The sequence below is a fragment of the Salmo salar genome, chromosome 01, assembly GCF_965601325.2.
Source record: "Salmo salar chromosome 01, fSalSal1, whole genome shotgun sequence".
Classification (NCBI taxonomy): domain Eukaryota; kingdom Metazoa; phylum Chordata; class Actinopteri; order Salmoniformes; family Salmonidae; genus Salmo; species Salmo salar.
In genome coordinates, this window is record NC_138291.1 from 48,329,460 (window position 1) to 48,473,638 (window position 144,179).

General features: G+C 41.6%; 4 protein-coding genes across 4 annotated transcripts; 1 reads left to right on the plus strand and 3 right to left on the minus strand.

Annotated features, from left to right (window-relative positions):
* Nucleotides 1-2,721: 2,721 nt before the first annotated feature.
* Nucleotides 2,722-30,764, minus strand: LOC106602973 (GTP cyclohydrolase 1). Its single transcript, XM_014196063.3, has 6 exons — nucleotides 30,165-30,764; nucleotides 23,618-23,727; nucleotides 21,566-21,621; nucleotides 8,814-8,845; nucleotides 8,330-8,414; nucleotides 2,722-6,894 (listed from the first exon to the last, which is right to left on the minus strand). Exons 1-6 carry the CDS (start codon nucleotides 30,526-30,528, stop codon nucleotides 6,768-6,770), a joined length of 774 nt encoding a protein of 257 aa, XP_014051538.1. The 5' UTR covers nucleotides 30,529-30,764; the 3' UTR covers nucleotides 2,722-6,767.
* A 1,654-nt stretch (nucleotides 30,765-32,418) lies between these two features.
* wdhd1 (WD repeat and HMG-box DNA binding protein 1) lies at nucleotides 32,419-92,545 on the minus strand. Its single transcript, XM_014195991.3, is given in 27 exon segments — nucleotides 32,419-33,158; nucleotides 37,468-37,603; nucleotides 38,009-38,151; nucleotides 38,367-38,546; nucleotides 38,706-38,737; nucleotides 39,082-39,141; nucleotides 45,665-45,804; nucleotides 48,267-48,490; nucleotides 48,955-49,086; nucleotides 50,162-50,276; nucleotides 50,945-51,101; nucleotides 58,549-58,686; nucleotides 58,879-59,120; nucleotides 59,534-59,718; nucleotides 60,003-60,107; nucleotides 60,109-60,191; nucleotides 63,997-64,186; nucleotides 64,567-64,723; nucleotides 68,625-68,731; nucleotides 76,837-76,929; nucleotides 79,116-79,211; nucleotides 81,197-81,247; nucleotides 81,397-81,508; nucleotides 82,578-82,729; nucleotides 90,979-91,090; nucleotides 91,726-91,806; nucleotides 92,438-92,545. Coding segments are annotated over 27 exon segments (3,504 nt in total). The 5' UTR covers nucleotides 92,533-92,545; the 3' UTR covers nucleotides 32,419-32,972.
* Nucleotides 92,546-95,960: 3,415 nt separating this feature from the next.
* Nucleotides 95,961-101,386, minus strand: socs4 (suppressor of cytokine signaling 4). The gene has a single exon (XM_082974893.1). The coding sequence runs from the start codon at nucleotides 101,176-101,178 to the stop codon at nucleotides 99,985-99,987; it is 1,194 nt and encodes a 397-aa protein (XP_082831019.1). The 5' UTR covers nucleotides 101,179-101,386; the 3' UTR covers nucleotides 95,961-99,984.
* Nucleotides 101,387-141,152: 39,766 nt separating this feature from the next.
* On the plus strand, nucleotides 141,153-142,598 carry LOC123727105 (glucosamine 6-phosphate N-acetyltransferase-like). Its single transcript, XM_045695233.1, has 4 exons — nucleotides 141,153-141,399; nucleotides 141,824-141,930; nucleotides 142,240-142,313; nucleotides 142,484-142,598. Exons 1-4 carry the CDS (start codon nucleotides 141,153-141,155, stop codon nucleotides 142,596-142,598), a joined length of 543 nt encoding a protein of 180 aa, XP_045551189.1.
* Nucleotides 142,599-144,179: the final 1,581 nt, after the last annotated feature.

Here is a 144,179-nt window from a genome sequence, read left to right on the forward strand (position 1 = left end):
GTCTGTACAACAAACAGATGTTTAGGTTTTGTGTGTGTTTGCACGTGTCTTGCTGTAACTGTAAAACACTTATTCTCAAATGTACCAGAAATGCTGCGACTTGGCATGGCCCAATCAAAAGAAGGCCGTTGTTTTTCTTCCTTTGTTTAGTCATCGGAGGATGACTGCCTCTCAGCTGTATGTGTGTGTTATACAGTATCAAGGGATTGTATGGTCACTATGCCCACAGTTCAGTAACACGTGAGGGCTGACGTTCAGTTCAGAGAAACCTGAGGTCGACTGTACACTACATAGAGCAGTATTACAACCAGTCTCTCTGTAGAGTCAGCCATTTAGAACTGGGCCAGTATTTACAAAGAGTCTGAGTAGTAGTGCTTTTTACATGCCTTCTAGATCATAATGATTACAATTATATGGATAGGGGGGACCTGATCCCAGAGTTACTTTTTTAATTCGGGCCCTGACGCCATGCCAAAAGCCTGTCTCAGGTTCTGTGTTCCTGTAGATACTTGCCTCGGGCAGGGTTTGGGTTTGGCTTGTGAGAGGAAGTGTGGATTCTCATCTGTTCTAAATGGATCTATGGAGACTCCTCTGTGTAAATGTATGTATTTTCATTTTTGTCTATGAGAGATTGTGGTTGCTATCTATTCAGAATGGAAGAGCTGCGAGTGAGTGAAAGATACTGAATGCTTTGTTTTGTGGAGTCTGTGTTCAAATGCTTGACATCTTTGTTATAACCACAGACAAAAAATGTATTAAAGAATAACTTTTAAAATTGTCTGTGGATAAAAAAAAAAATTGTAAAAAATTTGAAAGAAAGGGTCATGTCTTGTATTCTGGGAGGCCACACCATAGCAGGAGATGATTCTACTGGCTACTCCTCCAAAAAGCACACCAATCAGAGGAGCTGAAGCACTTTCATAAAACCTGTTGCCAAGAGGTGGGCTACAGTCAAGGAGGGTACTGCTAAAAAAGCTGTCACACCCCCCCCCAATTTTGTAACTCCAAAGCAAGTGCACACAATGTGAGGTCCGGCCACCCGACAACCTGCTCGCTCGACCCTCTCCTCCCTTCCTCAGACCATCTCTGGAGACCATCTCACATCCCTCAACTCATCCCTGAGCACTGGCTGCGTTCCCTCTGACTTCAAAGTTGCCAGAGTCGCTCCCCTCCTCAAGAAACCAACACTCGACGACTCTGACATCAGAAATTACAAACCGGTATCCCTTCTTTTCTTTCCAAAACACTTGAGCGTGCTGTTTCTGACCAACTCTCTCGCTATCTCTCAGAACCATCTTCTTGACCCTAACCAGTCAGGCTTCAAGACGGGTCACTGCTCTTCTCTGTGTCACGGAGGCTCTCCACACTGCCAAAGCTGACTCTCTCTCCTCTGTTCTCATATTCCTAGATCAATCTGCTGCCTTCAACACTGTGAACCATCACATCCTCCTCTCCACCCTCTCAGGGCTGGGCGTCTCAGCCTCTGCACTCTTGGATTGCATCCAATCTGGCAGGCCGCTCCTGCCAGGCATTGTGGAGAGGATCTGTGTCTGCACCACGTACTGTACTCACAACTGGTGTCCCCCAGGGCTCGGTTCTAGGCCCTTCTCTTTATACACGAAGCGACTCTGCTCAGTCATATCCCCACCAGGTCTCTCTCATGATTGCTATGCGGATGAGACTCAACTACTTCTCTCCTTCCCCCATTCTGACACCCACGTGGCGACACTCATTTCTGCTTGCCTGGCAGATATCTCAGCTTGGATGTCGGCCCACCACCTCAAGCTCAGCCTCGACAAGACGGAGCTGCTCTTCTGCCTGGGCAAGGCCTGCCCGCTCAAAGACCTCTCCATCATTGTTGACAACTCCAGTGTCCCCCTCCCAGAGTACGAAGAACCTTGGCTTGACCCTGGACAACAGCCCTGTCCAAGCTCTTCTGTCCTGTCACCAGCTTCCCCCTGAAGCTAGGACAGCAGAGTCCCTGCCCATGATCTGAAAGCATCTGAAATAATCCCACAGCACCCCCTTCTCAATCTGATCCCTCACTAAATAAATAATGCCTAACACTCTGCTTTTCTTTTCTTTACCCCTTACTAGCTCAGACTTTGATAGCTATTTTGAGGAAAATGTACTTACTGTGATATGTGGTTGTTCCACCTAACTATGTTAAGATGAATACACTAAGTCACTCTGGATAAGGGTGTCTGCTAAATGACAAATGTAGATCTGGGTGTCCTCAATACTTCGTTTATAACCAAGTGGGAAGGTGGTAATTACCAGTTGTGAAGTCGTTTTGAACTTGGAAATACCATCAAACATGGAGGTCAAAGGAAGGCAAGTGATTGTTTTGCTCTTTTGCCCATATCCAGAGCTGCTTTCACTTACATCAAAAGGAAGATAAACAGAATCAATTTTGTATTTTGTTCTTATCATAAACAACTGCTGAAGCTGCTGCCATCTGCTTTCTTTTTGTTGACAATTGAGAGGTGCAAGTGAGCATGGGGATGATAGACAAGTTTATCACTAGTAATTACAAGTTGGAGGGGCGTTCAAGTGGATTTTTCCCAGTCTTATGCTGGTATATGGTGCCAACATTCTGTGATCAATCAGGTATTTTAAATAATCTACACTTTTAAGTGTGGGCACAATCATTAAGGAGAACAGGACATATGTTAGTGCCAGGTATAAACAGGCTTTACAAAGAAGAGCACAATAGCCAGGTTCATAGTTCTTACATATTTAATTTTCTTTGTTTAAAACACGTTCAAATGACCACAGTAAGAGGTGTAACTTGAAGGAGCCTGAAGAACAGGCCCTCCTAAAGAAGGCCACAGAGACAATGTAGGAGCTGTCTGACTTTTGCACGCACCTTCTCCCACCCCTGACAGATACAACCCCAATGGCCAAATCAGACTGGTTAAAACCTACCCATTTCAGAGTATTATATATTTCCAATAAATGTACAACTACACCACTTGCTACTATTCCTATTTATCATAACGTTTCCATCCACAGTTTGAGAGTAAAGTCATACTGTATGAAAATAAATCACAACAGGTGTGATGGAAAGTATCGGTAGAAATGTCGAAAATCTGTTCCGACATGGTGGGATCATTTTTGTCGAAAATAAATATACGACAAATGCGGTGGGAAGCCTTTATGTGCAAATAGATTTTAATAAACCTTATCGAAGTAAACTTGGGAGTCATGTGATGACATGGAAAAACATTTGAGTTTATAGGCAGATTAAATCGTTTTGATGAACTTTCATGATGGTTAAGTGATGGACGGTGATGAGCTTCATGCACAAGTTTTATTTGAATGCTGGCTACATGAACAAAACTTGGCTGCCAATTAACAAATAAAAATGCTATTGCTCTCATCCATATTTCATATAACCTACCCTGTCCAAGTTGTCAGCGAACTGTTCTAGACTAGAGCATGCCAGTGTTGCCAACACATTTTCAGGGTAAATTGCTAGAGGCGGGTTGATTTGTTGCTAAAAGTTGCTAAATGACGTTGTGATGTCATTGCGTCATTACGTAGAATACACAATAACGTTACGCAAAAAATATGATTTGACGTTTGTTCAGCTACAGACTCCCGCTATTTTCTGTACTTCTGGGTGTTCAATTTTGATTGAGACATGTTGATTGATGTTGTAAGTTCTTTTCAAGATCAAACATTCGTGACCAACTATATTCATTGGGTTTGGCTCGTTGAACCCGTACTACTACTGCTGCTGCAGTCAGCCAACAATGATTTGCAATTTGCTGAAATTGCTGCTGGCCTGCTGCTGCCTGTGCACGAGCTGAGCGCCTGCTGCTGACGTCACTCACAATGCACATTTGCAGCCCGGCACGTGTGTTGTGACTAAGTGTGTGACAGAGAAAATCGTTTTTGTGTCATTTAGAGGGAAAATGCGTGCATTTTAGTGTTTGAGTCACTTTTCAAAAGTTACTAAAAGTTACAAATACATTTTTAAAAGTAGCTAAATTTGTTGCTAGGTGCTGTTTGAAGAAAAAGTTGCCAGTGTAGTCTGAAAAGTTGCTAAATCTAGCAACAAAATTGCTCAATTGGCATCACTGGGGCATGCGCCAAAACCAGATAATAACAAATGTGCGCTAACGCAACAGTTTGTGACAAAACCATCCGTAGAGTTACAAATGCAATGGTAAATGGGAATTTAAACGGCAAAGTTATTTTCATGTGCACGGTCATCACACACCGCTTTTTATCGACAACAAGTCAATTTCTTGTATCTCTGCTGTGATTTTTGAATATTCACATAAAAATCTGTCGCAAATTGGATGGAAACCTAGCTACTGAATATTTTTCAAATGTTACTATATTTTAATATCCCTGCTGAAGAGAGACGAGCCTACACAAAATGTTAAATATTAGAGAATGCACTCACAGATATGCAAATGCAAACATACAGTATACATGACATTGCAGAGGATTGTACTGTTCTCAAGTGCAGCATATTTTGACATTTAAAAAGTCTAATAGAAATCTGAAACATTTATACACTGACATACATAGATATATTCAGAGTTGACATTAGAAGGTTAACAGAGTTGATGCGTTCCTTTACCAAGAGGTGAGACTCCTACCTCTAGTCTCTTCGAATTCATCGGTTGGAAGTGAATTCTCCATTCTCCTCCAAAAAAAAAAGTAAGGCTGCTCAAGATAGAGGTCAGCGGAATATATACTGGGCTGGCCCGCAATTTTGGAAAATACACTTGTAGATTACACACAAAATTAAAAATGCACACAGACCTACACGACTTACAGATACGAAGCTAGTGGTGCCCAATAGAGACCCTAACTGAATTCTGAAATGCACACTTGGGGGATACAGAGAAAGCCTCATTTGTCAATCTGTACCTTTTGCACTATTGTGATACCTACAATAGTGTGACTATTGACGAATAATGTACAGTGTATGTACGGTGTCCATATTAGGCCAGCCTCTGACAACTCCTCCTGACCGGCTTGTCCTATTATGGACACCGTTTAGTGCCATCTAAATCATCCTTCATTGCACTATCCAGTTACCATCTAGTCATTGTAACTGCACCGTTGGAAACTTTGGTCAAAGACAAATACAACAATCAAAACTAACAGCAACATTACATCACATCATTTGAACTCCAGTTAACATGTTCAGTAACCCATCATTGTTGGTTTCCTGAAGTTGAAGGGCGCAGTATACAGTACCTTGAGCAGTAGCTACCAAATTTGTATGAGTGTATGTTGCTCCCCCTTTGTGTATTAGTTAATGACAAGTACAGTAGACCGGGACTGATCCTTCTGATAGGTCTGTCAGCCTAAGTGCTAATTGTTTGACGAATGGGTTTGAAGCATTTGGCTTGAGCAGGAATATGACGCCATGTGAAAAGGACACTTACCACACTTGAATAGGTTTGGCTCAAGGCAAGGTTAAATACATACGATTATAGTAATCCGTAAATTGACATTTAAAGGCAATGTTCCTGGTTTAGCGGAGACGGCATTCACGGTAAATGCTGCATACAATGAGTGTAAAAAAACATTAAGAACACCTTCCTATTGAGTTTGAGTTTATTTTTACAGGGACAGTGCACATTAATCAACGTTTCTGTAAACGTGCCGGTTTTAGCCAACCGGCTAATTTTCAACCGCAGTCCCTGGGCAGGTTTTTAAAAACAATTACAATACAGACAATCAATGAGCACACGCAGAGCAAGTTGAGTTGAGTGCACCCCCCCAGAACAGCCTTAATTCGTCAGGGCATGGACTTTACAAGGTGTTGAAAGCGCTCCACAGGGATGCTGGCCCATGTTGACTCCAATGCTTCCCACAGTTGTATCAAGTTGTCTGGATGTCCTTTGGGCGGTGGACCATTCTTGGAACTGTCGAGCGTGAAAAGCCGAGCAGCGTTGCCGTTCTTGACAAGAAAACTGGTGTGCCTGGCACCTACTGCCATACCCTGTTCAAAGGCACTTAAATCTCATCTTTCCCATTCACTGTCTGAATGGCACACATTCTCAATTGTATCAAGGCTTAAAAATAATTATTGAACCGGTCTTCTCCCCTTCATCCACACTGATTGAAGTAGATTTAAGTGACATCGATAAGGGATCATATCTTAACTGGATTCACCGGGTCAGTCTGTCATGGAAAAAGCAGCTCAAAAAAAATTATTATTATTTTTTTTTTTTTTTTTTTTTTTTACACTCAGTGTATGTCGGCTCAAACGCAAAATTACCTTTAAATTTATATCGCGGAATCTATAATGCTTCAGCTTTACAGATAGGGTTTTATTCAAAAACTGACATATGGTCCTAGCTTATATGGATAAAAATATATCAGGATCAAAGTAAAAAAAGATTGATAAATTGTTTTCAATATTACGATGTTTCTATGTAGGTGTAAGTATCTTTACTGTAATTGGTAGTTCAATTTGATTAAAAGTAAATCAAAAAATAAAGGACAAAATTAAGCAACCATAAAACACTAATCATTGAGCCAGTGTTTTTTTAGGTTAAGCCTTCCACCTGGCAGACAGCATTAAGTAAGATTGTCATGTACACACACGGCTATGTCATGTGACCATGTGATGATTTGGAAGGGGGTGGAGGGATGGAATAAAACGCACACACACCCACCAAGCCCGGACTGTAGGCTTCGTACAGAAATTGCTGTGTGCTGCTCCAACCAGGCGACAGGGAGCGTGGATCTGAGTTGGGCTGTGCAGCAGGTTTGTGGGCCGGTCGTCCCTCTCAGCTCCTGATGAGGGTGAGGAACTCGTCCCGTGTCTTGGGGTCCTCCCGGAACACCCCCAGCATGGTGCTGGTCACAGTCTTGCTGTTCATCTTCTGCACCCCCCTCATCACCATGCACATGTGACTAAGCAGGAAGAATGGAGGAGAGACAAAATGCATCATTATACATTGGTGTTATACAGTGGCAAGAAAAAGTGTGAACCCTTTGGAAATACCTGGATTTTCTCCACAGTGTTGTGTGTTCCTTCCAAACAATGCAACTTTAGTTTAATCTGTCCACAGAAAATTTTGGAACATCCAGGTGCACTTTTGCAAACTTCAGATTTTTTTGACAGCTGTGGCTTCTTCCGTGGTGTCCTCCCATGAACACCATTGTTTAGTGTTTTACGTATCGTAGACTCGTCAACAGAGATGTTAGCATGTTCCAGAGATTTCTGTAAGTCTTTAGCTGGTACTCTAGGATTCTTCTTAACCACATTGAGCATTCTGCACTGTGCTCTTGCTGAAAGATGACTGCAAGAGCACAGCGCAGAATGCTCAATGTGGTTAAGAAGAATCCTAGAGTACCAGCTAAAGACTTACAGAAATCTCTGGAACATGCTAACATCTCTGTTGACGAGTCTACGATACGTAAAACACTAAACAATGGTGTTCATGGGAGGACTTTCTACATTTTTAGACAATTTGTCTTACCGTGGACTGATGAACATAAAGGCTTTTAGAGATACTTTTGTAACGCTTTCTAGCTTTATGCAAGTCAACAATTCTTAATCTTAGGTCTTCTGTGATCTCTTTTGTTCAAGGCATGGTTCACATCAGGCAATGCTTCCTGTGAATAGCAAACTCAAATTTTGTGAGTTTTTTATAGGGCAAAGCAGCTCTAACCAACATCTCCTGGTCTCGTCTCATTGATTGGACTCCAGGTTAGCTGACTCCAACTAGCTTTTGGAGAAGTTATTAGCTTAGGGGTTCACATACTTTTTCCAACCTACACTGTGAATGTTTAAATTATGTATTCAATATAGACAAGAAAAATACAATAATGTGTGTGTTATTAGCTTAAGCACACTGTTGGTCTATTGTTGTGATTTAGATCAGATCAAATTTGATAACCAATTTATGCAGAAATCCACGTAATTTCAAAGGGTTAACATACTTTTTCTTGCAGCTGTAGTTATTAGATGTGGGTGTATGAGAAATGTCCTGTTAGTGACGCATTGAAGATTGTCCAGATATGACCTTGCACAATATAGTTGGTTTCATTTATGTGTGTTTGTGTTTTGACTGACATTATTGCATTGGCAATAAGGGACTTTTGCCTCTGTGGATAGACTTGACCCAAATAGGGTCGCCTTAAATGGACAGATATTGTCCAGAAACTACCTCATTGGGAAGAGAAAGAGCACATTGTTTTCCTAAAACTAAGGATTTGTTAATATGAATGTGTATACACCATAGAGCTAACATTCAAGCCACATTTTTCCATAGTGCATCTTTAATGTCTGTTTGTATGGGGCTCTTAATATCAGTGGTGAGGGAAAAGGGAGAAAGAGACATACGTTGCCTCAATGACGACGCCCACCCCGGCAGGCTGCAGAGCTTCAGTGATCGCCACAGCGATTTGTTTGGTCAACCGCTCTTGAACTGAAAGAGAACAGACAGATAAACACGGTCCAAGTCAGAGTGCAAAGTCAAACATGATATCTGACATGATCGACCATGACATGGCAGGTTCATGGCAGGTTACCGTTTGTTCTAAGTAACAACACTTACCAGGCTGTCAACCAACTGACCATCTCGAAAAAGGACAATGTGGGAATAAAAATAATGCACTATTTGAATTTTAATGCAATTAATAAGTTGTTACTGTAGTAATTACAGTGTAAGTATACACGAATGACAAAGTGCAACTTTGATAAAGTCCTAAAAAAAAATAATAATACCCAAATATTGTCTTTGAGACAATAAAAACTCTAGGTGCAGTTCACTTTATTGTCCATCAACTCTCAAAGTATAAATTGATTGTTATATGTCTGGAAATACCTTGCAGTCGACGGCTGTAGATTTCAACAATCCTGGGGAGAGATTAGGGGGAAAAAACTTTCATTACATGAGAACACCCAAGTGGTAAGATTTACAGTGAGGCAAAGAGGCTTACATTGTCAAAGAGAGATTACACATTCTTCAGGGACAGAGTGGAAACTAGAAAGAGACATGAGAGCTCTTCACAACAGAGGTCACATTTTACAGTGTCGGTCAAATAATTTGATTTGTATTGGGTCGGACAGGTTGCAGTTTCTAAGAGCTGTTGTAATTTGTGTGTCTAAAGAACAGACTCAATCAAATCCATCACAGCATTGATTATAAAGAATTTGCCTTCACAATAACTTTGGGAAATCTTTGGATGCATCTATCAGTAATAGTAATTTATCTGCTACAGTGTTTCTTCAGGACCCATAAATGTTGTGATTTAATATGAATATTGGGTAAAAAAGTGCTATTTTTGTGTACATTCTGCAATGTCTTTGGTTTAAATAAGCCCCAAGTCAACATAGTGCCTTCAGAAAGTATTCGTACCCATTGACTTATTCCACATGTGTTACAGCCTGAATTCAAAATGGATAAATACATTTTTTCCCCCCTCAACACACACACACACACACACACACACACACACACAATACCCCATAATGTAAAAGTGAAAACATGTTTTTAGATTTTTTTTCGCAAATGTATTACAAATGAAATACAGAAATATCTCATAAGTATTCACACCCCTGAGTCAATACTTTGTAGAAGCACCTTTGGCAGTGATTACAGCTGTGTCTTTATGTCTAAGAACTTCCCACACCTGGATTGTGCAACAGTTGCCCATTATCCTTTTCAAAATTATTCAAGCTCTGTCACATTGGTTGTTGATCATTGATGGACAACCATTTTTCAGATTTTGTCATAGATTTAATTCAACTAATTTGGCCACTACGTAAAGTTCACCGTCCTCTTGGTAAGCAACTCTAGTGTAGGTTTGGCCTTGTGTTTTAGGTTATTGTCCTGCTGAAAGATTAATTAATCTCCCAGTGTTTGGTGGAAAGCAGACAAAACCAGGTTTTAGCCTGTGCTTAGCTCCATTCCGTTTCTTTTTTTATCCTGAAAAACTCCTTAGTCCTTAAATTATACGCATAACATGATGCAACCACCACTATGCTTGAAAATATGGAGAGTGGTACTCAGTAATGTGTTATATTGGATTTGCCCCAAACATAACACTTTGTATTCAGGACAAAAAGTGAATTGCTTTGCCAATTTTTTTGCAGTATTTCTTTAGTGCCTTGTTGCAAACAGGACACGCTTTGGAATATTTGTATTATGTCCAGACTTCTTTCTTGTCATTGTCAATTATGTTAGCATTGTGGAGTAACTACAATGTTGTTGATGCATCCTCAGTTCTCCCATCACAGCCATTAACCGCTGTAACTGTTTTAAAGTCGCCATTGGCCTCATGGTGAAATCCCTGAGCGGTTGTAAACCAGTGTGAAATGGCTAGCTAGTTAGAGGGTGCGCGCTAGTAGTGTTTCAAATCGGTGACGTCACTTGCTGAGACCTTGAAGTAGTTGTTTCCCTTGCTCTGCAAGGGCCGTGGCTTTTGTGGCGCGATGGGTAATGGTGCTTCGAGTGTGACTGTTGTCTATGTGTGCAGAGGTTCCCTGGTTCGGGGCAGAAGCAAAACTGTTACATTGATGCGGTTGACCCGGATCACTGGTTGCTGCGGAAAAGGAGGAGGTCAAAAGGGGGGTGAGTAACTGGTGTGAAATGGCTGGCTAGTTAGCGGGGTGCATGCTAGTAGCGTTTCAATCGGTGACGTCACTCGCTCTGAGACCTTGAAGTAGTTGATTCCCTTGCCCTGCAAGGGTTGCGGCTTTTGTGGAGCGATAGGTAACGATGCTTCATGGGTGTCAGTTGTTGATGTGTGCAGTGGGTCCCTGGTTCGAGCCCAGGTAGGCGCGAGGAGAGGAACAGAAGAAATACTGTTACACAGCTATCTTCCTCTATGGCAACGGAGTTAGGAAAGTCGCCTGTGTCTTTGTAGTGACTGGGTGAATTGATACCCCATCCAAAGTGTAATTGATAACAACATCACCATGCACAAAGGGATATTCAATGTCTGCTATTAATTATTTATTTTTGTAACTACCAATAGGTGCCCTTATTTGTGAGGCATTGGAAAACCTCCGTGGTCTTTTAAGTTGAATGTGTGTTTGAAATTCACTGATCAACTGAGGGACCTTACAGATAATTGTATGTGTGGGGAACAGAGATGAGGTAGTTATTCAAAAATCATGGTGAGGTTAAACACTTATTTCACACAGCGTCAATCCAAGTAATTTATTATGCATCGGCTGTATCACATCCGGCCGTGATTGGGAGTCCAATAGGGCGGCGGACAATTGGCCTAGCGTCGTCTGGGTTTGGCCGGGGTACGCTGTCATTGTAAATAATAATTTGTTCTTAACTGGCTTGCCTAGTTTAATAAAAGGTATAAAAAAAGTGTGACTTGTTAAGCATATTTTTTCTCCTGAACTTATTTAGGCTTGCCATAACAAAGGGGTTAAATAGTTGACAAGACATTTCAGCTTTTCATTTTTAATTAATGTAATTTTATTTTTTACTAAATGTAATAAATGTTAAATTCAGGCTGTAACAACAAAATGTGGAATAAGTCAAGGGGTGTGAATACTTTCTGAAGCCACTGTGCATACAGATGTAGGAACTTAATTTTAGCCAGTTTACTACAGCAGGAAATGTGAATGATAATTTAAATTTTTTGTAGCGGTTGATACATTTTTCATATGAGGAAATCAAGTCTGACATTTTAAAGTAGAAATTAAACTTTAGAAGCCTTTTTAAACCTTGAATAGACTACAAGTTTTAATTTCCTGCTGTGCAGGAAAATTCTCAGCAAGAAAAGAGAGATCAAATTCTGGTGCTTTTCTAGGAGTGTGTGTGGTATTCTGTGGCAGTTACACTGACAACCAGTTGCAAGTTCCAACCTCCAGTGAGTCAATCTGAGTAGCAGAGCAGTGGATCACGCTAGCCTCATCATAGCCCGACATCCCTTCCCCTTTGACCCAATGCTCTTTTACAAACATGACCTCTCCTATCCCTGCAGTTCCATCACTTGGCTCAGCAAAATGCCACAGAACAAGAGGATTACGAAGACTTTCAAAATGGCCGGATGCGTCGATATGAAGGAATAAAACTGTTGCATCCATCTCAATGAAGCACATTTTGGAGGTTTTGGGTGCAACGCCTTTCAGAGCTCAATTCTTATAAAATTGTATACGTCACATGCTTCATAGACAACAGGTGTAGACTAACAGTGACATGCTTTCTTGCAGGTCCATATCCAACAATGCAGAGTTAGATATTTTTTATAAAAATATAGCCACACGAGGAATAAATACAGTGAATAACGAATAAAAATAACATGGCTATAGACAGTGTACAAAATATTAGGAACACAATCTTTCCATTCCAGACTGACCAGGTGAAAGCTATGATCCCTTATTGATGTCACTTGTTAAATCGACTTCAAACAGTGCAGATGAAGGGGAGGAGACAGGTTAAAGAAGGATTTTTAAGCCTTGAGACATGGATTGTGTATGTATGCATGCATGCCATTCAGAGGGTGAATGTGCAAAAGGCCAGCATCCTGGAGTCGCCTCTTTACTGTTGAGACTGGTGTTTTGCGGGTACTATTTAATGAAGCTGCCAGTTGAGGACTTGTGAGGCGTCTTTCTCAAACTAGACACACTAATGTACTTGTCCTCTTGCTCAGTTGTGAACCGGGGCTTCCCACTCCTCATTCTATTCTGGTTAGAGCCAGTTTGCGCTGTTCTGTGAAGGGAGTAGTACACAGCGTTGTACGAGATCTTCAGTTTCTTGGCAATTTCTCGTAGCCTTAATTTCTCAGAACAAGAATAGACTGACGAGTTTCAGAAGAAAGTTATTTGTTTCTGGCCATTTTGAGCCTGTAATTGAACCCCCAAATGCTGATGCTCGAGATACTCAACTAGTCTAAAAGAAGCCCAGTTTTATTGCTTCTTTAAATCAGAACTACATTTTTCAGTTTTACAAATTATGTTAGCACAAGGGTTTTTTAATGATCAATTAGCCTTTTAAAATTCTAAACTTGAATTAGCTAACAACATGCCATTGGAACACAGGTGTGATGGTTGCTCATAATGGGCCTCTGTACGCCAATGTAGATATCCCATTAAAAACCAGCCGTTTCCAGCTACAATAGTCATTTACAACATTAACAATGTCTACACTGTATTTCTGATCAGTTTGATGTTATTTTAAAATGGGCAAACATTTTTTGATTTTCTTTAAAAAACAAAGACATTTCTAAGTGACCCCAAACTTCTGAATGGTAGTGTATGTGTTTGGGTGTCAGTGTAAGTATGTGTGAGTCAGTAGAGGCTGGTGGGGGGGGGGGGGGGGGGGGGGAGAATTATAGGGGGATGGGCTCATTGGAATGTCTGGAATGGAATAAAGTGCAAAAGAGTTCATGCAAAAAAGGGTCAATGTAGGCAGTCCAGGGAGCCATTTGTTTAGCTATTTAGCAGTCTTGTTCAGAAGTCTTATGGCTTGGGGGTAGAAACGGTTCAGGGTCCTGTTGGTTCCAGACTTAGTGCATTGGTAAAAACAGTTTGTGGCTTGGGTGGCTGGAGTCTGACCATTTTTTGGGCCTTTCCAACACCTAAGCTAAGGCCCTAACAATTAAAAAAAAAAGTTTTTTACCTGGCCTTATTTCTATTACAGCATATTGGATGACTGATTCATATTCCATTCACACAGCTCAATGTAACAGCGATAGGTTTAGGCTACATGATACTTGAATTTTCCCTATACCCATCATGAGGTTGCTACAACCTAGCTTACAAATAAAAGTTTACAACGTAGGTGCACTGGTCGAGAGAAAATCTTTTAGTGATCAAGGTGACATATTCAAAAATGCCTTGCACAAACTCACCTGCATTTAGCTGATCTAGGGTGTATTCATTAGTCCAAACAGATGAAAATTCAGTTGTGTTTATCGCCGTTTCGTTCCGTTTGCTTCCATTTAAGAAACGTTTTTCAAAAGAATATACCCCTAATAGTCTACTTTAATAGCTGCCACATACAAACAGTATGATCACTTTGCTCGTCGTATAATTCCTTCTCACATCTATTCGCTAGTCTGTGACCCCCCCCCCCCCCCAAAAAAAACACTAAGCCAAACCTTCATGCCATAACCGCTAAATCGTTCTCACCATATTAGCTAACATCATAGTCAACATACAGTTGAAGTCAGAAGTTTGCATACACTTAGGTTGGAGTCATTAACACTAATTTTTTCAACCACTCTACAAATTTCTTGTTAACAAAACTATAGTTTTGGCAAGTCGGTTAGGACATCTACTTTGTGCATGACACAAGTCATTTTTCCAACAATTGTTTACAGACAGATAATTTCACTTAATTCACTGTATCACAATTCCAGTGGGTCAGAAATGTACATACACTAAGTTGACTGCCTTTAAACAGCTTGGAAAATTCCAGAAAATTATGTCATGGCTTTAGAAGCGTCTGATTGACATCATTTGAGTCAATTGGAGGTGTACCTGTGGATATATTTCAAGGTCCACCTTCAAAGTCAGTGCCTCTTTGCTTGACATCATGGGAAAATCAAAAGAAATCAGCCAAGACCTCAGAAAAAAAATGGTAGACCTCCACAAGTCTGGTTCATCCTTGGGAGCAATTTCCAAACGCCTGAAGGTACCACATTCATCTGCACAAACAATAGTATGCAAGTATAAACACCATGGGACCACACAGCTGTCATACCACTCAGGAAGGAGACGTGTTCTGTCTCCTAGAGATGAACGTACTTTGGTGCGAAAAGTGCAAATCAATCCCAGAACAACAGCAAAGGACCTTGTGAAGGTGCTTGAGGAAACAGGTATAAAATTATCTATATACACAGTAAAATGAGTCTTATATCGAAATAACCTGAACGGCCTCTCAGCAAGGAAGAAGCCACCGCTCCAAAACCGCCACAAAAAAGCCAGACTACGGTTTGCAACTGCACATGGGGACAAAGATCGTACTTTTTGGAGAAATGTCATCTGGTGTGATGAAACAAAAATAGAACTGTTTGGCCATAATGACCATCGTTATGTTTGGAGGAAAACTGGGGAGGGTTGCAAGCCGAAGAACACCATCCAAACCGTGAAGCACGGGGGTGGCAGTATCATGTTGTGGGGGTGCTTTGCTGCAGGAGGGGCTGGTGCACTTCACAAAATAGATGGTATCATGAGGCAGGAAAATTATGTGGATATACTGAAGCAACATCAAGACATCAGTCAGGAAGTTAAAGCTTGGTCGCAAATGGGTCTTCCAAATGAACAATGACCCCAAGCATACTTCCAAAGTTGTGGCAAAATGGCTTAAGGACAACAAAATCAAGATATTGGACTGGCCATCATAAAGCCCTGACCTCAATCCCATAGAAAATTTGTGGGCAGAACTGAAAAAGCATGTGCGAGCAAGGAGGCCTAGAAACCTGACTCAGTTACACCAGCTCTGTCAGTAGGAATGGGCCAAAATTCACCCAACTCATTGTGGGAAGCTTGTGGAAGGCTACCCTAAACATTTGACCCAAGTTAAACAATTTAAAGGCAATGCTACCAAATACTAATTGAGTGTATGTAAACTTCTGACCCACTGGGAATGTGATGAAAGAAATAAAACATTCTCTACTATTGTTCTGACATTTCACATTGTTAAAATAAAGTGGTGATCCTAACTGACCTAAGACAGGGAATTTATACTAGGATTAAATGTCAGGAATTGTGAAATTGAGTTTAAATGTATTTAGCTAAGGTGTATGTAAACTTCCGACTTCAACTGTATCTACTAGAACTAACGTGTTAGTAAACCCGCTACAATCATGCAGTACAGTGTACAGCAAGCAGTTACACTGGCGAGCCCGGGTTGCTATAAATTAATAGAACAAAAAGCTTACCTCGACTTGGAAGAGTTCCAGTGTTGGATAGTCATAGGCAGCTAGCTAACAAGGCATCACTATCTGTTTGAGCAAGCGAAATTTGATAGCTTTAACGTTACTTAGCTAGCGAATGCAGCTGCAATATATAACTTTTTGGGCGACCCAACCAAATTCACATAGAAGTGTGTGTTATTCACTGAACAAAAATATTAACGCTGAATTACTTAGTTCATATAAAAGGAAAATCAGTCAATTTACATTTTTATTAGGCCCTAATCTATGGATTTCACATTACTGGAAATACAGATATGCATCAGTTGGTCACAGATACTTAAAAAATAAAGTAGGGCGTGGATGAGAAAACCAGTCAGTTTCTGGTGTGACCACCATTTGCCTCATGCAGCGCGACATCTCCTTCACATAGAGTTGATCAGGCTGTTGATTGTGTCCCTTGAAATGTTGTCCCACTTCTCTTCAATGGCTACGTTAAGTTGCTGGATATTGGCGGGAACTGGAACACGCTGTCGTACACGTCAATCCAGAGCATCCCAAAATATGCTCATGTCTGGTGAGTATGCAGGCCATGGAAGAACTGGGACATTTTTAGCTTCCAGGAATTGGTGTACAGATGGCGGCGGATGAATGGCACGACAATGGGACTCAGGATCTCGTCACGGTTTCTCTGCGCATTCAAATTGCCATCGATAAAATGCAATTGTGTTCATTGTCCGTAGCTTATGCCTGCCCATACCATAACCCCACCATGGGGCACTCGGTTCACAGGATTGACATTAGCAAACCACTCGCCCGCATGACGACACATCTGCCCGGTACAGTTGAAACTGGGATTCATCCATGAAGAGCACACTTCTCCAGCGTGCGAGTGCCCATCGAAGTCGGTTACGAAGCTAAACTGCAGTCAGGTCAAGACGCTGGTGAGGACAAGCACGCACATTACCTTCCCTGAGATGGTTTCTGAAAGTTTGTGTAAACCCACAGTTTCATCAGCTGACCAGGTGGCTGGTCTCAGCCGATCCCTTAGGTGAAGCCGGATCTGGCGTGGTTACATGTGGTCTACGGCTGTGAGGCCCATTGGATGTACTGCCAAATTCTCTAAAACTATGTTGGAGGCGACTCATGGTAGACAAATTAACATGTAATTCTCTGGTAACAGCTCTGATGTGCATTCCTGCAGTCAGCATGACAATTGCACACTCCCTCAAAACTTGAGACATCTGTGGCATTGTGTTGTGTGACAAAACAGTACATTTTAGAGTGGCCTTTTATTGTCCCCAGCATTATCACACTGTTTAATCAGCTTCTTGATATGCCACACCTGTCAGGTGGATGGATTATCTTGGCCAAGTAGAAATAACAGGGATGTAAACATATTTGCGCGCAAAATGAGAGAAATAAGCTTTGTGCGTATGGAACATTTCTGGGATCGTTTATTTCAGCTCATGAAACATGGAACCAACATTACATGTTGCATTTATATTTTTGCCCAGTATAGATCTGTCATTATCATTGAAAGCAAGTCTAAGAAAGGGTAGATCTGTTCTATGAGCGCTATTTCTATTGCTTCCCGTTCTGAAGTTTTGTTTGTGTCTTTTACTTTCGTACACCGAAAGTAATTGCAATTGCGCACACATTGATGTCAGACATGCACCAACTGTACCCTAATGCTCTGTTGCTGATGACTGGGATAAATGCAGGAGCAGATTTCAGCAGCAAGACAAGGCGCCCTTATATCAGTCAAAAAGAGGTTATCTGGCTTATATGATGATGGTTATAATGCAGTGTCATAGTGTATTTTCTTAGTCCAAGTAAAGTGACACAGGATGGTCATAATGCTTCATGACAGTGTCATAAAGTGTATTTTCTACAAGTTATTAAAAAAAAATTCAGAAAATAAAGGATTTAAGAAACGAAAGGAAAGTTCTTGGCAGGGATTATTTTTTTTTTAAATAAATGTGGGTTTTGACACTTATGTTGGCGTCATAACCAGCCATACAATAACGCAAAATGTTATAACAGGGATAAATATGGGTCATGAGTGTTATGACCATATTATGACAGGTTATGACAAGTTGTCAGCTATTATGACATGGTTATGACTCCCGAGTGGCGCAGTGGTTTAAGGTGTCACTATAGACCCTGGTTCGATCCCGGGTTGTATCACAACCGGCTGTGATCGGGAGTCCCATAGGGTGGCTCACAATTGGCCCAGCATCGCCCGTGATAGGGGAGGGTTTGACCGGGGCAGGCCGTCATTGTAAATAAGAATTTGTTCTTAACTGACTTGCCTAGTTAAATAAAAAATGTTAAATAAAATAAGAATGACTCTGGGTGTCAAGTAAAGTGTTAATTAGAATTTTAGCAACCAGGAAAAAGGCAGAGACATTACTTCATATTGCATCTAAGTGAAAATTGCTATGAAATATAGCTAGCTCTCTTGCTCTCGCTTCTCCTTAAATTTGTTTAAAACTGTTCAACTATTATCTTTCTCTCTCTTTGTGTCAACTACTCAACACATGTTATGCACTGCAGTGCTAGCTAGCTGTTGCTTATGCTTTCAGTACTAGATTCATTCTCTGATCCTTTGATAGGGTGGACAACATGTCATGTTCATGCTGCAAGAGCTCTGATAGGTTGGAGAACATCCTCCAGAAATTGTCATAATTACTGTGTAAGGCTATGGAATGGAGTGAGAACCATGAGCCTCCTAGGTTTTGTATTGAAGTCAATCTACCCAGAGCAGGACAGAAACGAGCTGTCCTCCAGCTACACCCAGAGAGTACTGTTGAGGCTACTGTAGACCTTCATTGCAAAACAGTGTGTTTTAATAAAATTATACTAAACATATTCACGTCCCCAAATAATTTATCTAAAAAATAACTTTAATGTTTCACTATTTAACATTTTCAGAAATTGGTCTTGGATGATGTTGCTGATGTGAGCCATGACCAGCCTTTCAAAGTATTTAATGGTATGGAGGACTGGGATTGAAGGAGTCGGATGTATTTGACTTTTTGTTTGTCAGAATCATAGACTGGGGATTAATTTTTATTTAGTTTGTCAGATTTTCATGGAATGCTTTTTACTGAGCGGCTGATGTTTGTATTTAGTCTATTTTTGGTTTTACTGTGTTATTATTTTTTATTTAGTTATTTAGACAGGTTACCTTGGCATTCTTGGGCACAGGCACTATGGTGGTCTGCTTGAAACATGTGGGTATTACAGACTGGGTTAGGGAGAGGTTGAAAATGTCAGTTTAGCCACTTGTCAGCTGATCAGTACATGCTCCGTGTACGCGTCCTGGTAATCCGTCTGCAGCCTTGAGAATGTTAAACAGATTAAAAGTCTTACTCACGTCGGCTGCGGTGAGCGTGATCACACAGTCGTCCGTAACAGGTGATGCTCTCACACATGGTTCAGTGTTGCTTGCCTCAAAGTGAGCATAGAAGGCATTTAGCTCATCTGGTAGGCTTGTGTCATTGTGCAGCGCATGGCTGGGTTTCCCTTAGTAATCCGTGATAGTTTGCAAGCCCTGCCACATCAGACGAGCGTCAGAGCCAGTATTGAAGGATTTAATCTTAGTCGTGTATTGACGCTTTGCCTGTTTGATGGTTGGTCGGTGGGCGTAGTGGGATTTCTTATAAGCGTCCGTGTTAGTGTCCCACTCATTGAAAGCGGCAGCTCTAGCCTTTAGCTCAGTGCGGATGTTGCCTGAAATGCATGGCTTCTGGTTGGGGTATGTACGTATTGTCATTGTGGGGACGACATCGTCGATGCCCTTATTAATGTAGCCAGTGACTGATGTGGCGCACTCCTCAATGCCGTCGGATGAATCCCAGAACATATTCCAGTCTGTGCAAGCAAAACAGTCCTGAAGCTTAGCACCCACCTCATCGGACCACTTCCAAATTGAGCGTGTCACTGGTACTGCCTTTGAGTTTTTGCTTGTAAGCCGGAATCAGGATGATAGAGTTATGGTCAAATGGAGGGCGAGTTTTGTATGAGTCTCTGTGGAGTAAAGGTGATCTGGAGTTTTTTTCCCCCCTCTAGTTGCACAGGTGACATGATGGTAGAAATTAAGTAAAATGGAGTTAAGTTTTCCTGCATTAAAATAACCGGCCACTAGGAGCGCTGCCTCTGGATGAGCATTTTCTTGTTGACTTATGGCCCTATATAGCTCGTTGAGTGCGGTCTTCGTGCTAGCATCGGTTTGTGGTGGGAAATAGACAGCTACGAAAAATATAAATAAACTCTGGGTAAATAGTATGGTCTACAGCTTATCATGAATTATTCTAACTCCTTAATATTAGAGATCACGAACCAGCTTTTGTTAACGGCCCGTTGGGGAGTTGCAGTGATGAGACAAGATTGTAATTGGATATTACGAAAAAAATAGAACTAAAAAGACACACCCCACCCTTGAGTTTACGAGACACTGCCGTTCTGTCTTGCCGATGCATAGAAAAACTAGCTAGCTTTATAATAACCATGTCCTCGTTCAGCCACAGTTCTTCAGGTCCCGTTGATAGGATAGTTTCAAACAGAGCTCGTCTAGTTTGTTCTACAGTGATTCGCAGATAGAACAGATAGTAGGGGTGGTTTATTCACTCTCTGCTGTGGTTTCATCAGAGTGCCCCCACGTCGGCCTCTATAGGGAACGTCTTTTCCTCTTTTGAGTGTCTGGGATTAGGGCCTGGTCCTGGTTGAGCAGTAGGTCATTGAAGTAAAATTCTTCATCCAAATTGGAGGTTAGTGATCACATTTCTGAAGTCCAGAAGCTCTTTTCGGTCATAGGAAACAATGGCAGAAACATTATGTACAAAAAAAAAAGTTAAGATTAGCACAATATTTTTGTTCAGGAGCCCATGAAACAGTTTTTACCGCTACACATGCCAGCGCAATTACCTGAAGTGTACTCTCCAAAACAAAAGTAACTCTTTCAAAAATAAAAGTATTGCTGGTATTGTGTTTTGTATGGTGAGCACTGGTGTATGAGCGTATGTATGTGTGTGTGCCTGCGTAGCTGCGTGTGGCATAGACACCATGGCCACATGGGTGGGGAAGGGAAGTAAGAGTATGTATTAGTGAAAGGGGCTAAGCCTCAGGTATTGGGGTCAGATGGGATCAGAATCCTCTCGTCACATACACACTCCTAATCAGCTTTAGGTTCCACCCTGAGTGGCCTCTCCACCTAAACAGCCTCACAGCAAACTCTACCGCTATGCTACACGAACGCTACACTGTAGAAGCTAATGTATAGCTAACCTACTAAACCCAGGTCCAGCTCTCTGGGCTACAACATGAGTCAGCCTCTTAGTTCATCGCCGTGTTGTAGTTCCTATTATTTAATAGGTGACCATATTGTACTGTATTGCCTGAAGGACTGTCTAGGAACAGATTACATATTTGTATATAATACTGCACACATGGATTGAGTCTAGGTAATCCCAATCCCTCCAATTTCCCAATATCCAACCCTACTGTTAGAATTTTTTGTTATAGGAATTCCATACCTTGGTGCGGTTCCCTGGTATACCGGCAAGAACTTCAATAGCTAACAATATCCACACTGAAGAAGGCTGTTAAGTCAAAAGTCTTTTGTACACTATCCCCTTTGTTCAAAATAATTTTTACTGCAATCGAAAAATTAAGCTTTTTGCGACATCCATTACATTTCTCTCATATCACAATAGCAAACACACTATTACACTTTCCATACCCTTACCTGGCCAGCTTGCTGAGGCCCAGCACCCTCTTATTGGGGAGGTAGCCTATATGGACCTGGGGGAGAGAAGAGAGACCAATTTTGCCATTAATGATGGCAAAGTTCCGCATTATAGCATATTCACAACAGACAGTAAATCATGTCCCAAATTCTGCACTGCCAAACAGACCCAACTGGCATGATAATGTACAGTATATATATCTCAGTGTTTGAAGTGGGCTGGATATGACTCAATGGATTCCACCCCATGTCTTTTGTGTATAATAAGACTGTTAGCCCGCTGAGCTAAAGCCTAGGCATTAGCTCAGTGAGCGAACACATTTCTCCTCAACAAGTTCTCATCACGTTATGAAGGCAAGCTGAACATTTGCTTTCCATTCCGAATACCTTGATGGGCTGCTGCGTGGGAAAGATATGAATCATAAGAAGCAAAGACAAAAGCAACATTTATCTAAAGGCCATCGGAGAAGTGAAGGGGAGGTAAGGATAAATAAGCAGCAGATGAAAGCCCTGAGGAGGATTGAGCTCTAGACTCTCCTCCCCATCCAGCTGGTGAGCCCGCTACTGCATATGACTGGAAGGCTAAATGACCCCTCTCCACCCATTCCCCACCCACCCTCCACTCAAATGTCAGCAGCAATGTGCTGAAACGGGCAGAGAGAAAGGGCATGAATGCAAGGATTTCCCCTCCTACTCTTTTCTCCCTCTCTTTTTGCTAGGTTGTGATAAAATGCATTTCTGAACAGGGTGTATATAAAAAAAAAAATGAAGAAAAATAAGAAACTCAATTCACTTTGAAAAAAAAAAAGGGATTCACGTTTGATTAAAAGTGGGGTTCAGATAATGGGCATCAAGGTTTTTCAAAGGTATGTGGTGTAAAAGTAGGCCTAACAGCATAGCTCAACGAAAACAAATACCACCTTGTTGTGAGGTGATAAGAGACATTAAAAGCGTTACAAGACGACTGACTGGACGCACAAAAAAAATAAAAAAATATAATAATAATAATAATAATAAAAAATAAATTAAAAAAACAGAGCCCTGACCTTACGGGCAGAAATTGGTGAGTCATTGTAGCGCTCAGCGATTGGCTCAGATAGATACGAGAAATATATAAGTGTGTGGATAAGAGGTGACTGGCACTTGTGATGACAACAGGGAGCTATCAGCGGGGGAATAAGGTGGACGGAGTAATGTGGCCTGACAGCCAGCCGCTGACAAACACACACCACAAAGACAAAAACAACCAGTGTGTGTATGTGTCCAGAGAGAGTGCATAACACTTGCTACCACTATCATGAAAAGGATATGAAAGGATCAATGGCCTCCCTCTTTGGTCTTAAATGGCAAACACCTGCAGGGTAAGATGAGGGGAGAATAGAGGGGAGGATGCTAGGTCTACAGTACTAAAATGTCAAAACAGGAGAATTTACAAAGGCAACCGTGTCTCACTTGAATCCCCACTGACAGGATTTCAGTTGATTTGGGTTGCATTCCAAATGGCATCCTATTGCCAATATAGTACAAGCAGTGTACTATACAGGGAATAAGGTGCCATTTGGAATGCTGCCTTGGTCAGTGCCAGTGGCCATTTTTCCTTACCAGTAGTTTAATCACAGCTGGGCTCAATTACAGGCTCAGTGGACAAAGGCCTTATCAGTACCCCTGAGGATGTTTCTACATGGGGCACTTATTTGGGGTGTTTAGCAGTGGGTTATTAGGCGTGAGAGTACAGTAGCCTACTAATTTTATTTCAAATTGTGGCATCACCTCAGCAACAGAATTAGGCCTACAACTTCAACCTCGCACACAATTGTATAAAAACATATAAATGTATAAAAATCAACCATGCAAGCCAAGGTAATATAGAAAGTAGGTCTACTCCTTGTTGTGAACAAGATTGCCTGAGAAGCACTTTCGCTGAGTTAAACGTGTATAAACCTTTATTTTTTATTGTGTTGATTTATTGCAGGATCCAACCTAGAAGAAATTCCCCATAATTGAACATTGTGAATCGTGGACTGGTGTGGGTCTGGGGTGCAAATAGGTTACCCTTCCAAAGATGGGCACCAGGTGGTGCTCGCACATGGAGAACATGTCAATGTCCTTTACGATCACCATCTCGTCGTGGTCCTCGTCAAAGATTGCGTCGTTCAGCACGTCTGCGGAAGCAAAGAGAAAAAGAGAGAGTGAGACGGATGAGTGCGAGGCCCATCGAGTCGACGCCATACAGCTCCGAGACACTTAACAAGACACGCAACAGACGAGACCAGACAGCCCTCGGCAACCTAATCATTCACTCTACCTCCATTCCATAAGCCTGCTGTTTTTATCTGGCAAACATTGTAATTATATCTCGACTCCCATATAGCCCTACCGCTCTTCCTGTTTGTCATTTTATTTCATTTTCTCTCCTAGCGGAGCTCATATAATTGTTCAAATAAATCCATGGGTTTTTATCTGTTTGTTGCGATGCTTCTCCCTGACGGAGGTTTTTAATTTCCTGGCCGCCTATCTACAGAGGTTGGGTTGGAATGGGAGGTAAAGTTTCCATGGTAACATGGTGAGTGAGTGGACTGTCTGACTTGTTGCTTTAGGGTCCTGCCTTGTTGTTGTGGTGGTTTTGCCACTTGTCTGTACAAGCAGCAGCCGGTTTGGGCGCTATGGCGATGAGATCACAGGCTAAACTAACAACAGTAATAGTTTCATCATAGGCCATAGTGTTTGTTAAAAGTCAGAAAATGCATGTTTAGGCCTATATGCTGATTGTCACTCTGGATAAGAGCATCTGCTAAATTAGCAAAATGTTAATGTATAGCAGGGGTACTCAATTACTATGAGAAAGTCCACATCACTAAGGACTTAAAAATGGTCCACACACCCCCACACAGTCTTCTCCCTCAGGAGGCTGAAAGAAAAGTTCTACAGCTGCACCATCGAGAGCATCTTGACTGGCTGCATCACTGCTTGGTATGGCAAATGCACCACCCTCGACCGCAAAGCGCTACAGAGGGTGTTGTGGACAACCCAGTACATCACGGGGGCCAAGCTCCCTGCCACCAAGGACCTCTATATCTGGTGGTGTCAGAGGAAGGCCCGAAGAATTGCCGAAGACTCCAGCCACCCAAACCACAGACTGCTCACTCTGCTCTGGTACCGTTTCCTGGACAGTAGCATCAGCTCTTGGACCAACATGCTCCGAGACAGCTTTTACCCCCAAGCCATAAGACTGCTAAATAGCCATAGGACTGCTAAATAGTTAATTAAATGGTTAGCCGGACTATCTGCATTGACCCCATCTTGCACAGACTATGCCCACTCACAAGACTATATACAGTGTATACACACACGCCACGCTGACACTCACCCAAAATACCACACACACACACAGCTACTCAGTTTATTTATTATTATTTTATCATCATCATCATCTATCCTAATGCCTAGTCACTTTACCCTGCCTTCATGTACATATCTACCTCATACATTGATCTGGTACTGATACTCCCTGTATATAGCTTCATTCTTGTGTACTTTATTCCTCGTGTTACTATTTTTCTTTTTATAATAATTATCACAGACAAGTTGCAAAACCACAACAAGGCAGGACCCTAAAGCAACAAGTCAGACCGTCTGCTCACTCCATGTTACCATGGAAACTTTACCTCCCCCTCCAACCCAACCTCAGTAGATAGGCTGCCAGGAAATTAAAAACATTGCTTTGCATCCATGGGAAGGGCTCATAAGCAAGCATTTCATAGTGAAGTCTACACCCTTTGTATTCAGCGCATGTGACAAATTAAATGAGATTTGACTGAATTCCTAATAAAAAACAAATATATATTATTTTTTAAACATTTTATTTTTTAATGATTATTTTGGGACCTGCAGTCTGTATTGACCCTGCTCTGGGTCAGGATCTAGACCACGGTCCGTCAGTTTAGTATGGCTGATGTACAGGATAAGAATTATTAGAATATCAAGTGCAGTTTCACTAGACTGGTTAAAACAAAATGAACAAATGCTGATTTCAAATCACTGTTAGAATATTATGATTTCTTTATTGACAATTGAAGTTGAAGAGTAGGAGGTAATGGTCTTCAATAGATTCACTGCTCTCTGACACATTCAGTAGGTTAAAATAAAGTCATTCAAAACATTGTTATCTGTCCATTGATGATAATATTTGACAGTGCTTAAAGGAACAGTGCTACTGTTTGGGTTTTCCACTTAAGCAGTACTCCAAATGTCTCTCTCCCAGCCCAGTATGTTTTTCCAGTAAAGCTCTACTGATGAATTGAGCACCATCCCCAGTTCATCTCACCAACCTGAGGGCAGCAGATGTTCAGAGAGCAGTTGCCCCTCACCAGTCTGGTTCTCTACAAACACCCCCACCACACACGCACAGCAAAAGAACAGGAAATCAAATCAGCATCAACTCATCTCAGACAAAAACCACACACAGTCACTATGGCTACATTACAAATTGTTAGGGGTTGAGAGCACTGGTGGCCAACCTGCTTTCTCTATCCCCCTCTCCCCTTTTCTCTCTCTCCTCTCTCCCTCACTACCTTTCTCTCAATCCCCTGTAGCAGTGCTGTCCTCCCCCTGCCCCTTTCGCATCAACACCTAAATGAGAAAGAAATACCTTAATGATTGGTTGACAAATAATGCATCCCACAATGCAGGTGATGGCTGCATGGTGCACTTGGTGAGAAGCAACTGCACCAACTCGAAGGAGACTTCATCAAAAACTGCAAGTCTGACAATTTTATACCTATAAAGCAACACTTTGAAAGGCGGTGACCAACGATGGTCAACGACTTGACAAAAGTGATTCGCTGGAACGTGACGTATACATATTGCTTACTGCCTTCAAATGCAGTTATGAAGGATATGCCATTCAGGTTTTTCTTGGAAATCTCATGTGTTGATAGCATCATACATAAACATGAATGGAATCTCTTCCTATGAATACCTTCTTCCTAATTCATAATAAGCACATAGCATAATGCATAAATGAGAAGTAACATGAACCCTCTTCATATCATCATACCGAAAAATGAAAAGTAACACTTCCTATGAATACCCTCTTCATAATGCATTATATGCACAATATATAATAATGCATGACATAGGTGCTAATAACTGCTCATAAGGATCTAGATAAGCAATTAATAAGCAACTAGATAAGGAATTATACAGCCTAGTTATAATTCCCTATGAACAAAATGTTATAATGCACTATATTAAAATAATAAGGACAGTGAGCCTCAAAGGGCTAGATTTCCATTCCACTACGAACCCTTTTTTTATTTATTTTTTTAAACACACGCCGTCTTGCGTAACAAACGAGTCATTATTTTTATTAGCACACAGAAATGACAAAGTCTGGGTCAGCATCGAGGGATTTTAATGGAAATTCTGTGACTAAGTGAGAATGTGTAGAAACTAAGTGCGTGTGTGGATGAGAGATTGTCCACTGTTGGAGTTCGAAGACCCTATAAATTAAGACCGACCAGTTCAGCCCTGCATTATTCACACTAACATCCTGTACGCCCTGGGCACTCATAAAACTAGTCACTTATTTGCTCACACAAACAGACACACACACATGGCAAGTGCAAGCAACCACACAGGCTCACACTCACAAATACACAAAAGTATGTGGACACCTGCTCGTCGAACATGTCATTCCAAAATCATGGCCATTAATATGGAGTTGGTCCCCCTTTGCTGCTATAACAGCCTCCACTCTTCTGGGAAGGCTTTCCACTAGATGTTGGAACATTGCTGCGAGGACTTACTTTCATTCAGCCACAAGAACATTAGTGAGGTCGGGCATTGATGTTGGGTGATTGGGCCTGGGCTCGCCGTCGACAATTCAACCCAAAGGTGTTCGATGGGGTTGAGGTCAGGGCTCTGTGCAGGCCAGTCAAGTTCTTCCACACCGATCTCAACAAACCATTTCTGTATGGACCTCACCTTGTGCATGGGGGCATTGTAATGCTGAAACAGGAAAGGGCCTTACCCAAACTGTTGCCACAAAGTTGGAAGCACAGAATCGTCTAGAATGTCATTGTATGCTGTGGCATTAATATTTCCCGTCACAGAAACTAAGGGGCCTAGCCCAAACCTTGAAAAACAGCCCCAGACCATTATTCCTCCACCAAATTTTACAGTTGGCACTATGCATTGGGGCAGGTAGCCTTCTCCTGGCATCCGCCAAACCCAGATTTGTCTATCGGACTGCCAGATGGTGAAGTGTGATTCGTCACTCCAGAGAACACATCTCCACTGCTCAACCCATTTCATGAAGCTCCCGACGAACAGTTATTGTGCTGACGTTGCTTCCAGAGGCAGTTTGGAACTCGGTAGTGAGTGTTGCAACCGTGGACTGACGATTTTTACACGCTACAGCACTCTGAGGTTCCGTTCTGTGAGCTTGTGTGGGCCTACGACTTCGCGACTGAGCCGTTGTTGCTCCTAGAAGTTTCCACTTCACAATAGCAGCACTTTCAGTTGACCATGGCAGCTTTAGCAGGGAAGAAATTTGATAACCTGACTTGTTGGAAAGGTGGCACTCAGCTCTTCAGTACGGCCATTCTACTGCCAATGTTTGTCTATGGACATTGCATGGCTGTGTGCTCGATGTCATACACCTGTCAGCAACGGGTCTGGGTGAAACAGCCAAATCCACTCATTTGAAGGGGGTGTCCACATACTTTTGTAGTGTATATCCATATATTCACGGTCTCCCTGTGACAACGCGAATATGACACCTATTGCGGTTTTTCCGCAATCTGATTAAACCTATTACTGGACTAAAAAGCACTTTGAATGAAGATTCTCCTTTGTTTTTCATCCAGGCTTAATCTGGGTTTGTGAAACTGGCCATAGAAGTTATTCAGCTCTTCGAAAACTTCAACTCAATGACATTACACATTTAAACAAAGTGGTGGTGCAGAATAAGAGCCAATCCAAAACGGGAGAGAATACCACTTGCTTCAGTGCTCCTGAACACACACACATTCGTGATTCATCGTGACTTCCCTTTTTGCTGGATTTACTGTTTGGTTTGGCCCCTCACATTTCCATACCACTCCCACAACACCTCAAACAGGGGGGAAAGAGCATTGAGACCATATAGACCAGACAGGGTCCAAGCATTCTCAAGTTATCCAAGATGCATGTTTTTCAGCTAGGGAGGATGAGTGTCACTAACACATTCTCCATGTGTCTTTTCAAACATATTACACAGAACCTCAAAGTGCTCCCCGCGAAGCCAACTCCAGATGGGTTTTTGGTGGGTGGGTAATAATACTGCGAGGGGCAGCTCCCCAGCTCCACCACTAAAACAGTCCCAACCGTGGAGAACAGAACCAATAAAGTCTGGTAAGGATGACCAGGGGACTTGTTGAGCCTGGATATGCACGTGAACCGTTTCGTAAGGATGGACAGAGATAGAGGTATTGTGTAGAAAGAGGGATTTCAGACAGATGAGGGAAAAGTCCATCAACTGAGAATATTAGAAACATATTTATTGTAGGGTTACCTGTCTATGAATGTACACTGAACAGAGATTGTGCAGCCTTCTTTCTTGATGTACTATTTTGTACTCAACTGCTCTAAATCACATACTATGGTCATTTGAGTGAAGCCTGTCTCCAGTGCCAATAATGATTTCAAATGTTGTACTGCACAGCTCTAAATAAGAATCTGTAGCTCTTATACTGAACATTGTTTTACAAAAAACAATCAAGTTAATTGAATGTGCAACTAAGCATCTTCTGAAATATCTGACCATAGGCTAAGGATGTAAGAAGTGTGTATATATACACAGTATCAGTCAAAAGTTTGGACATCTACTCAGTCAAGGGTTTTTGTCCATCTGGTTTGCGCTTAGTGGGACTATCATTTGTTTTTCAACAGGACAATGACCCAACATACTTCCAGCCTGTGTAAGGGCTACTTGATCAAGAAGATGAGTAATTGAGTGCCGCATCAGATTACCTGGCCTCCACAATCACCCGACCACAACCCAATTGAGATGGTTTGGGATGAATTGGACCGCGGAGTGAAGGAAAAGCAGCCAACAAGTGCTCAGCATATGTGGAAACTCCTTCAAGAGTGTTGGAAAATCATTCCAGGTGAAGCTGGTTGAGAGAATGCCAAGAGTGTGCAAGGCAAAGGGTGGCCACTTTGAAGAATCTCAAATATAAAATATTGTTGATATGTTTAACACTTTTTTGGTTACTACATGATTCCATGTGTTATTTCATAGTTTTGATGTCTTCACTTATTCCTCAATGTAGAAAATAGTAAAAAAAATAAATTAAAAAAAAAACACCCTTGAATGAGTAGGTATGTCCAAACTTGACTGGTACAGTATGTATTATATCAGCAAGATAAATTGCATATTTCTCCTCCCAAAACAGATTTCTTGATTAGAGTTCAGTAGCCTAAGTAAATGACATCTAAATGTCTATATTTCAGGTAAATTAAAAGCCTTAGTTTTAAGGTTATCCATGTCACTTTCTTTTTTACAACATAGGAAAGTGTTGACAACTTGGGAAAAAGGGCATTCCGACTGACTCACCTATGATTTTCTCCTGGTAGCCCTTGGTGAAGAACTGCATGGCTGTCGCGGCTCTCCACGGAGTTTTTAGAAGTCCCTGTCTTTGCGGGTCCTCCCCGAGCCCCCGGAGAATAGTGGTGTAGGCAGCCGCAAGACTAGGCAAGTTCATCTCGTTGTCTTCCATACTTCGGGTGCGCTCATGCTTCCAGACCTCTACCACTGAGGACCCTGTGTGCGAACTCGCCTCACCCGCCGTCCCTGTCCCTTGAGATAACCGGATCTTGGTAGGCCTGTCTTTTTTTACTAAGTGTCCGTTTATAGAACTTTCGTTCGTTGTCGGTTTACTGTCAGCTTCATTGTCGTGACACTGTTTTGAGCGCTCCATAGTTCAGAATTGACGTAAGGTCTTTTCACTAATGGAGGATGCGCTTTCCAGTGTGTTCGCTTAATGGACGCAGCTTTGTTTTTGAACGCACCACCTGCAGAGTACACTACCGTCACCTGAATGTATCAAAGTACATGAAGCACTCTCAGACGTTGGTACCCCATGGCTTTATAAGCGATATAATCCTCGTGCATTTCTATTGGGCGAGCATTTTGTGTACGTCACGTTCTGTCAGTTGTATGTAAGCCAATGTTCTCCTCGCCCACGGATGTTTTCTGGAATGAGTCTGGCTCTGAGTACCTCCCTGATGGTTTTGAGAATGAAAATCTCTTCTAGACCGTCTGATTGGTTCCAGAAACCGAGGGGTTGGGCGTTTTGAAAATTCGTCATTGGCATTGGTACTCTGATTGGTTAGGGATGATCCAATCACTGATGACTGTTTTGGCCAATGCCTCTCATTTTGAGGTCACTTCAATTACGGCAGTCTCTAACAAGGTTTCCATCCAACCTTTTTATGCTAGTAAAGTACATGTCAGATAAAAAAAAATGTAATAAAAGGCCTGATGTTAATAGAATATTTGTCAGTAAACTTTCCAAATGTTGACAAGGTGATCTTTTTGATGCAAAAACATCTCTGGTGGGAAAACGCATGTTTTTATGCAGAATTTAGAATATTCACATGAACATCTGTCACCAATCAGACTGAAGTATGTAGCAAATGAAAAAGCAGGCTATCCAGAACACTCAAATTCTGTATGGATCCGAATATGCCACAGGTAGTTCACTTGGAGGATATACACTATTCAGTGAATCTACTACGTAATATGCCATCATGTATTCATTTAATAAACAATGTCAAAAGTAGATTTAAGATTACTTGAGTTGATTCATATGTCAATATTTGGAAAAGGTGTATATTTCCAGTGGTGGAAAAAGTAAGCAATTGTCATACTTGAGTAAAAGTAAAGAGGCCTTAATAGAAAATTACTCAAGTAAAAGTCTGAAAGTATTTGGTTTTAAATATACTTAAGTATAAAAAGTAAAAGTATAAATTATTTCAAATTCCTTATTAAGCCAACCAGATGGCACCATGTTCTTGCTTTTTTATTCATGGTTGGCCAGGGGCACACTCCAACATCCTTTAAAAACAAAGCATTTGTGTTTAGTGAGTACACCATATCAGAGGCAGTTGAGATGACCAGGGATGTTCTCTTGATAAGTGTGTGAATTGGACACTTTTCCTGTCCTTCTAAGCATTCAAAATGTAACGAGTACTTTGGGGTGTAAAAAGTACATTATTTTCTTTAGTAATGTAGTGAAGTAAAAGTAGTCAAAAATATAAATGGTAAAGTACAGATACCCCAAAAACAACTTCAGTACTTTAAAGTATTTTTACTTAAGTACTTTACACCACTTCTATATTTCAGTGTTTTTCCTCAATAGTTTTTCATAAAAATAGTTAGGAAATCCCAGTGAATCACAGGCTACCACAATTTAGTTATTGCACTCTAACAAAACACAGGGTAACACATCTGTTGTAACCTACAATGGATAAATAACTTCAACTCATTATCAATGATGTTGAATGTGTTATGGTTATTAATGACACTGCAACACTCCAAGGTCTGTTTTGACTTGTTTTATAAATGCCTTATGTATACCCCCTTCAAGTAAATTGTTACTGTTATATTCACAATCACAACTAGTGATTGTTATAGGTCTATTCAGTCTCAACATGTTAAAGAAAATGTGTTACGGTATTTTTAAACAGGTGTCAGTTTCCTTAATGAAACAGATACAGTAGCAGACCAAACTGTGCTACAGTTGTGCTTATTTGTATGTTCTTCTATTTAAAAAAAATTGTACTTTTTTTTAAAATTAAAGACTGGATGGATGGAAAATATTTATTTTTATTCAAAAGTCGGATACAGTACAATAAAAAAAACAAATATACTATATTGTTTCAAAAACAATACAAGCTAAGAGGAAATTGGTGAAAAGGACAAACCTAAATCGTGATGCTGAACAGAATAACATTTGTGTGCACCCTTATCAGTTGCTCTCTTCATGTTCTATAGACGTCACAGCTATTTCAAGTGCTCAGGATATTTCGCTTTGATGCCATCTATGAAATTCCTCTAACCCCTAGTTACATATCGGAAAAGAAATTATTTATCGACAAGGTCTGCATCACAAGCATACCAAACAGTGCTAATGAAACTGTCTGGAAACCTGAGACAGACTCCATATTCTGATGAAATGTTATACAAAAATAAATCTAAAAGGTCTCACAATCAGCACCAATCCACAAATGAGCATTATATAATATTTAGTTGTGATCTATAACCCTAACTAAACAGACATATGGAGCCAAATTTATATATATAAAAAAAAAAGAATTATATAAAAAAAAAAAAAATTTGGTCCAGGATGTGATCTTATGTTTAATTTTTGTTGAAGGCAAATGCTGAGAGCTTGGCTGAGGTGTCTAAGGGCTTTTTCTTTTTGGCACTGGTCTCGTCTGCATCACTCTGTCCGTTCTCGTCTCCCCTGCTCTCTTCTTCTCCTCTCTTTCGTTTTTTCATATCCGCCACGTCTCCAGACTGTCCCTTTGCCCGCTCTGTCCAGGACTGAACAAAAAAAGAGAAAACAGTCTGAAAATCATAATAGATGTAATAGAAATTGTCAATATTTCTCTTCACAAGAGTCTTCAATTGGAATTCAATTGCAAACCAAATTCAAATGTGACATTTTGTATCATACACAGCTTGACAACAAAGCACACGAACACACACATGGTCCGCGACTCAGCCATGCAGTTTTAAATTGCATCCTGTTATGTGTAAACACTACTGGCAGACAGGGACACTTCTTGTTCAGCAGCCCGGCAGCCTTTTCTCCTTGTGTTTCTCTCTGGGAAGAGACAAAAGGTCTGGGCAGCATCCCAAATGGCACCCTATTCCCTATATAGTGTAATACTTTTGAACAGAGCGCAGTGTGCACTATATAGGGAATAGGGTGCCATTTGGAACGCAAGCCTAGACGTAAATGGAGCCGTGATGAGTCATGAAGCGGAGCGCGTGGCGGCGGGCAGGGCCCACTCTCCGCGTTCTCACAACCTCCCACTCCTATTCTTCACTCCCGACTCACTGAATAGTAAATACAAGCCTTAAATGTGCCCCTGGTCTCCTGCTGTATATTTACTGGCTAATTTACAACCATACACACCAACACACACCCTTTAGGAATCATTACCATAAGATCAATACACTGTGCCCACTACCCACAGACACACTGGGTTTCCAAGCAACAGGCATATAAAGCCTCCATCCCTCTCCGATCCCCTTTTCCCCTCCTTTAGGCTATGTGGAGTGTCATCCACCCCTCCTCTGAGTGGCTTGGTGTGTGCAGGGTCACGAACAGGTCCTCAACACAGGGGAACACAGATACAAATGCAGTGTGTGTTTTTGCAGGTTACTCTATCACAAAGGTAAAAGGCAAGTAATAGCACTATAGAATAGACTGGGGTTTAAAAGAGGGCTAGATATGTGCACGGGGGCGAGGGGAGGTCGGGATGGCTACAGGTGCCCAAGCACCTGCCTAAATATGTCCACCCATGACAGTGACCCTTCAAATCTGATTATATTGAAAACCTGAGAGGAGAGAGCAGGTGTGCAGGTCAGAGTCCAAATTGAGCACAAAACTGAGCAAAAGCCAGTCAGATCTACCACAAAATATATCCTAGTGAATTACATTCGAACCAAGACCTCGCACAGTGAGGTAGCAAATCAAATAAAACTTTATTTGTCACATGCGCCGAATACAACAGGTGTAGACCTTACCGTGAAATGCTTACTTACAAGCCCTTAACCAACAGTGCAGTTCAAGAAGAGTTAAGAAAATATTTACCAAACAAACTAAAGTTAAAATATTATAAAAAGTAACACAATGAAATAACAATAACGAGGCTATATACAGGGGGTACCGAGTCAATGTGCAGGGGTACAGGTTAGTCAAGGTCATTTGTACATGTAGGTAGGGGTGAAGTGACTATGCATAGATAATAAACAGCGAGTAGCAGCAGCAGTGCCATTTGATTAATTGTTCAGCAGTCTTGTGGCTTGGGGGTAGAAGCTGTTAAGGAGCCTTTTGGTCCTAGACTTGGCGCTCCGGTACCGTTTGCCGTGCGGTAGCAGAGAGAACAGTCTATGACTTGGGTGACCGGAGTCTGACAATGTTTTGGGCTTTCCTCTGACACCGCTTATTATATAGGTCCTGGATGGCAGGAAGCATGGCCCCAGTGATGTACTGGGCCGTACGCACTACCCTCTGTAGCGCCTTACGTCAGATGCCGAGCAGTTGCCATACCAGGCAGTGATGCAACCGGTCAGGATGCTCTCGATGGTGCAGCTGTATAATTTTTGAGGATTTGGGGACCCATGCCATATCTTTTCAGTCGCCTCTTCACGATTGTCTTGGTGTGTTTCGACCATGATAGTTCGTTAGTGATGTTTATTTTTTATTTTACCTTTATTTAACTAGGCAGGTCAGTTAAGAACAAATTATTTTCAATGACGGCCTAGGAACAGTGGGTTAACTGCCTTTGGGGGCAGAACGACAGATTTGTACCTTGTCAGCTCGGTGATTTGAACTTGCAACCTTTCGATTACTAGTCCAACACTCTAACCACTAGGCTACCCTGCCGCCCCAATGTGGACGCCAAGGAGCTTGAAACTCTCGACCCGCTCCACTACAGCCCCGTCGATGTTTATGGGGGGCCTGTTCGGCCCTCCTTTTCCTGTGGTCCACGATCAGCTCCTTTGTCTTGCTCACATTGAGGGGGAGGTTATTGTCCTGGCACCACACTGCCAGGTCTCGGACCTCCTCCCTATAGGCTGTCACATCGTTGTCGGCGATCAGGCCTATGATGGTGTTGGAGTCGTGTTTGGCCACGCAGTCGTGGGTGAACAGGGAGTACAGGAGGGGGCTAAGTACACACCCCTGAGGGGCCCCAGTGTTGAGGATCCGTGTGGCAGACGTGTTGTTGCCTACCCTTACCACCTGGTGGCGGTCCGTCAGGTAGATCGACAACTCATTAGAGTTTTAGATGTAGAGAAGAGGAGCATCACAGCTTCCTAAAAATACCAATTAAAATAGCACTGGTAGTCAGCGTTACTGAGGTCTCCAACTATAAACATGAACCCCTTTCTGATCGACTTTAATAATGGACTGCTCAAATCATCACCAAAACCCTGGTCACACCAGTTGTTAAACCACAGTCTGGAATGTAACCTAACCATTTAGGTATTCGGTTCCAAGCCAACAGATTCTAGCACTGTTTCATATGCTTTGTATACGCCCACACCAACACAGATGGGCATAAGTCTGTATACAGCCTGGGGTTAAGGGAGCGTTAGCCTGGGAATGGTAATTATCACTCATTCCAACGCGTTAATGGAGGGGTTTCGGTGAGGACCACTGACAGCGAAGAGGGTTCTTTCATTCCATCACCTTCCAGGCAATTCTACATTTACAATATAAAACCACACCAATTTCACAGGTTTTCTTATAGGCTTTATTTAATGGTATGGTCTTTTGGAAAAATATTTCAATTATATTTGAGGAATCTCAATACTGTACATGCTGCAGTAAAAAATTAAAAACCTGTACAACACAATTTTATTTTTTATTTAACTAGGCAAGTCAGTTAAGAACAAATTCTTATTTACAATGACGGCCTACCCCGGCCAAACCCTCCCCTAACCCAGACGACGCTGGGTCAATTGTGCACCGCCCTATGGGAATCCCGATCACGGCCGGTTGTGATACAGAACCATGGCTCGAAACAGGGTCTGTAGTGACGTGCCTTAGACCCCTGCGCCACTCTTGAGCCGGTTAAGCAGCTTCCATCCTTCTAGCAATGTTTTTGTTTTTTCCTTTCAATTTAGACCTAGACAACCAGGTGAGAGGAGTTCCTTACTAATTAGTGACCTTAATTCAACAATCAAGTACAAGGGTGGAACAAAAACCAGCAGAGACTCTGCCTTCTATGGAATGAGTTTGACACGTGGTGTAGATGAAGGGGCAGAGACAATTGAGACATGGATTGTGTATGTGTGCTATTCAGAGGGTGAACGGGCAAGACAAAAGATTGAAGTGGCTTTGAACGTGGAATGGTAGTAGGTGCCAGGCGCACCGGAATGAGTATGTCAAGAACTGCAACGCTGCTGGGTTTTTCACATGCAACAGTTTCCCGTGTGTATCAAGAATGGTTCACCACCAAAAGGACATCCAGCCAACTTGACATACCAGTGGTCCATTGGAGTCAACATGGGCCAGCATTCCTGTGGAACGCTTTCGACACCTTGTAGAGTCCATGCCCCAACGAATTGAGGGCAAAAGTGTGTGTGCGTGGGAGATGAGAGGAGTCTTGAATAGATACAGGGGGAATTTGGATTAACTGTATGTGTTTGATAAATAAGAGGTATCTAAAGGGGCATTTCTGCCTTGTCACATGGGAATAAGGGGTCTTTGTTGTGGGATAAAGATGCTTTCATCGCTTTTAGAGTGTGCTTGTTAAGTATTTGGGCAGTAAAAAAAAAGATGGTCTCTATACTCCAGCAATTTCGATTTGAGATCAAATATTGAATATTAAGCACAAAAACAGAATGTCACCAAAGATTTGGGTGTATTTTAATTCATATGTTTTCAACAGTGTGTTTTGGGTCATGTCTTGCTAAAAGTTGACGCTCCGCCATCACATGAGTCTGGAGGAATTTTCTTGTACGCGAGCAGAGGTGTTACTGAACACTTGATTAGAACCAGGTTGTTTGAATACACCACATTAATCAAGTAGATAAATAATCTCTCTCACAGACAAAGTGTCATAGCACCACGTGTTAATTAAGGAAGCACACACACTTGTGTAAGGTGTCTTACCAGCCGGTCATCTGCAGACAGGGTCCTGAAGCGGCCCATGGCCTCCTTGATGACATCCGTCTCCTCCAGATCTGGGTTGTCAGCCAGGATGATCCTCCTATTCTCCTCCAGCCACAGCTGGAAGCCCGTCTTGGGCCTGACATACACACATTACATTTTCTGTCGTACACCTACTGTCTCATTCACTCTACACAAGTCTCCGTTATGGGCTCAATACACTCTACGCACAAAAGTAACACGAACTACGTAGAGCGACGCAAACGGAGCGCCGTCGCTTCATTTAGAATGGAATGAAGGTGGCCTGTGTGGTCCAGCGGAAGCCAGAGTGCATAAGTTCGAATCTGGCCCACTGTCCTTTGACTCACCCCATCTTTTCAACACTTTACTAATCTCTTCAATAAAGCAAAATAATTCAAGGAGTGGAACTGCCCCACTGCTTAAAAATAAATAATAATGGAAAGAAGACTTTCTTTCCCCCCCCCCCCCGTTATAAATTTTCATACATCTTCTCCGGTGATTGTGAACAGTACTCATTACTCACTTCTTGTTCTCAACATTTTCTGCTGGTGAGGCTGGAGGCTGTGCCTCTGTCTGTTTCAGACTACACACTGCCAGCTCCCGCTCCTCCGCTGCTTTCTTATTGGCTGCTTTGGGAGCGTTCATGTGCAGCAGTGTAGACTGGGTCTGCAGAAGACAACAGCGTGTTTAAGTCACCAGCAGTCCAATGCATTGCACCGTAATGTTTATGTCAACACTGTCAAACATGTAAACGCTGTCATACTCAGAACCATTTATTCAGATTCGGATCCATTTATTCCCACACAACCAAAAGGTTGGTGGTATTTGATCATTCACTATCCTAACATTTCTTAAGCTTCTATCTGACTATTGTGTTGTACCTTGGTCTTGGGTCTGGGAGCCAGAGGCTTGAGGACAGGTGTTTTATTCAGTTTCCCCGTGGAGCCGGAGCTGCTCAGTAGAGCACTGGGCTTCCTGCTGGACGACATCATGCTGTCCAGGACGTTTGTCACCCTGTGCTGACCCCCCGCCAAACCCGGCCTCCCTAACCCGCTGCTCACCTGAGGTCAAAACCCAAGTATGATGGGTCACGTGTTAGGTATTTAGCCAGAACTCCCACATTCAATAGATACTTTTAAGCAAGAAAAGGACACTTCCTTTCTAGTAAGGGGTCTCTCTCGATATTGGTTTAACCCGCCCCAAAAGCATAAGTGACTTACCTTGAAAGGGTTCACACGTCCTTCTTTGCTTACTGCAAGGAAGGAAAGAAAGAAGGCTAATGTTTAACAACGTGTGATAATGTCACGTATAAAAACAGTCATTGCCAAGTATATTCTTGGTGTTAACAATCGCTTCCCTTAGGTTTAGTCTTAAGCAAGGTTCAGTGCACCCCAAAGGGACTTCCTGGAAGCCCCAACATTTAAACTGAAAAGTGTCTAGATGGGCTGCAACAGACTTAAGAGTGCGTGTAGCATACAACTATGTGTTTATGTACCTATTGGAAACACTTGATTTTAGATTAATAAGGATGGCAGTGGACCATTGACTAGTGTATCCAGGAGAACTGAATGACATTCCATTAATGTGTGTGCTCACCAGGTTTGGGAGAAGGTTTCTCAGGTGATGCAGCAGTCCCTTTAGCGAAGGGATTTAGACCTACAGGGTAAAGACGAGTCAACAGAGATTTTTATACAACAATGCACCTAAACTCTATGTAAACAAGCCTGAAGTTTACTGCCTTAAATTGTGTTGTGCTTAAACACGCAATGCAGACCTGCGAACCTTGAATCATTTTTATGAGTACCACTTCAGTGCGACACCCACACTACTAATTTTTATGCTGATGATACTGTTATTTACTGTTGTGCCTCGTACCTTACAAAAGCTTTCCAGAACTTGCAGACTGCTTTTTATACTGTTCAACATACCTTGTGTCCATTGAAGATGATCCTCAATACAGACAAAACTAAACTAATGGTGTTTTCTAAATCAAGAAATAGACCTCTGAACCTTTCACCTACTATTACAGTGATTTTGTACATTTGCCCACTGACAAAGAAATGATCAGTCTAATTTTAATGGTAGGTTTATTTGAACAGTGAGAGACAGAATAACAACAAAATAATCCAGAAAAACGCATGTCAAAAATGTTATAAATTGATTTGCATTTTAATGAGGGAAATAAGTATTTGACCCCCTCTCAATCAGAAAGATTTATGGCTCCTAGGTGTCTTTTATACAGGTAACGAGCTGAGATTAGGAGCACACTCTTAAAGGGAGTGCTCCTAATCTCAGCTTGTTACCTGTATAAAAGACACCTGTCCACAGAAGCAATCAATCAGATTCCAAACGCTCTACCATGGCCAAGACCAAAGAGCTCTCCAAGGATGTCAGGGACAAGTTTGTAGACCTACACAAGGCTGGAATGGGCTACAAGACTATCGCCAAGCAGCTTGGTGCGATTATTCGCAAATGGAAGAAACACAAAAGAACTGTCAATCTCCCTCGGCCTGGGGCTCCAAGCAAGATCTCACCTCGTGGAGTTGCAATGATCATGAGAACGGTGAGGAATCAGCCCAGAACTACACGGGAGGATTTTGTCAATGATCTCAAGGCAGCTGGGACCATAGTCACCAAGAAAACAATTGGTAACACATTACGCCGTGAAGGACTGAAATCCTGCAGCGCCCGCAACGTCCCCCTGCTCAAGAAAGCACAAATACATGCCTGTCTGAAGTTTGCCAATGAACATTTGAATGATTCAGAGGACAACTGGGTGAAAGTGTTGTGGTCAGATGAGACCAAAATGGAGCTCTTTGGCATCAACTCAACTCGCCGTGTATGGAAGAGGAGGAATGCTGCCTATGACCCCAAGAAAACCATCCCCACCGTCAAACATGGAGGTGGAAACATTATGCTTTGGGGGTGTTTTTCTGCTAAGGGGACAGGACAACTTCACCGCATCAAAGGGACGATGGACGGGGTCATGTACCGTCAAATCTTGGGTGAGAACCTCCTTCCCTCAGCCAGGGCATTGAAAATGGGTCGTGGATGGGTATTCCAGCATGACAATGACCCAAAACACACGGCCAAGGCAACAAAGGAGTGGCTCAAGAAGAAGCACATTAAGGTCCTGGAGTGGCCTAGCCAGTCTCCAGACCTTAATCCCATAGAAAATCTGTGGAGGGAGCTGAAGGCTCGAGTTGCCAAACGTCAGCCTCGAAACCTTAATGACTTGGAAAAGATCTGCAAAGAGGAGTGGGACAAAATCCCTCCTGAGATGTGTGCAAACCTGGTGGCCAACTACAAGAAACGTCTGACCTCTGTGATTGCCAACAAGGGTTTTGCCACCAAGTACTAAGTCATGTTTTGCAGAGGGGTCAAATACTTATTTCCCTCATTAACATGCAAATAATTTTATAACATTTTTGACGTGTTTTTCTGGACTTTTTTGTTGTTATTCTGTCTCTCACTGTTCACCCTCCAGACGAGCTTCAATGCCATACAACTCTCCTTCCGTGGCCTCCAATTGCTCTTAAATACAAGTAAAACTAAATGCATGCTCTTCAACCGGTCACTGCCTGCACCTGCCCGCCCGTCCAGCATCACTACTCTGGACAGTTCTGACTTAGAATATGTGGACAACTACAAATACCTAGGTGTCTGGTTAGACTGTAAGCTCTCCTTCCAAACTCACATCAAAACATCTCCAATCCAAAGTTAAATCTAGAATTGGCTTCCTATTTCGCAATAAAGCATCCTTCACTCATGCTGCCAAACATACCCTCGTAAAACTGACCATACTACCGATCCTCGACTTCGGCGATGTCATTTACAAAATAGCCTCCAATACCCTACTCAATAAACTGGATGCAGTCTATCACAGTGCCATCCGTTTTGTCACCAAAGCCCCATTACACTACCCACCACTGCGACCTGTACGCTCTCGTTGGCTGGCCCCCGCTTCATACTCAGCGCCAAACCCACTGGCTCCAGGTCATCTACAAGACCCTGCTAGGTAAAGTTCCCCCTTATCTCGGCTCACTGATCACCATAGCAGCACCCACCTGTAGCACGCGCTCCAGCAGGTATATCTCTCTGGTCACCCCCAAAGCCAATTCCTCCTTTGGCCGTCTCTCCTTCCAGTTCTCTGCTGCCAATGACTGGAACGAACTACAAAAATCTCTGAAACTGGAAACACTTATCTCCCTCACTAGCTTTAAGCACCAGCTGTCAGAGCAGCTTACAGATTATTGCACCTGTACATAGCCCATACAACTACCTCTTCCCCTACTGTATTTATTTATTTTACTCCTTTGCACCCCATTATTTCTACTTTGCACTTTCTTCCACTGCAAATCTACCATTCCAGTGTTTTACTTGCTATATTGTATTTACTTTGCCACCATGGCCTTTTTTGCCTTTACCTCCCTTATCTCACCTCATTTGCTCACATTGTATATAGACTTATTTTTCTACTGTATTATTGACTGTATGTTTGTTGTACTCCATGTGTAACTCTGTGTTGTTGTATGTGTCGAACTGCTTTGCTTTATCTTGGCCAGGTCGCAATTGTAAATGAGAACTTGTTCTCAAGTTGCCTACCTGGTTAAATAAAGGTGAAAAAAATAAAAATAATAATAATAAACCTACCATTAAAATTATAGACTGATAATTTCTTTGTCAGTGGGCAAACGTACAAAATCAGCAGGGGATCAAATACTTTTTTCCCTCACTGTACCTGTCAGGGCAATGAGATTGAGACTAACCTCATATAAATATCAATTTTAATTGATGACGGCATCTCTTTTAAATTGCATATTCAACAACTTACAAAAAAATTGAAGCTGAAATTGGGATTTTATTTTAGGAATAAGGCTAGTATCAGCTACATTTATGCCTTTACTAGACTATGGGGATATTTTATATATGAATGCTTCCGCTCAGTGTTTGAGATCAATTGACACCCTTTACCATGGCGCTTTGAGATTTATTTTAAACCGCAAAACCCTTACGCAACATTGCACTTTGTATACCAGGGTTGGCTGGCCTTCTCTCGTCACTCGTAGGCTGAGTCACTGGTATACTTTTATTTACAAAGCCATTTTGGGTTTACTACCTTTTTATTTAGGCATTTTTATTGTTCAGAAATGTGGTGGGTCGTCTCTTCGTTCGCTGGATTTTATCCTGCTAGCTGTTCCAAATGTCCGAACTGAATTTGGTAAAAGGGCTTTTATGTACTCTGCGCCATCGTCTTGGAACGCCTTACAAAATACTTTTAAACTGGGAGAACTTGTCCCGATTGGTATTTTTAAATCACTGATGAATGATCTTGAGACATATTCCCTGACCTGTCAATGTTTTTAATTTTCTGTTTTATGATTTTGTTATACTCTTGTGAATTCTATGGTTTTTATTACCGGTAGATTACCTGTAGTTTTTCCATGTTGTTTGTCTGTCATTTTGTAATGACTTGGTGCTGCCTATCTTGGCCAGGACGCTCTTGAAAAATAGATTTCAAATCTCAATGAGCCATTCCTGGTTAAAAAATTAAAATCAGACAAATGCACCTTTTTTTGCCTAATAATGCTGTTAGCAGAACACTGACTTAGTAGAAATGGTAGGCTATAGACTGTTATGGGTACTTGGTAATTTGCTGCTCTTCAGTAGCTAACTAGAAATATGTTTACATGTACACAGGTGTGTAATCCTTAGTCCAAAAACAAATGGCTAATAAAATAGCTATTATAGCCAAGATACTGCCTACAATAGCAGCCAGTGTGGTGTTCAATGTAGGTCTACATTCCATGGGACTTCTAAAAACGTTATGCAGGGCTTGATATTGCAGGGTAGAGGTCTGCGATGGACTGATTTCCTCATCCCACCCGCAAGCGCAGCTTTTTATACCGCACTTTACACATATGTGACACAACTCACCTGCCATCCATGGTCCCAACAATATTGCATCCTATAGGCAATATCAAAATGCGTAATAATAACCTAAGAAATAGGTTCAATTACCAGAGATTCTCACATGGCCCATTATATTAGGCTATTGGTATTCCTGGGCTATATCAGCCAATATGCTAGACGTAGTTTAAAGAGCGCAGAGTTGGAGAGAATTACACTTTCTCTTGAGCTACGTTTTATAGCCTACCTTTAAGTTTCGAATTGGCTCATTCATCCACCCTCATCTCCCATGTAACTATTCCCCGGGTCATTGCTGCAAATGAGAATGTGTTCTCAGTCAACTTACCTGGTAAAATAAGGGTTAAACATTTTAATTCTAATAATATTCAGACAAGACAAATATGGGTGATCAATATTTATTTCTAGACAATGTAGTGAACTATAGCCTAAATCATATTTAGGAAGAACATTTCCTTGGAAAGATAACTTCCCCGTGCTTCTCCACACACGCATAGGCTATAGCCTACTCTATTTAATTGAGACCACACGTACACCTGATCTCGCACGTGTGGCAACTGAACTTGAAGCAGCAAGAATGATGAAAGCGGGCACTTGCACTTTCTCTTGAGCTACATTTTGCATATAGGAAATCGCCTACCTTTTAGGAGGAAGATTTGCATTCAGAGACAAGTAAACGGGTAATCATACATTGTTTTAAATGAAAGGCTGCAATGCTCACTCACCATGGTAGCCTGTGCGCGAGTCGTGCCTTTTCAATGATGATCGAATTTTTTGATTGTACCTCGACTCACATTGGTTGAGCGGCCTCCACTTATTTCCATTATGTATATTTATTTTAAGACACTGTAATAAACTATAGTTTAATCATATTTAAGTTAATTTCCTTGGAAAGATGCTAACTAGGAGAGGAGAGGTGGGATACTGAAGTTGAAACAGCAGATTTCTGTGTGTGAATAATGCGACAAAGATGTGCTTTTAATACAATAGGTAGCCTGACGTACAAAGGAGAAAGATGACCGTTTCCAAATAATGTGCAGGACAACTAAAATATTTTCATCTGAAAGTGTCTGTGTGACTGCCTGCGCCCACCTGCTGCAGGAAAAATGCAGACCGCACTGCAATGATCCCTGTTGGGACCCGCAGGTCCCACAGACATCCGCAGGAATGCAGCCCTGATATAACCTGTTCAGTCACTTGTCCTTCAGACAGAGGTGACTGAAAATGTTGTTTTGTTAGATGCAAGAGACCACATTTTTATTCCCATACCATTATTATTACAAAGAATCAGACAAAAATGTATGGTACCCTCTGCCTATTGGCTTCTTAGCCTATTCAAGCCCGTCTCAAAATACAACACTGCCCCTTTTAAAAAACTCTTTACCTGACTCGCTTTTCAAAGAGGTCTAGAAAATGTATGCCTACACGTTTTCTGCTCTTGTAGCAAGCAATCACTAACTAGCGAAGAACATGACCAAATGTGCACACGCAGCAACATCTTTTATCACTCGTGCCTGTCAATGCAATAGAGTCCTCCTCCGATGCACTCTGCCTAACCTTTAACAGTCTAACATAACTTTCTGTGAAGGACTGTATTAGCGGGACAACTCTCTTCGCCATGTGTGTTTCCATCCAGGCATCCACCACAAATGTTTCCTGTCAATGCGCTCGCGACTACTACCGTTGCGTAGCTCTAATCATGTGCAGGCAAGAAAGTGTTGCTTAGTTATAGTTGACCAAACACTGTGGCTAACTACCGTCGTAGTAATGATGCCTTAGCTAAGGAGACAACTAGGAAATAGTGGTTGTGCTTAACACATACAATTTTGGAAAATGTATTTGGCAAACAGTTTGTTCTCCATTTTCCCTACCCTTTTCCCTCACATCAGTGGTGTTAACGGACAAAGTGGTGCGCTGCAATCCAGCTTGAGGGAGGAAATCAGTACTACGACTACGTGGGGCGAGCAGGAGTGGAGAGCTAGAGATTTTTTGTCCTCTGATTGGCTCAGCGCCAACTTCAGACAGTTCAGTCAAAAACCACAATGTGTCAACTAGAAGCCTATTTGTCGCGTATTTTGAGGTAGTTTTTCGTATCCATGTACTTTGACCTCAAATTGCATGCATGGTACGCAAAATGTGTTCAGGTTGGCAGGTCTGCAAATGGAAGAAACTGTGAAGGATGTTGATTGTTTTGACATGCAGGAGATGGGAGGGGTGGGAGAGGAAATGGAGAGGGATTCCCTCGACTTACCTTGTCTTTTGCTCTCTGCTACATCCCCTTCATCCATATGTTCTTCCTGACCCTCCTCTTCATCCACCTCTTCCTCCTGTGCTTGTCTGTGGCTGCTGTGTTGGCGATCCGCACCCATCTCACTGCTGCTCTGGCCGTACCTGGAATAACAAACATATTATCATGAATCCCAACATAATTCCTTATCTACACAGAATTTGATCTCAACTCATACAAGTGGCGCTAAAATGGCACCGGAAGAAATGGCAGCAGTTTTACGGCTCCTACCAATTGTGCTATTGTGTGGGGTTTTTTCGCGTTATTTGTAACTTATTTTGTACATAATGTTTCTGCACCGTATCTTACGGCAAAAAAGAGTTTCTGGATATCAGGACAGCGATCACTCTAACCCGGAAGCTTACAAGAAATCCTGCTATGTCCTGCGACAAACCATCAAACAGGCAAAGCGTCAATACAGGGCTAAGATTGAATCATACTACGCCGGCTCCGACACTCGTCTTATGTGGCAGGGCTTGCAAACTATTACAGACTACAAAGGGAAGCACAGCCGCAAGCTGCCCAATGACACGAGCCTACAAGACGAGCTAAATCACTTCTATGCTCGTTTCGAGGCAAGCAACACTGAGGCATGCATGAGAGCAGCCGACGTGAGTAAGACCTTTAAACAGGTCAATATACACAAGGCTGCAGGGCCAGATGGATTACCAGGACATTACCAGGACGTATGCTCCGGGCATGTGCTGACCAACTGGCAGGTGTCTTCACTGACATTTTCAACATGTCCCTGATTAAGTCTGTAATACAAACATGTTTCAAGCAGACCACCACAGTCCCTGTGCCCAAGAACACAAAGGCAACCTGCCTAAATGACTACAGACCCGTAGCGCTCATGTCTGTAGCCATGAAGTGCTTTGAAAGGTCGGTCATGGCTCACATCAACACCATTATCCCAGAAACCCTAGACCCACTCCAATTTGCATACCGCCCAAACAGATCCACAGATGATGCAATCTCTATTGCACTCCACACTGCCCTTTCCCAACTGGACAAAAGGAACACTTACGTGAGAATGCTATTCATTAACTACAGCTCAGCGTTCATCACCATAGTACCCTCAAAGCTCATCACTAAGCTAAGGATTCTGGGACTAAACACCTCCCTCTGCAACTGGATCCTGGACTTCCTGACGGGCCGCCCCCAGGAGTTGAGGGTAGGTGGCAACACATCTGCCACGCTGATCCTCAACACTGGAGCTCCCCAGGGGTGCGTGCTCAGTCCCCTCCAGTACTCCCTGTTCACCCACGACTGCATGGCCAGGCACGACTCCAACACCATCATTAAGTTTGCAGACGACACAACAGTGGTAGGCCTGATCACCGAAAACGACAAGACATCCTATAGGGAGGAAGTCAGAGACCTGGCTGGGTGGTGCCAGAATAACAACCTATCCCTCAACGTAACCAAGACTAAGGAGATTATTGTGGACTACAGGAAAAGGAGGACAGAGCACGCACCCATTCTCATCGATGGGGCTGTAGTGGAGCAGGTTGAGAGCTTCAAGTTCCTTGGTGTCCACATCAACAACAAACTAGAATGGTCCAAACACACCAAGACAGTCGTAATGAGGGCACGACAAAGCCTATTCCCCCTCAGGAAACTAAAAAGGTTTGGCATGGGTCCTGAGATCGTCAAAAGGTTCTACAGCTGCAACATCGAGAGCATCCTGACTGGTTGCATCACTGCCTGGTACAGCAACTGCTCGGCCTCTGACCGCAAGGCACTACAGAGGGTAGTGCGTACGGCCCAGTACATCACTGGGGCTAAGCTGCCTGCCATCCAGGACCTCTACACCAGGCGGTGTCAGAGGAAGGCCCTAAAAATTGTCACGCTACTGCTACTCTCTGTTCATCATATATGCATAGTCACTTTAACCATATCTACATACTACCTCAATCAGCCTGACTAACCGGTGTCTGTATGTAGCCTTGCTACTTTTATAGCCGCAATACTGTATATAGCCTGTCTTTTTACTGTTGTTTTATTTCTTTACCTACCTATTGTTCACCAAATACCTTTTTTGCACTATTGGTTAGAGCCTGTAAGTAAGCATTTCACTGTAAGGTCTACACCTGTTGCATTCAGCGCACGTGACAAAAAAAAAACTTTGATTTGATGTTAGCCTCAGAACAGATTTTTGGTGCTTCATGCAAATTATTAGGGCAGTGTTAAGTTGGGAGAAAACATTTTTAAACAAAGTGAAACTGAGTTTCTTTACGAATTTCCCCAGTAAGAACAGATTGTCATTTTCCGTTTCGCTACAGTTTGCCCTACTGAACATGACCCCTTGGTCATGCCCAGGTACACACTTAAATGTATTGGTTCCTATGTTCAAACAAGGATACCAATGCAACCCTCACACACTGCTAAGCCAGTTTCAGCCAACACATCCCAACATCATCTTAAAGCCAAAAACTATTTCGATTTATCATCACTTCTTCTATCAACCATTTTATTTTGTCAATTTCATTGTATGACAATCACCAACATATGGTATGTATGTTTTCAAACATACAATAACACAAACAAACACAAATGTACTTACCCAGTGTTCCGTCTGGTGTACTGGAGTGGCTCCTCCTCTTCCTCATCCTGGGGCTCCTCCCCCTGCAGCTGATTGGCCTTCTCCAGAGCCAGATCGCTGAGGCGCTGGGCCAGGGCCATGCGGCGGGACCGCGAGGCGTAGCGGATGGCCAGGGTCACTACGTTCTGGGTCATCAGCTCGGCTAGCTCCACGCAGCGGAACTCCCTCTCCAGCTTACACGACAGCTGCAGATTGAAAACACCCAATGTATGGATAACTAATCATAGTTAATACAGTAAATTAACCAAGGTATTTTACTAAGGTAACACATACATTTGGTATGCATTCCAAAATGTTGGTTTTAATTTGGAACCTTTATCACTGTGCCTCACATCAAAATAAAAGCCTTTCGACATTGCTTGCATGCACGCCTGTGTAGGACTTATTTTGATGTGAGGACCCAATGCTGAGGAAAAGTATTTTCAATAATCCTTTCCAGTGAATATGCCTGTAATTTTATGCTGAACCAAACCCCCAAAGTCCCAACAAAATAAATCAAAACTGGATATTATTCAACATTCTGTTGCTCTGGAAAGGTTTATGAGATATCCAATGTAAACAATTCCAAATTCTAATCCCAAACTAGGCTATGGATCTAAGGAGGGTTTCCAGGCTCGGTGGACCCATGAGTTGCTGCTACTGTACTCACGGCAAACATCTTCATGAGCAGCTCCTGCTGTTCTTTCTGGGCCTGGCTCTGGCCTTCCTCGTCTATCTCGTAGCCGCTGGACGACAGGAAGCCGTAGTGGTTGTGGAGGAGCACCGAGCGCCAGTACTGCTCCTGGAAGGAGAGAGAGGGACAGAAACAGTGAGTGGGGCTTTCCCATCTGTAGGGCCTATGTACAGGTACCTACCAAAATAAAGGAAACACTTGAGTAAATGAAGGTTCTGGCAGCTCTTATGGTGTGGGTTGCATTTCCCTGGCATGGTTTAGGTCCACTCAACCCCTTAAGAGGGCAAGGTAAACACCAATAAATACACATTCTGAGTGATCATCTTCAACCTATGGTGAATCATTTTATATCCTGATTGGAGTGGTCTCTTCCAGGATGACAATGCCCCCATCCACAGGGTAAGGAATGGTTTGATGAGCACGAAAACAATGTAAACAATATGCCTTGGCCATCTCAGTAACGAGATCTCAACCCAATAGAACACTTACAGGAGATTCTGGAGTGGCCCCTGAGACAGCGTTTTCCACCACCATCAACAACACACAAAATGATGGAATTTCACAAGTAAGAATGGTGTCGCATCCCTCCAATAGAGTTCCAGACACTTGTAGAATCTATACCAAGGCGCATTGAACTAGTTCTGGTGGCTCGTGGTGGCCCAACGCCCAATAAGACACTACGTTGGCGTTTCCTTTATTTGATCAGTTACCCATATGTGTATGTATACAGGGTCATATATCAAAGAGATATTCAAGGACATTTCTGTTTAAAGGCTATTTGCAGGTTCTAAATAGCTGCAATGGTAGCTCAAGCATTGACACTCAAGCAACCCAACAGATCAACTATAAAGCTCTAGGTAGGCAGTGTCTCTCCAAAGGCTGAGCTGACTGGAATAGCATAGCATGGACTGTAAATGTTGGCCTTACTGACCTCCCATCTGGCCCTCAGCCTTACTGACCTCCCATCTGGCCCTCAGCCTTACTGACCTCCCATCTGGCCCTCAGCCTTACTGACCTCCCATCTGGCCCTCAGCCTTACTGACCTCCCATCTGGCCCTCAGCCTTACTGACCTCCCATCTGGCCCTCAGCCTTACTGACCTCCCATCTGGCCCTCAGCCTTACTGACCTCCCATCTGGCCCTCAGCCTTACTGACCTCCCATCTGGCCCTCAGCCTTACTGACCTCCATCTGGCCCTTCTCTGTGGTGGTCTGACAGAGAGGCAGCTTGAAGGGAAGGACGGCCACAGCAGGCCTGGGCAACGTGGGGGGATACCGGGACCCTTTACATGGGATACACCTGGAGGAAAGAAGATGACGAGATGGATTAATTATAGAATTTACACAACCTCTTCATTTCCTATTGCCGGGTCTTCGAGGGCCAGAGTCCTGCTGTTTTTCATTCTCTCTCCATCTCATCAGGGCAATCAGTGACATAAATTGATTAATTAGCTACCAGGTAGAAAAGAAAACAACGTGGGTGGTCTACCAGTCTAAGCCGCTGCCCCTGGCACACGTACAGTACTAGTCAAAAGTTTGGACACACCTAATCATTCAAGGGTTTTTCTTGATTGTATTATTTTCTACATTGTAGAATAATAGTGAAGACATCAAAACTATGAAACACATATTCGATCACGTAGTAACCAAAAATGTGCTAAACAAATCAAAATATATATTATATTCTTCAAAGTAGCCACCCTTTGCCTTGATGAGAGCTTTGCACACTCTTGGCATTGTCTCAACCAGGTGCATGAGGAAGTCACCTGGAATGCATTTTAATTAACAGGTGTGTCTGGTTAAAAAGTTCATTTGTGGAATTTCTTCCCTTCTTAATGCGTTTGAGCCAATCAGTTGTACTGTCACAAGGTAGGGGTGGTATACAGAAGATAGTCCTATTTGGTAAAAGACCAAGTCCATATTATAGCAAGAACAGCTCAAATATGCAAAGAGAAACAACCGCTTTACCTGAGCTGCTGGGGGTTCTCATGCACTCCCACCACCCAGTAGTGGTCTGACTTGCCCTTGCAGTTGTCCCTGGTGTTACACACAGGTGTCCACATGTTTCCCAAGGAGCGGTTTAGCAGGCGCACCACGCCCTCAGAGTCGATGAAGCATGGGGTTCCTGGAAAACAAGTGATGAATAAGTGATGTGCAAGAGATTGTAGAATGAAGTTGGCTCTGTACACTGATCAGTTTGGTGTTTTCCCCACTGATGGTTAAGGTAAGGATCTGGGGAGAGCAGGCTGATCCTAGATCTGTGCCTGGGGCTGTTGTGGTGATTGTATTCCCGCCACAACGGCAGTCATGAGTCATGGACATGCTTCGTCTTTGGTAATACCCAACTTGCAAACGACTCAGTTCAACAGCAGGTTGAAATGGAGTGTAAAACATGGTCATTGTAGATGTTTCAAAGCCTAACCCAATGAAATGGACAGGTGTTGATTAATTCAAAACACCCATATGCATATTAGAGCTTACAGTATGCATACACATAGGCTTATTTTTTTTATATTTCACCTTTATTTAACCAGGTAGGCTAGTTGAGAACAAGTTCTCATTTACAATTCCGACCTGGCCAAGATAAAGCAAAGCAGTTTGACACATACAACAACACAGAGTTACACATGGAGTAAAACAAACATACAGTCTATATACAAAAATAAGTCTATATACAAAGCGAGCAATTGAGGTGAGATAAGGGAGGTAAATGCAAAAAAAGGCCATGGTGGCGAAGTAAATATAAACAGTGTAGCTATTCCCTCCGCAAGGCAATCAAACAAGCTAAGCATCAGTACAGAGACAAAGTGGAGTCGCAATTCAACGGCTCAGACACGAGAGGTATGTGGCAGGGTTTACAGTCAATTACGGACTACAAAAGAAAAACCAGCCCCATCGCGGATCACAATGCCTTGCTCCCAGACAGACTAAACAAGTTTTTTGCTCGCTTTGAGGACAATACAGTGCCACGAACACGGCCCGCTACCAAAACCTGTGGGCTCTCCTTCACTGCAGCCAACGTGAATAAAACATTTAAACGTGTTAACCCTCGCAAGGCTGCAGGCCCAGACGCGTCCTCAGAGCATGCGCAGACCAGCTGGCTGGTGTGTTTACAGACATATTCAATCAATCCTTATCCCAGTCTGCTGTCCCCACATGCTTCAAGAGGGCCACCATTGTTCCTGTTCCCAAGAAAGCTAAGGTAACTGCGCTAAATGACTACCGCCCTGTAGCACTCACTTCCGTCATCATGAAGTGCTTTGAGAGACTAGTCAAGGACCATATCACCTCCAGCCTACCTGACACCCTAGACCCACTCCAATTTGCTTACCGACCAAAAAGGTCCACAGACGAAGCAATCGCCATCACACTGCACACTGCCCTAACCCATCTGGACAAGAGGAATACCTATGTAAGAATGCTGTTCATCGATTACAGCTCAGCATTTAACACCATAGTACCCTCCAAACTCGTCATTAAGCTCGAGACCCTGGGTCCCCACAAGGGTGCGTTCTCAGCCCTCTTCTGTACTCCCTGTTCACCCACGACTGCGTGGCCATGCACGCATCCAACTCAATCATCAAGTTTGCAGACGACACTACAGTGGTAGGCTTGATTACCAACAACGACGAGACTGCCTACAGGGAGGAAGTGAGGGCCCTTGAAGTGTGGTGTCAGGAAAATAACCTTGCACTCAATGTCAACAAAACAAAAGAGATGATTGTGGACTTCAGGAAACAGCAGAGGGAGCAGCCCCCTATCTACATTGACGGGACAGTAGTGGAGAGGGTGGAGAGTTTTAAGTTCCTCGGCGTACACATCACGGACAAACTGAAATGGTCCACCCACACAGACAGTGTGGTGAAGAAGGCGCAGCAGCGCCTCTTCAACCTCAGGAGGCTGAAGAAATTCGGCTTGTCACCAAAAACACTCACAAACTTTTACAGATGCACAATCGAGAGCATCCTGTCGGCTGTATCACCGCCTGGTACGGCAGCTGCTCGGCCCATAACCGGAAGGCTCTCCAGAGGGTAGTGAGGGCTGCACAACGCATCACCGGGTGCAAACTACCTGCCCTCCAGGACACCTACACCACCCGATGTCACAGGAAGGCCAAAAAGATCATCAAGGACAGCAACCACCCGAGCCACTGCCTGTTCACCCCGCTATCATCCAGAAGGCGAGGTCAGTACAGGTGCATCAAAGCTGGAACCGAGAGACTGAAAAACAGCTTATATCTCAAGGCCATCAGACTGTTAAACAGCCATCACTAACATTGAGTGGCTGCTGCCAACATATTGACTCAACTCCACCCACTTTAATAATGGCAAAATCGATGTAATCAATTTATCACTTGCCACTTTATATTATTTATATTAGATAATGTTTACATAACCTACATTATTCATCTCATATGTATATACTGTACACCATACCATCTACTGCATCTAGCCATCTTGATGCAATTAGATATATCACTAGCCACTTTAAACAATGCCACTTTATATAATGTTTTCAGAACCTACATTACTCATCTCATATGTATATACTGTACTCCATACCATCTACTACATCTTGCCTATGCCGTTCGGCCATCACTCATTTATATATTTTTATGTACATATTCGTATTCATTCCTTTACACTTGTGTGTACAAGGTAGTTGTTGAGGAATTGGTAGATTACTTGTTAGATATTACTGCATGGTCGGAACTAGAAGCACAAGCATTTCGCTACACTTGCATTAACATCTGCTAACCATGTGAATGTAACAAATAAATTTGATTTGATTTTTAAATACAATATAGCAAGTAAAACACTAGAATAGTAGATTTGCAGTGGAAGAAAGTGCAAAGTAGAAATAGAAATAATGGGGTGCAAAGGAGCAAAATAAATAAATAAATAAATAAATAAATACAGTAGGGGAAGAGGTACCGTAAATTCCGGACTATAAGCTGCAACTTTTTTCCCAGGCTTTGAACCTCGCGGCTTAAACAATGACGCAGCTAATATATGGATTTTTCCCCTCTTTCAATTTTTTTTTTCTCCAAAAAAACACAAACTCAGTTTTTTGGCGGCATGAAGCTTTCATTAGACCAATGAAATTGCCGAACGGGTTACGGTCAAACAACTTTTTTGTTTACTGTTTAGATTAAATCGAGCGCTCTCAAACTTCCCATCATTCTGATTACGGTAGTCATTTTGTCACCCTCATCATGGCAAAGACACGGAGAAATGCATATGATGCAGCTTTCAAGTTGAAGGCGATTGATCTGGCTGTTGGAAAAGGAAATAGAGCTGCTGCACGGGAGCTTGGTCTTAATGAGTCGATGATAAGATGTTGGAAACGGCAGCGTGAGGAATTGACTCAGTGCAAAAAGACAACTAAAGCTTACTGCTAATTTTTTATTTTTTGTTACAAGCAGTGTTTCGTTAAAGCCTATTTATTTTTGTTACAAGCCGTGTTTTGTTAAAGCCTATTTATTTTTGTTACAAGCCGTGTTTCGTTAAAGCCTGTGTAAAGTTCATTTGTTTCAATGTACCGGTAGGCACCTGCGGCTTATAGACATGTGCGGCTAATTTATGTTCAAAATAATATATATTTTTTAAATTCAGTGGGTGCAGCTTATATTCAGGTGCGCTTAATAGTCCGGAAATTACGGTAGTTGTTTGGGCTAAATTATAGATGGGCTATGTACAGGTGCAGTAATCTGTGAGCTGCTCTGACAGCTGGTGCTTAAAGCTAGTGAGGGAGATAAGTGTTTCCAGTTTCAGAGATTTCTGTAGTTCGTTCCAGTCATTGGCAGCAGAGGCGGCCAAAGGAGGAATTGGCTTTGGGGGTGACCAGAGAGTTATACCTGCTGGAGCGCGTGCTACAGGTGGGTGCTGCTATGGTGACCAGCGAGCTGGTGATAAGGGGGAACTTTACCTAGCAGGGTCTTGTAGATGACCTGGAGCCACTGGGTTTGGCGACAAGTATGAAGCGAGGGCCAGCCAACGAGAGCGTACAGGTCGCAGTGGTGGGTAGTGTATGGGGCTTTGGTGACAAAACAGATGGCACTGTGATAGACTGCATCCAGTTTATTGAGTAGGGTATTGGAGGCTATTTTGTAAATAACATCGCAGAAGTCGAGGATCGGTAGGATGGTCAGTTTTACGAGGGTATGTTTGGCAGCATGAGTGAAGGATGCTTTGTTGCGAAATAGGAAGCCAATTCTAGATTTAACTTTGGATTGGAGATGTTTGATGTGAGTCTGGAAGGAGAGTTTACAGTCTAACCAGACATCTAGGTATTTGTAGTTGTCCACATATTCTAAGTCAGAACGGTCCAGAGTAGTGATGCTGGACGGGCGGGCAGGTGCAGGCAGCGATCGGTTGAAGAGCATGCATTTAGTTTTACTTGTATTTAAGAGCAGTTGGAGGCCACGGAAGGAGAGTTGTATGGCATTGAAGCTCGTCTGGAGGGTAGTTAACACAGTGTCCAAAGGGCCAGAAGTATACAGAATGGCGTCGTCTGCGTAGAGGTGGATCAGAGACTCACCAGCAGCAAGAGCGACATCATTAATGTATACAGAGAAAAGAGTCGGCCCAAAAATTGAACCCTGTGGCACCCCATAGAGACTGCCAGAGGCCCAGACAACAGGCCCTCCGATTTGACACACTGAACTCTATCAGAGAAGTAGTTGGTAAACCAGGCGAGGCAATCATTTGAGAAACTAAGGCTATTGAGTCTGCCGATGAGGATGTGGTGATTGACAGAGTCGAAAGCCTTGGCCAGGTCAATGAATACGGCTGCACAGTATTGTTTATCATCGATGGCGGTTAAGATATCGTTTAGGACCTTGAGTGTGGCTGAGGTGCACCCATGACCAGCTCTGAACCCAGATTGCATAGCGGAGAAGGTGCGGTGGGATTCGAAATGGTCGGTAATCTGTTTGTTGACTTGGCTTTCGAAGACCTTAGAAAGGCAGGGTAGGATAGATATAGGTCTGTAGCAGTTTGGGTCAAGAGTGTCCCCCCCCTTTGAAGAGGGGGATGACCGCAGCTGCTTTCCAATCTTTGGGAATCTCAGACGACACGAAAGAGAGGTTGAACAGGCTAGTAATAGGGGTTGCAACAATTTCAGCAGATCATTTTAGAAAGAAAGGGTCCAGATTGTCTAGCCCGGCTGATTTGTAGGGGTCCAGATTTTGCAGCTCTTTCAGAACATCAGCTGACTGGATTTGGGAGAAGGAGAAATGGGAAAGGTTTGGGCGAGTTGCTGTGGGGGGTGCAGTGCTGTTGACCGGGGTAGGGGTAACCAGGTGGAAAGCATGGCCAGCCGAAGAAAAATGCTTATTAAAATTCTCAATTATAGTGGATTTATCGGTGGTGAAAGAGTTTCCTATCCTCAGTGCAGTGGGCAGCTGGGAGGAGGTGCTCGTATTCTCCAAGGACTTTACAGTGTCCCAGAACTTTTTTGAGTTTGTGTTGCAGGAAGTACATTTCGGCTTGAAAAAGCTAGCCTTGGCTTTTCTAATTGCCTGTGTTTATTGGTTTCCATCTTCCCTGAAAAGTTGCATATCACGGGGGCTGTTCGATGCTAATGCAGAACGCCACAGGATGTTTTTGTGTTGGTTAAGGGCAGTCAGGTCTGGAGAGAACCAAGGGCTATATCTGTTCCTGGTTCTACATTTCTTGAATGGGGCATGCTTATTTAAGATGGTGAGGAAGGCATTTAAAAAAAATAACCAGGCATCCTCTACTGAAGGGATGAGGTCAATATCCTTCCAGGATACCCGGGCCAGGTCGATTAGAAAGGCCTGCTCGCTGAAGTGTTTCAGGGAGCGTTTGACAGTGATGAGTAGAGGTCGTTTGACCGTTGACCCATTACGGAGGCAGGCAATGAGGCAGTGATCGCTGAGATCTTGGTTGAAAACAGCAGAGGTGTATTTAGAGGGCAAGTTGGTTAGGATGATATCTTATGAGCCCAAGGCCGAAACAATTATCTGAATTAAAATGATGATTGAGCTGTTATACAGTACATAGACTACCGCATATTATGCATGGTAGAAAAACAATACAGATTAATGATGTCTTCGATAAATAATTGGCCTAGCCTTTGATTGTTGACTGTATTATTATGCATACTGGATGGACTGGTTGCCTTATGCTACGTTCCAAAATGTCTATCCATGAGTCTGGGAGAGAACGTTTAGTCCTAGGCCATGCTATTGGTTCAGGGTTGGAGAACCCGTGGCATAGAGAGTTTGGGCAAAACGTCACCTGTCGCACAACGAGAGCATGCTCCTCAAAAAGTGGTTGATGAGTGGAGTGAAATAAGTGTTCTTATATTTCTTAGCTGCTCATATTAATTTGATGATCCTCTATAAAACGAAGTAGCCTACCCATCATTGAAAAACGGACGCAAAAATACAAAATATGCATGTGTGAATAGCTGCATGCATGAACCAGACATATCAATTCTGGCTTCATTCATAGCCTACATTAGACCAGTCATCACAACGTCAGCCACCTACCATATTTTGCCTACTCAACGTAAAGTCCCTAATAGAAAACTTACTTGCATGACTTCTATAAACTGCATTGCTGACCATCATATAGGCTACACGCGACCTCTCAACGCAGTTACTGTAGGCAACCTCCATGTCACATTCACAAATCTCCAAACTATCTTTGTGGAACTGGCAGAGGATCAAAATGTAAACTGCAGCTACTCGCTGTTAACAAAATGGCTGGTACATTGTGTCCAAAGACACGCTTGAGGAAATAGACATTTGAAACATCATGGGACAATAATTAAAAGTAGGGCACAGGCTTGACTCACCAGATTCCCGGGGACTTGATCAACCGCGGTGCTATCCATGGTGCTATATCTCCGCTACTAGGCCTATTTGCTTGTCGGTTTGTTTAGCGGAGAATCGGATGTTCCCCGTGACAAAGTCATCACAATAAGCGGTAAAGTAAAAACAGCCACAACCTTCCGAAATCCCCCTGATAGCCAGGTGCAAGGGGAGAGAAAAGGGCCAACAAGCTGGCTGACTTCTTTCAGCCAAAGGTAAGCTAAAACAAATGTAATTTTCACTAGGCTGTAGGCTAATAACCTCATAATATTTTAGGTCTACATTTAAACTAGGCTACATCAACAAATTGTGTGTTGACTTTGACAGAACTTTGAGTTGATTAAATTGTGACAAATACAACAAGAAACCATAAACCAGATTCCTGTCCATATTTCTCCATTTACAGTGGTATAATTATGTCCGATTTTCTTTGCTGGTATTATTTGCTTTTAAAAGCATTTCTGGTTTGAACAGGAATACTGGGATATTACCCCAATTGTTGCAATTTTCTCAGGAAGGAAAATGTGTAGACTTCTGGGAAAATATGAAGCCCTAATCCTTACCTTAACCATCAGTGTGGAAAATGCCAAACTGATCTTAGGTCAATGTACAGAGTCAACTTCATTCTACAATCTTTTGCACATCACTTTTCAAAGAGTCTCCCGTTTGGTGTCTACTGAACACGCCCCAACAGCAGCCAGCATTTGAGAGGAGGCATGGCCTGACTCACCCTCGGCTGTGAAGCCTAACCATGATAGGTGAGATTTGCGGGAGAGGGGGAGGGGCTCCCCGTGGATGACCTGCCGTCTCTTGTGTCCAAACTGCAGCAGCTGGACCCCTAGGGCCTGTTCTCCATCAAACCCTGTGCCTGAGGACAGACAAACACAATAGCGGTTAGATACGCCTTCTCAGAAGTAGAGCTACATTGAACATCATTACCCGTCATTATGCTTCTAAGAGGAGTGGGACTCTGTTTAGCATCTGATGCTTGTTTTCTCTGTGCATTAGTTTGTGTGTAGGTCCGTCTGTGTGTGACAGCACACATGCACACGTGTCCTACCTCGGTGGTAGACGATGAGCAGTTGCTCACCGTGCCCAGCCATGCAGACCACGGGTCCGGGCAGGCTGAACAGCTCCCTCTGCACCCCTCCGATGGAGAAGAGCCGCAGCATGAGGGCACTGGTGGCAGCCGCCGCCCAGCCCTGGCCCAGGCATAGGGCTCGCACGTCCTCCCCCTTGGGCAGATCCACCATCCACTCCTTGTTGGTGTCCCACGATGAGAAGTGAAGGCACTGGAGCTTACTGTGGAGGGGAAGAAGGGAGGGGAGAGAGAGATACAGGTTCCGTTTGAAAAAAAACAGGTAATCAATTTCAGTGTCTTCGCTAGATTGTGGTGCCAATAGGAAGGGATCTTTCACGAGAGACTTGGGAACATCAAAATTGATTTCCCTTTTTAATCCTTCAAGATGCAAAGTTGGTCGAGAACCAGTTTGGCTAATAAAACTCAGGCAAGGCTCATGTGGGAAAATATCCCCAGAAACATGAATAGCTAATATCTAAATGTCCCAGTTAAGGCCATTAAAAACTTCACGCAAACAGAACGTCGTATACAGTCCGTTCTAAAATGTGAGCCACACAAAAGTACGTGGAAATACATGTGAAAAAGATGCTCTGTCTGTTTGAAGTGTGTAGCGGCCTTTAGATATGTGGTCTACCTGGCGAGCTCGTCGGTGCCGGGGCAGGCAAGCAGCACAGCCTCCTGGGAGAGGTCTGCCACGGTGTGGCCCAGGGAGTTGGTGAGATGCATGGCATGGTGCACGGCTGTGTCGTGGAACTCCACATCAATGGCGTTGTCCTGGTCGTCATTGTAGCCGCGCACGATTCCCACCGAGTTCCACATCTGACAGAAGGAGTACAGAAAAATTATCTCTGGGTTAGACGGCTTTGTGGATAACTTACTTCGACTACTATTGAGGACTGAAACCATCCGACAAACAAGTTGATCTTTGGATTGCAATGTCCCTTTAATAGGGCATGTAAGTACATCTCTAGACAATTCATGAAACGTATTATTTCCTATATTTATACAAAACCATCAACTTTTAAAATAATACAACCTGGAACATCATTAATATAAACTTTTCAGGCAAGAGTAAAGCCTGAGTTGTGTGGGCTGGCTCTCACCATGAAGCGGTGCATGAGGTGTGCCGGGGTGGAGCCTGGCTGGAAGGCCTTCTGTGGTGGGGTGGGCATTGGCCCGTCATAGACGGGCCGGAGGGGAGCAGCCACGGCAGCGGGGGGCACTATGGCGCTGCCCGCCATCATCATCATCATCAACAAACTTATCCAGCCCATGTTTGAGCGAGCCTGTGTCTGTGGTAAATGGGATCACATGCAATACAGCTCAGTGATGCTCAAATGTTTAAGGGATCCCAGTCTTGAATTAGGATGACAAGGAAAGAGAAATGTATGTACTTGTTAATAAGATTCAAGACTACTTTGGTAAAATTGATGTGATGTATCGTTTCTCAGTGACTTTCCCACAATTAAAGCTGGAATCCTTAATGGTGAAACTGCCACGTCCGTTTGGGATATTACAACAACAAAAATAAGTTAATGCAAACAACAAACAAATTTTCCTTCCCCCTAAGACATCATTGCACTGCATTAGAACAACAGAATATGTACTGCAATATTTTTACCCTGCTGCTCAACTCAGTTTCGTCAACAAAACAATAACAAAAGTGCTGGGGGCGAACAGTGGTACCATTTCCACTAATGCGGATTCCATCTTTAAATTCTATGGCAAAGCCCTCATGGGATAGTTTCAATGTCACATGCACAAGTACAGTGAATATGCCTTTCTTGCCAACTCAAAACCCAACAATGCATTACTAGAAAAAAAACATAAGAAATATGAAATACATAAAGTAAGCGCACTATATACAGGAAATACTTAAATTAGGTTCCAATACCATATTTACATGTGCGGTGATACTGGAGTGATTTTTATTTTATTTTATTTCACCTTTATTTAATGATGAGGTAGATATGTATAGGGTTAAGGGGACTAGGAAACAGGATATAAGATAAACAGAGTAGCAGCAGCTTGCATGTGAGCGGGTGTGCAAAAGTGTAGTCAGTATAAATGTGCATATTATGTGTGAGTGAGCAAATGATGGAGTGAGTGTTTGTGTGTGTGCTGGATTGACAGTGTGTGTGAGTGTGTAGGGACTTGTGAGTGTGAATAGAGACAAGAAAATAGAGTGCAAATATTGAAATAAAAGGTCAATGAAGATACGAAGTAAACTCTGTACGTGTAGCTATTTTGTTAACTATTTTTCAGTCGGGTTACTTGGGGATAGAAGCTGTTCAACAGCTTCAATAGAGGGTTCTTGTAACTCTATTGTGTCTGTGTGAACTGAAAGTGGGCCTCAGATTTAACACTGACAGATTTACGATGTCTTTGGGTGATACCACATTCCAGAGCATGAGTTAATGTTTCTGTTCTATATGGTACCAGGGAGAGATGACCCCAGGGCCAGACTCTGGTTTCTACACAATGAGAACAAATCTTAACCTTGTGACTCATTCCATACATCTGTTGTTCATCATGTAGACTGAAGGGGGTGTATCTTTGCTATAAAATACATTTGTACCTTTGTCTCTGGGCTCTTAACGAATCACCTGAGGGTGACTCGTCAACCTGCCATCACTCAATCGATTAATTTTGTGTGTGTTGTATTGACCTGCTCCCTTATTAATAAGTGAATAAAGACTGAGTTGAAATATGACTCTGACTTGTGTGATATGTTTGTCTTTCCTCATTTGATAGTAAAGAAATTAACCACCACAGAGAGGCACTGTGTCTCACTTTTTATTGATCTCTAAGGCTTTTGATACAGTTGATCATGCTATACTGAGGCAGAGATTGTCGAGTGTAGGTCTTTCTAAGCATGCAGTTGCATGGTTTGCTAACTATCTGATAGTGCACTCAATTTGATGGGCTTAATTTGATTGGTCCCCTCTTATTCACTATTTATATAAATAATTTTGGCAAATTGACAAAATGCGCAAGCTTACTTTTATGCTGATGATACTGTTATTTATTGTTGTGCCTCGTCTCTCACAAAAGCTTATCAGAACTTGCAAACTGCTTTTTGTACTGTTCAACATACCTTGTGTCAATTGAAGCTTATCATCAAAAAACTAAATGGTGTTTTCTAAAGCAAGAAAAAGACCTTTCACCTATTACTACCTGTCAGGGCAATGAGACTGAGGCTGTAACCTCATAAATATCTTTGAATTTTAATTGATGACGGCCTCTTTTAAATTGCATATTCAACAAATTACAAACAAATTTAAGCTATAGTAGGGATTTTATTTTAGGAATAAGGCCTGTTTTTCCTTTTGAAGCCAGGAGGCTAGTATCAGCTACATTTATGCCTATACTAGACTATGGTGATATTTTGTTGCTCAGTGTTTGAGATCAATTGACACCCTTTACCATGGCGCATTGAGATTTATTTTAAACTGTAAAACCCTTACGCTCTACTGCACTTTATATACCACTGGAACGGAGTCAGGTCAGCCTTGTTGAATTGTTTGGGCTAAGATATAATTCAAACTGAAAATGGATCCTTGTTGGCTGGCGTTCTCTAGTCACTGGTATACATTTATTTACAAAGCCATTTTGTGTTTACTACCATTTTAATTTGGGTATTTTTATTTTTCAGAAATGTGGTGGGTACTCTGTTTGCAGGACCTTATCCTGCTTACTGTTCCAAATGTCCTAAATTAATTTGGTAAAAGGGTTTTTATGTACTCTGCACAATCGGCTTGAAACGTCTTACAAAATAGTTTTAAACTTGAAGAACTAAAATCATTGACAAAGGATTTTGAGGCTGATTCCTTGACCTGTCAATGTTTTAATTTGCTGTTTTATGTTGCTGTTACACTTCTGCGATTTCTATGTTTTTAACTAGATTACTTGTAGTTTTTCCATGTCTGTCTAATTGTGTAATGACTTGGTGCTGCCTATCTTGGCCTGGACGCTCAATGAGCCCTTCCGGGTTAAAGAAAAGGTTAAATTAATAAATAATCCTTTGTAATCTGTAATGGACTGTAGCCCCTGCCACATGCGGTGGGTGTCGGAGCCTGTGTAATATGATTCCACCTTATTCCTATAATTGTCCTTTTGTTCCTTTTGCTCATTTGATGACTCTGTGGAGGTCATAGCAGGCCTTCTTGTACTTATTCCTGTCTACGATCGTAGCATCAGGGTGCTCTGTGTGCGGTAGCCCTGCCCTTTAGTTTAACGCCAACCTCAGTGTTAATCTAGGGCTTTTGAATGGGAAAGGCGGGAACCCTCACCGTGGGTAAAACTTTGCCGATGCATTTTTTCGAATGAAGCCGGTGATGGAGGTGAAACATAGCAAAGCAGTCCTGTAGCATAACCTCTGATTCTGGTGACCATTTCTCAACAGAGGGAATCGCGGGTACTTTCTGTTTCAGCTTCTGCTTGTAAACAGGAAGCAAGAGTACGGAGTCATGATCCGATTTGCCAAATGGCAAACGAGGGAGGGCCTTGTATGCTTGCTTGTGGGTAGACTAGCAGTGGTCTAGGACTATCACCCCTAGCGGCATTGGAGATGTGTTGATGGAAGTTGGGCATCAAATTAAAATCGCCGGCAACCAGAAATGTAGCCTCCGGGTGTAGGGTTTGCTGCTTGTTTATAGCCTTGTACAGTTTGTTATGCGCCAGCTTGTTATTTTTATTGTCCTGAGGTGGAATGTATACAGCAGTCACAATAACAGCTGAAAACTCCCTTGGGAAGTAGAAGGGTCGGCATTTGACAATCAGGTATTCCAAGACAGGCGAAGAGTGGGTCGACACTTCCACCGCACTGGAATTAGCACACCAGTTGGGAGTTCATGAAGAGGCAAACCCCTTGCAAGACAGAGTTAGAAAGTCTAAGGAAAGAGCCACATATCTGAAGAGAATTGGCTGTCTATTTAATGAATGAAATACTGTAGCCATGCACGGTTTACTGCAGTGTTTGGTTTTATCTAAATGAAACCCAGAAGTGTATTTATCAGCTCAAATAATTGCTGTTATAGAAGACGAGCCAGCTATGATACTTTGATCAGCTATGTACGATGCACATCGCTTTCTCACCTAGTGAGTTCTCGTCGTCGAGGAAGGCACTCCTGTTCCGTGCTCGCCCTGTCGCAGGCATGAGGTCGTCGTCATCGTCCTCGTCCCCGGGGTTCTTGGCAGGTGAACGGGTGCCCTCGCCGATACCCTCGTCCATGGGTCTGTCGTCGTCATCGTCGTCGAAAAGGTCGTCGTAGCTGGCTGGAGCCTGCTAGAGTAGAATAAAGCTCATTCCCAAAGTCAGCATGTTATTGGGAAAGACTACTTGTTCTCATGACTTACTAACCTGGTTCAATCACAGTTTAAAAATAACATAGAACTGTGGAATGGACCTCAAGATCTCTATTAAAATAGAGCTGAACGAAGCAAAGAAACATGGCAAATACTAATAGCATCAACGTTGACCCTAGCTCTGTAGACTAAGCAGATCGAGCACAACATGAACTGGTCCAAGAAGACCATGTTTGGGGTCAATTCTGCAAACAAACAGACAGTATTAAAGTGAACCGATCCCAATATTGGTTAGAAGTGAGTTAGCAGTGGCACATTTGGGTGGGATAGAGAAGCCTCCATGTAAGACCAGAGACTCACCTTGGTACTCTTTGCAGCCGCAGTGGAGGAAGAAGAGGATGAAGAAGAGAGCCCATCCAGCACGCCAAGACAGCCCTCTGTGTCGGTGTAGGCTAATTGACCACCCGAGGGATGCCAAGCTAGTCCACACACAGTGTAGCCCTTCTCATGCGTCTGCCTACCGAATGGACAAAAAAATCCATGTCAGTGGATTCAACTTTCAAATACTTGAGCATCGGATTTAGTTCTACCTGGAGTGTCAGATGTGTGGTGTGGGGGGGGGAGCGCGATTGGTACTAGGGATGTTAACAGTAAACCTTTAAAATAGGAAAATACATTTGACCGATAACGCTTATCGGTCTATAGATAATTTGCATAATTCAATTGGCACTTGTGTATTTTTGTTAGTTGTCATGTATCTTATTTATCACACGCGCACAGCATACAGAGAACCTAGTTTGAGGAGTGGAATAGCCCATCACCGGTCAGACAGCACAAGAGCACCTCTTCAAAAAGCTGGTACTGGAGTGAAACGTGCTTTTAACAGGCCAGTCATTGCCCATTGTGCAACAATAGCTGCTTTATTACAGGAGAATGTTCAATAATTGGCTATAACCTTTTGACTGTAAGACAATAGAGACATGCAACAATAGCAAGCCTATTAAAAGTGGAACAGAGTTTTAGGAACATGAAATATTATTAAAATATGTTCATACTTACCCCCTGGAAGAATCACATTATCTGACAAGTGAGCACTTAGATATATGGTAATTTTCATGTTCCCATAAATTCATAGACTGAGAATAACATATAGTAAAGGCATTTGTGAAAATTCTATAGCAATATGAAAATCGGGAAAGTGACCGTGCGTTTGGACAATTAATAGACATTGCAGTAAATAAAACATCTTGTCCAGGACTGGAGTCTATGCAGACCCGTGAACAGGAGGGAACATTAGATAAACCCTTTCAAAACTTTCTCAGCTAGTTGGCCGTCAAAATTGCACTGATAAATGATGGGGAATAGTAGCCTGCTCGTCTTCTGCAGATTGCCCGTTTGGACAGCTGTAATGGGAACTTGACGGCCCACCCATTTGATCGATGTCAAATACATTTCATTGACAACTACGAGATAAGCTAACTGTAGATAACAGTTGTTCAAGTTCAGCATAGCTAGCTAGCAAATTGAGTCACATTTCTTGCTAGCAAAAAAATGAAATGACAACTGCATCTCTAGCTGTAGCCACCGAAAAACGATATGAGGGGGAAAAGTCGGTCACTCACCCACTCGTCCAATGACAAGACTTCCATGTTTTTTAGCTTGCTAAATAAATAGCTACATAAATAGATATGCTAGCCCATGTGTGTCAAACTCAAAATCAGCGCAAGGGCCATATAGAAAAAGCGCAATGAATTCGTGAACCAGACATAGCCTAGGAAAAAACATGCAAACTGGCCATTGTTTAATTACAAAAAAATATGGCCCTTTATAATGCCCACAGGATGCTGTATATAGAATTAACATATTAAAACAAAAGGAGAAAATATTTGCAGATCTGTATAATATGCTTCTACCATAATCAAAAAGTAATTTTATAACTCCAAATAACAAAAACGTAGCTATAGGTTGTTGGAACATTTATTAAACATATTTTGCATTTTTTTTTGCATTGCAGGGATCACCGGTTCGGTTGAACGCAGCATTGCTGTACGGTGCACTCAAAATCAGTGAAGGCTGCTGAGGGGAGAACGGCTCATAAGGACGGAATGGAGTTTATGGAATGGTATCAAACACATGAAAACCATGTTTTCGATACCATTCCATTCCAGCTTTATTATGAGCAATTCTCCCCTGAGCAGCTTCCACTGTTCAAAATGTATTGCAGTTGAGCAGCCAGCCTAGGCTACTGCAAACATTGCTGTAATAGGCCTACATGTTTCTTCTTTGCATGGTGTTTTGTTGCAGGTTTTGTTTTCTGGTTGTTCATTGTCACACTTTAAAAAACCAAAGCAACATTTTAGTAGCATAGCTTAAACTGTGGCATTTGTCTGTACACTTTCCCTCTGCTGCACGCTGTAAACGGCACACACGAAAGCAGCGCAATTGAAGTTGAATTCAAAGACTGGAGCGCATCAGACTGTAATTTCATAAAGTAGATGACTCAACTCTTGACTCATTTATACCACCTACTGGGGAGCCAGGCCCAGCCAATCAGAATGAGTTTTTCCACACAAAAAAGCTTTATTACAGACAGAAATTCTCCTCAGTTTCATCAGCTGTCTGGGTAGCTGGTCTCAGATGATCCCGCAGGTGAAGAAGCCAGATGTGGAGGTCTTGGGCTGGCGTGATTACATGTGGTCTGCGGTTGTTGGTTGGATGTACTGCCAAATTCTCTAAAATGACGTTGGTAGAGAAATGAACATTCAAATCTCTGGCAACAGCTCTGGTGGACATTCCTGCAGTCAGCATGTCAATTGCACGCTCCCTCAAAACCTGAGACATCTGTGGCATTGTGTTGTGTGACAAAACTGCACATATTAGAGTGGCCTTTTATTGTTCCCAGCACAAGGTGCACCTGTGTAAAGATCACACTGTTTAATCAGCTTCTCGATATTAAGGGCCTTGGTCAGGAATGTGACCAAAAACCTGATGGTCACACTGACAGAGCTCCAGAGTTCCTCTGTGGAGAAGGGAAAACCTTCCAGAAGGATAACCATCTCTGCAGCACTCCACCAATCAGGTATTTATGGTACAGTGGCCAGATGGACGCCACTCCTCAGTAAAAGGCACAACAGCCCGCTTGGAATTTGCCAAAAGGCACCTAAAGACTCTCAGACCACGAGAAACAGGATTCTCTGGTCTGATGAAACCAAGATGAAACTATTTGGCCTAAATGCCAAGCATCACGTCTGGAAGAAACCTGCCACCATCCCTACAGTGAAGCATGGTGGTGGCAGCATCATGCTGTGGGAATGTTTTTCAGCAGCAGGGACTGGGAGACTAGTCAGGATCGAGGGAAAGACAAATGGAGCAAAGTACAGAGAGATCCTTGATGAAAACCTGCTCCAGAGCGCTCAGGACCTCAGACTGGGGCAAAGGTTCACTTTCCAACAGGACAACAACCCTAAGCACAGAGCCAAGACAACACAGGAGTGGCTTCGGGACAAGTCTCTGAATGTCCTTGAGTGGGCCAGCTCGAGCCCTGACTTGAACTCGATCGAACATCGCTGGAGAGACTTGAAAATAGCTGTGGAGCGATTCTCCCCATCCAACCTGACAGAGCTTGAGAGGATCTGCAGAGAAGAATGTGAGAAACTCCCTAAATACAGGTGTGCCAAGCTTGCAGCGTCATACCCAAGAACACTTGAATCTGTAACTGCTGCCAAAGGTGCTTAAACAAAGTACTGAGTAAAGGGTCTGAATACTTATGTAAATGTGATATGTTTTTTTTATTTAATACATTTGCAAAAATGTCTAAAAACCTGTTTTTGCTTTGTCATTATGGGGTATTGTGTGTAGATTGATGAGGGGGAAAAACTATTTTATCCACTTTAGAATAAGGCTGTAATGTAGCAAAACGTGGAAAAAGTCAAGGGGCCTGAACACTTTCCGAATGCACTGTAAACAAATGTGTACACAAAAATGGAACATTTCAGGGACATGGGACCAACACGTTACATGTTGCGTTTCTATTTTTGTTCAGTATAAGTAACTGTCAGTTCCACTTTAAACTCTTAATAAAAAATGTATTTTCCTTGTATGCATGCATGCACGTAATATTACTGTTTGGAAAAAGTTAACCGTTTGTTGACCGGTTAGTCGGCACCAAAATGAACCCAAATTTGCATTTCTAAATTGGGACTATTCCATTGTGCCAGGCAAGATCAGTCAAACCCAATCAAGTTTTTTTTTTTTAAATGACTATTGAACTTATATTGAACCCAGCTCTGCACAGTTCCACTCAAATGCTTCAACCAAAGCAAGGAGAACGCAGTCAGTCGAGTTGAAATATAAAACTAAATCAATTGAGCGAATCGAATATTGCTTTCTAGGAGTTTCAGTGTGATTCTGTCTCATACCTTTCCACACACAGCTTGCTCTCCACGTCCCAGACCGTCAGCAAACCCCCAATGCTCCCTGCAGCCAAGAACTTCCCACAGGGCGACCATGCCACAACGTTTATTGCCTGGTGGAAGGAGCAAGGAATGGAGAAAGATGGAGAGAGGAGGTGGAGGTGAGAAAATGACTCATTAAAGATGGAAAACCACCCTTTTACATGGGAGCAACAGACCATTTTCCATATCGTTACCAATGTATACCAAGTGAAGTGTGGGTGAGGTGGTTTATAGAGCGTGCAATGCTTTTCTAATGAAATAACACCTCAGTTTCCAATAACTGCTGTGAAATAAAGTTACAGTTCAAATAGTGCTATGGATAAACAAACCTACAATATGTTTCATGCCAAACTTGCATTAAGTTAAAAATCAATGGTTCAGGTTATGGTGTTCCTGTAGGTTGGTGGAGTGTAGGGCTAACCCCAATTAGTCGACTGGTCAATTGTTGGGCGTTAGGCTGTTGGTCGACCGAGATTGTTTTAGTCGAGCAGTAACAGACACATACACAAAAGTTTGGACGCACCTACTCATTCAAGGGTTTTTCTTTATTTTTACTATTTTCTACATTGTTGAACAATAGTGAAGACATCCAAACTTTGAAATAACACATTTGGAATCATGTAGTAACCAAAAAAAAGTGATAAACAAGTCAAAATACATTTTATATTTGAGATTCTTCAAAGTAGCCTTTAAAGTACCCTTTGCTTTGCACACTCTTGGCATTCTCTTAACCAGCAGGTGTGCCTTGTTAAAAGTTAATTTGTGTAATTTATTTCCTCCTTCGTAGGTTTCAGACAATCAGTTATGTTGTGACAAGGTAGGGATGGTATACAGAAGATAGCCCTATTTGGTAAAAGACCAAGTCCATATTATGGCAAGAACAGCTCAAATAAGCAAAGAGAAACGAAAGTAAATCATTACTTCAAGACATGAGGACTGCCACAGGAAAGGAAGACCCAGAGTTACCTCTGCTGCAGAGGATAAGTTCACTAGAGTTACCAGCCTCAGAAATTGCAGCCCAAATAAATGCTTCACAGTTCAAGTAACAGACACATCTCAACATCAACTGTTCAGAGGAGGCTGCGTGAAATCAGGCCTTCATGGTCCAATTGCTGCAAAGAAACCACTACTAAAGAAGAAGAGACTTCTTCTAAGAAGAAGAGACTTGCTTGGGACAAGAAACATGAGCAATGGACATTAGACCGGTGGAAATCGATCTTTTTGTCTAATGAATCCAAATTGAAGATTATTGGTTCCAACCGCCATGTCTTTGTGAGATGCAGAGAAGGTGAACGGATGATCTCCGAATGTGTGTTTCCCACCGTGAAGCATGGAGGTGTGATGGTGCTTTGCTGGTGACACTGTCAGTGATTCTACAGCGATACGCCATCTCATCTGGTTTGCACTTAGTGGGAGAATCATTTGTTTTCAACAGGACAATGACGCAAAACACACCTCCAAGCTGTGTAAGGGCTATTTGACCAAGAAGGAGAGTGATGAGTGCTGCATCAGGTGACCTGGCCTCCACAATCACCCGACCTTAACCCAATTGAGATGGTTTGGAAAAGCAGCTAACAAGTGCTCAGCATATGTGAGAACTCCTTCAAGACTGTTGGTAAAGCATTCCAAGTGACTACCTCATGAAAATGGTTGAGAGAATGCCAAGACTGTGTAAAGCTGCCACCAGGCAAAGGGTGGCTACTTTGAAGAATCTCAAATATTAAAATAGAATTCAATTATTTTAACACTTTTTTGGTTACTGCATGTTTTCATATGTGTTATTTCATCATTTTGATGTCTTCACTATTATTCTACAATGTATAAAATAGTAAAAATAATGAAAAACACTTGTCATGATGTTGGCCTGTGGGTAAGGTTTATGACCCCCCATAAATACCTTTCTCCCTTCCCCTCTCTTTCTGACCCTACTGAAGGACTGTTGAATAGCCTTTGTTAAATATAGTCTGGGAACATCAAACAAATGGGGAAAGGGAACCATGTTTTGGTGATAAAACCAGTTGGAGATATGCTTTGGAACTTGATGAGTGTGGATGTCAGTTCGGTTGTCATCTGAGACATTATGACTGATGACAGGACGACATAAACTGTACCTGGGAAAGTATACACCCTCTAGTTACCAGAGTCACATGGAATTGTTATGCAATTGAAATGTTTGATATTGAAATTGTTTGTTAGGAGATTAAATGTAATTTTAGCTTCCAATTGAGAGAATTGGGTTTTCATTAGGAAAGTGCCCTGATAATGTCTTATCTGCATAATATGCTTATGTGATATACTTGTTATTAGAATGTATCCCTTCGGACTCTGGTGTTGGCAGTTGCACTTCTTCCCTCAGCTGAGGCCCAGAAAGGGGAGAGTTCAGGCTTGTCTTTTACATGTCCCTGGTGCTATGCAGAATATCAGAAAGGCAAGAGGACAGGAGGGAACATTGTCTTCATATGTGAATGTATCTGTTAAACCATGTGATGGGATGGTGTGATTAACCTGTTAGGGCTAGGGGGCAGTATTGACACGGCTGGATAAAAAACGTACCCGATTTAATCTGGTTACTACTCCTGCCCAGTAACTAGAATATGCATATAATTATTGGCTTTGGATAGAAAACACCCTAAAGTTTCTAAAACTGTTTGAATGGTGTCTGTGAGTATAACAGAACTCATATGGCAGGCAAAAACCTGAGAAGATTTCATGCAGGAAGTGGCCTGTCTGACAAGGTGTCGTTCTTCTTGTCTCTGTTTATTGAAGAGTGAGGATCTTAGCTGTCCCGTGACACTTCCTACGGCTGCCATAGGTTCTCAGAAGGCGGCAAAACGCTGAATCGTGGCTTTGCAGGCTCTGGCTGAAACAAAGTAGCGCGTTTGGGTAGTGGCTGGTTACAGTACTGTGAGACTCAGGCTCGTGCCCGCGTCTACCGAAAGCTTTGTTTTCTTTCCTCTGTTTAGCTAAATGGACATTCCCGGTCGGAATATTATTGCTTTTTTACGAGAAAAATGGCATAAAAATGGATTTTAAACAGCGGTTGACATGCTTCGAAGTACGGTAATGGAATATTTAGTTTTTTTTTGTCACGAATTGCGCCATGCGCACGACCCTGATTTACCATTTCGGATAGTGTCTGGGACGCACAAACAAAACGCCGCTATTCGGATATAACGATGGATTATTCTGGACCAAACCAACATTTGTTATTGAAGTAGCAGTCCTGGGAGTGCATTCTGACGAAGACAACAAAAGGTAATCAAACTTTTATAATAGTAAATCTGATATTGGTGAGTGCTAAACTTGCCGGGTGTCCAAATAGCTAGCCCGTGATGGCTGGGCTATGTACTTAGAATATTGCAAAATGTGCTTTCACCAAAAAGCTATTTTAAAATCGGACATATCGAGTGCATAGAGGAGTTCTGTATCTATAATTCTTAAAATAATTGTTATGCTTTTTGTGAACGTTTATCGTGAGTAATTTAGTAAATTGTTAGTGAATTCGCCGGAAGTTTGCGGGGGGTATGCTAGTTCTGAACGTCACATGCTAATGTAAAAAGCTGGTTTTTGATATAAATATGAACTTGATTGAACAAAACATGCATGTATTGTATAACATAATGTCCTAGGGTTGTCATCTGATGAAGATCAAAGGTTAGTGCTGCATTTAGCTGTCTTCTGGGTTTTTGTGACATTATATGCTAGCTTGAAAAATGGGTGTCTGATTATTTCTGGCTTGGTACTCTGCTGACATAATCTAATGTTTTGCTTTCGTTGAAAAGCCTTTTTGAAATCGGACAGTGTGGTTAGATTAACGAGAGTCTTGTCTTTAAATAGCTGTAAAATAGTCATATGTTTGAGAAATTGAAGTAATAGCATTTCAAAGGTTTTGAAAATCGCGCCACAGGATTCAACTGGCTGTTACGTAATGGGGAACCAATTACTGGTTTCCACAATGTCTGTGTGCCAGTCACTCCCTCCTTTGGCCTTGGGGGATGTGTGTGGTAGTGTCTAGAGTTTACAATTGATTTATGCCATTGGATGAGTTGGTGTTTTTTTGCTAAGAGTAACAGGAACAAGATAGCAACCTCGTCTTAGGGGCCAAACTGAGCGATAATTTATAGCGAATGCTATCTGGCTACGGGATACTCCTTTCTCATTTATAAAGTCTCACTTTGTGAATTGTTCCTAATATCTGTGGTTTGTTATGTCGACTAGGGGGTGGATCTTTGCTATAAAAGATCTCAGTAGCCATTGTGTTGCCACTCTCAACAGATCATTAGAAATGGTGAATCGTTGAAACTCATTGCTATTGCAAAGCTCTTATTATTAAAATATTTAGTTTAGGTATAACTCTGACTTGTGTGATAAGTTTGTCTCTCCTCATTTGATAACACAGAAATTAACCACCACAAGGCTCCATATGGAGGGTGTGAAGCAATCGCAGAGCCTCCAGAGGCACGTAGAGGCCAAATCGAGCTCCGTACCGCAACGCCATGTGCCTCCCAAATTTTGTAACAATGCAGAAGACTCTGTATAGCTCCGTATTGACATGATTTGTTGAATGTAGGTGGGGGTTCTACATGCTGTTAAACAGAAACTCTCTTCCTTGACAACAGCTCTGCACTGCTCTGTGAAGCGCAATAAGTATGAATGCCCTGACTTCTGCGGAGGCTGTATCACCATAAATACTGCATGGCCAACGCAGACGTCGGATTGACCAAGCGTCCAGATGCACAATGCACTTCCCTCTCCAGAATGCACATTCATTGTTTCATAACAATTGCGTGAATTGTTTGCGTTTGATTGTTAGTGTATATCAATTCCCCATTACATTACATTCATTACCAGTAATACATTTACCATTAATTCCTATAATTTCTAGTCTGTTTGTTACGGTAATTTATTTGAATGCATTCAATATTATTATTCCAGTCTCCCCTCAATGTCAGACAGGACACATTGTTTGCAGAGTGCACAACCATTCCATTTACGAGTTTTGTCAATTTAGTCATCTGTCCTTTTTTTGGAGCGCTCCTGGCAACGTTGAGTAAGGACACACATAGAAGTAGGCCTATAGGCTACCTGGCCTGCGCACAAATGTAGGCATATAAAATGTGCCCATTTGGGGATCTGATAGTATTTCTGAGTGGCTTAACGCACCACCATAACTTCTTATGGCTTGGGGGCAGTATTTCGACGTCTGAATGAGAACCGTGCCCAAAGTAAACTGCCTGTTACTCAGGCCCAGAAGCTAGGATATGCATATAATTGGTTGATTTGGATAGAAAACACTCTAAAGTTTCCAGAACTGTTAAAATAATGTCTGTGAGTATAACAGAACTGATATGGCAGGCAAAAACCTGAGGAAAATCCATCCAGGAAGTAGGATTTTTTTGATGTGGGTATTTTCAATTTAATGCCTATAGAGTATGTAATGTGTTAGGACCCAGATTGCCGTTCCTATGGCTTCCACTAGATGTCAACAGTCTTTAGACATTGTTTCAGGCTTGCTTTCTGAAAAATTAAGAAGAATCAGACCTTTCTGTCAGTGGACTGTAGAATCATGCAGTGCTGGTTTGCGTGTGTGACCGTGTGCATGCCCTTCGTTGTTTTTCCTTTCTATTGAATACGCTATTGTCCGGTTGAAATATTATCGATTATTTAGACAATTGACAACCTGAGGATTAATTATAAACATTGTTTGACATGTTTCGACGAACTTTGTCGGTACTATTAGGATGTATTCGTCTGCATGTTTTGACCGCCTTTGAGCCAGTGGATTACTGAACAAAACACGCCAACAAAACGGAGTTTTTGGGATATAAAGAGGGACTTTATTGTACAAAACAAACATTTATTGTGTAGCTGGGACTCTTGTGACTGCAGCCAGATGAAGATCTTCAAAGGTAAGTGATTAATTTTATCGCCATTTCTGACTTTCGTGACTCCTCTACTTGGTTGGAATTATTTTTAATGCTTTTGTAAGCGGGGTGCTGCCCTCAGATAATCACATGGCATGCTTTCGCCGTAAAGCCTTTTTGAAATCTGACGAAGAGGCTAGATTCACAAGAAGATAATCTTTAAGCCGATGTTTAACACTTGTATTTTTATGAATGTTCATTATGACTATTTCTGTATTTTGAATTTGGCGTTCTGCAATTTCACCGGATGTTGTCAAGGTGGGTCGCTAGCGGAACGCCTGCGCCAGAAAGGTTAATGACCTGTGGAGCTTCTCAAAGTAATGTTTTCTTCCCCTCAAACAGAAAGAAAACAAAGTCTGTTTTTACATCCCTTGAGAATTACAATACTTCCTCAGGACCCAATCTGTCGATGAGCAACCGTACTCATCGACAGATTGCAAAAAAGCATATCATTTCACAAGCCCTGAATTCATTAGATTATTGCTGTCCATTTGAAATGAAGTTTATTTGACCTTTAAAATTGTACAACAAAGCTTAGAGAAAAAAATATGTTTTCAATCTTTCCAGCTCTCTCCCTTTCGATAACCAGTCTGCGTGAAATGGAAAGATGTCATGCTCTGATCCAATTGAAACATCATGAAATAGGCCTACCTGATTACTTCTTATCAGTGCTTGACTTGGACTGAAATAGGCTCCGGTACTCATTTTGGGTGCTGCTACTGTTTATATTTAGGTCCAGGAGCTCCACAATACTTGTTAGCTAATATTCTATAAGAAGAACAGGAGCTCAAGCAGCAGAACATTTGAGGTGCCGGAACTCAGCTCCGGTGAGCTCGTGCCCAAGATAACCACTGCTTCTCATCCCTTGCGCAAATAGCCTACAGCTGTGTCTGTCCCGAGCTCACTGGCTCAGGAAACTGAGAGCCTAGAATATTTTATACAATGTTGGAAGTTGGCTAGCACAACCTTTGGGCCAGACCTAAGTTAAATTGTTTATACAATGTTTCAAGTTCGTTGCAGACAGGCCATGTGTAGCCAATGTGATTTATAGTATATTTATTTGTATCAATATGTTTTCTACCTGCATGCTGCAATGTTTTTATTTGTTGGCTTTATGTAGGCTATTTTTACATAGTTGGCAATGGCAATAGAAGTTCCTTTTTAGGCTTTATAATTTTCATTTAGATTTGGATAGAATTTTGATTAACCACATGATAATGATTTTGAGACATGAAGACATGAAACTGTTTCACTAACATTTGCATATGAAAACCATAACTGGCATGCAGATTGGTACGTAGAAATGGTAAGATAAATTGGCATTCCACATGAGAAAGGTTGCCGACTCCTCGTGTAGCCTATTACCGGCAACTTCAGGAGAGTAGTGGCAGAATCTGCAAAAGCCAGCAGCAGGAGAATAGTTGGGTCAGGTTTTTTCAAATCAAGCACACACCGATTAAAACACCTGGTTTTCTGAGTAATCTTTCAAATTAGTAGCACATGTAAACACCCAAATCGTCACTCCAGCTGTGTATGTGCAGACCAAATGTGCTAGCACCAGCCGTGCGAAACTCCCTCTATAGCCCGAGTGAAGTGAGTTAGGAACAACTGAATGCATGAGTCTAGAAAGTAAGTTTTACATCAACTTTATATGACCAAACTCAAATATGCTTCCCAAAAATAACACGGTAGAACATTTATTTTGATTGGTGATTTTCTGCATTTATCAGAGTGCCATCAGGTAGCATGATTTCAGATGTGTCCATGTAATTAGGAATATAGGGGAAATAGTTGTTCTTACAAAGCATGTAAACGTTTTGATCAAACTAATATATTAATCTATTCTATCCACAATAACCGCATTGTGTGCATGTAACCGTACTCATCGACAGATTGCAAAAAAGCATATAATTTCACAAGCCCTGAATTCATTAGATTATTGCTGTCCATTTGAAATGAAGTTTATTTGACCTTTAAAATTGTACAACAAAGCTTAGAGAAAAAAATATGTTTTCAAAATCTAGATATATTGTGAATCGCCTATAAATACAAATCAGGATATGATTTTTTGCCCATGTCGCCCAGGCTTACCGTGGAGCCGTGCATGGTGGTGTTTAATAGGTAGAGGAGAAAACATTGTGAAACAGAGTAGGCCGTCCATGAAGAACACTTCATTTTGTTTTCCGTTTCAAACCCTTTTGTAACCTTACTGAACATGCCCCCCAGGTGTCCACTTTACCCATTGACCTCACCTGTGTGCCAAGGTCATCGGAGAGTGTGCTCACGTGGGCCCAGGAGTCTCTCTGGTACAGCTGCACCGTTGTCTCCACGGGAACGGCCAGGAGCTAGCACCCCCCCCCCCCCCCCCACACACACACACACACACACACACACACACACACACACACACACACACACACACACACCACACACACACAATGGAAACCACTGGGTGCTCTGACTTAATGGGTTAAGTGTCACTAAGTGGATCAGGATCCTCTCTCCATGAGACTAACCTGAGTAAATAATAATGGTGCATAGAAGAGGTAGTGAATACATGAAAGAGGTACTGAACAGGTGAAAACTATAGGTCACCTTAAAGCAGGGGTTCTTAAACTTTTTCAGCCTGGGACCCAAATTAGAAATTCTGTGTTTTCCCAAGCTTAGGAAAATATGCAACTATACATAAATATCAGTATAGACAAAAACAAATATCAATGAAATTAAATATCCATATAAATGTTTATTTTCCCCCGTTAAAAACACTCGGTCATATCTGTCTAGGTTGGAACAGTTGCTGTTTCAATACAATAAATAATTTACATTCTGAACAGGAATAAACTGATTGATCACGTCACACAGATGAATAACAGAACACATACACAGGCTTTTTGATAGTGCAACCCTAAGTAACAGTACAGATGAAAAATGATCAGGCCTACTGTACATCTTACTGTAGAAATTATTGTTGGAAGAAAGTCTAGGTTGGAACTGTTGCTGTTAAAATACAATACATCTTTTTTTATTCTGAACTGGAATAAAGTGATTGATCACATCACACAGATGTAGACCAGAAAACGCACACACAGTCCTAATGAGAGCATGTCAATTCTGGGCTCTGTTTTTGACTGTGCAACACTGAGGTCATGCTCAGCCTTGTACAGAAACAGTTTGTTTTTTTAAGTACGCCAGAGTTGAGAGCCCTGACTCACATAGGTATGTGGTGCCAAACTGGACCAGAACATCTACTGCTTTCTCAGTCAGGCAGGAGACCACTTCCTGCTGTAGATGAACAACCCAGAACTGTGTGAGTGTGTTCGCCTCAAAAAGCATCTTGCTTCAATCAGTTTATTCCAGTTAAGAATTACAATTATTATTGTATTTTAAAACAGCAACAGCTCCAACCTAGACTAGTTTTCAACAATAATTTCTACAGTAAAATGTACAGTAGGCCTGATCATTTTTCATCTGCATCTGTACTGTTACTAGGGTTGCACTATCAGTAGATAGCTTGCTTAGTGAATGTTAGCTATTACCTGTGTACAAGGCCAGAGGATTGTTTGAAAGAGAAACTCACATCTACTATAATGACAGTTACTTAGTACTGCCTTAAAGATGGTTATCATCATCCGTTATAAAATGACAATTCCTTGCTAGCTGACTTTTCCACTGTCGGAGCACTGTTTCCTGAAGCATTCTGCCCTGTTTTGAAAGAACTCCCTGGGTTTACCATCATGCTGTGGATGTTTGTCGTTTTATTGATTACTTATTAATTTGTTCGTTATGAGAGACTCATTACAAAGCACTTCCCCGCACAAAATACATTGTGGGCACACCTCGTTCTAAGTTTGTATGAAAGAGAAACTTATCGCTGTATGCGCGTTTCATGACAATTGAGCTCAGTCAGAACTTGTGGCTAGCATGAGTCCATTTCATGACAGCGGTGAGTGATGGCAAGTGGGAATAAAAAGTCAGTGGCTTGAACGACAGCGCTGCATCATGTGCGTCGCGGAGTGATCTTCAAGTAAACTGCAGAAAAAAGATCAGCACACGGGCATCTCATCCTCACGCATCTGCCAAACTGAGCAGAGACCGCTGCTAAGCAGAGAGCGCACTGAACAGAGAGCGCAGATGCACTTGAAACTGTGTGTATGCTCATTTAGAAAGGTTGACGTAATCAGATAAGAGGAAATTGCCTAGGATCAGAGAGAAGGGTCAGGCCAAGGATGGTCGGGGTGTGATTCTGACATCTAGCTAAACAAGAGGACCATGGAGATTGCACATGGGAAAGGAGGGAAACTCATTGGGGTCATAAAATGTATAGCTGGGGAGGTGACGCCTACAAGGGAAGAGTATAAAATGTGTTGTGAACTTTCTAAATGTATGCACTCAGCTGACTGTATCCTTGGTGATACACACTTGAAACTTCTCTTGAGCTTTGGGTCTCAATTCCTTATTGCAAAGAGGTTGAAATAGCATTTTTCTTTTTAACTGTCTATAACCTAAAAAGTAGAGGTAAGTGAGTTAGTACCTTAGCGGCCTTGGGCTGCCAGGCCAGTCGGCACAGGGACTTGGCATTGATGACATCATTGGACTTCTGCAGCAGCGGCCAGCTGGTCACCTGAGTCTGAATGAATCCAAAGCAGAGTTTCTCAGATCACTCCAACGCAGGGTTTCCCAAACTCGGTCCCTGAAGGTTTTGGTTTTTCCTCTAGCATTGCACAGCTGATTCAAATAATCAAAGCTTGATAAGTTGAATATTTGTATAATGTGTGTAGTGCTAGGGCAAAAACCAAAACGTGCACCCAGAAGGAGCCCCAGGACCGAGTTTGGGAAACCCTGCTCTAATGCAACAACACTGCCATGTTCATTACATTTACATTTGAGTCATTTAGCAGACGCTCTTATCCAGAGCGACTTAAAGTAGTGAATGCATACATTTCATACATTTTTTCTCCGTACTGGTCCCCCGTGGGAATCGAACCCACAACCCTGGCGTTGCAAACACCATGCTCTACCAACTGAGCTACACGGGACTACATTAGGCAAGAAAACTGCCTGAAACTGGGGAGGGACTACCTGGACACATTTTCATTTAACATTGCAAAATGCTTTAGTGTTAAACAACCCAGATATAATTTTTAAATATACTTTCAAATGGCAGTTGATAGAGCAAGAGCAGAAACAATATATGTTATAGTTGAGATTCTTCACAGTAGCCACCCTATGCCTTGACAGCTTTACCCACTCTTAGCATTCTCTTAACCACCTTCATGAGGTAGTCACCTGGAATGCATTTCAATTAACAGGTTTGCCTTGTTAAAAGTTCATTTGTGGAATTTCTTTCATTCTTAATGCGTTTGAGCCAATAAGTTATGTTGTGACAAGGTAGGGGTGGTATTCAGAAGATAGTACTATTGGGTAAAAGACCAAGTCCATATTATGGCAAGAACAGCTCAAATAAGCTAAGAGAAACAAAAGTCCATCATTACTTTAACACTTTGAAAGTTTCTTCAAGAGCAGTTGCAAAAACCATCAAACGCTATGATGAAACTGGCTCTCATGAGGACTGCCACAGGAAAGGAAGACCCAGAGTTATCTCTGCTGTAGAGGATAAGTTAATTCGAGTTACCAGCCTCAGAAATTGCAGCCCAAATAAATGCTTCAGAGTTCAAGTAACAGACACATCTCAACATCAACTGTTCAGAGGAGACTGCGTGAAATCAGGCCTTCATGGTCCACTTGCTGCAAAGAAACCACTACTAAAGGACACCAATAAGAAGATGAGACTTGCTTGGGCCTGATTAGATCAGTGGAAATCTGTCATTTGGTCTAATGAGTCCAAATTTTAAATGTTTGGTTTTAACCGCTGTGTCTTTGTGAGACGCAGAGTAGATGAACGGATGATCGCCGCATGTGAAGCATGGAGGAGGTGGTGTGATGGTGCTTTGCTGGTGACACTGTCCGTGATTTATTTAGAATTCAAGGCAGACTTATTAACCAGCATGGCTACCACAGCATTCTGCAGAGATACACCATCCCATCTGGTTTGCACTTAGTAGGACTAACATTTGTTTTTCAACAGGACAATGACCCAACACACCTCCAGGCTGTGTAAGGGCTATTTGACCAAGAAGGAGAGTGATGGAGTGCTGCATTAGATGACCCGACCTCCCCAATTGAGATGGTTTGTTTGGGATGAGTTGGACTGCAGAGTGAAGGAAAAGCAGCCAACAAGGGATCAGCATATGTGGGAACTCATTCAAGACTGTTGGAAAAGCATTCTAGGTGAAGCTGGTTGAGAGAATGCCAAGACTGTGCAAAGCTGTCATCAATGTAAAGGGTGGCTACTTTGAAGAATCTCAAATGTAAAAATATTTAAATTTGTTTAACTATTTTAGTTACTACATGATTCCATATGTGTTATTTCATAGTGTTGATGTCTTCACTATTATTCGACAATGTATAAAATAGATTGGTACTGTATACATATATTTTTTACAGTTTGGATGTAGGCATCCGGAAAAAACCCTTAGGCGGCCCGCCCAAGGATTTCAATGACAATGAGCTAAACAGAAGAGTAGAATACGAGGTGGGGTGATCGCTTGTTACCTGTTCCTCAATCTTCCACACAGCTACAGATCCATCACAGCTAGCAGAGGCCTGAGAAGAGAAAGGTTTGACAAATACTTTTTTCTTGTAAGAATAAAGCATTCTAGTCTATTCCCAATAACAGTATCTAGCTAATTAAATATCATGTCAAAATCTGTCAAATTAGTGGTGGTAAGGGTAACGTTGTAGATGATTCCTACCAGGAACTCATCCTTGGGGTCAAAGGTGACACTGAGGACGGGGGCACTGTGTCCCCGCAGGGTCTTCTGCTGACTGCTGTCGGACATCTCCACTACCTTCACCATGAAGTCACTGAGGGAGGAGCACGAACACACAAGGGATGTGATCAGAACAAAGGTAATAAAGAAAATCATTGTTTGGGCTAGGGGTATGTCAGATTTAATGATATATGAATGGATAATTTCATTAAAGCAAGAATTCTTGATTAGTCAGGAAAAATCTCATCTCTGGGGAGTGAGTGAATGAGTGAGTGTGGAAATAAAATGATTGAAGGAATGAATTAAGGAATGGATGAATAAATCATGCAAACAATAAATTGAGTTGTAAGTGCTCTGCTTCCAACTTTTACTTTGTATCAAACACATACAGTATTACATATCTAGATCAGTTAGATCTGCAGAAGGAAATAGACGCAAGAAACTAATTTCCTCAAATCAGTGGTGGATATCATACAGATGCCATATCTTAATTTGATCACCCTATTGCACAGCAGGAAATGCAAACTTGTAATGTACTCAAGACTTAAAAACACTTCTAAAGTATATCATTTTCACTTTAAAATTTCAGACTTGATTGATCATCCCCTACAAAAATGCCCATTAACGATATTCCACATAATAATTCAAATTTTCCTGCTGTAGCAAACTGGCTCAAATTAAGATCCTACATCTGTAACCCTCAACAGGCCTCAGATGCCTGTATTGATAAAGTCAATATTCAAACGGATATTAGCCACGTGAAAATGGCCTAATCAATCCAGAGATATGGGCAGAGTCTTCATTTCTGTGATACACCTGTTTAGAGAATCAATGCGTACAGCAAGCAGCTATTGACTTACAGTCTAGACTAATCAGAAAGGAATTGAAAGCTGTTTCGTGTCTATTTGGTAAAAAGTTGGGATCATTGGGATCCTTAGTATAACCATTAGTATAACCATCAAACCAGAAACACATTTTTATGACAAGGAAATAAACGTAGATATCTGCATTGCCGAACTGATTGTAAAGGAGGATAATGACATGCAGAATATAATTTATTCAGCTTCTAGCAATTTGCTCTGAGCTCTGCACATCGGGGTGGTAACACAGAAATTACATTATATTCTAGTCATTCTATTTCTATGGGTGTCCGTCTACAGTACCTGGATCCGGCAGCGACTCTGGAGCCGCTGCTGTTGTAGGTGACGTGGGTGGCGTTGGTGGTAAAGCGGGTGAGGATGCCATCTGGGTCACCCTCAGGGAACGTGTGGATTTGTACTGTGTTGTTGGAGGCTGCTGTGACCAGCTTCCCATTCTATATATTATGGGAAGAAAAGACAAAGTTAGATAACAACCATATAAGAATTTCATTGTACACTCACTGAATGCCATGAATATGACAAATAAACCTAGATTTGTAACGGAGAGAGGATATATCGAGCAATAGCACTGTTTGAATATTACCATACTGTATGTACAACTTGACTAAGTATGTAACCTTAGAAACAAGGTTCATGAAAATCAATAACTTGCTAACATCGGATAACATTCATATACCGGCCATCTCTGAAACTCACTTAGATAATTCCTTTGATTATAAAGCAGTAGCAATAGAAGGATATAACATCTACAGAAAAAACAGGAATGCCTATGGGGAGGTGTTGCTGTATACGTTCAGAGTCATATCCCTGTAAAGCTTAGAGAGGATTGTAGCGGTATTATTAGAGAGGGGTAAATATATATTTTTTTTTAAATTGGGGCGCCAGGCAGGTATTAACCCTGCCGAAATTGAAAAGAGTAGGCTAGATGGAGTACCACTACCAGACACACACATCAGCAAAAGAGACTGCCTAGAGTGTAGCCTGTTTGCCAGAGGAGAGAAAAGATAAGACACACGTCACAGCACAGGGGTAACCCCACCAACAATACCTCATACAATAATAATGGCAGAGCAATTGAATGGCAACTTCATAGAAACAATTGACAAGAAAGAACTAAGTCATCAACATTAGAGTATTTGCAATAATCTGTATTTACCTCCCAGTGTAAAGCACTGGAGTGATAGAGGGGAAATATATGAGAGCGAGGATCCCATCAGCTTTCTATAGACTAGGCCTACAACAGGAATATAGCCTACCAGGCTGGCATGAAAATGAACCACGGGAAAAGCGTCCTCAATTCGCAATTTTTTTTTTTTGTATCTTTATTTTAACAGGGAAAACAGACTGAGACCTGGATCTCTTTTACGGCTGTGCCCTGTGTAAACATGTTGACATGTACAGTTTTAGGCATACAGACAAGAACATTTCAAACATACAAAACAAAGACACAATTCAACAGAAACAATCACAGACAACATCATATTGATCCTCCATAACATTTTTGAAATGGGCAAGGGACACCAGAGTGTCTAACTTAAGTTGGATCTGCAGTTTGTTCCATAAATAAGGCGCAAAGGAACTAAAGGCAGTCCTACCCAACTCTGTGGAGACCGCAGGAGTCTCTAATTTAATCCACATCTGTGATCTGGTTTTAAAATGTGTATATCTAGTGGAAATTAAAGATGATATATATGGAGGTAGTTTTAAAAGAAGCGCTTTATAAATAAACAAGAGAGCATGTTGCTCTCGCCTCACAGATAGAGAGGCCCAACCCACATGTTGATATAGGATACAGTGATGAGTTTTGTAACTATCACCCGTGATAAACCTGAGTGCACAATGGTAAATAGCATCCAGTGGTTTTAATGTGTTTGCCGATGCATGCATATAGATAATATCACCATAATCTAAAACGGACATAAAAGTAGCCTGCACAATTTGTTTTCTATTTACGAAGGACAGACAAGCCCTGTTTCTGTAAAGGAACCCTATCTTGAATTTGAGCTTTTTTCCCAATTCAGTAACATGTTTTTTAAAAGAAAGCCTATCATCTAACCATACCCCTAAATATTTATATGCAGAGACCTGTTTGATTTGAGTACCATCCAAGCTAGTGATTACAAGTGTTTCTAACTGAGAGTTTAGACCTAGAAAAAAACATGACATTTGTTTTCTTAGCGTTTAAAACAAGTTTAAGCTGTAAAAGAGACCCCTGTAGTATCCTAAAATCAGACTCCAACTGCATTAAAGCTTGGTCCGCTGTTGGAGCAATAGAGTACATCACTGTGTCATCTGCATATAAATGGAATTTACAATATCTGACATCATCACCAATGTTGTTTATATAAAGTGAGAACAATAGTGGGCCAATTATTGAACCCTGAGGGACCCCTTTAAGTAACTGTAAGGAGTCAGACTTGACCCCGTCGACCATGACGGCCTGAGTTCTATCTTTAAGATAGTCATAAAACCATCGGCAGGCATCAGTGCCCACTCCTATAGATGACAGCTTACTCAAAAGGATAGCATGGTCTACAGTGTCAAAAGCTTTTGACAAATCTACAAACAACGCAGCACAGTGCTTTCTATCATCTAAGGCATTTGCAATATCATTTACAACAAGCATAGTGGCCGATGTGGTACTGTGTTTAGATCTAAAACCAGATTGATTGGTGCTAAGAATACTGTTAGCAGAAAGAAAAGACTGTAACTGTTTGTTGACTATAGATTCTAGGATCTTTGCCAGACAAGGTAGCCTAGAGATGGGTCGATAGTTATCCAAGTCACTACCGTCACCTCCCTTATGTAATAGTAGAACAAAAGCTGCTTTCCACACCTTAGGGATATTTCCTGTGCTTAATGGTAGATAAAAAATGTGTGTCACTGAACCAGCAATGATAGGTACAGCACACTTAAGTAACGGGTCTAAATTGTCAGCGCCTAAGGATTTCTTAGTATCAATGGCACACAGGGCAGCTAGAACCTCTGCTTCGGTTATTTTCTGGAAACTAAAAACAGGGTTACCATTTTTCAGAGTAACTGGCCAGTGCCACAATGGCCACTTTTCCTTTCAAATAAAAAAACAGCAGAGATGAAAGCATCACAAATATCATTTTTTTCACTTAGGATACAGTAATCTGAGGTAATTTGCTTAGGAAGAGAAACAGCAGAATTCCCCCGTTATAGCATTAAGGAAGTAATTTGATTTTGCCTTTTTGACAGCTGCAGTACATTTATTTCTCAATTGCCTAAAAAACAGCCAATCAGCTGGAGTACCTGTTTTCCTCGCCAAGGCCCAGGCCCGATTTTTTTGCAGGAAAAGACCTGACAATTCAGGAGAGAACCAAGAACTGGTTCGGTTTCTTACTCTGTGATTCTTAAGCGGGGCATGTTTATCAGACATAGAGGTAACAATAGAAGAGAAAAAAGCAAGGGCTAAAACCGGGTCCAGAAAGCAGCAAGTGGATAAAAACTCAGAGTGATATAAGTCAAGGGTAAAAAATTGCTGTGAGAAATGTTTATAATTTCTCTTAGAGATTATACAGGGATCAGAGTGTTTCAGCCTGGTATCTCTAATACAAGCAATAGGGCAGTGGTCACTGATATCATTTGCAAAAACCCCACTGGCTGTGTATTTATGGGGGGTATTTGTTAGAATAATGTCTAGTAGAGTAGATTTTACTGGGTTCTTAAAGTTGGGACGGGTTGGTTTAGTTATCAGCTGAGTTAGATTTAGCTCAGTACAAATGTCTTTTAATTTATCGGATACTGGTGAAAGCCAATCCAGGTTAAAATCTCCCAAAATCAGTAATTCAGAGTTTGCATAATTAGACAGTATATCAGATAATTTGCATAGAGTACAAGGAGGAGCTGAGGGGGGGGGCGATATACCCCTCCTAGAGTTAAACGAGCATTATTACCAAGTACCAACTAAAACTAGACATTCATATTGCTTTGGGACAGAGGTTGATATGGACACAAAAACATTTAAGCAGCATTTTACATAAATCGCGATACCACCACCTCTACCAACTCTATCAGCTCTATAAATATTGTACCCAATCAACTGAACATCTGAATCAGGCACAGAATCACACATATTTCAGTGCATAGATGACATATTTTCTTCCCATGCCACTGTTCTTAGACAGGTGCATGATAATGGTCCATTCTAAATCAAAACCAATTTCACCACATATTATTTAGTATATGTAAATTAAACATTAAATTAATAACAGTCTTATAGGTGACAGTATTAGCCTATCACTTGTGAATGATGCCCAGCTTGTGCAGTAAGGGAAGAAACAGTAAATGCCTTTTTTTCTTTGCAACTTCAAATCATAGTCGCACACCTCATGTAGCCTAGCCCATTTTGATAAGGTTTGTATCCCAACTGGTGGCCAAATAACATCTTACAACTGAGCACATTAATCCGCGTTATAACTGGTGTAGAGTCTAACTGGCATACATAGGCTACACGTGAGTTTCAAGTTTGAGGAAGACCATTTTCACTATAACAATGCACCTTTGTAATAAACCATTACATGCATAACTGCATTTGTAGTCACTTTTGAGAAGTGTTTTCCCGCTATTTGATAGCATTTGGAAAATGCGCACGTATAGCCTAATGCTGTGTGCGCATTGCTGCGCTTATAATGTGGAGAAATAGCCTAATAAACTCAGCAAAAAGAGAAACGTCCCTTTTTCAGGACAATCTTTCAAAGATATTTGGATTTTTACGAATTAACTTCACAGATCTTCATTGTAAAGGGTTTAAACACTGTTTCCCATGCTTGTTCAATGAACCATAAACAACTACCGTAATTTCCAGACTATTAAGCGCACCTGAATATAAGCCGCACGCACTGAATTTAAAAAATATATATTATTTTGAACATAAATAAGCCGCACATGTCTGTAAGCCGCAGGTGCCTACCGGTACATTGAAACAAATGAACTTTACACAGGCTTTAACGAAACACGGCTTGTAACAAAAATAAATAGGCTTTAACGAAACACGGCTTGTAACAACAACAAAAAAATTAGCAGTAAGCTTTAGTTGTCTTTTTGCACTGAGTCAATTCCTCACGCTGCTGTTTCCAACGTCTTATCATCGACTCATTAAGACCAAGCTCCCGTGCAGCAGCTGTTTTCCTTTTCCAACAGCCAGATCAATCGCCTTCAACTTGAAAGCTGCATCATATGCATTTCTCCGTGTCTTTGCCATGATGAGGGTGACAAAATGACTACCGTAATCAGAATGATGGGAAGTTTGAGAGGGCTCGATTTAATCTAAACAGTAAACAAAAAAGTTGTTTGACCTTAACCCGTTCGGCAATTTCATTGGTCTAATGAAAGCTTCATGCCGCCAAAAAACTGAGCACGTCACAGAATGTGTTTTTTTGGAGAGAAAAAATTTGAAAGCGGGAAAAATCCATATATTAGCCGCGTCATTGTTTAAGCCGCGGGGTTCAAAGCGTGGGAAAAAAGTTGCAGCTTATAGTCCGGAACTTACGGTAATAAACATGCACCTGTGGAACAGTCTTTAAGACACTAACAGCTTACAGATGGTAGGCAATTAAGGTCACAGTCATAAAAACTTAGGACACTAAAGATGCCTTTCTACTGACTCTGGAAAAACACCAAAAGAAATATGCCCAGGGTCCCTGCTCATCTGCGTGAATGTGACAGGCATGCTGCAAGGAGGCATGAGGACTGTAGATGTGGCCAGGGCAATAAATTGCAATGTCCATACTGTGAGACGCCTAAGACAGCGCAACAGTGAGACAGGACGGACAGCTGATCGTCCTCGCAGTGGCAGACCACGTGTAACAACACCTGCACAGGATCGGTACATCCGAACATCACACCTGCGGGACAGGTACAGGATGGCAACAACAACTGCCCAAGTTAAACCAGGAACGCGCAATAGGCTGAGAGAGGCTGGACTGAGGGCTTGTTGTAAGGCAGGTCCTCACCAGATATCACTGGCAACAACGTCGCCTATGGGCACAAACCCACCGTTGCTGGAACAGACAGGACTGGCAAAAAGTGCTCTTCACTGACGAGTTGCAGTTTTGTCTCACCAGGGGTGATGGTCGGATTCGCATTTATCGTCGAAGGAATGAGCGTTACACCGAGGCCTGTACTCTGGAGCGGGATCGATTTGGAGGTGGAGGGTCCGTTATTTTCTGGGGCGGTGTGTCACAGCATCATCGGACTGAGCTTGTTGTCATTGCAAGCAATCTCAATACTGTGCGATACAGGGAAGACATCCTCCTCCCTCATGTGTAACCCTTCCTGCAGGCTAATCCTGACATGACCCTCCAGCATAACAATACCACCAGCCATACTGCTCGTTCTGTGCGTGATTTCCTGCAAGACAGGAATGTCAGTGTTCTGCCATGACCAGCAAAGAGCCCGGATCTCAATCCCATTGAGCACGTCTGGGACCTGTTGAAATGCAGCTGGTGGCCACACCAGATACTGACACCAGATACAGTTACTTTGATTTTGACCCCCCCTTTGTTCAGGGACACATGATTCCATTTCTGTTAGTCACATGTCTGTGGAACTTGTTCAGTTTATGTCTCAGTTGTTGAATCTTATGTTCATACAAATATTTACACGTTAAGTTTGCTGAAAATAAACACAGTTGACAGTGAGAGGACGTTTCTCTTTTTGCTGAGTTTAGTTTATCAACATTAAGCTAAACATTCTGATATGTTGCATCATCAATAGAATTGGTAAACTTTTGTACTATAGCGGATAGTGCATTGACATAGGCTAGTGCTTTTACTGTTCATTAGGCCTACTCATCCTGTTGGCTGACAAAAAGTAGGCTAAATGTGGACAGTTCTGACATCTTTAATATGCGCCTCGGAATTTGATTAGAGGGATGCACACAGTTGCGTCCCGATGTGTCTCTCTTCATTCACTTGTAGCCTACTTCTTAACTGAAATGCCTTTGAGAAGGACCCGATCACGTGACGGGCATCGGCTACATCTAAGAGTGAGTGAGATGTGCTTCGGAGCACGGCAATTATAATTATTATATTCAGCAATAGGGCACAACGGCCACTTTGGCCGCAAAAGGCATGGATTTTTTAGGGGGCATTACGGCTACACAAGGGGGATGCCGCATGGAAATTTGAGGCCTGGTGAGAATATTATCAAGTGCTTGTCAAATTGTGAATGAGAGAGTGATGAAGTGTGTGCAACTTGAGGCTTTTTCAAAATCATTAGAGTCCCATCAGGCAGCCTTAGAATGTATAAAAAATCTAAAACATATAGCCCAAAGTTTGTATCACATGGCATAAATAACTCTAAATTAAGAATATAGGAGGACCAGTTTCTTTGTTAAAACGGTCAAAACAGAATATTTATGAAGCTGTGTTCAATTGTATTCTTCATACTATAAAATATTTTTCAAAACAATGCCACAGGGCCTCCCGAGTGGCGCAGCACCTCAAGCATCGCAGTGCTTGAGGCGTCACTACAGACCTGGGTTTGATCCCAGGCTGTGTCACAACCGGCCGTGACCGGGAGTCCCATAGGGCGGCGCACAATTGGCCTCGTGTCGTCCGGGTTAGGGGAGGGTTTGGCCAGGGAGGCTTTACTTGGCTCATTGCGCTCTAGTGACTCCTTGTGGCGGGCCAGGCGCCTGCAGGCTGACTTTGGTCGTCAGCTGGCTTCCAGGTTAAGCGGGCATTAAAGTGCGCGGTTTGGCGGGTCATGTTTTGGACGACGCATGACTCGACCTTCCCCTCTCCCGACACTCTTGGGGAGTTGCAGCAATGAGACAAGATCGTAATTGAAATTGGGAGAAAAAAGGGTTAAAATAAATAATAATGCCACAGAATTCTGAGCAAATCTTTTCTGCTAAATGAACTAGTGTAGCCCACAGCCATATGGCATAGCCATATCAGGGCCTACATAAGGACAACGCAGAGTATGCTTTTCTGTTCCTCTGAAATAGACTACATTTTCTTCATATCATGTTTCTTTAGACCTGTCGAAAATAAGTAATGGATTTATTGTGATGGGGTAGGCTATATTAAATGGATTTATTCGACTTTTAAAAATGTAGATGTTCCAAAGGACTGCATCAGTGGCTTGTAGGCTATGCGTGGAAGCCAGGAGATGCTAAACGTGCTTATGTTAATGTTAATTAACGTCAATTACCGTGAGACCGGCAGTTATTTGCTTGACAATCACTAGCTGACAAAATTTCATGACCGCAACAGCCCTAGCCATGATTGCATGGAACTCCCATCTCAAATTACTCAAGCAAACAGCAAAATTATCTTTAAAAAAACAGATAAAAAATCTCATGGAACAGCAGGGACATTGTTTGTATTATTTTTGTTGTATTGTTTGTGTATTGTTATATTTTACATTTCTGTGACTGTCCTTGTCTAAATGGTGTATAAGTGTGTTCTTACTCGTCATGTTGTGTGTTTCTTGTAGACCCCAGGAAGATAATAAAAATAAGAAGTGTTATAGAATTGACATCAACCACATTGGTAGACCTGCGATATGGCTGTAGAATCCTACGGGGTCTAAGAGTCTACAGCCATGTCTCTGGAGTACCTCATTGGCAACCACATTGAGTAGGCTTATTGCATATTTGCTGTGCAACACATTGGTTACTTTGTCAATGGCAGACTGGTATGAGACTCACCTTCAAGGCTAAAGAATAGGCCTTCTCCCCCACGTTGATGGACTTGGGATCGTCGTCATCCAGACTCTCCCATATTCTCACATCCCCATCACTTCCACAAGTGACTATATACCTGAGAGAATGTCAGGCAAGAATAATTTCAGCAACTACCTCTATACTTATATTACTACCTGGACAATATTTATTAGTGCTGAGAGATTAGTGCTTTTTGAGGTCTGTTCGATTATAAAAAAATAATGGTTTCGATTATTATTTTTGAAACATTAAATGCATGATGGGTTGAACGCTCCAACACAGCATAAAACAATAAATAAAAGTCCCATGATGGTAGTGACTGCCATTAGTGCGTATCACTTATAAATCAAAATCAATTCACATTACTTTAAACAAATATTTCAGTTGTGTATTTTACATTTCTTTTATGCCTATTTGATGACCAGGGCCTAACATTTACTTTTTGGTCAACCAGCCACTGTGGCAGGTACAAGTAGATGGAAAAAAATCTACCAGCCACTCAGATTTTTTACCAGCAAAATATTTTTTTTGCCTGATGACCATGCTTAATGTTTTAAAACAAAAAAATGTATAAGTAAGAAGTAATGTGGCATATTGCTTAATTTCATGTTTTGTGACAAGTCTTTTAACCCAAATATCAGATGAGACATGTTCAGCTGCTACTTTATGGGCGGGAGGTTACGCTGGTAGTGAATATGTTCCAGCTGTCGTGGCTGGTTCAGTTATACTTACTTTCCAGTGTCATCGAAGCAAACATCTGTGTGTCCCTCTGAGTGGCCGTAGCGCATTGGCTTTCTTTCACAGGGCATTGCTCTACTGAAATGATAGCATTGTCAGAGAATGTGGAAGTGGCATGACATGATCCCATTTATGTTGTACATACACATGAACTAGCTAACATACTTGAATTCTTCTTCTCGAATTCCACTTCACTAAACAGTATTGATGTGCTGTTTATTTTATTGCTGTCTACTGTTAGGCCTATGTCCACTGTCGTATAGCTTAGGTTATTGGCTGCCTTGGTACCCGTTTGATTCACTACTATTAGCTAGCTACCTACTATACGCAAGTGCAATCAAATTTCCAATTGTGGATCAATAACACAGTTACAGTATCGTTCATCTTATTTAATAACGAACATTGCATTTCACTATATATGACTTAGTCAAGTGATCTAGTTTGTTAACTACTTTTGCAGCCAGTCTCTTCGTGCAATTCACTTTCTTTGAAAATGTATTCTATTGTGTCATATGTACGAAGACGTTTGAACCACATAACTAGCTAGCGTTAGCTAACTGGGGCAGAATAACAGCTCAAAATAGCTAAGTAGCTAAAAAAAACACATGATAAAATCACGTAATCATTCAAAACGTTTGAAATCTTCTCTTTTAATATATCACGTTACAGGAGATTAGTGAAACAGGGATCATAAAACCAAACTTACTGTAGAATCCTCTTTATGTGACTGCAGAAAGTCCCGCGCAGTTGAAAACAAGGAACCAGAAGAGCTTCAGGGTTCCCGCCAGCGACGTCAAGCATTACCACTCCCTCGACTCCTCCTTTTCTCCTCCCATGTGCCCACAAAAGACGAGCCCCAGCAAAAATCCATCTACCTCACTTTGTCATGTAGTCAGGCAGTAGATATGCAGCTTTGTATGTTTTCAAATATAAATTATAAATGAATTTCAATCAAATCATCCATAATTTCATTCTACTCAAAACTAATTCAACCTCTCAATCTAACTTCCTGTATAGGCTAAGCTCCTTGCATTCATTTTCAAAGAGTTGTATATTTATTCACATCATTGTCAAGAGTTAAAATGATACAAAAAAGTATTGTATACACAGAAGACTGGGCAACGAAATTTGTATCAAACAACAATATGTGAGTACCACAGTACCACAGCACCTTAATTGGGGAGGACTGGCTCGTGGTAATGGCTGGAGCGGAATTGGTGGAACGGTATTAAATACATCAACCCCATGGTTTGACGCTATTCAATTGGCGCAGTTCCAGACATTATTATGAGCCATCCTCTCCTCAGCAGCCTCCACTGGTGAGTACCTGTCCTCTCTTTCCAAACCCATGTGGCCCAGACGATCTGATCTTGGTATACTTTCTATTGGCTGAGAGGTCTCGCTAGAGTAATTTCATAAGCACAACAGGAAATAGGCTGCTGCAGACAGCTGTGTCTAAATATTACTGCAATGAAATCCAATAGTCTCCAATAAAGCCTGTGTGTGTGTGTGAGTATGTGTGTGGGTGTCTGTGTGTGTGTAACCTGTGCAACGTGTGTGCTCATGTTGACTGATTACTGCAAATGAGCCTAAACCAAAGACATACAATCCCATCACAGAATCGTCTGTGATTTAATGAATTCTGTATATAATAAGATACCTTATACAGTGTTACAATGTTAAGCTCTGGATGGGGTCTGACTGCAATGATAACTGGATAATCTGAGACACATTCATATTTCATTTCTGTGGTATGGGCAGATCAATAAAAGTATGGCTCCTGCCTCTGTCCATTGAGAAACCATATTTATTTTCTTCATTATCTAGACACATTGTCTGTGTCACGATTCTCCACACTTCACCCAAAGTGTGCACTTGCACACTTCCCGTCACAGGTTTAAAAGCAATGTATTGGTGTTATCATTGCCGGGGGGGAGCTTTTGCCATTGTTAAATCCATGATGGGAATTGTGCTTATGGATAAGGGAGGAGAATAGGGATGCTGCCCATGACTGAATTTAAATGTGTCTTTCCATGATTTTCTATTGGTAGATGGTTAAAACATTTTAAAAAGTAGACACTGAATATCCCTTTGAGCATGGTGACGTTATTAATTACACTTTAGATGGTGTACCAATACACCCAGTCACTACAAATATACAGGCGTCCTTCCTAACTCAGTTGCTGAAGAGGAAGGAAAATGCTCAGGTTTAAAAGCATGGATTGGTGTTATCATTGCCCGGGAGGGAGCTTCCACCATTGTTAAATCCATGATGGGAATTGTGCTTATGGATAAGGAAGGAGAATAGGGACGCTGCCCCTGACTGAATTTCAATGTGTCTTTCCATGATTTCTCGCATCCTATCTCCTCACCCCTTTTTCAACCATATTGGGTCCCTCCCCTCGCACTTTCTTCTCCAATGCGCTTTGAGAAGGTAGTGAGGATCAATCTAAACGCTAAATGGCAAAAATTAAGAGTGTGTAAAATAAATTACTTGTAAATTAACAAATGACTTCAAAATCTGAATTAGTCTTGCATAGAGAGGAAGAAAGTGCCTTCTATTTCTTATCTCTCCCACTCTTTGGAAAGCAATAACATTCAAAGGTGCTCTTTGCAGAGAGCATTTTGAATTGTTTTCCCACATTTGAAAGGCAAATATTACCATACTATTAAGTTATTTTACAGATCAGCGGTAAGGGCATGGTTAAGTGTAATGTGAGCAGTGCTTTTCTACTAGAGCAAGGATATTTGCTTTGTTGATGCGATAACAGGTTCTCTATTAGAAAACAAAGATAGTCAGTCGAATATAAGATATATATTTCTTGACCATCTGTTCTGCATAGAAAATAATGTCACAGAAAAGAGGTATGACAATGGAGCATTTATTGGTTGTATTTGGAGGTAGCCTATAGTATCCATGTAGGGAAATTGGAATGAATGTTATTAAAGGTTGTTTGAGTGGTTGAGAATTTGAGCATTTTGTGGAAACAATATTAAGAAGACCATAATTCAATATATCAGAATAATGAGGTATCTGGCCTCTCTAGAAAGTGCTAATATGAAACAGTATCCATTTTACAGTGCCTTCAGAAAGTATTCACACCCCTTGACTTTTTCCACATTTTATTGTGTTACAGCCTGAATTTGAAATGGGTTATATTGAGACTTTGTGCCACTGATCGACACACAATACCCCATAATGTCGAAGTGGAATTATGTATTTAAGAAATGAAAAGCTCAAATGTCTTGAGTCAATGGATATTGATATATATTGATATATATTGGATATATATTCAACCCTTTTGTTATGGCAAGCTTAAATAAGTTCGGGAGTAAAAAGTCACATAATAAGTTGCATGGATTCTTTGTGCAATAATAGTGTTTAACATGATTTTTTAATGACTACCTAATTATTATTATTTTTATTTATTTTTAAACCTTTGTTTAACTAGGCAAGTCAGTTAAGGACAAATTCTTATTTACATTGACGGCCTAACAAAAGGCAAAATAAAATTTAAAAAATAACATATAACTATAGGACAAAACACACATCGCGACAAGAGAGACAACACAACACTACATAAAGAGAGACCTAAGACAACAACATAGCAAGGCAGCAACACATGACAACACAGCATGGTAGCAACACAACGTGACAACAACATGGTAGCAACACAACATGACAGCAGCACAAAACATGGTACAAACATTATTGGACATTATCTCTGTACCCTACACATGAAATGATCTGTACAGTCCCTCAGTCGAGTAGCGAATTTCACACACAGATTCAACCACAAAGACCAGGGAGGTTTTCCAATGCCTCGCAAAGAAGGGCACCTATTGGTAGATGGATCTGGCACTTTTTTTTCAAATTTCGCCTAAAATGACATACCCAAATCTAACTGCCTGTAGCTCAGGACCTGAAGCAAGGATATGCATATTCTTGATACCATTTGAAAGGAAACACTTTGAAGTTTGTGGAAATGTGAAATGAATGTAGGAGAATATAACACATTAGATATAGTAAAAGATAATACAAAGAAGAAAACATGCTTTTTTTGGAGCGTCATCTTTGAAATGCAAGAGGAAGGCCATAATGTAGTATTCCAGCCCGAGCACAATTTAGATTTTTGCCACTAGATAGCAGGAGTGTATGTGCAAAGTGTTAGACTGATCCAATGAACCATTGCATATCTGTTAAAAATATTGTATCAAGACTGCCCAAATGTGCCTTAATGGTTTATTAATACATTTTCATATTCATAATTGGGCACTCTCCTCAAACAATAGCATGATATTCTTTCACTGTAATAGCTACTGTAAACTGGACAGTGCAGTTAGATTAACAAGAATTTAAGCTTTCTGCCCATTTCAGATATGTCTATGTCCTGGGATTTTTTCATGTTACTTACAACCTCATGGTAATCACATTAGCCTACGTTAGCTTAACCGTCCTGTTGGGGGGACACCAATCCTGTTTAAAAAGCAGACATTGAATATCGCTTTGAGCATGGTGAAGTTATTAATTACACATTGGATGGTGTATCAATACACCATCCAAAGATATAGGCGTCCTTTCTAACTCAGTTGCTGGAGAGAAAGTAAACCGCTCAGGGATTTCACCATGAGGCCAATGGTGACTTTAAAACAGTTACAGAGTTGAATGGCTGTGGTAGGAGATAACTGAGGATAGATCAACAACATTGAAGTTACTCCACAATACTAACATAAATGACAGCTTGAAAAGAAGGAAGCCTGTACAGAATAAAAAATATTCCAAAACATGTATCCTGTTTGCAATAAGGCACTAAAGTAAAACAACAAAACATTCTGCAAAGAAATACACTTTTTGTCCTGAATACAAAGCATTACGTTTGGAGCAAATCTAACACAAAACATCACTATGTACCAGTCTTCATATTTCAAGAAGGGTGGTGGCTGCATCATGTTAAGGGTATGCTTGTCATCGGCAAGGACTAGGGGAGTTTTTTAGGATAAAAATACATTTAAGGGCCTCCCGAGTGGCGCAGTGGTCTAAGGCACTGCATCACAGTGCTAGCTGTGCCACTAGAGATTCTGGGTTCGAGTCCAGGCTCTGTCGCAGCCAGCCGCAACCGGGAGACCCATGGGGCAGCGCACAATTGACCCAGCGTCGTCCAGGTTAGGGGAGGGTTTGGCCTGCAGGGATGTCATTGTCCCATCACGCACTAGCGACTCCTGTGGTGGCCCGGGCACAGTGCACGCTGAACAGGTCGCCAGGTGTACGGAGTTTCCTCCGACCCATTGGTGCGGCTGTTTTCCGGGTTAAGTGGGCATTGTGTCAAGAAGCAGTGCGGCTTGGTTGGGTTGTGTTTCGGAGGACGCACGGCTCTCGGCCTTCGCCTCTCCCGAGTCCGTGCAGGAGTTGAAGCGATGAGACAAGACAGTCACTACAATTGGATACTACGAAATTGGGGTGAAAAAAATGTCATTAAAAAATGTATTAATGTTTAGTGTTTTGTTGTGTAGTGGCTAGAGGAAATCCTGGTTCAGTCTGCTTTCCAACAGACACTGGGAGACAAATTCAACTTTCAGCAGGACAATAACCTAAAACACAAGGCTATACACTGGAGTTGCTTCTGAGTGGCCTGAAAATCTATGGCAAGACTTGAAAATGTCTGTCTAGCAATGGATCAACAACCTACTTGACAGAGCTTGAAGAAGGTTTTAAAGGTTAATTGATAAATATTGTACAATCAAGGTGTTCAAAGCTCTTAGAGACTTACCCAGAAAGACTCACAGCTGTAATCGCTGCCAAAGGTTATTCTAACATATATTGACTCAGAGGGTGAATACTTATCTAATCAAGATATAGTGTTTTATTTTCCATTAATAAAAAATATATATACACTACCGTTCAAAGGTTTGGGGTCACTTAGAGATGTCCTTGTTTTCCTTGAAAACATACATGAAATGAATTGTGTCCTTCAAACTTTGCTTTCGTCAAAGAATCCTCCATTTTCAGCAATTACAGCCTTGCAGACCTTTGGCATTCTAGTTGTCAATTTGTTGAGGTAATCTGAAGAGATTTCACCCCATGCTTCCTGAAGCATCTCCCACAAATTGGATTGGCTTGATGGGCACTTCTTACGTACCATACGGTCAAGCTGCTCCCACAACAGCTCAATAGGGTTGAGATCCGGTGACTGTGCTGGCCACTCCATTATAGACAGAATACCAGCTGACTGCTTCTTCCCCTAAATAGTTCTTGCATAGTTTGGAGCTGTGCTTTGGGTTATTGTCCTGTTGTAGGAGGAAATTGGCTCCAATTAAGAGCCGTCCACAGGGTATGGCAGGGAGTTGCAAAATGGAGTGATAGCTCTCCTTCTTCAAGTACACATCTCCCACTTTACCACCACCAAAGCACCCCCAGACCATCACATTGCCTCCACCATGCTTGACAGATGGCGTCAAGCACTCCTCCAGCATCTTTTCATTTTTTCTGCTTCTCACAAATGTTCTTCTTTGTGATCCAAACACCTCAAACTTAGATTTGTCTGTCCATAACACTTTTTTTCCAGTCTTCCTCTGTCCAGTGTCTGTAATCTTTTGCCAATCTTAATCTTTTATTTTTATTGGCCAGTCTGAGATATGGCTTTTTCATTGCAACTCTTCTTTGAAGGCCAACATCCTGGAGTCGCCTCTTCACTGTTGACGTCGAGACTGGTGTTTTGCTGGTACTACTTAATGAAGCTGCCAGTTGAAGAATAGTCTTCATTTCTCAGAACAAGAATAGACTGACGAGTTTCAGAAGAAAGTTATTTGTTTCTAGCCAGTTTGAGCCTGTAATCGAACCCACAAATGCTGATGCTCCAGAAACTCAACTAGTCTAAAGGCCATTTTTATTGCTTCTTTAATCAGAACTACAGTTTTCAGCTGTGCTAACATAATTGCAAAAGGGTTTTCTAAGGATCAATTAGCCTTTTAAAATGATAAACTTGGATTAGCAAACACAACGTGCCATTGGAACACAGGAGTGATGGTTGCTGATAATGGGCCTCTCTATGCCTATGCAGATATTCCATTAAAAATCAGCTGTTTCCAGCTACAATAGTCATTTACAACAATAACAGTGTCTACACTGTATTTCTGATCAATTTGATGTTATTTAAATGGACAAAAAATTTGCTTTTCTTTCAAAAACAAGAACATTTCTAAGTGACTCCAAACTTTTGAACGGTAATATATATAATTTCTCTTCCACTTTGACATTACAGATTATTTTGGGTAGATCGTTGACAAATACATTTGAATTAAATCCATTTTAATTCCACTTTGTAACACAACAAAATGCAGAAAAAGTCAAGGGGTATGAATACTTTCTGAAGGCACTGTATGTACTTTGCTGGGACTGAAAAAAAACATGAAATGTTGTGTCTACCAAGACAAACCCACTTGTGATGCATCTGTAAACATACCATGAGTGTGAATAGTGCATTTATATTGCCATCTTGTGGCCTCAGATAAGACTGCAGCCCTCTGCATCCTCTAGTTACGAGACTGAACATCCGAAAAAGTTCTGTATAAAAACAAGGACTATGTGTTGGACGGCCATGTAACCACTTTTAAACTGTCCTCACATATTGCATTAAATGTGTAAATGTACATACTAAAAGTGTTTCTGAGTGTTATCGCTCATTTAGTTACTGTAAGAAGGCAATAGGGGAGGCAATGATTATTGTATTGGGACGTTACATTTGTCCAGATGAGATCGTTTTTAAACCAGATGCGCACTTCCTCATAGCTTCTGTAATACTGCAATCATTCACTGTGACATTCATTCAAATCATCTAAATCTCCCTCCCCCACTGGGCACACACTGGTTGAATCAATGTTGTTTCCATGTCATTTCAACTAAATTATGTTGAACCAATGTAGAATTGCCATAAAATTGACATCTGTGCCCAGTGGGTATCTTTCTCTCTCACTCTCCCTCTCTCTCTTTTCCCCTAAACTACAGTATCATACAGAATCCTTTATTGGTCCCTGTTTCCAGTTTGTTCAGCCAAAACTTTGACAGCTCATAACGGGCACATCATTCAAGTCTCTTGTGTGTCCGATCAAACTTTCCCACAAGGAAATAAAAAAGTCTACAAAGCACCCATCTTGCAGTCAGGCTCTTCACAAGTCTCTGAAAACTGATAAACCATGGTCAATATGGAAGAGTAGTAACCCATGGAACAATAATGATAGTCAGTAATTATAATTGTTCTATACTGCACAAGCCCCATTGCACTTGTAGTGGTACTGGCTAAGATAGTCCCTGAGCTGATAGGGCAGTGGAAGGATCTCAATGCCCTGGTATGTAGTGCAGCTACAAATCACGGCGCGGCACAGGTGCTGCAGGGTGAAGGGGAAAGTCCGGGGCAGGGGGAGAGCAAGGAGGGGCTCGAAGAAAAGGCATGTGGCCGGGTCGCTGTAGTGCCGGAGCAGGCCCGTGACACTCGGGTCCCGGTACATGCACGGGTCGCGTCCGTCGAAGCTGAAGCGCTTGCCGTTCTGCTCAATGCGTGCATGGAGGGAGCGGCTGTAGCGGCGGAAGCTGACTGAGAAGAGGAATTCGTCCTGGGCCGAGTCGCGCAGGAGGAAGGTGCCCTCTGGCTGGCCCTCCAGGAGCTCCTCGGCTTCGAAGCGGTCAAGCACGCCCCAGTAACACGGGCTGTTGTTGATCTGGAGGAGGTCCGGGACAAGGATGTAGTCGGTATGGCTGTCACCATGGGCTGCTCCACCTTGTGGACAGGACGGGTCCCAGTCCTCAAGGCTCAGGGGCCTACTTGAGCAGATGCCCTCCCAGGAAAGAGGCATCGAAGGCGGAGATGTGGAAGGGAATTGTTCTGTGCTGGCAGCCCGGGAAGCCTGAGCAGCTTGGGCAGTCTCTAGACCCACGATGGTGCTGGGGTGGGTGGCGTGCTTCTTGATGAGGTGCCAGCAGTGGGCCAGCTCCGACTTGGGTGAGAAGGGACACTTGTCCTGCATGAGCTCCGAGACGTGGATCTTGCGCTTGGACCAGAGGAGCACAGAGAAAGCCCCCCTGGAGGCCCCTGTTGGGTGGCCGTGGTGGTGATGGTGGTGGTGGCCGTTGCGGAGAGGGAAACACTGACCCACCGCATCCTGGAACTTCTGCCGGAGGGAGCGTCGAGAAAGGGCTTTTCGACAGGGGACGTCCGTGTCGATTTCCCCCAAGACGGTGCAGCTACACTTCCTCTCTCGCTGTCTCCACGGACACGAGGTGGAACGCACCCCCTGCTCATCCATCGGCCCCTCCCCCTCCGGACCCCAAAGGCCAGGGTTGTTCCGGGAACTCCGGGAGCGTTTCTTGCTACTCCACACGTAGCTGTCTGCACTCCAGCTGCGGATGCCACATTTGGAACGGGTGTCTGAACTCTGGGATTTCTTTTCAGACATGGTCCTCCCTCCTCTTCATACAGCTCTGTGCTACATCAATGGACAGAGATAAACAAGTAAATATTTGGATTAAGTAACAATCACAGATAAATCAATGGGATTGTTATCAACAAAAGCTTTGAAATAAAATTTCAAATAGTACGAGTAGATGGCATATCATGTTAGTTTAGATAGGCAAAGCTCAGATTCCACACAGGTAGGCTAATACTAATAGGCTAATACTAGGCTCCCACTAGGCACAGATGTAATTTAATCGTCTAGTTTTGATTTAATTTTGGTTGAGTTGTCAACTAATGTGAATTCAACACGAAATCAACTAAATATGTCACCTTTTCATTGGATTTAGGTTAAAAGTTGGGTTAAAAGAAAACTAAATTCCCTTACGTTGATGACTTTTTGCAAATCAGTTTTCCATGTTGATTCAACATCATCAAATATAACTTTTTTGTTTAAATGACATGGAAACAAAGTTGATTGATTCAGTGGGCTAATACTGTTATAGTGTATTTCCATTGAGAACTTAGCCCAGTGTTTTACCCAAAAAGCTCAGACTTCTCTGTTTCCATCTACACAGGTCCAGAACCTGTGTCTCACTGGGCGATGGCTCCGGATGACCTGCTCTAACTTGGGACCAAGCTCAGGCCACTGGTACTTTTCAGCTTTCATTTACATAGCAATGGCTAACTGTGAACATGGGTTAACAACCTCCATTGTTATCACCTTATCACAAAGAATTGTCCTAATGATGCAGAGGTTGTTAAAACCTTGGATCGGACCCTTTTTTCCATTTTCGCCTAAAATTACATAACCAAATCTAACTGCCTGTAGCTCAGGACCTGAAGCAAGGATATGCATATTCAAGATACCATTTCAAAGGAATCACTTTGAAGTTTGTGGAAATTTGAAATTAATGTAGGAGAATATAACACATTAGATCTAGTGAAAGATAATACAAAGGAAAAAAACATAAAAAAAAAAATAAAAAAAAAAATCATAATCTTTGAAATACAAGAGCAAGGCCATTATATCACTTCGGAGTCTAAGCGCAATTTAGATTTTGGCCACTAGATGGCAGCAGTGTGTGTACAACGTTTTAGACTGATCCAATGAACCATTGCATTACTGTTCAAAATGTTGATACATTTTCAAGTAAATAACTATAGAGAACATACACAATATGTATGGTAATAAAACATTTAAGTTTACACACTCCCAGGAATGTCATAAATGATGGAAAATGTGCTTCCCTACAGAAAAGACACTAACCTTTACACATCTAGATGGGGGGGCAGACACAGCAGGGGTTAAAACTGTAGAACCCAGTTACAACATTTGAATATAAAAATAGATTTTTATCAAACAAAACTATGCTACATTTTATCTCTGGGACCCCCAGGATGACAAATCAGAGCAAGATTACTGAATGTAAGTACATTATTTACCTTCAGAGGTGAATGTATCAAACCAGTTGACACGATAACTGGGATGGCGGGTAGCCTAGTGGTTAGAGTGTTGGGTTAGTAACCAAAAGGTTGCTAGATTGAATCCCCAAGCCAACAAGGTAAAAATCTGTCATTCTGACCCTGAACAAGGCAGTTAACCCACTGTTCCTAGGCCGTCATTGTAAAGAATAATTTGTTCTTAACTGTGGCTCAGTTGGTAGAGCATGGTGTTTGCAATGCCAGGGTTGTGGGTTCGATTCCCACGGGGGGCCAGTACAACAAAAAAAATATGCATGAAATGTATGCATTCACTACTGTAAGTCACTCTGGATAAGAGTGTCTGCTAAATGACTAAAATGTAATGTAAACTGACTTGCCTAGTTAAATAAAAATATACATTTTTTGTTGTTGTGCACTCTCCTCAAACAATAGCATGGTATTTTTCCACTGTAATACTGTAAATTGGAAAGTCCAGTTAGATTAACAAGAATTTAAGCTTTCTGCCCATATAAGACATGTCTATGTCCAGGGAAACATTCTTGTTACAACATCATGCTAATCACATTAGCGCACGTTAGCTCAACCATCCCGTAGAGGTTAAATCTGCTCTTCACAAGTCCTCAGTGTCAGCCCTAGCTATATGGAAATACAGTTCCAAAAAAACAACACTAAAGCGTTCATTAACATAATCACTGGTGAGTCATGACAAACTGGTCCTGTAGCCTAATGGAGAAACCTGTTAGTGTACTGTGTTATTTTTTAAATCGATTTTATCACCAATTGTGGACTTCCTTTATAGTAGGCTAACCTCTGACAAGGAGAGTTCCAGTAAAAAGCCCATATCACTGGTTTATGACAAATGACAACAGAAATCAATGAATCATCTTTATAAACTACTTATACACATGATATCATAATTTATTAACCACTTAATTATATAAAGCCTGTTGTACAGGTCCTATTTATAATGTACAAATGTGTTTAATGTTAGAAATATATGCACAAATTGTATCATGATTTACCAACAGCCATCTTAAATCCTGGTTTATAAACAGTTTATAAGAAGAGCAGACCCTCAAATAAACCTACTATTGGTATTGTTATAGACTGCTTGCCTTTTCACTAAAACATGTCCTGGCATGTAGGAGGACTGGACAAAGGCAGTGTAATTTCAGAGGCAAGACAATTCATGACATTTGAGAGTGCCCCACAGAATGATATCCAACCAATTATATAAAAGTACACTTACTATACAGTTCTACAATGTTTAAATATGCATCCGTAGATACCAAAGTATTTTTTTCTGAAAAGAGATATAGACACAAAACAGTAGCTTAATTAAAACCTAATTTAATATATTTTTAAAGAACATTCAATAGCGAGTAGCCTACACTTTTTTTTATTTCCTAATCTTCTAAATCGTTTAACTGTTGATTACGTTTGTCTAGAGACTGTCTTACCTTTCAAAATCGTTTTAGAGAGTCAACATAAATGTTTCCAAATTATATTATAATCTCTCCATTTGAGACGAGGAACGAGCGTTCGGTCCTCTGTCCAGACCCCATCTCCAGTGTGTAGACTAGTTCCGTGCTCTTTATAGACAAATCCTCTTGGGATTTGATCGTTTCCTCATTTGTTGGAGATGGATGTGTGAGTGAGAATGCTGCATCCTTTCCTCAGTAGCCTCGCAGGCATGTAATGGCTACAGCGCAAATCATAAAGTCTCACAACCAAAAGACTAGGCCTATTGTTTTATTAAAACTATTATGATAGACGTACAGTATATTTCATACCCAACACCTCGGATTATATATTTTTTGGATATAATTTTGCCTAGAATTGTATTCATCAAGCCTATTTATTTCAGCAAACAGAGCCTGTGTGCACAGTGGCGACCTGTCATTCAGGGCAGGTAGGGCAGAGCAAAAAATAATAATAAAATAATAATAATAATATATATATATATATATATATATATATATATATATAAATACAATTGGGGGGGCTTGCATGTTTTTTGGCATTAATATGTGTCAGTTTTCAAACAATGTAAAAAAACTATATATAATTGAGTTAATAAAATCGCATACAACCAGCTCCAAAATGCAGGTGTTTCAGCCTAGCTCAGTGCTTTCTGTGGTGGTAGGGCGGGCCAGCAGAAAAAAGGAGCATTTCTCCGTGATTGGCTCAGTATTCTGTCACTCATGGGGACATTGCGCAATTGCCTAGCTTCTGTCCTTAAGTACTGTAAGGCTAGACATCCAAGAAGGTGCAAGGTCATTGGCCACAGAAATGAAGTTAAATCACCTTATATGTACAGTAGCTTTGATTGGACTGATCATGGCAACGTCTTACTTCCACAATCTTAGCTAGCAATCATCATCGTGAATCAAGACTGGATCTCTGGCAGTCTCTGTGGGGGTACCACAGGGTTCAATTCTCGGGCTGACTGTTTTCTCTGTATATATCAATGATGTCGCTCTTGCTGCGGGCGATTCCCTGATCCACCTCTACGCAGACGACACCATTCTGTATACTTCTGGCCCTTCCTTGGACACTGTGCTAACTAACCTCCAAACGAGCTTCAATGCCATACAACACTCTTTCCGTGGCCTCCAACTGCTCTTAAACGCTAGTAAAACCAAATGCATGCTTTTCAACCGTTCGCTGCCCGCACCCGCCCAACTAGCATCCCCACCCTGGACGGTTCTGACCTAGAATATGTGGACAACTATAAATACATAGGTGTCTGGCTAGACTGTAAACTCTCCTTCCAGACTCATATTAAACATCTCCATTACAAAATCAAATCTAGAATCGGCTTTCTATTTCGCAACAAAGCCTCTTTCACTCACGCCGCCAAACTTACCCTAGTAAAACTGACTATCCTCCCGATCCTCGACCTCGGCAATGTCATCTACAAAATAGCTTCCAATACTCTACTCAGCAAACTGGATGCAGTCTATCACAGTGCCATCCATTTTGTTACCAAATCACCTTATACCATCTACCACTGCGACCTGTATGCTCTAGTCGGCTGGCCCTCGCTACATATTCGTCGCCAGACCCACTGGCTCCAGGTCATCTATAAGTCTATGCTAGGTAAAGCTCCGCCTTATCTCAGTTCACTGGTCACGATAACAACACCCACCCGTAGCACACGTTCCAGCAGGTATATCTCACTGATCATCCCCAAAGCCAACACCTCATTTGGCCGCCTTTCCTTCCAGTTCTCTGCTGCCAGTGACTGGAACGAATTGCAAAATACTTTTATTTCCCTCACTAACTTTAAACATCAGCTATATGAGCAGCTAACTGATCGCTGCAGCTGTACATCGTCCATCTGTAAATAGCCCACCCAATCTACCTACCTCATCCCCATACTGTTTTTATTTACTTTTCTTCTCTTTTGCACACCAGTATCTCTACTTGCACATCAGTATCTCTACTTGCACATCATCATCTGCTCATTTATCACTCCAGTGTTAATCTGCTAAATTGTAATACTTCGCTACTATGGCCTATTTATTGCCTACCTCCTCATGCCTTTTGCACACACTGTATAGAGACTTTCTTTTTTTTCTACTGTGTCATTGACTTGTTTATTGTGTTATTGGCTTGTTTATTGTTTATTCCATGTGTAACTCTGTGTTGTTGTCTGTGCCACACTGCTTTGCTTTATCTTGGCCAGGTCGCAGTTGTAAATGAGAACTTGTTCTCAACTAGTCTACCTGGTTAAATAAAGGTGAAATAAAATATAAAAATAAAAAAGTCTACTGGCAAATCCTTTTTAATCTTTGTCATATGAAGAGAAATAATAAAGAGAAAATATAAATAAAACGTATCGGTGCTCATCGGTCATTGGACATAAACATTACACAACAAGTTGGAAATCGCAAATTCATCAAGACTGGGAAAATATGTTTTGAATGGTCATCCAACTTGGAATTGTAAATCCTTTTCTTTGATGACAAAATTTGCCAACGAAGGACCGCCGCACACAACAAGGTCCAAAAGTCCGGGCCATGGATCATCCCTACAGGCTTCTTGCCATGGATTATCCCTACAGGCTCCGGGCCATGGATCATCACTGGAGGCTTCGTGCCATGGATCATCTCTACAGGCTTCGGACCATAGATCATCACTGGAGGCTTCTTTCGTGGAGCTGGAATAGGTCTCACCGGACTGGGGAGACGCACTAGAGACCGTGTGCGCAGAACTGGCACAGGGCGTACTGGGCTATGGAGGCGCACTGGAGGGAGAATGCGAGGAGCAGGGACAGGACGTACTGGGCTATGGAGGCACACTGGAGGGAGAGTGCGAGAAGCAGGCACATGCTCACCACGATAAGCACGGGGAGTTGGCTCAGGTCTCACCCCTGACCCCACTAAACTACCCGTGTGCCCCCCCAAAATAATTTTTGGGGGGCTGCCTCTCGTGCTTCCCTTGTTGTTGTGCTCTTGCTGCCTCTACCTGTTTCCCTGGGAGGCGCTCTTCTCCTGACCCTAAATCCTCCAAAGCCCTAGATATACTCCTCCTTATCTCCTCAAATGTCCATAGGTCCATATCATGCTGCTTGGTCCCTTGGTGGTGGGCAGTTCTGTAACGACTGTCGTATAGAGGGGACCAAGGCGCAGCGTGTTGAGTGCTCATAATTACTTTTATTAAACTCAGAACACTAAAGAAAATAACAAAGAGAAAAATGATCAGCTAACAGTTGTGTCAGGTATAAAGTCAACACAGAACACAACTAAACAGAAATCAACTGCCCACAAACACAGGTGGAAAAAAAACCCTACTTAAATATGATCTCCAATTAGAGGCAACGAGGACCAGCTGCCTCCAATTGGAGATCAACCAAAAAACAACAACATAGAAATTGAAAAACTAGAACTTAAACATAGATATAGAAAACATAGAAAACCACCCAAAAACACCCCCTGTCACGCCCTGACCTACTCTACTATAGAAAATGACATCTTACAAGGGTCAGGACGTGACAAATCTGGGATCTGGGAGGGAATCTGTTCAATGGTCATTGTGACACCCATTGAATCTTGAAGAATATAACTTATAAATGCCTCATGAGCTTATCACAACTGTCTCTTATCCTATTATAACCCAAAATATAAGGCTTACTTAACCTACTCCATTGTTTATAGGCCTATTTGTGTGGTCATAAGTAAAAACAATGTAGCTATTACTGTCTTTACATTGACTGTCATCCCTTGCGTCCATATAGACTAGCTGTGTCTATGAATGTGATATTGGTTTAATTTATCCATCCCCACCTCTGCTTTATTGCAATAATTGTACCTTTAAAGAAATAACTATAGCCTATATTATTATTGTTCTCAATGCCACCTGATGGTAGGCCTACCCACACATTAACAACTTCCTCGATATAATTAGGTGACAATAATAGCCTCTGTCTGTTAATCCATTCAACCTTGTTAGAGAGGAAACGGCCTTGCTTTTAGATCGCATCGAGCACATGATTTATTGATTGGATAATCAATATGAGTCTTCCGACAGGTTTGTCTGCTTCCAGGGTATCTTCAAGTTGCTCCATGTAAAAACACAGGTTATTTTGACTGTGATTCTACACATACATGGGTTCAAATACTATTTGAAAACATTATAAATACTTTGATTGAATTTACCTCTTGCAATAGAATCAATAGAAAAGTCCCAAAACTGTCCATCTGGCACTGCAGGAAGGCTATGTTACATTTACATTTACGTAATTTAGCAGACGCTCTTATCCAGAGCGACTTACAAATTGGTGCATTCACCTTATGATATCCTATGTATTCCATATGCCCTTCCCAGTTTCCCCACTGATTGTCTCTAGAAAACCTGTGGTATCAGATATCAAAAGAAGCATTTGAAGGCTGAATTTAAAGGGACTAATCCCTTTTAGGCAAATCAGTTAAGAACAAATTCTTAATTACGATGACAACCTACAGTGGGTTAACTGCCTTATTCAGGGGCAGAACAACAGATTACCTTGTCAGCTCAGGGATTCGATCTAGCAACATTTCGGTTATTGGCCCAACGCTCTAACCACTAGGCTACCTGCCACCCAATAACTAAGGGTGCGTTTGTAAATTCATTCTGGAGTGTCAGAGAGCGCTCAGCGTGCGCTCTGGGCGTTCATAAATTCAGAGCGTTGTGAGATTGTCGTTGTAAATTCAGAGCGTTTCGCTCTCGAAGTGTTCAGAGCGCACACTGGACGCTCTGGCCAAGGACTTGGGTTGATCCGAGCGTTCTGAGCATTTTCACCTCACAACTGCAGTCAAGCATTTGATCGGCAGGTGGTTAGAGTGTTGGGCCAGTAACCAAAAGGTTGCTGTATCAAATCCCTGAGCTGACAAGATTAGAAATTGTTGTTCTGCCTCTGAACAAGGCAGTTAATCCACTGTTCCTAGGCTGTCATTGTAAATAAGAATTTGTTCCTAATTAAATAAAAAAAGCTAGCTTGCTAGTTACTTCTAGACACAAATGATAGAACACCTCACTCTGACCATTTTGCTGGTTAGGCTGTTTTCATGTTATCCAGAGCGCTGGTGACTGTAACTGTGCTGCTGGCAACAATTTAATTACACTTCTTTGCCAATGTTTACTGACACCTGCCATATTCAACGGGTGTTGAGCGTTCATAAATTCATCAGTTATTCTGTGCTCTGAAATTGGAATAGATCGCCTGAGTGAATTTACGAATGCACCCTAAGTGCCCCTCCTTTGTTGTCATTAATGAGCTGATGTCATGTCCATGTTTAACAGGTCTTGCCTATTAAGCAGACGATGACATCTTGACATCATTTAAGTGAAACCATTACATTTATCCAAAATACTCAATATTCCAATGAGACCTAATTGGATTTAGCGCGCGCGTGTGTGTGTGTGTGTGTGTGTGTGTGTGTGTGTGTGTGTGTGTGGTGTGTGTGTGTGTGTGTGTGTGTGTGTGTGTGTGTGTGTGTCCGTGTGTGTGAGAGAGATAAAGAAAATCAGTCTTCAGGTAATTTAGCGACACTACTACTCCTATGAAACAGCAATTTAATATTTTATGAGTGTCACCATAAAGTCCAAATAGAGTAATAAATCTCTTCATGTAGTACAAAATGATCAATTAATTAGGCACTGGGGCATAGGCTTTATCGACCACCAACAGAGAAAATGAGTAATCGAACCAGTTAGTACTTGGTTCCTGAGTCAAATGATTTGTGTGATGATTCATGCATTACTAGGATGACTCCTCTCCTTTCCTCTTGTGTCACCCTTATATGGCCAGGACACACTCATCCTTTTTGTTCCATTTCAGGAAGTCTATTGAATATGATGCTATTCCCCGGTAGTCTTTTCACAGCAGTTGGTTCAATCAATAGGATGCCTGGCTTTTGCCAAGTTAAAGGTAGGCCTTCATGGCATTCTAGCATTCAATAGCATTCACAGCGACACCAGAGACTTGCACACTCTTTACCGCACTCAAACAGAAATTACCGCATTCTTACAACCTTTACCACACTCATACAGAGAATTGATGCCACTTTTCAACCTCATATTCATTATCTCCAGCACCAAACCAGTGTTTAGGTATTTGAAAACAGTGTGTATGTGGTTAAAAAGATAAGGTCCTAAAAAAGTATTCTCTGTGACATCACAGGGTAAGATTAAAAATAAGAAAAACAGTGATTTTCAAATCCTGTAATGAGTTTCTAGTTGCTCCCCATGTCACTGCAAATCTAATAGTTTTTGAAAATCACTGTTTTTAAAATGTTTTAACTTTTGATGTCATCTGATATAACCTTTTAACTTTATATTGTTTTCTACAAAATGTAGAAATGCGCCGTTTTCACATACAGTATGTAGACATTGGTATTATGATGAAGATAATGAAAATGAGGTTAGTATGTTTTCATTATAATTCTTTTTTTAAAATCTAAATATTACCCCCAACGTTGATCAAAGCTCAGAACGCTTAGGCTATATTCTTGATCGGACAGTTCTAATCGTACCTGCCTCTTTGCGAACGAGTGGAATCATAAACAGTGTTGTTCATTATGTTCGCCTGCGTCTCCCGGATTTGCCTTTTTAGCAGCACATTTACAACTCTCTCAAACGGCTAACTCCGCTCTCTCGCGGCACAGGCCAAGGGCCTGAGACGTGAAATTAACTACCCCAGCTCGCAGTTGGCTCAAGTAGGCAACAAGAGACGATGCTGACAGGCTACAATGCATGCAGGAGGAAGAAGAGGAGACAGCGAAAGAGAGGTTAGGACAGTGGCTCCCAAACTTGGGGTTGGGGCCCTATGTGGGGTCCACTAAGAAAATCTGTTCTCATCTAATCAAACAAGTTAGGAACTTAAAAAAATAAGAATTGTTTCAATATGAACATCTCCACATGCCCCATCTTCCTTATAGGCCTACATTAAAATGCAACCAAAATGCAAACAATACAGTTCATTTTCTTGCTGATATGAATCATTTGTATAACATTACAATTAGATTAGGAACACCTTCCTAATATTGAGTTGCACCTCCCCCCTTAAAAAGAAAATCACATACACAATCCATGTCTCAATTGTCTCAAGGCTGAAAATCCTTCTTTAACCCATCTCCTCCCCTTCATCTAGACTGATTGAAGTGGATTTAACAAGTGATATCAATAAGGGATCATAGCTTTCATCTGGATTTACCCAGTCAGTCTATGTCATGGAAAGAGCAGGTGTTCCTAATGTGTTGTACACTCAGTGTATAGTTAATAGGCTATGTGTTTGTAGCTCGAACTGAGGTGAATGAATCTCAGTTTGCTTGTTTTTGCTGTTATCCAAATAATGGGGGGGGGGGCTTCTGGACCTCACTAAAACTCAAACCCTGGTTACGGCCCTGCCCCCACTGATGGAAAGGCTTTTAGTCGCCTGTATTGACTTCCATCAATAGAAACCGGTCAATAGTGTGTGTGGGAGGTGCGGCACTACCGGTGTTGCATGCGTGAACCACACACTACTTGAAATGAACCATTTCACTTCATCCTCACACACACACACACACATGCATGCGCGTGCACACACACACACGCATACACAGACACACAAGCCCTGTCAAGGTGAAAGTTGAGAGAGAACACAACACAAAGGGAGTATGAGGTAGAGCGGGATGACCCTGTGAATAAAACAGGAAGCAAAGAACATAATAGAACGAGATAAAATGCCCTTATGTCAAGGAATTCGAGAATGTCTCTCTCTCTGTTCTTAATACGCTGTCTGTGTCACAATTCTTTGGCAGTCTCAAAAGGCAGTCTGCCATGTCTCATGAAAATGGGAATAAAAACATGAAAAATACTTAGTTAAGGATTCAATCTGTTAACAGGGAGTGTTACAGATTCCGCAATAGAAATGTAAAGGTAATTTCCGATTGAACCGACATATTCAGTGTTTACCGTGAATGCAGTCTCTGCTAAAGTGGGAACATTACCTTTAAATTTCAGTCACGCTGTAAAGCTGAACATTCGCGATGCGGATTGAATAGAGACCTGAAAGTAATTTTATCAAATGTTTAGATTGATTCTAGTAACACGGACCAGAGACCATGAATACATTAACTACAGTTGAAGTTGGAAGTTTACATACACTTGGAGTCATTAAAACTCGTTTTTCAACCACTCCACAAATTTCTTGTTAACAAACTATAGTTTTGGCAAGTCGGTTAGGTCATCTACTTTGTGCATGACACAAATAATTTTTCCAACAATTGTTTACAGACAGATTATTTCACTTATAATTCAGAAGAAGCTTCTGATAGGCTAATTGACATCATTTGATTCAGTTGGAGGTGTACCTGTCGATGTATTTCAAGGCATACCTTAAAACTCAATGCCTCTTTGCTTGACATCATGGGAAAATCAAAAGAAATCAGCCAAGACCTCAGAAAAAGAATTGTAGACCTCCACAAGTCTGGCTCATCCTTGGGAGCAATTTCCAAATGCCTGAAGGTACCCCGTTCATCTGTACAAACAATAGAATGCAAGTATAAACACCATGGGACCACGCAGCCGTCATACTGCTCAGGAAGGGGACGCGTTCTGTCTCCTAGAGATGATCGCATTTTGTTGCGAAAAGTGTAAATCAATCCCAGAACAACAGCGAAGGACCTTGTGAAGATGCTGGAGGAAAAAGGTACAACAGTATCTATATTCACAGTAAAACGAGTCCTATATCGACATAACCTGAAAGGCCGCTCAGCAAGGAAGAAGCCACTGCTCCAAAACCGCCATAAAAAGCCAGACTACGGTTTGCAACTGCACATGGGGACAAAGATCGTACTTTTTGGAGAAATGTCCTCTGATCTGATGAAACAAAAATAGAACTGCTTGGCCATAATGACCATCGTTATGTTAGGAGGAAAAAGGGGGACGCTTGCAAGCCGAAGAACACCATCCCAACCGTGAAGCACGGGGGTGGCAGCATCATGTTGTGGGGGTGCTTTGCTGCAGGAGGGACTGGTGCACTTCATAAAATAGATGGCATCATTAGGAGGAAAATTACGTGGAAATATTGAAGCAACATCTCAAGACATCAGTCAGGAAGGTAAAGCTTGGTCGCAAAATGGACAATGACCCCAAGCATACTTCCAAAGTTGTGGCAAAATGGCTTAAGGACAACAAAGTCATGGTATTGGAGTGGCCATCACAAAGCCCTGACCTCAATCCTATAGAAAGTTTGTGGGCAAAACTGAAAAAGCGTGTGAGAGCAAGGAAGCCTACAAACCTGACTCAGTTACACCAGCTCTGTCAGGAGGAATGGGCCAAAATTCACCCAACTTATTATGGGAAGCTTGTGGAAGGCTACCCAAAACGTTTGACCCAAGTTCAACAATTTAAAGGCAATGCTACCAAATACTAATTGAGTGTATGTAAACTTCTGACCCACTGGAAATGTGGTGAAAGAAATAAAAGCTGAAATAAATAATTCTCTCTACATTTCACATTCTTAAAATAAAGTGGTGATCCTAACTGACCTAAGACAGGGCATTTGTACTAGGATTAAATGTCAGGAATTGTGAAAAACTGAGTTTAAATGTATTTGGCTATGGTGTATGTAAACTTCCGACTTCAACTGTATTTGTTGTTTGAATCACAGATTGTCCCTAAAAAGGTGCTTTGATATGCCTAAACATTTGTGCAAAGTGCACCATTTCCTGGACACATAAAAAAATAAGAAAACTGAATAATTAAATGATGTATCCACTTTTCACGACTGACGATTGAGTGCAAGTCAACATATGTGTTATTGCAATTTGCCAGGCTTGTATAGCACTGCCTGTATCTACTCACCAGGGTACAATAGCTCCGCCCAGGATGTGTGTGGAAAATGGAAACCCAGTATACCCATTAATATGCCCATTAAGCGGGCACAGTTTATCATGGCAGCACTGCACAGGGACCGGACCAGGGGCAGAGGGGCTCATATATGCCCCATATTACAGTGGCATCGATCTGAGTCTGATGAACAGCACAAATAACAACGGCCTCTATAAATAATTGATGCGCCTGTGTAGATGAATCGGGGGGGGGGGGGACAATATAAGGGGTTCATACAAGTCTTACAATTAATTATAACCAGTAGGCTTTAAGTAAAGTGTCGCAGAATCAGGGATCTGTCTGTTTTAACCACAGTATGTAACGTCCATTCCGAATTCACATACACTACTATTATCAATACTACTCTGTGTGGGAGATGTTATCACTGAGCATTCGGCAATGGGGAGAAGGATGGAAAGAAGGACTGAAAGGATGGCAGTAGGGGATAGTCAGTGTGTTGCCTTGCTTTGTGAATTATACGGAGAGCTAAATTGAATCAGAGAGGAAGTCTGGCTCCATTGATCTTCACTCTTCTGCTCAGCTCTCTCTCTCTCTGCCTCTCTCCTTCTCTCTCTGCCTCTCTCTTTGCTCAGTCTCTCTCTCTTTCCGTCAATCGATCTGTATCAGATTGCAGGCCAAATTGCAGCAACTGCTGTGGCAACCAAGATGCTTTGGACAGTGTCACGGCATCAATGGTCAGACTGACGTGATGCACTGTTAGCAGTTAGGAGTTAATGCTATGGTTAGGATAACTGTGCTTGACGTTGAGTCATTGTTTGAGCATTGTCTTGTCTTTTAATAGGCATAGTGTCCCAAACTTGTTCTTCTCCGAGACTAGTTGTTGAGTGGACGGTGTCATTCAGTGAATTCCTCGCTCTTACTTTGCACTTCCCTTCCCTTGCTTTGCAGTTCACCTGTTCATTGTGCAGCTAAGAATGTGACAACATTCCAAGGGCAAACACTAACACACAAACAGGATGTTGTTATTTCCTTTGATTCCTAGAATGCATTTCCTGGAAATCAATGGGCCTGTGTTTAAACCCTGGAAATGTATACCTTTGATTGGCTACAATGTCTCAGCTGAATGTATCGGACAACACATGGCGTGTCCTGCTTGCTTGCACAAAGGAGAACCACAATGGACTGTGTAACAGTCTGCCATTTGCATACTATCCTTGATGATTTTGAACTTCTGTAAGATCATACTGTATATCAGGAGTGAGAGTGAGAAAGACCTGGTTTAAAAAATATCCTAGTATTTGTTTTGTTTCTAAATACTAAGCATCTGATTGAGCCTACCTGAAGTGCCAGATTGACGGATTCACAATTTTGGAACTATTCCATTGGTAATATTGTGCTTTGCATATTCAATCAAGTGTAACGTACAGATGTAGGATCTTAATTTGATCACTCTTTTGTTGATGAACATTTTCCTGCACAGCAGGAAATGCTAACTTGTAGTATATTCAAGGTTTTAAGAAGGCTTCTAAATATTGTAATTTCCACCAGACCTGGGTGGAAAATAGTTGTATTTTGTTGTTTATTTCAAAGGTAGTCGAATATACTTTATATAGAGTTTCAATTAAAAGGCAACTATTTTATTCATATTAAGATAGAGGTCTCAGGAAAAAAAATCATCTTTGAAAGTATTTTGAATACCTCTCAGATAACCAAGTAATATTTGAAGGTATTTGAATATATGCAAGTTATTTGAAAACAAAAAAAATATTTACTTGATGGCTGCACAATATTTGAACCAAAAATCTACAACAGTTAGTTGAATTAGTCTAAATATATGACAATAAGCACATGGTTTGGAGGGCTCTTAGATATGAATCTTAATATAGCCTATAGCCTAGAATTTAATTAGGGCTTTCCCCGACAAAAAAAAATCTTGGTCGTCCGAGAGTCATCTGTTCTTACAACCAATTGTTTGGTCTAAATTTTAAAACGTGTATTTTTTTTTACATATATAGACACTATGTGTTTTAATAAAATCAGCTTGTCTGATGCTTTAAGGGCACTATTCTATTAAATAATTAAGACACACAAATGACTCAAGAGGGAGACAGTCAGCCAGAGATCAAATAACCAGAAGAAAAAAACCTGTTCAACCCGATCCTCCTCCTTCCGCTGCTGCTGGCAGATTCTGCCGTTATACTTCTGAAGTTGCCGGTAATAGGCTATAGGCTACACCAGGGGTCGGCAAACTTTTTGATGTGGAGTGCCAATTTACTATTTATTTTTCCATTACTACTGATCTGCGTGTGAGTTATGATTTTCATATGCATTTCTAAATCATTGCCATGTGGTTTGTCTAAATTCTATCTAAAGCTAAATTAAAATTATACAAATCTAAAAGTTAAAAATAATCTAATGCAAGAGTGTCCCCTGAATCAGGGGCAAACCATGTCAATATATCCTCCAAAGACTGGCTTCGAGAGCATTATCACTTTTATAAAACGGGTTACCAACATATTCAAATAATGATTGACATATTTTCATAAAAAAACGTTAATTTGGTGAATTTATTCATACTATTTCGTCCTTCCACGAGATATAGTCCCGACACAAATCTAAGGTTGCTACCCAAGCCGGGTGGTCGTTCGTTCTATTGGTTCGGTTGCAAGAGACGCGACCCAGTCGTTAAGTCTTTTTGTTCTGTATCTATGGACGCGACCCAGTCGTTAATTCTAAATGTTCCATTGCCATACTGGCTGGCAACGTTCTTATCCCTTGCTTGCTAGCTAGCCAAGTATGGCTAACTTACAGTCACGTCAAACAGTGCAGACAGAATAACAGCAATGTAGCTGCATTTGCGTTTGTTTAACCTGTTTTCTAGTGACATTAATTTTGATACATCCATAACAATGAGCTGATGATGTATGATTTTGCCTGGCATAGAAAATGTGCTCTCTCATCAGGACACTGTTGTTCAGAGGAGCTAGCCAACAACACAGCTAACACAATCACTTCAAACGGAAGTGGGAAAGAGTGCAAACCAGCTGCATTTAGTTTTGTTTTACCTGTTTTCTATTGACATTTCTTTGTATATATTCATACAAATGATTCCAGCTGATTCTTGATTTTGACTCGCTGAGAAAAGATGTCTGCCTTTCTGTCTCGTCCTGACATGTTCATTACTATGGGACAGCTGGAGGGCGAATTTCAATAGTGAAACAATGTTGCAAATGTCAGAGAGACAGACAGCAAGATTTATACAAATCTCTGCTGTTGAAAACCAAATGCTAGTTTAAAAGAAATGGGAGATAATGTCTATGTAAGGACCGACGCCGGAGATGAGAAGCAGGTGTCAAACATTTAATACGGAACAGACAGGGAACAAGACAGGAACAGCGTCAGCACACAGGTATACAAGGACATAAGAACATTAATGCAGAAGCAGGGAACAGAGCGGGGAACCAGACAGATATTGGGAAGGTAATGACAGAGGTGATTGAGTCCAGGTGAGTCCAATAATCGCTGATGCACGTGACGGGGGAAACGCAGGCGTGCGTAATGATGATGGCAGGAGTGCGCAATGCTAGGGAGCCTGGCGCCCTCGAGCACCAGGGGGAAGAGCGGGAGCAGGCGTGACAGTCTAGATGCTTTTCATAGTTGAGATCAAGTTTATAAATTGCCTGGCTGGGCTGATGAGACAGTGGATTGCGCAATGAGATGGAACAGAGTAAATAAGCATTTCAACATCATAGCTTTTGCCGGTGTTAACTTGTGGAATAGACACCGGCTGGAATGTGGTTTTAACCAATCAGCATCCAGGATTAGACCCACCCATTGTATAATGTACAAAAAAAATGGTGCTTTACTGTATTAAATCCATGAATGCTAACACAAACTCCTCTGGTCTTCCCCTGAAATGTACCTCATATTCTATGGATGTGACTGACAAGAATAAACTGCTTGACATGTTTAATGAGCATTTTTCTAAAGCTGGGCATTTATTTGACAATTAACTCCTTCCTAACATCTCAAATGAGCCTGTGAATGAAACTGCCACATGCCAGCCTATGGTTCATCTATTTAATTTTAACGAGATTAAACTTTCAGCAGTTGTAAAGGAACTCAAATCTATTGATATTAAGAAAGTGGCTGGCGAGGATGAATTAAACCCTCATTTTCAAAAAATTGGTTCAGAGATCATTGCTGCAACTCTCACTCATATATTCAATATTTCATTGGTGAGTAATACCATTCGAAAAGTCTGGATAGCAGCCTATGTCATGCCTTTACATAAGGGTGGAGATCCGTCCCAGTTGGATAACTATCGTCCCATATCTAAACTGTCTGCACTGGCAAAAGTTTTGGAAAACCTGGTGAACTCACAGTTCAAAGACTTTCTTTATAATAACTCAGTTTTATCTCAATTCCAGTCGGATTTTAGAGACAAGCATTGTACAATTACTGCTGTAAGTAAGGTTGTAGGTGATATTCTAGATACTCAGGACAAGAAAAATCACTGTGTTTTTATTGACTTATCGAAGGCCTTCGACACTGTTGACCATGCCCTGCTGTTGTATAGACTAAAAAAGGTTGATTTAAGTGTTGATGCATTGGATTGGTTCCAAAACGACCTTTCTGACAGAACACAGTGTGTAGCTCAGAAGGGTATGAAATCTGAGTTTCGAAGGCTTACAGTTTTAGGTCCGATCCTTTTTACACTGTATATAAATGATATAGGGAAGACTTGACTCTGCAAATCTCCCTCTGTATGCTGATAACACAATTATTTATTCTAGTGCATCTAATATTGAAAAGGCTTTTCAGGACTTACAGCTGGCTTTTGATATTATTCAAAGGCAGCTTTTCCAATTGAAACTTGTGCTTAATGGAAGGAAAACAAAGTTTATGGTTTTCTCTTCCCTGAAAGTAAACAGATGGAGTCACTTGCATATTTTAACTATAAAAGGCCAGAAAATTGATAGGGTCAACTCGTATAAGTATCTTGGGATTTGGTTAGATGAAAAGCTGAATTTTAAACGGCACATTGATAACTTGACCAAGGAACTGAAATTGGGTTTCTATTTCAAGAACAAATCTTACTTTTCAATGTTAGTCAGAAAGGATCTTGTTCAAAGCACTTTTTTTTATCAGTGCTGGATTATGGTGATAGTGTCTATATGCAGGCCTCAGCAAGTACCTTGAAAACTCTGGACACAGTGTATCATGGTGCTTTAACATTTATTACAAATGCTAGACCACTGACCCATCACTGTGATCTGTATGCTATGGTGCAATGGACCTCTCTCTCCACTAGGAGGCTAAAGCACTGGAACACTTTTGTGTACAAAGGATTGATGGGACAACTCCCTTTGTATCTCTGTTCTTTACTGACCAGATCAGTCACTCAATACAGTCTTCGTTCACAGTCGCTGCTGCCCTTGTCTGCTCCTAAGGCTAGAGTTGAGATGGGGAAACAATATTTTTCCCATAATGCCCCTTCATCCTGGAACATGCTTCAAAAGTTAGGGGAGTTAGTGTCCTTGCCTGTTATTAAGACTCTGATCGACAACACTGTTTGTGATAACTGCAGTTGTTTCTAATCTTCAACTGTATCTGTATCTGTGTCTGTATCTGTGACACTTTGTCTTTTGTGTGTATTTTGTATTTTTCTGTAATATGTTATGGACACGCTGCTATTTTCCTGTTTTGCCTTCATGCCAGGTCGCCCTCGCAAAACAGGTTTTTAACCTCAATGGGTTTACCTGGTTAAATAAAGGTTAAATTAAAAAAATATAAAAAATACTTATGCTAAAATGCAAAACATTTTACTGAGCTATTTACTTTATGTTTATCTTAATTTCTTAAGTTGCATTGCCGAGAAGGAACCTGCAAGTAAGCAATTCGTTGGACAGTGTATACCATGTGTATCCTTTACATACGACTAATACAAGTTTAAACTTGAGCTTTCTGTAGGTATATTTTTTTTTTCTTCACAACTCTCAATATTCACCTCAAATGTACACCAGCTACGGTTGTCGAAAGGAGAAGCGGACCAAAGTGCAGCATGTGTGTCGTTCCACATTTTATTTATACTGTGAAACTATGCAATACATTAATAAACTGAATGACAAAACAACAAACTGTGACGCAGAGGTGAAACATACACTACTCAAAATTTGTCTCCCACAAACCCAGGTGGGACAAACACCAACTTAAATATGACCTCCAATTAGAGACAACGATGACCAGCTGCCTCTAATTGGAGATCATCCCAAACACAGCCCAACATAGAAATACAAAACTAGAACAACCCAACATAGAAATACAAAACTAGAACATAACAACATAGAAAAACTAAACTAGAAAACCCCCCTGTCACGCCCTGACCAACTCTACCATAGAAAATAACAACTTACAATGGTCAGGACGTGACACCTATAGGCCTAAACTTTAATATTTTTATTTTATGACATTACATTTACTGTTGGATGAATACATGGCTACTAGCAGTGGGTAGTTTATATTTAATTAGCCTAGTTAATGCACATAAAACATTTTAAATTCTGGAGTCCTATTTTGACAGTAAAACAAAGCAACTATAGTCCTATTGTGAACTCAAAATCCTTGACCATCACTGAATAAGGTTCCACCAAACATCTTGAGTCATGCATTCCTGCTCGGATGTGTTAGATTAAACAACTTTTTTCTTGAGTACCTCAGTACCTCAGTAGTCTATGAATTACACTTCTTAATAAAGCACTATGAATTACTTTATAAAATGATTACTCATGATTTGGGTCGGTGCCACCAACTGTAAAAGTTAGTGGCTCTAGTGACACCTTGGAAAATGTTAGTCTGGAGCCCTGTAATAGAAATTAACACTTTAGGGTATATGTCGATTAATGGGAACACATGACAGGCCCTAATTTGCAATATAGCCTAAATTGTTAGCTTGGCTTTTATAACATACAAGGCTTAAAGCTATAATATGTAACTTTTTGTGGGACCCAACCAAATGCACATAGAAATGTGAATTATAGATCTGTCACCCTCTTTCCAATTGAAAGTAAGTCTAAGAAGCAGTAGATATGTTCTATGTGCACACTTTCTATACTTCTTATTCTTAAGTTTTGTTTTTACTTTCGGTTTTGTACACCAGCTTCAAGCTACTGGAAATACAATATATTTCACAATGGTTTAGATGGTACAATGATTCTCTACACAATGACTGCTTGTTTTGTCAAATAAACTGAAATCAGGCGAACTATTAGAATTTTAGCAACCAGAAAATGGCGTCGCAATTTCTGAATATTGCACCTTTAAGCAGACAGGCAGACAGCCATAAAGAGAACAAAAGAAGCACAGAGTGACATCAGAGAAGATGCTGAGACAGATAAGACAGCACAACAAGCAGGCAAACAAAATGGCTGGAGCAGAGGCACAGTTATTGTGGTGAGTTGTATCTCCAGTGTGTTTTTACATATTGTAATTGTTTTAAACATGAGCTGGTTAATTAATTAACCTTTTACTGCAGTGGGCTAAATCAAGGTCACACAGAGTGTTTCTTGATAGTCTTAAACAAATCTACTTTGAAACAAAAGTATACAGCTCACACACATGGATAATGCATTCAATTTTGAGTTTGCATCCTCATATTACACATTATATACATCACAGAAGGGTCAGGGTGTAGTGTCTATGTGTGGGGATGGGTTGGTGGTTGGTGGCCAGCCAGGGTGGTGGTGGTGGGGATGGTGCAGGGTGGGGGGGTATAAGTTGGAGGCGCAGGCAGTTATGTGGGCTAAAATGCCAAGGATGAATTCTTGCCACAGTCCGCCCCTGATTCTATTTCTATGGAATAAACCATCAGATTCTATGTTTAGCAGAGATCTTCTGTGTATATAGAGACGAGGGAGGTCAAAAAAGCATCTAAAGATGCACTTAGCTCTTCTATGAGTGGTCTGAGGCAGGCGTTAGATTATGAGCGTGTTCAAGTGCAACGTTGATAACAATGGTTTTGGGAAACAGCTTGGAGATTTAATAATGTTCCTATGAAGGACCTTCATGTCTTAAAGTAATGATGGACTGTTGTTTCTCTTTGCTTATTTGAGCTGTTCTTGCCATAATATGGACTTTCACCAAGTAGGGCTATTTTCTGTATGCCCCTCTACCTTGTCACAACACAACTGATTGGCTCAAACGTATTAAGGAAAGAAATTCCACAAATTAACTTTTAAGAAGGCACACCTGTTAATTGAAATGCATTCCAGGTGACTACCTCATGAAGCTGGTTGAGAGAATGCCAAGAGTGTGCAAAGCTGTCATCAAGGCAAAGGGTGGCTATTTGAAGAATCTGAAATATAAAATATATTTTCATATGTTTAATACTTTTTGGTTACTACATGATTCCATATGTGTTATTTCATAGTTTTGATGTCTTCACTATTATTCTACAATGTAGAAAATAGTAAAAATAAAGAAAAACCCTTGAATGAGTAGGTGTTCTAAAACTTTTGACCGGGAGTATATATGTAATGGGGAATTGATAGTTAGTGTCTATCAAAGGGCAAACAATTCACACAATGAAGTTATGAAACAATGAATGTGCACGAATTAGCAGGAGAGAGCACTTGAGCATCTTAGCCACACTCAACATTTAAAATTATACCCAAGACACATTATCTTCACATACTGTAGGCCTAAGGAATACTCTCACAAACTGTAGGAGGTCCAAAGCAGTAGTTTTTTATGGAAAATCAGTGCAATTATTTTCAACATTTTATCAAATTGCTTGGCGTGCCAAAGCAAATCTTAAGATTCCTGTCTTAGAGTGATGGACTGTGCCATCCCCACTGCCTCTGCAATGGATTAGTCCACTGAGTCAGGCGCGAGTCAGACAGATGTCTCCCGTGCCATGAATTATATTTTTTTTGCAACAGCTTCACAAAATAAATCTCTTATCAACTAAACAACCGACCAGTCGACTAATGGGGTCAGCCCTAAATTAAATACACGAGGGACATGGAAACACCTCAACATTATTGTAGACCACTTTTGCAACTTCAAAATGACTAAGAAATATATTCTCATGAGTGAGACATGAGGTAATATGCTACACTTGACATCAAGTTATTATACATGTGTAGTAATTTTGATTATTACAATAACAACATTGTTGTTACATAGGACTTTGGAAATTATTTTATAATTGCATAATAATGGAGTTATTACATAAGTGGAATAAAGAATAGTCATTATTCCTCATGTACAGTAGATACAAAAACTACATTTATTGCGATGCAATTAAAATGCAATTACCAATGTATTATATAACAACATGTAATGCTAAATGTTGATCCAAAAGTAATTACGCTTTTATTACAGAGGCACAAGAGCAGTTTAAATGTTAAGTGCTTCTGAGAATCCAAACAGTAAGAAAATATGGCTATTAAGTTTGGAAAGGTAACTAAATATCCCAAACTGCCTTCTTGAATCAACTACAGCCAAGGTAGGTGTAAAATCATGTTAGTTTCTGTTCTAAGTAAACTATCCCTTTAAAGATGGTATAGTGTGTGTTTGAAACAAGAACACTTACCTTCAGATGGACAAAGCAAGTTGGATTTGCTAAGCATCCAACTTGCTGTTTGCAATGTTTGCAAATGGTTTTGAATTACTCTGCAGTACTTTCAGGTACCATAAAATATATTGCAGCTTTCAACCTTGTCAGTGGCATGTTGAAAGAGTCATACAGTAGTTGAGCGTCACAACTTATTTATACTTATCTGGACAAATTATAATTGGTTAACTGGTTTGACTTGATTATGTCAATCTGGACAATGGATATTCAAGAGCATGGACATTTACAAAATGTTAAAATAGAAATGTATTGTGTAGATATGGCTGTCAAATAGATTGGAATAATATAGGAGGTTGTGTATGCTATTCATTATATTTCTATCATCAACACGCAGTTCCAGATACAGCCCTTCCAATAGTTTAGGTAACCAATCCAATAGTTTTGAAAAGTATTCACTTTCTGAGATCTGTTTTCCAATAGTTGTAGTCACCTCCAAAGTAACTATTTGTTCCCCCGGAAAAATTGTTACTTTCCAAAGATCATCAACTAAAACTATCGTTATCCCAGGTCTGTATCAACCCCTACAATAATTATCTATTAATGACAGTATAATCCACATAATAATTGATATTTCCTGTTGCCGCAGGATGATTTTCCTGCTGTTACAAACTGGATCAAATTAAGATCCTACGTCTGTAAGTATTTGAACGCGAACAAGCTCTTTTTGAACCAAGGTCTGGTAGAAAATGTGTATATATATGTTACATTTTAACTTGAAGTAAACTAGCAACGCTCCCTGCTACACCTCCAGGCCCCATCAATTGGGATCAGCCTGGATGACTCACTATTCTCCCATTCCAGCATATGGCCATAGCCATTAATACACAGACAGACTATCTCTCCTCAATATGTATCTCCCACTCAATGCACTGATCCGTGGTGCTGGAATCATGTAAACCAGTGTATCAGTTTTCCGCCCCCCATTTCCTGCAAGCTCCATTCAATACTAAGCTCTGCCTCTCCAATGTGTCGCTGACTAACACATTAAAGACTGGGGTTGTTCCTCACCAGTAACTGGAGAGGGCTGAAGTTGGCTGGAGCATCATTGGCCAGTGGCCCTTGTCTTGTACATATTGTACATTCGTATGTATTACTAGAGTGTCTGCAGTTGTACGGTATAGGTACTACTGTCTAGGGGCAATGGCCTATAAGCTAGACGGAAACTGTTGTCAGAGTTCCATGAGTTATTTTCTGAATATTTGTTGATTTGTTGTCTGAACTTATGTAATTGTGTCTTCTGGGTGTGTTTTATTGCCTTGGTCAGGTCGTTATTGAGAATTTGTTTTCAACTGACCACATGCTTTCCAGACAGGTATTGTTTGGCCACAAGATTCTTGGGATTTCTTGCACTGAAATGCATCACAGGAAGGCATCCTTAAATTGTTATGTTAGTGGTAGCACTCAGAATTACAGAGAATTTCAAAATGACATTGTTAAATGGTAATAATACTGTAATAACACATGAATGACTGTTGCTTTGAGATTGTTTTAATCAAACACCTCCAAGTTGTTATTGATAATGTTACCAAAACTACCACAATTGATAAAACATTATTCCCTAGCAAATATACCAGTGCAATATTTAAGTGCCAATCTGTTGAGTTCCGAATACAACAATCAACATGTCCGTGATTACAGTTTAACCACCGTATACAACTATGATATTCAATTTTTTTCCCAAAGTGCATCGAGCTAAAAAAAGCCGATCTAGCACTTGCACATCCCCTTCCTTAGCCTAACACATTACCCATCTGATCCAGAGTTGTCAATAACAGCTCCGGAGACACTGAGGAATCACTGAGGGCCATTTCTATCTCTGATTCCCCCCCATAGTTGACTTATCTACCTCCTTACATCCTCCTCCTGTCTCTTGACCTCTAATGCCCTGGAGGACAAAATCATTAGAAAAGGCTTGTATGTCTCTAATGTTCATGTAAATGTTCAGAAGGCCCCCGAAAAATCAATAGGAGGAGAGAAGAAAAATTCCAGTAACTGTGTGTCCGTGCTGCTGCTTACAAAGATAATCTTACAAGGCAGGCGTGGACCTGGGAGACATGGAAACATAGTCAGAATGCCATACAATGCACACATACAGAAAATATTTTGAATGGATGTTTATTTTTGTATTTTTTTTAGAAACCATTATATTATCCTTAAACTCTACACCCCATACTGAGCACTCTGTTCTGCAACCTCTGGTCTCTTGGCCCTCCCACCCCTACTGGAGGGCAGCTCCTGCTCAGCCCAGTCCAAGCTCTTCTCTGTCCTGGCACCCCAATGGTGGAACCAGCTTCCCTTTAAAGCTAGGACAGCAGAGTCCCTGCCCATCTTCTGAAAACATCTGAAACCCAACCTCTTCAAAGAGTATCTTAAATAATTCCACAGCACCATCATGACTAAATGCTACTGTCAGACTGTCTCCTGTGACTTTGGTGATTGGTCAGTCGCCTCCATCTTGGTGTTGATTTGCTTTGTAGATTGGAAGTTGCAGATTGGAAGGAGGTATCTTTTCTGGCCAGACGGTGTGGGTGTGCGCAGTGGGGGCGGCTCCACTATTAAGATCAGTGCCGTGGCTTGGCGTTGCTACACTCCAATACAGTTATTCTGACAAGATTTTCAATTAAATGCAAATCCTACTGTGAATGCCTGTTTGTAGCCCATTTAATGGAATTCCCCCCCATGTTTTTCAAAGGAGTTCCTTTGAAGGAGGCACCTCCCCATGGAGAAGAAAGATCTCCATTTTGCTTCAATGGCTTCACCTCATCCAGGAAGGCACCCAGCTGAGAAGGAACTTGTCTCCCCCTTTCAAATTGAGAATATGGACGGCTGCTAAATGCCCCTCATTGAATAACAAAGGAACTAGCCTTTATAGAGGCAACACCAAATGGTCCCCTTTGTCAGTGGAAGGCCCTTCACGTTTGCTTGTTTGGCCTTGGATGTCACCAAAAGGACCAGGTGTAACGATGTGCGCTGAGAGTCGAGAAGCAAGTTCAGGGAGTGACTGTACTAATAAATAAACAGAACACTAAACAAGAAACTCAAACAGCACACAGACAAGAAACAGAAAAAATGACGCCTGGGGGACGGAACCAAAGGGAGTGACCTACAGTGGGGGAAAAAATTATTTGATCCCCTGCTGATTTTGTACGTTTGCCCACTTACAAAGAAATTATCAGTCTATCATTTTAATGGTAGGTATATTTGAACAGTGAGAGACAGAATAACAACAACAAAAAATCCAGAAAAACGCATGTCAAAAATGGTATGAATTGATTTGTATTTTAATGAGGGAAATAAGTATTTGACCCCTCTGCCAAACATGACTTAGTACTTGGTGGCAAAACCCTTGTTGGCAATCACAGAGGTCAGACGTTTCTTGTAGTTGGCCACCAGGTTTGCACACATCTCAGGAGGGATTTTGTCCCACTCCTCTTTGCAGATCTTCTTCAAGTCATTAAGTTTTCGAGGCTGACGTTTGGCAACTCGAACCTTCAGCTCCCTCCACAGATTTTCTATGGGATTAAGGTCTGGAGACTGGCTAGGCCACTCCAGGACCTTAATGTGCTTCTTCTTGAGCCACTCCTTTGTTGCCTTGGCCATGTGTTTTGGGTCATTGTCATGCTGGAATACCCATCCACGACCCATTTTCAATGCCCTGGCTGAGGGAAGGAGGTTCACACCCAAGATTTGATGTTACATTGCCCCGTCCATCGTCACTTTGATGCGGTGAAGTTGTCCTGTCCCCTTAGCAGAAAAACACCCCCAAAGCATAATGTTTCCACCTCCATGTTTGGCGGTGGGGATGGTGTTCTTGGGGTCATAGGCAGCATTCCTCCTCCTCCAAACACGGCGAGTTGAGTTGATGCCAAAGAGCTTCATTTTGGTCTCATCTGACCACAACACTTTCACTCAGTTGTCCTCTGAATCATTCAGATGTTCATTGGCAAACTTCGGACGGGCATGTATATGTCCTTTCTTGAGAAGGGGGACCTTGCGTGTGCTGCAGGATTTCAGTCCTTTACGTTGTAATGTGTTACAAATTGTTTTCTTGGTGACTATGGGCCCAGCTGCCTTGAGATCATTGACAAGATCCTCCCGTGTAGTTCTGAGCTGATTCCTCACCGTTCTCATGATCATTGCAACTCCACAAGGTGAGATCTTGCATGGAGCCCCAGGCCGAGGGAGAATGACAGTTCTTTTGTGTTTCTTCCATTTGCGAATAATCACACCAACTGTTGTCACCTTCTCACCAAGCTGCTTGGCGATGGTCTTGTAGCCCATTCCAGCCTTGTGTAGGTCTACAATCTTGGTCTTGGCCATGGTGGAGAGTTTGGAATCTGATTGATTGATTGCTTCTGTGGACAAGTGTCTTTTATACAGGTAACAAGCTGAGATTAGGAGCACTCCCTGAAAGAGTGTGCTCCTAATCTCAGCTCGTTACCTGTATAAAAGACACCTGGGAGCCAGAAATCTTTCTGATTGAGAGGGGGTCAAATACTTATTTCCCTCATTAAAATGCAAATCAATTTATCACATTTTTGACATGCGTTTTTCTGGATTCTTTTGTTGTTATTCTGTCTTTCACTGTTCAAATAAACCTACCATTAAAATTATAGAGTGATCATTTCTTTGTCAGTGGGCAAACGTACAAAATCAGCAGGGGATCAAACACTTTTTCCCTCACTGTATATAGGGCAGGTAATCAAGGAGGTGATGGAGTCCAGGTGAGGGTGTGACTTGGGTGGGAAAGTCTATGTTTTCTATTTCTTTGGTTTTGGCCGAGTGTGGTTCCCAATCAGAGGCAGCTGTCTATCGTTGTCTCTGATTGGGGATCATATGTAAGTTGTCATTTTCCCTTTGGGTTTTGTGGGATCTTGTTTTCTGTTTGGTGTCTGTGCCTGACAGAACTGTGCGCTTTCATTTTTGCCTTTTGGTATTTTGTTTGAGTGTTTTGTGAATAAAAGAATCATGAACACTTTCCACGCTGCGCTTTGGTCTACTCTTCCTACCACCAACGAGAGCCGTTACAAGACTGGAGGACACCAAATTTCTTGGGAAATCATTGATTAAATTAATAAAAAGATCAGCATTCTTTACTCAGTGGGCATTTGTTTCCCTGAAGGAGTTTCTGTTTTTGTAAATTCAGGACCTCAATTTACAGTAGATTTCTCTCTCTCCAGTTCCATGTCAGCTATGGGGTGTTTGCTTGGCATCTCTGTTCTTTTTGCTGCTGGTGCCAAGTCTGGTGCAAGATCCAGGCACTGCTGTTTCTCCACGGCACAGGGTGTCAGCTCAACTAAAGGAAATAAAGAAAATTAACTCATTAGTCGGCTACTTATGTGCCCATTTTATACAGCCATTTATTGCGGCTTGTGATATGCCCAGCCTTGGTACAAATGATGACTGTAAGGGACTGATAACGGAAACATTATAGTGAAGTAGCATTAACGTTAGTTTTAACGTTTACGAGTTATTTATGCGTACTAAATATTGGTGGGTCGAGTTGTCCATGGTCATCATTAGGGTTAAGGAAAAGGGCAAACTGCGGGGGAATCATCTTGCATATTTTCTGGGAGAGAGAAACAATTCCCTGGCCTTGGATGGATGCCCCCCTCCTGTCTGAAATAGCCCCCATCTCTCCTCTGTCACATTCTTTTTGGCTTTCGCTTTTACTGTGATTTGTGTCACTCTTTTCTTTAATCCCTGTCAATCCATTAAATCTTCCACATAAAATGGCCCAGGTGTCTTCCTTCTTTTTGACAGTTGTGTTGTCTGTCTTTTTATCCTCCTGTACATTCCTAAATTCTTCCATCAGCTCCGACAAGATAGTTTTTTTCATAAACGGAGATATTTGATCTTTTTTGACGTGCCATGATCAGGTGGCTAGAGAACAAATAATAAATGGCTAAATAACGTTAAGTCATGACAATAATAAGCCAACTAGCTTTGTTTATAAACTAGCTAGCCAGCCCAGCTACAGTAGCTAATGTTAGCTCACGAACGGGTTGTCTGTCTAGTATAGTACTGGCAAATAATGATTTTATATAACGGAAGTGATAATTCCCGAGAAGCCAGTGTTTTGTTGGATATATTGGCACGGGTGCTGTTAGGCCTGAGACGGCAGTTTTATGGAAATGTACTAAATGGGAAGGGGGAGCAGTACAGCATAAGTAGCTACCTGGCACTCCGTACTGGGCTCAACTGGTTTCTAAATGACCAACCCATCGGTCGCAGCTAGTGCCTTATGAAGGACACTGAATTCACCACCTCGAATCATGTATTTCTGGGCAACATCAAACTGCTAAGAAGGCAAGGAAAATATATTACAAACAGCCATCCTCCCATCACCGATAAGGACATGGCCCAGCTCCAAAACTCCCAGGCTCTGAATCCTGGTATACTAAGGGGTCTGGTCCAGAAAGTGTGGTTCGACCTCCAGTTACATCTGGGTCGAAGAGGAAAAAAAGGGGAACATACAACTAAAGCCCAACTCATTCCTCGTAAAAACAGATGAGAACAGTGTAAGGTATGTTGTTCATAGCCTGTTTGTGTTATTTCTAAGTTGCACTCATAATTAGTCTACTGGAAAACAATATTAGACAACGCATTCACTGTCTCAGATACGCCACTCTCACATATAACGAGGCCATAAAAAATAATCTGGACCCAAGGGAGTCACCCGTGCCAAAATATAGGTTGCCTTGGTGTTCTTGGGCACAGAGACTATGGTGGTCTGCTTGAAACATCTTGGTATTAGATACTCGATCAGGGACAGGTAGAAAAGTTGGTCAGCGCATGCTCTGAGTACACGTCCTGGCAATCCTTCAGGCCCTGCGGCCTTGTGAATGTTGACCTGTTTAAAGGTCTGACTCACATCAGCTATGGAGAGTGTGATCACACAGTCGTCCGGAACAGCTGGTGCTCTCATACGTGCTTCAGTGTAGCTTGTCTCGAAGCGAGCATTGAAGTTATTTAGCTCGTCTGGTAGGCTTGTGTCACTGGGCAGCTCGCGGCTGTGCTTCCCTTTGTAGCCCATAATAGTTTGCAAACCCTGCCACATCCGACGAGCGTCGGAGCCGGTGTAGTACGATTCAATCTTAGTCCTATATTGACGCTTTGCCTGTTTGATGGTTCGTCGAAGGGTATAGCATGATTTCTTATAATCTTTCAAGGAGTGGGTTAGAGTCCCACTCCTTGAAAGCGGCAACCCTACACTTTAGCTCAGTGCGGATGTTGCCTATAATCCATGGCTTCTGGTTGGTGTATGTACGGCCACTGTGGGGATGACGTTATCGATGCACTTATTGATGAAGCCAGAGACTGATGTACTGTACTCCTCAATGCCATGCAGAAGAATCCCGGAACATATTCCAGTCTGTGCTAGCAAAACAGTCCTGTAGCTTAGCATCTGCGTCATCTGACCATGTCCTTATTGCGCCAGTCATTGGTACTTCCTGCTTTAGTTTTTGCTTGTAAGAAGGAATCAGGAGGATAGAGTTATGGTCAGATTTGCCAAATGGAGGGCGAGGGAGAGCTTTGTACGGGTCTCTGTGAGTGGAGTAAGGTTGGTCTAGAGTTTTTTCCCCCCTCTGGTTGCACATTTAACATGCTGGTAGAAATTAGGTAAAACTGCATTAAGTCCCCAGCCACTAGGAGCGCCGCCTATGGATGAGCATTTTCTTGTTTGCTTATAGCCTTATACAGCTCGTTGAGTGCCGTCTTAGTGCTAGCATCGGTTTGTGGTGGTAAATAGACAGCTACAGTGAGGGGAAAAAATATTTAATCCCCTGCTGATTTTATACGTTTGTCCACTGACAAAGAAATTATCAGTCTATCATTTTAATGGTAGGTTTATTTGAACAGTGAGAGACAGAATAACAACAACAAAAAATCCAGAAAAACGCATGTAAAAAATGTGATAAATTGATTTGCATTTTAATGAGGGAAATAAGTATTTGACCCCTCTCAATCAGAAAGATTTCTGGCTCCCAGGTGTCTTTTATACAGGTAACGAGCTGAGATTAGGAGCACACTCTTACAGGGAGTGCTCCTAATCTCAGCTTGTTACCTGTATAAAAGACACTTGTCCACAGAAGCAATCAATCAATCAGATTCCACACTCTCCACCATGGCCAAGACCAAAGAGCTCTCCAAGGATGTCAGGGACAAGATTGTAGACCTACACAAGGCTGGAATGGGCTACAAGACCATCGCCAAGCAGCTTGGTGAGAAGGTGACAACAGTTGGTGCAATTATTCACAAATGGAAGAAACACAAAATAACTGTCAATCTCCCTCGGCCTGGGGCTCCATGCAAGATCTCACCTCGTGCAGTTATAATGATCATGAGAACGGTGAAGAATCAGCCCAGAACTACACGGGAGGATCTTGCCAATGATCTCAAGGCAGCTGGGACCATAGTCACCAAGAAAATAATTCGTAACACACTACGCCGTGAAAGCCTGAAATCCTGCAGCGCCTGTGAGGTCCCCCTGCTCAAGAAAGCACATATACATGCCTGTCTGAAGTTTGCCAATGAACATCTGAATGACTCAGAGGACAACTGGTGAAAGTGTTGTGGTCAGATGAGACCAAAATGGAGCTCTTTGACATGAACTCGCCCTGTTTGGAGGAGGAGGAATGCTGCCTATGACCCCAAGAACACCATCCCCACCGTCAACCATGGAGGTGGAAACATTATGCTTTGGGGGTGTTTTTCTGCTAAGGGGACAGGACAACTTCACCGCATCAAAGGGACGATGGACGGGGCCATGTACCGTCAAATCTTGGGTGAGAACCTCCTTCCCTCAGCCAGGGCATTGAAAATGGGTCGTGGATGGGTATTCCAGCATGACAATGACCCAAAACACACGGCCAAGGCAACAAAGGAGTGGCTCAAGAAGAAGCACATTAAGGTCCTGGAGTGGCCTAGCCAGTCTCCAGACCTTAATCCCATAGAAAATCTGTGGAGGGAGCTGAAGGTTCGAGTTGCCAAACGTCAGCCTCGAAACCTTAATGACTTGGAAAAGATCTGCAAAGAGGAGTGGGACAAAATCCCTCCTGAGATGTGTGCAAACCTGTTGGCCAACTACAAGAGACATCTGACCTCTGTGATTGCCAACAAGGGTTTTGCCACCAAGTACTAAGTCATGTTTTGCAGAGGGGTCAAATACTTATTTCCCTCATTAAAATGCAAATCATTGAATAACATTTTTGACATGCGTTTTTCTGGATTTTTTCGTTGTTATTCTGTCTCTCACTGTTCAAATAAACCTACTATTAAAATTATAGACTGATAATTTCTTTGTAAGTGGGCAAACGTACAAAATCAGCAGGGGATCAAATAATTTTCCCCCCACTGTATGTTGAGATGTGACTGTTACTTGAACTCTGTGAAGCATTTATTTAGGCTGCGATTTCTGAGGCTGGTAACTCTAATGAACATTTCCTCTGTAGCAGAAGTAACTCTGGGTCTTCCTTTCCTGTGGCGGTCCTCATGAGAGACAGTTTCATCATAGCGCTTGATGGTTTTTGCGACTGCACTTGAAGAAACTTTCAAAGTTCTTGAAATGTTTCATATTGATTGACCTTCATGTCCTAAAGTAATGATGGTCTTTCGTTTCTCTTTGCTTATTTGAACTGTTATTGCCATAATATGGACTTGGTCTTTTACCAAATAGGGCTATCTTCTGTATACCACCCCTACCTTGTCACAACACAACTGATTGGCTCAAACGCATTAAGAAGGAAATAAATTCCACAAATTAACTCTTATGAAGGCACACCTGTTAATTGAAATGTATTCCAGAGAATGCCAAGAGTGTGCAAAGCTGTCATCAAGGCAAAGAGTGGCTATTTGAAGAATCTCATATATAAAATATGTTTTCATTTGTTTAACAATTTGTTGGTTACTACATGATTCCATATGTGTTATTTCATATATTTGATGTCTTCACTATTATTCTACAATGTAGAAAATAGTCAAAATAAAGAAAAACCCTTGAATGAGTAGGTGTTCCAAAACTTTTGACCGGTAGTGTATATTATTGGGAAATCAGGGGCCATGGCAAAGCATACACTTTGATAGTGGAGGAGCAGCAAGGGAGGCATTATCATTGGACAGTGTCACCTTTGTTGTATCAGGGTTTAGTTTACATGCTGCTCAGAGACGATACATTATCATTATCTCTCTCTCTCTCAGTTGCTAGCTAGCATTAAACTTATCTTATAAAAAACAATCAATCTTAACATAATCACTAGTTAACTAAACATGGTTGATGATTTTACTAGGTTAACTAGCTTGTCCTGTGTTGCATATAATCAATGCGCTGCCTGTTAATTTATCATTGAATCACAGCCTACTTCAATTTCACCAAACGGGTGATGATTTAACAAAAGCACATTCGCAAAAAAAGCACAATCGTTTCACAAATGTACATAACCATAAACATCAATACACAGAAGTATATGATTTTTAAACCTGCATATTTAGTTAAAAGAAATTCATGTTAGCAAGCAATATTAACTAGGGAAATTGTGTCACTTCTCTTGCGTTCAGTGCAAGCAGAGTCAGGGTATATGCCAGAGTTTGGGCCGCCTGGCTCGTTGCGAACTGTGTGAAGACCGTGATTAATTTGCCAGAATTTGACATGATTATGACATAACATTGAAGGTTGTGCAATGTAACAGCAATATTTAGACTTAGGGTTGCCACGTGCTCGATAAAATACGGAACAATTCCGTATTTCACTGAAAGAATAAACGTTTTGTTTTCTAAATTATAGTTTCCGGATTTGACTATATTAATGACCAAAGGCTCGTATTTCTGTGTTTATTATATTATAATTAAGTCTATGATTTGATATTTGATAGAGCAGTCGGACTGAGTGGTGGTAGGCAGCAGGAGGCTCGTAAGCATTTATTCAAACAACACTTTACTGCGTTTTGCCAGCAGCTCTTAGCAATGCTTAGCAAAGCGCTGTTTATGACTTCAAGCCTATCAACTACAGAGATTAGGCTGGTAATACAAAAGTGCCTATAAGAACATCCAATAGTCAAAGGTATATGAAATGCAAATGGTATAGAATTATAGGAATTATTATTAATTCCTATAATAACTACAACCTAAAACTTCTTAACTGGGAATATTGAAGAACTGGGAATATTGAACCACCAGCTTTCATATGTTCTCATGTTCTGAGCAAGGAACTTAAATCTTAGCTTTTTTACATGGCACATACTGCACTTTTACTTTCTTCTCCAGCACTGTGTTTTTGCATTATTTAAACCAAATTGATCATGTTTCATTATTTATTTGAGACTATATAGATTTTATTTATGTATTAAATTAAATTTAAATAAAAGTGTTCATTCAGTATTGTTGTAATTGTCATTATTACAAATATATATATAAAAATCATCCGATTAATCGGTATTGGCCTTTTTTGGTCCTCCAATAATCGGTATCGGCGTTGAAAAATCATAATCGGTCGACCTCTAAGAAATTGGCCATTTGCTCTCTAGGCCATGTTTAGGGTTAGCTAGCTAGCTAATACGCTTATTAGCAACACTTATCATAACTGAAAGTTAAATACTCTCACTAGCTAGCTAGTTGTATTTGCTTGCTAGCTAGCTAGCTAGCCTGACATGCTATGAAAAGGTGGAGACACCACTAGTGAAGATTCAGGCACTATGGCATCTTGTGTCAACATAGCTTGTGTGCCTTTTGTAAATAGTGAACATTTTATGACAGCTAGCAATGATTTAATCCTAGATTCATCAGGGAAAACATAATTTTAACTTAACACTTCCATAACTAGACCAGTCCTTCACAGTTAATGAAACAGAATAGTTGGCTGGTTGTTTAGCAACAAAACCGGGGCTTGCAAACTAGGGAAGTCAAATGACTTTTTCTGGAGCTCCCGGTTAAATTGTGCATAAGAGCATTTTTTTTCATCTCTAAATGGTTAAACTAGTGAGAAATATATGTGATTATTGGAAGAATCTGTGAGTTTGCTTAATTTACTATCATCCTAAATTAAGATATTAAATGATTTTGCTATATCTAATTAATTTCTATTACACTACTTTCCATGATGTGGACAGTATGTGTTACTACATCACACAAACTGACATTTTTGCCACATCGAATTGGGGGGAATTACACATCCTCTTTAACTCAGATTGGTGATGTTTATAGTCAACATGATGACACAAGATCAATTGCTTAAAATAGATCAATATCCTTAGTTTTGTACTGTTTATTTTGTCACAAATGGCACATATAATTTGGGGGTGTCTATAAAAGTTGCTGGCCACACACCAACACACGGATTGACAGTCAAACGATCATTTAAACAGCAGCCAACCATTGTCACTGTTGATACAAAAAAATATATATCCTATGGCGGGTTGTGATTAGTTGAAGTTAACAAAAAAAGTGGTTTGTTCCCTTTTCCATGATGGCAGCCTCCCGAAATAGAAAGAAGCCTTCTACAAATTCTCATCTAACCAACCCTGTATAGTTTCCGTGTGGTCTTTGTATAATGTACGTTTAAACAGTGCATACAACCCAAACGTTTTACCCCCATTCTATTGATTTCAACGAGTAATTATATGAGTGATTGACAAAAAAGTGTTGTTACACTTACCGCATTGGCGACCCACTTCAATCAAAATGAAACACTTAAGAATGTAGCTGGCTATCTTCTACAAGTTGTCCTGTACATGTGATATACATATTATTCCCAGATTCCATGTGGTTTTAGAGCTGTGCTAGTTTTAACAGGACTTTCCACTTGATTTCCTCCCTCTCGCTCTATTGATTTCAACGTGATATCGATGAGTGATTGACAAATCAGTAACCAGGTTTCCATCCAATATTTTTATGCGAGTTAAGCATGTCAGATAAAAATAATTATGACTTGGCCTGATGGAAACAGCAAATTTGTCAGTAAACTTTCCAAATGTAGACAAAACCAGAATACGCTAGATAAGGTTGTCAAAGTTGCGTCAATTCGTTTCTGGTATCAGAACAAAATAGTCAGCACATAGTAACTTCTGATTTAGCTGTACTTTAATTAATGCAAACACGTGTATGGTAAATATGTCGTTCGTCTACGGTCTCTCTGTGACACCTCGCAGGGCAGACAGAGAAGAGAGCGACCCATCCTATGGTTCTCTCTTATATACTTTGACAGAGATAGTTCCCGCTCAATGCTGGCCTGTCAGAGGGAGGAGGAGCGTGGTTTAAACTTGCTCCTCCTATCGTCGGCGTGCAGGCTGGTCCCAGCCTCGTGACTCACTTCCTGTCGCCGGGTGTAGTTCTTCTTGTCTTCAGCAGTTGATTTATCCGTAGTTTATATACTTAATATTGTAGCATAGCTTCCCCGGTATATTATATAAGTTATGCAAACAAATAGCCAGTTCAACCCTAACAAGGTGGGATCTTTTTGTGTCGGTAGAAGAGCCATTATGAGTAAATATTTATATAACCATTATATCGAAATAAACTTGATATGGTGTTTGGTCTTGACACGCCAACAAAACCATCAGTCGATTTGAAAATGCGATGGAAAACCATTTAAATTGTATTTTTTTTATTCGGTACATGGGAATTTTTATGCGCAACAAGTTAATTTGATGGAAACATCTCTGGTGGGAAAATGCGAATTTTAGAATATTGTCAAGAAAATCTGTCGCCAATTGGATGCGTTTCTCTTTCTGTTTTGACAACCCTCTATCAAAATCAAACACTGAAATGTAGCTGAATGTCTTCTGCGGGTTTACCAGTGAGGTAAAAAAATAACTCCCATTTCCATGTTGTTTTTTAGTTGTGCTAGTTTCAACAGCATGAACAACCAGATTTCCCCCCTAATTAATATGAGTGATTTATTGCCACTTATCAAAACAACAGGGTTTTTGGTGCTTGTTTGTCGGGCTTCCACGACCTAGCTGGCTCGAGAGGTTTCCTTGCAAAGACCACAAGGTTTACAAGAATACAAGTAATATGATTACTATTAGCTAGGTTTCCATCCAATTGGTGACAGAATATTCAACAGAATATTCTAAAATCTGCATAAAGAAAATGTGTGCATTTTCCCACCAGTGGTGTGTTGGCACCAAAGTGATTTGTTGCAGATAAAAATCAGTGCGTGATGACGTAGTGCACACAAAATGTACTTTTTCGCTTAAGTTCTCATTTACCGAATACAAATCTAAAGTTCAATGTGTTTCAACTCTACCAATGGTTTTGTCACAAAAGTTGTTGTGATGAATAGCATTTATGCCTACTCTGGTTTTGGCATGTGCGCAGTAGCCAACAGCTCGCAGATACAGTGCCGGTAGGCTATGTGGGTTGGCTAGGGGTTAAAGCATTGGGCCAGTAACCAAAAGGTTGCTAGATCAAATCTCCAAGCTCACAAAAATCTGTTGTTCTACTCCAGAACAAGTCATTTAACTCACTGTTCCTAGGCTGTCATTGTAAGTAAGAATTTGTTATTAACTGACTTGCCTAGTTAAATAAAAATGAAATAGTCTACATGATAATTATGGATATGTGAGAATATTTTTTGTTGTTGTCAAGCATCGATTATCAAGTCACCAGAATAACACCCTTGATATTTATTGGAAAGGAGCATCAAGCTCATCACCATGCACTTTCAACCCCTATGAAGTTCATCATAATTGATTTCATCTGTAGCCTAATATGCCACGTTCACATGCGAGTCGGGGCGCCTGGCGCCCTCAAGCGCCGTGACAGTACCCCCCCCTCTAGGGGTGCCACCCGGTGTCCCACCTGGGTGAACCGGCCAAGCCAGTGGGGGCGTGGAAGCCAAACGAACCGGCAGGAGCGTGAAAGCCTGGCAAGCCGGGTTGATGCATAGAAGCACGACGATCCGGCTGAGGCAAGACGCCTGTCGATCCCGCTGCAGAGAGGGAGCCCGAAGATCCAGTGGAGTGTGGCGTGGGATGGGAAGCTGCCAAGCCAACCGAGGCAAGGAAACCTCTCGAGCCAACCAGGGCGTGAAAGCCCGACGGGCTGGCTTAGGCACCCCGCTTCCATCGGCGGCGGAATCCACCCCGACGTCACCAACAAAACAAACAAAAAAAACTCCTGGACCGGCTGGGCGAACAAGAACTGACGATCCGGCTGAGGCCCGACGTGGGATGGGCGCCATCCGAGCCAACCGGGGCAAGGAAACCTCTCGAGCCAGCTAGGTCGTGGAAGCCCGACAAGCTGGCTTGGCACCCCCGGTTGCATCGGTAGCAACCCAGAGCCGATGCCACCATACCAACCGGAATGCCAGTACTCCCCGATGCTTTGTGTGAATTCCTTGATCCACCTCTACGCAGACGATACCATTCTGTATACATCTGGCCCTTTTTTGGACACTGTGTTAACAAACCTCCAAACGAGCTTCAATGCCATACAACACTCCTTCCGTGGCCTCCAACTGCTCTTAAACGCTAGTAAAACTAAATGCATGCTTTTCAACCGATTGCTGCCCGCACCCGCCCGACTAGCATCACTACTCTGGACCGTTCTGACTTAGAATATGTGGACAACTACAAATACCTAGGTATCTGGCTAGACTGTAAACTCTCCTTCCAGACTCATATTAAACATCTCCAACCCAAAATGAAATCTAGAATCGGCCTATTTCGCAACAAAGCCTCCTTCACTCACGCTGCCAAACATACCCTCGTAAAACGAACTATCCTACCGATCCTCGACTTCGGCGATGTCATTTACAAAATAGCCTCCAACACTCTACTCAGCAAATTATATGCAGTCTATCACAGTGCCATCCGTTTTATCACCAAATCCCCATATACCACACACCACTGCAACCTGTATGCTCTCGTCGCCAGACACACTGGCTCCAGGTCATCTATAAGTCTTTGCAAGGTACAGCTCCACCTTATCTCAGCTCACTGGTCACCATAACAACACCCACCCGTAGAACGCGCTCCAGCAGGTATATCTCACTAGTCATCCCCAAAGCCAACACCAGTATTTTGCACACCAGTATTTCTACTTGCACATCATCATCTGCACATTTATCACTCCAGTGTTAATTAGCTAAATTGTAATTACTTCGCTACTATGGCCTATTTATTGCCTTACCTCCTTACGCCATTTGCACACACTGTACATAGATTTTTCTATTGTGTTATTGACTGTCCTTTGTTTATCCCATGTGTAACTCTGTGTTGTTGTTTTTTGTCACACTGCTTTGCTTTATCTTGGCCAGGTCGCAGTTGTAAATGAGAACTTGTTCTCAATTGGCCTACCTGGTTAAATAAAGGTGAAATAAAAAAATTAAAAACTTATCTCTCAAATACAATCGGTACAAGTTGTTTGTTTGTTTGCTGTCGAATTGTCACCATATTATCATAGACATGACATGAGTCAAAACACCTCAAAACAAGAAACGGTATCAATACGATACAACGAGCTGAAACGAGCCACCTGACTTCCCCACATGGCAGCTTCTTGTCATTGTTGCTAGCTATCTGACCTTTCAGAATCGTGCCTCATCAATATGCGTGCATCATTTTTGTGAAGTTGTCCGCCAATCCTTCTATACAAGGCAACACAATTTATTTTGACCACCATCAGTCAATCATTTCCCTTACTTAGCAAAAGGTGAAAGTGGAGGTAAATGCTTGTTCTATTGCTGCACCCAATAGTGTCCACGTAGTGAGACTGGGCCATCTCCTGTTACACATCCTGGATAAGAGGAGAGTATGAGATGGCATATCCACAATACAGTTGTTATTCAATCACAGTAAATGGGATATAGGAGACAATTAATTATTTTGCTTGACAAAGCCAAGAGCAAATAATAATTTCCCCCATACACTTTAGTGGTGTCATTAAATTATTCACACAATTTCCTCAAGTAGAATGTTAGTCACTCACTCACATTGTGTGTACCATTTTAGAAATGTAAAGAACCACTAAAGATAAAACTTAGTGCTTCGTCGTGAGTGAGAAGAGTGTGTTGTTCGGCAAAGTTCCTCTCAGGTGAGTTGGATAAGGCTTCCTCGATCAGTGTTTTTGGCTTCTAAGGAGATGGGATCATTCGTCCCACGTGTGTGGCCTCACCTTGTGGAACTTGATCTAATTTCTGGTTAGTAAGTCCTCTAATTTATAGGAAGACTCACAGAAGGTGGGCTCTAATGGCCGGACAGTGTCATTGGGACCACCCCGTTGAGTGTAAGGATTCAGCATAGCAATATTCACATGATATAAACCTGAGACTTACTCATAAGTGTTCACAGCATGTTTTTCTTGTCCGGAAGACAGTTTCACATTCCCCGTGATGACAAACATAGACTGTAGAGTACAAACATGACCATGGTTACCTTTACACACTGTATGTTACAGCAACATCCACATTATACCCCCTTTTAATGCCAGAAAAATCAGAAGAAAGATATTCAAGTTACAGTATATCAACATGTCATGCATGAGTCCTAAGGTTTTAAATGTCCTTTTGCACTCTAGGCGGCATTTTATCTTTGTTACAAAGAGTAACAATTCCTGACTCTCCTCTTGGGATACACATGCAGATCACCAGGCGGTTTGCTAACTTGCTGAAGGGTCTGGTTTATGTTTCCTCACCTGCTCAGGCCATTCAGTCACAAAGGGAGAGCAGTTTATTGCTGCTGGTGGAGACGCTCCTGTTCGAGCCAGCTCTGTTCCAGGAGCTGGACTGTAGTAGCAACACCATGTCCTCTCCCCCCATCTCCCCCTCCCAGCCTGGGGAAGGCCTGGTCCTCAGGTCACTCTGCACAGCCGACTTCAACAGGGGTAAGGAAGGAAGTGCCACTGCAACACAGCCGTACCTGGGTTGTCTTCATTAGGCACCAAACGGAAGAAAACTGACTGAAACAGAAAGAGACTATCTGGACTTGTCCAATGGGAAACAGTCATTTCTGTTGCAAAACCTTTTCCTACGGTGTTCCGTAATGAACACACCCTGACTGACGTGTTCCCAATAATAAGATTGACTGACCTGAAACAATAAGAGACTGACTAACATGTCCCTAACAATAGAGTGGCTTTACTGAAAGTCAGGGTCTTCACGATAAGAGACTGACTTGCCTGGTTCAACAGTAATGTATTCTATTCTTTACTGCTCAATGTCAAAAAGAAAAGGTTGTCTAAAAGAAAAGGTTGAATTTACGTTGAATGGAAGTTTGCTAATAGTCCCAATGTTGTTTTTGCTACACAGGATTCTACAAGATGTTATCCCAACTCACAACTGCAGGAGATGTTACTCCAGAGCAGTTCATCAGTAAGTACCAACCAATGCATATACTGTATGATGCCTCAGATATGGCAAGTCATTTGACAGGTTGATTTCGACAGTGGGCATTGTATAGTGGATGTAAGTTTTTCAGTACACCAAATATCATGCAACATTAAACCCCTCCTGGATCTAGGTGATTTCATCTCCTTTTTGGTTTATGTAGTTGGTCTATTCATATAGAGACATATTCTGATTTGTGGTACACCTAAATCATGCATTAATGACAATGGGATATTTGTTTAAAATCACATTTGTCAAAATAGTATTTCAGCCCATAGGTAACCTCTGCCTACTGACATAATTTACATATCATCTGCCATATTTTGTCTATTTCACAGAGAGGAAGGGTGGAGGAGGTGGTTGTCAGTGACGTGCCGGGGGAAACAGCTGGGGAAACTGTGAGTAGTCTGTGGTGACTCTGTTTCAAGCCCTGTTCTGTCATAATCTGGTATAACATGGAAGATATATCTCAGAACTTCAAATCAGTCTAGTTTTTGCAAACTACTAACAACTGTCTTGCAGGCTATTCTTCTGTTTAATTCTTCATTGTTAACAGTCCTTGTTTTCTCTAACCAATTTCAGGTTAGTGTCGACCCTCACTCTTTTCAGCAAAAAACTGGAATGTGCACCCAACAATGTGGCTTTCTACAAGAAGTTTAGCTACTCCGCGTCAGACGAGACCTACACGAAGTGCTGATTCTTCGATTGAGGTCAGGAAACTTCGTTCTCCCTCGCTGGGAAGAAATTGGTTCCAGGATATTGTCAGATAGTTCAAAGTTCAAGTCGTCTTCCCACCGTCAGTCACTGTCCCTCTGGTCACAAAGCTACCTCACCTGGGCTGAGATCTGACATTGTGTCCTAGGCTTCCCCAGCTTTTAAACAAAGGAATGGCAATCCAGTCTGGAATCCGGGAACTTTTGCAAGTGCAATAAAATACTCTCTGCGCCTTATGAGGCATTATTTTCATTATTAAACCATTTGAATGTTAAGAGGGATTTAGTGAATAATATTTACATAAAATAATGTTACAATTTTGATTTCAATTGATTTGAATTGCAGACTGTTCCACATTGTGAGATGTGCAAAGGCAAGTGGGAAAACCCCCACTGACATTTACAAAAACCATTTGGGAATGGATCGATTAAACTTTACTTGGAATGAAACCTTGAAATGCAGCGCAGAAGACCTGGGACATTCATTATGCTAATGTTCTGCGCATTTATTATTGAAAATGTGACACAATCACCCACTGAGATGGTATTTTATGTTCATATCGGCATAGACTAATAATCATGCTTGCAACCTATTGGCCTATTGGGCAACATGCAATACAGAATTGCTATCAAGTTTGGACAGAATCCTTTTTCATAAGTATTCAGACCCGTTGCTATGAGACTCGAAATTGAGCTCAGGTGCATCCTGTTTCCATTGATCATCCTTGAGATGTTTCTACAACTTGGAGTCCACCTGTGGTAAATTCAATTGATGGGACATGATGTGGAAAGGAACACACCTGTCTATATAAGGTCGCACAGTTGACAGTGCATGTCAGAGAAAAAAACCAAGCCATGAGGTCGAAAGACTTGTCCGTAGAGCTCCGAGACAGGATTGTGTCGAGGCACAGATCTGGGGAAGGATACCAAAAATGTCTGCAGAATTGAAGGTCCCCAAGAACCCAGTGGCCTCCATCATTCTTAAATGGAAGACGTTTGGAACCACCAAGACTCTTCCTAGAGCTAGCTTCCCAGTCAAACTGAGCAATAGGGGGAGAAGGGCCTTGGTCAGGGAGGTGACCAAGAACCCGATGGTCACTCTGAAGGAGCTCCAGAGTTCTTCTGTGGAGATGGGAGAATCTTCCAGAAGGACAACTATCTCTGCAGCACTCCACCAATCAGGCCTTTATGGTAGAGTGGCCAGACAGAAGCCAATCCTCAGTAAAAGGCACATGACAGCCCGCTTGAAGTTTGCCAAAAGACACCTAAAGACACTCAGACCATGAGAAATAAGATTCTCCTGTCTGATGAAACCAAGATTGAACTCTTTGGCCTGAATGCCAAGCGTCATGTCTGGAGGAAACCTGGCACCATCCCCTACGGTGAAGCATGGTGGTGGCAGCATCATGCTGTGGGGATGTTTTTCAGCTGCAGGGACTGGGAGACTAGTCAGGATTGAGGGGAAGATGAACAGAGCAAAGTACAGAGAGATCCTTGATGAAAACCTGCTCCAAAGTGCTCAGGACCTCAGACTGGGGCGAAGGTTCACCTTCCAACAGGCTAAC

Bases quoted from the DNA above. Each gene is read 5' to 3' on its own strand.
- LOC106602973 (XM_014196063.3), bottom strand. From the start codon at position 30,528: ATGGAGCGCTCAAAACAGTGTCACGACAATGAAGCTGACAGTAAACCG. The intron at 8,846-21,565 runs GTAAGGGTATGG...ATCTCTCCCCAG, and splicing joins GGCCTCAGCAAGCTGGCCAG to GATTGTTGAAATCTACAGCC. The intron at 8,415-8,813 runs GTATTTCCAGAC...GTTCTCTTTCAG, and splicing joins CTACAGCCGTCGACTGCAAG to TTCAAGAGCGGTTGACCAAA.
- socs4 (XM_082974893.1), bottom strand. From the start codon at position 101,178: ATGTCTGAAAAGAAATCCCAGAGTTCAGACACCCGTTCCAAATGTGGC.
- LOC123727105 (XM_045695233.1), top strand. From the start codon at position 141,153: ATGCAGATCACCAGGCGGTTTGCTAACTTGCTGAAGGGTCTGGTTTAT. The intron at 141,931-142,239 runs GCAAGTCATTTG...TCTATTTCACAG, and splicing joins TGTATGATGCCTCAGATATG to AGAGGAAGGGTGGAGGAGGT. The intron at 142,314-142,483 runs GTGACTCTGTTT...AACCAATTTCAG, and splicing joins GAAACTGTGAGTAGTCTGTG to GTTAGTGTCGACCCTCACTC.